The 143,065-nt window shown below is 44.9% G+C and overlaps 3 protein-coding genes across 6 annotated transcripts; 1 reads left to right on the plus strand and 2 right to left on the minus strand.

The window, feature by feature from the left end:
* Window positions 1-23,601: 23,601 nt before the first annotated feature.
* On the minus strand, window positions 23,602-32,184 carry Tmem230 (transmembrane protein 230). 4 transcript variants are annotated; one of them, XM_051144674.1, is made up of 5 exons: window positions 31,960-32,184; window positions 30,849-30,947; window positions 30,203-30,321; window positions 28,138-28,260; window positions 23,602-24,149 (listed from the first exon to the last, which is right to left on the minus strand). In XM_051144674.1, exons 3-5 carry the CDS (start codon window positions 30,299-30,301, stop codon window positions 24,006-24,008), a joined length of 366 nt encoding a protein of 121 aa, XP_051000631.1. In that variant the 5' UTR covers window positions 30,302-30,321; window positions 30,849-30,947; window positions 31,960-32,184; the 3' UTR covers window positions 23,602-24,005. The 4 variants fall into 4 exon arrangements, with proteins under 4 accessions (XP_051000631.1, XP_051000634.1, XP_051000632.1 ...); XM_051144677.1 differs by having other exon boundaries at window positions 23,602-24,146; window positions 31,960-32,179; XM_051144675.1 differs by lacking the exon at window positions 30,849-30,947.
* Window positions 32,185-34,070: 1,886 nt separating this feature from the next.
* Pcna (proliferating cell nuclear antigen) lies at window positions 34,071-38,881 on the minus strand. Its single transcript, XM_051144678.1, has 6 exons — window positions 38,540-38,881; window positions 37,343-37,440; window positions 37,123-37,190; window positions 36,727-36,921; window positions 34,431-34,554; window positions 34,071-34,352 (listed from the first exon to the last, which is right to left on the minus strand). Exons 1-6 carry the CDS (start codon window positions 38,758-38,760, stop codon window positions 34,273-34,275), a joined length of 786 nt encoding a protein of 261 aa, XP_051000635.1. The 5' UTR covers window positions 38,761-38,881; the 3' UTR covers window positions 34,071-34,272.
* Window positions 38,882-50,047: 11,166 nt separating this feature from the next.
* Window positions 50,048-94,883, plus strand: Cds2 (CDP-diacylglycerol synthase 2). Its single transcript, XM_051144679.1, has 13 exons — window positions 50,048-50,313; window positions 80,811-80,947; window positions 81,903-81,999; window positions 83,081-83,178; window positions 84,823-84,962; window positions 85,235-85,293; window positions 85,863-85,945; window positions 88,440-88,527; window positions 89,526-89,594; window positions 90,100-90,252; window positions 93,105-93,224; window positions 93,614-93,717; window positions 93,921-94,883. Exons 1-13 carry the CDS (start codon window positions 50,260-50,262, stop codon window positions 94,051-94,053), a joined length of 1,335 nt encoding a protein of 444 aa, XP_051000636.1. The 5' UTR covers window positions 50,048-50,259; the 3' UTR covers window positions 94,054-94,883.
* The last annotated feature ends 48,182 nt before the right edge of the window (window positions 94,884-143,065 follow it).

Raw genomic sequence — 143,065 nt, forward strand, 5'->3', positions numbered from 1 at the left:
TTGTTGTTGTTGGTGGTGTTTTTTGTTTTTTTTTTCCGAGACAGGATCTCTCTGTATTAGCCTTGGTTGTTCTGGACTCGCTTTGTAGACCAGGCTGGCCTTGAACTCACAGAGATCTGCCTGCCTCTGCCTCCCGAGTGCTGGGATTAAAGACGTGCGCCACCACACCATGCTCTCTTTCTTGTTTTTCTTTTCTTTTCTTTCTTTTTTTTTTTTTTTAAGATTTATTTATTTGTGTATATAAGCACTGTATTTGCATGTATGACTTCATGACAGACGAGAGTATTAGACAGAAGAGGGCACTAGATTTCATTATAGATGGTTGTGAGCCACCATGTGGTTGCTGGGAATTGAACTCAGGGCCTCCAGGATGAGCAGCCAGTGCTCTTAACCACTGAGCCATCTCTCCAGTCCCTCTTTCTTGTTTTTCAAAACAAAGTTTCTGGCTTGTTTCATGGCTCACTTTTCTTTATTACCCCCACCCCCTCAACACACATACATGCAGGGTTTCTCTGTGTAGCCTTGGCTGTCCTAGATTCACTTTGTAGACCAGGCTGGCCCAGAACCCACAGTGATGGACTGCCTGCCTCTGCCTCCTGAGTGCTGGGTTACAGTCATGAGCCATGGCACCTGGCTTTGCTCGCTTTCTCATACCGGCCAGGACTGCCTGCTGAGGGCTGGCACTGCCTCATCTTGGGCTATACCTTCTACATCAATCTTTTGTCAAGAAAATGCCCCCACAGATGTGGCTACGGGCACATCTTCCCAAATGACTCTAGCTTGTATCCACTTGACAGAAAACTAACCACAGCACAAGTACCAAACATTTTAATTCTGGAGTTGGACCTGGTGAACGCCTGCAATCCCAGCTCTCAGGAAGCTGAGGCAGGAAAGATCGACCTAATCAAAGACAGCACAGGCTACATAGTGAAACCCTGACTCAGAAAATAACAATTAAAATTTGCATCACTCAAAGAGGAACAGTGGTTGCTCTGGAAGCAATGATTGTTCGAAACTCTTGGGGGAACTCCACGTCACAGCAGTATGATGGGCATTACAGCAGCATGGCGCCGACACAGATGTGTTCTGAGTCTTCTGCAAGAAGTCAGGCCAGGAGACTGGAGAGATGGCTGAGGCTAAGAGCGCCCCCTCCTCTTCCAGAGGTCCTGAGTTCAATTCCCAGCAACCACAAGGTGGCTCACAACCTTCTAGAATGTGACCTGGTGCCTTCCTTCCTCTGGTCTGAAGGTGTACATGCAGATAGAGCATTCGTATACATAAAATAAATAAATAAATATTTAATGAAAGAAAGAAATCAGGCCAGAAAATCAAACAAGAAATCACTAATTGGTCAGAAAGTAAAACAAGAAAGTGCTGACTCACTTGTGCCCTTGCTTCCTCTCATGTCTGGGCTATAGGAAAGCCACAAGACCTAGGTCCTCTACTGCCCGTGTTAGGATCTTCTACATGGCGGGACACTCTCTACACCCATCCCCCTCGTGTTTTGTTTTTCAAGACAGTGTGGGTCTCCTCTTCCCTGGAGGGCTGTTGGCCACCAGACCACGAAAGCAGGAGGCGCAGAGCTCAGAAGGCCATGAGCACAACAAAGAACAACCAAATTAATGTTAAATTAATTTGACTGGTGATTAGGAGAGAATTCCCAACAGTTTCTGAAATGGCCCTAAACATATTTTTGTCATTTTATGTTACTAATTTATGCAAATGGAACTTCAGCATTATAAAATTAAAGTGGCTGTGCATGGTGGCACACGCCTTTAATCCCAACACTCACTCGGGAGGCAGAGGCAGGCAGATCTCTGTGAGTTTGAGGCCAGCCTGGTCTACAAAAAGGGAGTCCAGAACAGCCAAGGCTGTAACACAGAGAAACCCTGTCTCGAAAAACCAAAAAAAGAAGAAAAAAAAATGATCAACTCCGAAAAACACTGAGGCCCATCTCCATCTGAGGTGTTGAACATTCAGCCAACACTTCCTTATATAGACAGTATACAAGTATATTAGTATGCAAATTTGCTTTTGTGTTTAATAAATGGGAAATTATGTGTATGAAAGAAATGTTTAAAAATAAATTTATGACATACTATCAGTAGGTGGTATCGTGTGTGTGTGTGTGTGTGTGTGTGTGTGTGTGTGTGTCACAGCACACAAATGGATGTGTGAAGACAAACTGTGGGAGTGAGTTCTGTCCTTCCACCTTGTGTGCCTCAGGGGCCAAACTCAGCTTGTTGCATGGCAGGCACATCTACCTGCTTTACCACGGGCTCTTTATCCTCCTAAGCAATGATAAGCTCTCTCATATCCCAGGTCAAAAAACCTTCAAGGAGGACATGTTGGACAGTCAGGCCTCTTGTCTTAGTCCAGTGCTGAGTAAAACCAACCAACGTCACTCTGTCATTGTGTAGTTTCTGAGGAGTTTTCTCTGCCCATGGAGATGGTTGCAGCAAAGCGCGCGCGCGCGCGCGCGCGCGCACACACACACACACACACACACACACACACACACACACACACTCCATGGTGGCCAAGCAGGACAGGCCCTGGGTTGTGTGTACTTGGGGCTCTTAGGGCCATGAAGATCAGCTTGAAGCATCCTGAGAATTTGGCTCCAACCTCCAATGTTTGATGATCTGAGAAAGAAGTCAAGCAGCCTGGCAACTGAAGTTCACTCCTCAGAAACAGGTTCCTTCCTCTGGCCATGGTGACCAGCAGACTCAGACAGACCCACCAGAGACCTGAGGAGCCCTCTGCTTGAGTTTCCTTCTCTTCTTCCCTTCCTGTGTATGTGTGTGTGTTGTTTTGTTTTTGTTTTTTCAATTTCAAGACAGGGTTCCTCTGTGCAGCCTTGGCTGTCCTGGACCTCGCTGGCCTCTGCCTCCTGAATGCTGGGCTTAAAGGCATGTGCTACCACCACCCAGCCCTCTCTGGTTAGGTTTCTAGGAGGAAACAGGTCAGGCAGTTTGGAAAGGCCAGGAAGAAGACTGGCAAAGGAAGGCTGACACAGAATAATGAGCCGTGGTGCTCCCGGGCTCTCTGAGAAGGGAGAGGACGCTGGAGATGACGCTGACACAGAAGGAGTGAGATGGAGCTCTGGCCATGTCACTCAAAGCCCAGGTAGAGGAGCATTCGGCACAACGGGTCCCAGATTCCCTCTAAATTTTTGTCAACTTGAGGAGTGTGTTTCAATTTTGCACTCTCATGAGCCCTGAATGACTCACTGGCTCTTTTTGGAAGCAGCTGTATTTTGAGATCATTTTCAGGAGTTCTTTAAATATCCTGAATGTTCCACTTACAAGGGTGACTCAAAAAGAATCCTTTCCCTGGGGAAGACAAGGGGGAATTGGTGTTGACTGAGGAGAGACCTCGTTTGGCAAGATGAAAAGGTTCCAGAGGCTCAGCGCACAACACTGCATGTTAACACTAGACCAAGCTGCAACTTAAAAGGCTGGTGTTGGAGCAGCACCATGGCTCAGGCCTGAGCTACGCTAGAGTCTCCTCACCCCACAAGGGAGGAGGAGAACACAGACTCCTGTGAGCTGCCTTTTGCCACATGCACAGGCCACAGTGTACACCTGCGCTCACGTATGCCCGTGCATACATCTGAATTCAGACAGCTGTGAAGTTAGGACTGAGCACATTTTATGGCACAGGAGTACCCTAGTAACACTAATTTTTTTTTTTTTTTTTTGAGTTTTTGAGACAGGGTTTCTCTGTATAGCCTTGGCTGTCCTGGACTCACTCTGTAGACCAGGCTGGTCTCGAACAGCGAACCGCCTGCCTCTGCCTCCCGAGTGCTGGGATTAAAGGTGTGCGCCACCACGCCTGGCTTTGTAAAACTGATTTTTGTGTTTTAGGTGGGGTTTTTTGTTTTGTTTTGTTTTGGAACAGGGCTTCACTGTATAGTCCTGGTTGTCCTGGAAGTCACTCTGTAGACCAAACTGACCTTAAACTCAGAGGTCCACCTGCCTCTACTTCCTGGGTGCTGGGATTAAAGGTGTATACCATCACTGCTCCTGCTGGTTTTTGTTTTGTTTTGTTTTGTTGAGACAGGGTTTCTCTGTGTAGCCTTGGATAGCCTGGAACTATCTTTCTAGACCAGGTTGGCCTTGAACTCACAGAGATCCATCTGCCTCTGCCTTCCAATTGCTGGGAGTAAAGGTGTGTGCCACCATCGCCTGGCCCTGGTTTTGTTTTGTTTTGTTTTGGTTTTTGTTTGTTTGTTTGTTTTGAGATGGGGTTTCTTTGTGTAACAGCCCTGGCTGTCCTAGACTCACTTTGTAGACCAGACTAGCCTCAAACTCACAGTGATCCACCTGCCTCTGCCTCCCGAGTGCTGGGATTAAAGGCGTGTGCCACCACATCAGGCTGTTTTTAGCTTAGTTCTTTTCCCCCAAGGATCTCTCCCTGTGTGTTGGCAAGAATTTGGATAGCTTTGTCTCTGCTTCCCCAGTGTGAGAATTGAAGGTGCATGCCACCTCGCTCAGCTAGTAAAACTGATTTTAAAAAAGAATACTTTCAGCGGGGCAGTGGTGGCATGCGCCTTTAGTCTCAGCACTTGGGAGGCAGAGGCAGGCGGATCTCTGTGAGTTCAAGGCCAGCCTGGTCTATAGAGTGAGTCCAGGACAGCCAAGACTATACAGAGAAAACCCACAGCACACGGGCTTTATGGTATTCTGTGGCATCATGCTTCAGAACCTCATCATGATGCCAGGCACACCCCAAATACCCCCTCCCTCACAGACTGGGAGTGTTCTGAGGCAGACCCTGTGGCCTTGTTTTTTTTTTTTTTTTTTTAATTAATTTATTCTTGTTACATCTCAATGGTTATCCCATCCCTTGTATCCTCCCATTCTTCCCTCCCTCCCATTTTCCCCTTATTCCCCTCCCCTATGACTGTTCCTGAGGGGGATTACCTCCCCCTGTATATGCTCATAGGGTATCAAGGCTCTTCTTGGTAACCTGCTGTCCTTCCTCTGAGTGCCACCAGGTCTCCCCCTCCAGGGGACATGGTCAAATGTGAGGCACCATAGTACGTGAGAAAGTCATATCCCACTCTCCACTCAACTGTGGAGACTGTTTTGACCATTGGCTAGATCTGGGTAGGGGTTTAAAGTTTACCACCTGTATTGTCCTTGGCTGGTGCCTTAGTTTGAGCAGGACCCTAGGGTGGCCTTATGCTTCAGAGGTGGTAAGATGCAAAGTCTGGACAGACATGATCTGGCTGAGTGTTCAGACGCATGTTAGATATGCTCTGATTCATTTACTCCTCTCAGCAAACATTTAACAGAGGCTGGCTCGGAAATCAGAAGTGTCGCAAACTAAGGAAAGTGTGTGCTCCTACGCATTGCACTCTAGAAAGGGGGACACACGGTAGATAGCTATGTATATTGTATGGTATGTACTGTGACAGCTGGTGGTAAGGTTAGAAGAAAAATAGACCAGATTCCGAGATCAGGAGCATAGCGGGTGACATCCGACTGATGACATCACAAATGAACACACACGACAGCACAGCTGCCCTAGGGAAAGGTGATCTCAAGGAGAGTAGTAGGGAAATTTATTCAAGGGAGAGGAGAGGACACCAGTACCTCAGTTATAGCCAGCATTGCAGGAATGTGGTTTCTGTGGCCACATAGGGACACACAGAAGGTCTCTATTATGAATTTTTGTTTCTTTATAGATTTTTATTTAATCTGATGTCGGTTCTAGGCATCTGAAATTCTTTGGGTAGCACATACCTAACTGACAGCCCCCACTTTAGCCCTGGGCTTCTTGTCTAGACTTTTTTTTTTTTTTTTTTTTTTTGAGACAGGGCTTCTCTATGTAGCCTTGGCTATCCTGGACTCTCTTTGTAGACCAGGCTGGCCTTGAACTTACAGAGATCCACCTGCCCCTCCAGGCTTCTTTTCTATTGATTCTCCTGTAGCTGCCTACACAGAATCACCAATTTTTGTTTGTCTGTGGTTTTTTTTTTGTTGTTGTTAATTTGTTTTTCGAGACAGGGTTTCTCTGTAGCCTTGGCTGTCCTGGACTCACTCTGTAGACCAGGCTGGCCTCAAACTCACAAAGATCCACCTGCCTCTGCCTCCTGAGTTCTGGGGTTAAAGGTGTGCACCACTGTGCTTGGCTTTGATTTTTAAAACACTCTTTTGGTTTGTTTTTTGTTTTTTGTTTTGTTTTGTTTTTTTAGGGCTGTAATGGGCTTACTTACAAATTGTGATTGGGTTTTCACTTTTTCTTTGCTAGGGACTTCTCATTTCTGTAGCAAGAATGAAACTTGACACGTTAGATGATACAGTTTTCATTTCCACTATTCTGTGGGACCTCATGACCCATTTTTTCTAGCCTGGCAGAACTGAAGTTGTGTTCCTTGCCTGCTGGCTTAGGGAAGAGGTGACACAGCAGAATGTAGGAAAAGGAAGTCAAGTCATCAAGTCTCTATCACATTCGGAACAGCACATGAAGTAGTGACCATATGCCAGGTTCCTCAGTGTTGACCCAAGTCCCTGAGCTGGGTTGTCAGATATGGAGAGCAAGTCTTTATGAGCTTTTCCAGATGGTGCCACAACTAATCAATGGGTACAATTTCCAGACTAACTGACATCACTGAAGTATGGGCCAATGGAAGTGAAACAGTATTGGCTCTTCACCACAGATGGCTTAAGACTAATCTAGGGCGCTGGAGAGATGGCTCAGAGGTTAAGAGCACTGACTGCTTTTCCAGAGGTCCTGAGTTCAATTCCCAGCAACCATATGATGGCTCATAACCATCCATAAGGTGATCTGATGCCCTCTTCTGGACGGAAGGTGTACATGCAGGCAGAGCACTGTATACATAATAATAAATAAATCTTTAAAAAAAAAGCTGGGCATGGTGGTGCTCATTTTAATCCCAGTACCTGGGAGGCAGAGGCAGCTGGATCTCTGTGAGTTCGAGGCCAGCTTGGTCTACAAAGTGAGGCCAGGTCAAGGCTACACAGAGAAACCCTGTCTCAACCCCGCCCCCCAAAAGCCAGCTGGGGTGGCTCACACCTGTAATCCCAGCACTCCGGGAGGCAGGCGGATCACAATGACTTTGAGGCCAGCCTGATCTACAAAGTGAGTCAAGACAGCCAAGGCTACATAGAGAAACCCTGTCTCGAAAAACCAAACCAACCAACCACACGAGGCTACTGAAATGCCTCTAGATTCCGAGAGAAAAAAAAAAATGAGAAGCAAATGTCCAACATGGAAGATGTTTCTGAGCTCTGTGCTCATGCCCTGGGAGCCCCGACGACATTGACATAAATGTACAGTGAGGGATGTGGGGTGGGTTATAGCTGTCAGGAGGAAAGCAAGAGACCCCAGAGAGACCAGGAAGCCAGAATCTTGAGAGATCCATAGCCTTTTCTCAGTAGTGTCCAACAGGCAGCAAATCTATCACTTCTCCAAGAAATTAAAAATTATGGGTGCAGTTGGGCAGCAGAGATAGCTCTGAAAGTGCAGAATGATTTGACGGCAGTCTAGAAGAATGTCCAGGGGCTGTGAAATTATCAGATATTCCCACTTTGTAGGTACAAATGCTCCTGTATGTCCAACTGAGGGGCAGAAGCAGCTGAGGGGCAGATTCTCAGCCTAGAACAGGGAGCTGCACAGAAGTTAAACTGTGTACACTCTATACAAGTTACATGTTAGCAAACAGTAGCTTCTTATATGTGTGGATCCTAGCACCTGGAAGGTAGGGCAAAGTTCAAGGATAGCCTGGGCTACAGAGCCTGCATCAAAAGCCAAACGAATAAAACCACAAAAAACTCAGGGTTAAGGAAGTGGCCTCAACAAACAAAGGGGAAAACAAGGACCAACAGAGTGTCTTCTGAGTCCACACACACAGTATGGTATCTGTAGTCAGGCTGATACACATGCCTGCACTCACACACAAAAATAAATCATTTTTTAAAAAATTAGAATCAACAGACCAAACCAACCAAACACTAGTGCGGACACTCAGGGGTCAGAGCTTCTCCTCCCTGCAGCTGATGATACTATGTGACATCCTTGCTCCCAAAGGAGAAGGCAAAGCTACCAGGAAGGGGAATGCTCCCATAAATGAGAGACAGTAAATTTCCATCACCTGGAAGAATGGTGACTCATGATGCATGATGGAAAGTAGAAACTCAGTGGAATCTTTAAGACGAGAGAGAGAGAGAGAGAGAGAGAGAGAGAGAGAGAGAGAGAGAGAGAGAGAGAGAGAGAGAGAGAGAGAGGCCTTATTTCTTTAGAACTTGAGTCTATGCCTGCTTCCGTCTTACTAGGCAGAATGGCAGGCGTCTGTAGGAACGCTCACCTAGTCTATGACTGAAATAGGACAAGCCTGACACTTGATTCCTATGATGTCTGCTGGTTCATCTTTTATGAAACTAGACACCACTGTCTGTCTGAAACTGGGTGGGGTTGATTTTGTAAATTCTAAGTCAGGAGAGGTATTAAAACGTTTTATCTGCTGCAGTCTCTGGTATCTATCAAAATGGTCATCTGATTTCTCCTTCACCTATTAAGGCAGGGAAATACCCTTGCCTTTGCCTACTTGTTTTAATCAAGTAGACTTTAATCAACCCAGGGTTTATCCTTTCATAATGTATTTACAATCTTAGAATCAATATTTGGAAATTAATTTGAGCAAGATTTTCAATGAGGGTTATACTGTTTATAAAGCAAACAGTGATATATCGACACATTCCCCATGGTCTAGACTCTAAAACGACCCACAGTCCTCAAGGTTTACTAGACACTTTACACAATATTAGCAACTAGGCCCGAAAACTCAGGGAAGACTTTAAAATTGTGTGTGTGTATGTGTGTGTATATGTGTGTATATATGTATGTGTGTATGTATGTGTGTGTATGTGTGTATGTATGTGGGTATGTGTGTATGTGTGTGTATGTGTGTATATGTGTGTGTGTATGTATGTGCATGTATGTGTGTGTGTGTGTGTAAGGGTGAAGGATCAGATGTAGAGTTCAGAGGACAACCTCAGTGTCATTCCTTGCCCTTGTTTGAGATGTGTGCTACCCAGTCTGGGGTTACTTGGATTCCGGGGAGTTCAAACTCAGGTCTTCGCACGTTTTTAAATAGCACGCACTTTACACACCAAGCCATCTTGTCAGCCAGGAGTAAGACTTTTGTTTTGTTTTGGTTTTTTGTTTTTTCGAGACAGGGTTTTTCTTTGTAGTCCTGGTTGTCCTGGACTTGCTAGTAGATTAGGCTGGCCTCGAACTCACAGAGATCCGCTTGCCTCTACCTCCCATGTGCTGATATTACAGGTATGTGCCACCATCTGGCATAACCTTGGTTGTCCTATAACCCATAGGTAGACCAGGATGGCCTTGAATTTAGAGATTACTTGTTCTGCCTCCTGAGGGCTTAGAGTAAGTTTTTCCTCCATATTTTATCATGAACATTTTATTATTTTATGTTGTGGATCTTTGGATTGTATGTCTGTACACCACATGCAAGCAGAATTTATGGAGGCCAGACAAAACACTGAGTTTTCTGAGTTTGGGATTTCAGATGGTTGTGAAGCCACCATGAGGGTGATGGGAATTGAACCTCAGTCCTCTAGAAGAGCAGACAGTGTTCTTAACCAATGAGACATTCTCCAGCCCTTGGAATAAGATTTTTGATCATCTTTTCCAGTCCATTAGAATTTATTTTCCTCAACAGCTGGTCCGTTCAGACTTTCATTTCTTTCTGAGCCAACTCTTAAATATTTATGTGTATGAATGCTTTGCTTGCATGTATGTCTGTGCAGACATACACAGAAAAGGAAAACAGATCCCCTGCAAGTGGGGTGAAAGATTGTTGTGAGCCAACATGGGATGCTAAGAACAGAGTTGGGTACTTTGCAAGAGCAAATGTTCTTCATTTTTGTTTTTGTTTTTCTAGACAAGGTTTCTCTATGTAGCCTTGGCTGTTCTGGTCTCACCTTGTAGACTAGGCTGGCCTGGAACTCACAGAGATCCTCCTGCCTCTGTCTCCCTGAGTGCTGGGATTACAGGGATGCGCCACTACACCCAACAGAGAAAGTCCTCTTAACTAATGCGCAACTCCAGCCCTTCTGAGTCTATTTTAATAATTTATATTATCTTATAAAGCCCTGGGCTTAATCTCTAACATTGCGAAACAAATTAATTTCAATGCCTAAACTTTAATGCATTGTTTTTGAGTCATTTGTGTTTTATCTGACAGCAGTATGCCTGGATTCCAGATGGCCCCTGCCAATGGCTTCTCTCATTTCCTGTAAATGCTATCTTCATCGTGAGATCTTAATGTTTTGGGTGGCAGCCCTCCACTAATTCTCAACTTCTGTTTCTGCTTGCTCTGGGATCTCCTGAGTACTTCCTCTCTTCTTTACCCAAAGGAGCCTGTGGTTTTTTTTGTTTTGTTTTGTTTTTGTTTGTTTGTTTGTTTTACCTAATGTCAAGAGCTGAGATAGGGGCTTCTATCTTCATTCATAGTGCCAAGAGGAAAAGCTGTGCTTTCTCTGGTCTTATGTGTTAGATTTAGAAGTGAACCAAAGGAGAAGGGATGATTTGCCATCAGGGCGGAGGCTAGGACCCTTCTGTGACACAGAGGGTTCCCCACCTGCCTCTTCCATGTGACAACCAGCATGATGAAGGCAGGTAGTGCTCAGGCCTGCCACCAGCCTGCTGGTGTTGCTCTGTCTGTCCCAGTCCCCTAGAGCATGTTCTTCATCTGTGCAGTATGTCCTTGCATTTCGTACTTGATGATTGCTTGGACTATGCACTTAACGTTTTGGATGCTTTTCTTTGTGTATTACATTTTACAGGGAAAGGAGTTATCAAAGTACCTTTATGTATTTTGAGACTGGCCTGGCTTGGTGGCGCATGCCTTTAATCCTAGCACTGGGGAGGCAGGCAGATCTCTGTGAGTTCAAGGTCAGCCTGGTCTACAAAGCAATTCCAGGATAGCCAAGGCTACACAGAGAAACCCTGTCTTGAAAAACAAAACAAACAAACAAAAATGAGACTGTTCATAAGAGACCTTTAGCAGGCTTTAAGCCCAGCACTTGGGAGGCAGAGGCAGGCGGATCATTGTGAGTTCAAGGCCAGCCTGGTCTACAATGCAGGTCCAGGACAGCAGGGCTACACAGAGAGACCCTGTCTCAAAAAACCAAAACAAACAAACATAAGACACCTTTAGCATTTTGCCAATACAATTTCATACATAAATTAGTTATCTGTTAAAGATTGGAATTATACAAGTAGCAGAAAAGCCAATGACTCTAGATGACCAGAGAAGCCCAGAGATTTCATAACACAGCCATGTCTTCCCTAGACAACAGACAACCCTGTCTTCTACCCTTATGGGAGACTGTCAACTACTCACAAGGTTTTGAACCTTAAGACTTAATTCTTGCCAGGTCCATCTTTGCACATTCCAGGAACTAAGGATCTCAAGGATTGAGGATATTCTTTAAAAATACATCTTCATGGCTGGAGAGATGGCTTAGCAGTTAAGAGCACTGTCTGCTCTTCCAAAGGTCCTGAGTTCAATTCCCAAAACCACATGGTGGCTCACAACCATCTATGCTGAGATCTGGTGCCTTCTTCTGGTATACAGGTGTACACGCAGACAGAACATTGTATACTTAGTAAAAAACAAATGGGGCTGGAGAGACGGCTCAAGCATTAAGAGCACTGTCTGTTCTTCCAAAGATCATGAGTTCAATTCCCAGCAACCACATGGTGGCTCACCACCATCTGTAATGAGATCTGGTGCTCTCTTCTGGCATGCAGGCACACATGTGGGCAGAATACTATATAAATAAATCTTAAACAAACAAATATACATATCTTCAAACTCAATTAGTTGTGTTTTGTATAGTGATGGATGCCCTTAAAAACAGTACTCAAGGGCCTGGAGAGATGGCTCAGAGGTTGAGAGCACTGACTGTTCTTCCAGAGGTCCTGAGTTCAATTCCCAGCAACCACATGGTGGCTCAAAAACCATCTCTATTGGATTCCGATGCCCTCTTCTGGCCTGTAGGTGTATATGTGGGCAGGGCAATGTATACATAATAATAAATAAATAAATCTTAAAAAAATAACAGTACTCAAGAGGCAGAGACAGGTGGATTTCTGTGAGTTTGAGGCTAGCCTAGTCTGGAGAGGGATGTCCAGGACAGCCAGGGTTATGTAGAGAGGCTTCAAACACACAGGCACACCAACCAACCAACCAAAAACAAAAATAACCAACTAAATAAACAACAAAATTTAAAAAACAAATAAACAAACAAACAAAACCCTGAAAACTCAGACCCAATTAGTTTTAACACATTTTTTAAAGAGGAGGAAAAGAGGGGCTGGAGAGATGGCTTAGTGGTTAAGAGTACTGTCTGCTTCATCATGCAGTAGAGTTTGGAGAATTCTTCCCAATCAAACCGATTATGGCTGTGGGTGATGTCGAAGACAGGGGTTCACTGCTCGGTACTATAGACAACATTGAACAGACAGGGCTCCCTGCATTTGAACAACTCACCGTATGTAAAGATAATTTGGGGTGTGTTTTAAGTTCCAATCATAAAAAGCTCACCATGCCTAAAAAAAAAAAAAAAAAAAAAAAAGTACTGTCTGCTCTTCCAGAGGCCCTGAGTTGAATTCCCAGCTACCACATGGTAGCTCACAGCCATCTATACTGGGATCTGTTCCCCTCTTCTGGCATGTAGGTACACATACAAATAGAGTACTCATATATGCATTAAATAAATAAAATTTTTTAAAAAGAGGAGGAAAGGAAAAACATCATCCTCTTCCACAGAGGAGAGGGATTGAAAATTTCTATTTTTCAGATATATTGATGATATATCGACAAAGGTCTAATACATATAGGTGTGCCATTGGCACCATGACAGAAGATCTAAGCAGCAAGAGAAGTGACAAAACAGATGACACCAAACTCATCCGCATGTGAGTGGTTGGTGGTAACCAGACGGAACTGAAGGATCATGAGAGAAGGGAACCTCCCACCAACAGTGAGATTGTGCTGGGAACTCAGACAGGAGGGTAGGAAAGCAGACAAAGAAACTAGCCAAACCACGAGAACAGAGAAGAAAGTAGGACCAGGGTCAGGGCTCAGCTACTCCAGCCATAAGTCATTTCTCTTCCCATTTGTGGCACAGAAAACAGGAAACAGGTTGGTGCACGTTTTGATGTGACATTGACAGCTGTAATGTAACCAGGGTCCAGGCAAGATGGTGGGCAGTCCAAGAAGAGGCTTCATCTGCTTGCTGTCTAGCAGCCTGGACAGACACAGCTTACCCAGACTGACTTCCCCATCATAAGAACATGACTCCCAAGTGGCAAGAGAAAGCAAAGAACATGCTTTAGAACAGATTCTCCCAGCACTTGGGAGGCAGAGGCAGGTGGATTGCTGTGAGTTCAAGGCCAGCCTGGACTACAAAACGAGTCCAGAACGGCCAAGATAACATAGAGAAACCCTGTCTCAAAAAACAACAAACAAACAACAACAACAAAAGAACTGATTCTCCCCAAACTCCTTTTTGGTTTGATTTGTTTTTTGAGACAAGGTTTCTCTATGTAGCCTTGGCTGTCCTGGACTCACTCTGTAGACCAGGGTGGCCTCGAACTCACAGCAATCTGCCTGCCTCTGCCTCCTGAGTGCTGAGATTACAGGCATGTGCCAACGTGCCCGCCTCTCCCCAAACTCTTGAGACTTGGTGGTACCAGTTGCCTCTAATGGTGGGACTGAGGTGAACTGTGTATGTGTGGCAAAGGGCGAGGGGGCCAGATCCTTTATAAAGAGATCTATGGATGAGCTGGGCATGGTGTCTCATGCCAAAAACCCAGCACTCAGGCTGAGGCAGTTTTACAAGTTCAAGGCCAGGCTGGGATATAGAGTGAGAGTCTGTCCAAAAAATAAAGCAATACTGGGTCACACATACAAGTGGGGGTTATTTGGGGGTTTAATTATTGGTCAGTGATAGGGAAAAAGAATTGTTAGCTCCCTGGGAAAGTAAAAGCTGTATGAGAAGAAAATAGGGGGTCTGGAATGGTCTCTGAGACAGCCTTGAGCAAGACCATGGGCAAGTGGGACAGGACTTTGGCTGCCTGCAGCTGGTAATGGCTACTGTGGTCTGGATTCCGCAGGTGGCTGTGGGAAGATTTGGGGATTGAGGACGAACAAATAGTAAGGCTAGGTTGTGACCTGCTAAGTTATGCAAAATGGATTTTTTTTTTTTTTTGCTGTTATTTTTCTCCAAGTTACCAATGTACACACATGCTTCTTAAAGCTCCACAAGATGGGAGCTGGTCAGATTGCACATGCTACATAAGCTTGGCAACCTGAATTTGATCTCTGCAAAGGCAGAATGAAAGAACCAGCTCCACAAAGTTGGCCTTTGACCTCCATGCATGTGCTGAGGCAGGTGCATGGCCAAATGTGTCTTATAGCTTATTTTTTGTGTATTTGTTTTGATTTTTGGGACAGGGTTTCTCTGTATAGCCCTGGCTGTCCTGGAACTTGCTTTGTAGACCAGGCTGGCCTTCAGCTCTTGTAGATCAACCTGCCTCTGCTTCCTGAGTACTGGGACCAAAGGAATGTACCACCGTGCCCAGCTAGTTAATATGATTTTTATTTGCCCAGAGAGCTCAACCATGGGACTTCTCAGGTTGTGAGCCATTGGAAGCGGATACAATAAATGGTCCCTTTGTTATTTTGTTGTCATTTGAGACAGGGTTTCATGTAGTCCAGGATGGCCTTGAATTTGCTATGTAAATGTGATTGGTCTTAATGTTTTGGTCCTTCTGCCTCAGCCTCCCAAGTGTCAAGATGACAGGTGTGAACTGCCACACTTGACTGCAGGTGACTCCTTTTTAAAAAAAGATTTATTTATTATTTATTCAGACAATATTCTGCTGGAATGTGAGCCTGCACACCAGAAGAGAGCATCAGATCTCATTATAGATGGTTGTGAGCCACCATGTGGTTGCTGGGAATTGAACTCAGAACCTTTGGAAGAGCAGACAGTGCTCTTAACCTCTGAGCCATCTCTCCAGCCCAGGTGAATTCTTTTTTGATGTTTGATTAAAGTATTATGTCTACAGTAGGTGATCAAATTATATATATAATATATATTATATATATATATATAAAATCAAATTATATATATGAATATATATTCATGAAAAATGTAGGATTCAAGGTGAATTCCTATGTAATTTTAAATCAAAGTCTGGAGATAACCCAAGGTTAGATTAATACTGTGACTGATTATAGTTAAAATATGTAAAGGATCTAATTGTATGATAGAGTGGACTTCAAAGTTCCTGCTCTGCCTTGTTGGTTAATATTTAAGTTGAGTTGTTTTACCAAAGAGATATTTTGCTTGGAAAGTACCCTCTAGGGCCTGGTTTGTGATCTGGGGCTTGGTAGGCAAATGCACGTCCACCTGCCAATCCTCGATAGCCTTTGTAGATTCCCCATACCTGCCTCCTTTGGTTTTCTAGATTGCAAAACTGCAATCTCTGAACAGTGAGAGGTTAACTTCTTTTTTGCCCATCTGATAAGACTGTGGGAGAGAGAAGACTTTCTTGCCCTTTGCTGGAGGAGCAATACAGAAACACCAGCACAACGCAGTGGGAGACCTCATGGATCAATGTTGAGAACAAACAGGAGTCCTGGCCTCAGACCAGCACCGTTTCATGGCTCTTTGTGTGAATTTAGCATAGGCCAATCAACAATACGACACAGCAATATAATAAAGAACAAAAAGTATCTATGGCTTTAAAAGATTATAGAGAAGGGGCTGGAGAGATGGCTCAGAGGTTAAGCACACTGCCTGCTCTTCCAAAGGTCCTGAGTTCAATTCCCAGCAACCACATGATGGCTTACAACCATCTGTAATGTGATCCGGTGCCCTCTTCTGGCATGCAGGTGTACATGCAGAGTATTGTGTACACAATAATAAATAAATCTTTTTAAAAAGATTATAGAGAAGCAACTAATAAAATTCAGCATCCTGGGCTAGAGAGATGGCTCAGAGGTTAAGAGTACTGACTGCTCTTTCAGAGGTCCTGAGTTCAGTTCCCAGCAACCACATGGTGGCTCACAACCATCTACAATGTCATCTAATACCCTCTTCTGCCATGCAGGCAGAGCACTGTATACATAACAAATAAATCTTAAAAAACAAAAAGAAACCATCAGTATCCTTTTATGGTAAAAGTAGATACAGAAGGAATGTACCTTTGAATAATAAAGACCATCTGTGCATCAATACCAAAACAATATTTGTCTCAAAGGGTATAGAGATAGTTTATACATTTTAAATGCTTTATTTTCATGTGTATGGGTGTTTTGCCTGCATATCTGTATACCATACCTGGTGCCCAGAAGCCAGAAAAGGATATCACATTTCTTTCTTTTTTTTTTTTTCCTTCCTTTCTTTTTTCCTGGAGACAGCATTTCTCTCTGTGGTCTTGGCTGTCGTGGACTTGCTTTGTAGACCAGGATGGCCTTGAACTCAGAGAGATCCACCTGCCTCTGCCCCACCCCCACCCCAGTGCTGGAATTACAGGCATGCGCCGCCACACATGGCCAGGATGTCACATTTCTTGAGACTGGAGTTAGACTTGTAGTTAGTCAGCATGTAGGTGCTGGGAATTGAACACAGGTTCTCTGGATGAGTGGCTAGTGCTCCTCACTGGGGATCACTGTGGAGCCATCTCTCCAGCTTCAAAGGGACTTATTCTTACACCAAATATGAGTGACCCCGGCCCAGGAATACAGATGAAGGTAACCCCAAATTTCATGTTCCAGTGTGGAGGTGTTTTAGGAAGTACCATTCCCCCACCCCAGGGTTTCTCTGTGTAGTTCTGGCTGTCCTGGAACTCACTCTATAGACCAAGCTGGCCTTGAACTCAAAGAGATCTGCCTGCCTCTGCCTCCCAAGGCCTGTCACCACCACCTGGCTTGGAAGTTTTGTTTTGGTTTTTGGTTTTTCAAGACAGGGATTCCCTCTGTAGACCTGCCTGTCCTAGACTCACTCTGTAGACTGGGCTGGCCTCGAATTCACAGCAATTCACCTGCCTTTGCCTCCCGAGTTCTGGGGTTATGGTGTGCACCACCACGCCCGGCTGGAAGTTTTTATAGTTACCAGAGTCATCAGTCAAAGCACTACTCACAAACACATGGTGGGAACATTAGGAAGGTGGGTGATGACAAAACAGGGAGCCTTGTTATAGGTTTCAGGTGCTCTCTAATGACAGTCTTAGCTTTTTTGGTTAGTGGAAGCTAGAGTTTTGTTAATAGGTTCCAAAGGGTTTTATCTGTTAATCACAGGATGTTAGGTCAGACACAGAAGTGGGCAAGGAATGCTAATTTAGATAAATCATAATTAGGCTCTCAACCTGCAACATTCCAAACTCTCCACAATGGTTGAAGCTCTAATTAGTTAACCAGCCTTTCAGCAGGTTCAGTGGAAGGTCAGCTTTCTTCTGGAACCTTCATTCGCACATGGTTAACATCATACTCACTGAGGAGAAGTTGGAAGGCTTCCTCTATGATTGAGAAGAACAAGTGTGCCCATTTCTCCACTTCTATACAGCATTGTACTGAGTGTCTTAGAGAGTCAGGCAAGAAAAACAAATGGAAAGGTGTCCATATCAGAACGGAGGCAAAGCAGTCTGTTTGCAGATGTTATGACCTTAACACAGAAATCAATACAAAATCCACTCCCGAAAACTACCAGAATCCAACAAAGTTTCAGGATACAAGACCAACACTCAAGGCCCAGACTAGTGGTGGAGCAATTGCCTAACAGATGTGAGACCCTGCACTACATAAGTAAAAGCCACAGACACAAGAGAAAGTGGCCTGACTTGCCCTCTGGCTGCTCACGGCCACCCCCAATACCTGCTTCGAGTGTAAGGCATGCCAGCTTCAGCTGTGCCGGGCCACAAATCCTCCTGCTGTCTTTTTCAGCTTTAAGAGACACCAGCCCCAGCTGGGTGTGGTGGCACAAGCCTTTAATCCCAGCCCCTGGGAGGTAGAGGCAGTGGATCACTGTAAGTTCAAAGCCAGCCTGTTGTACAAAGTGAGTCCTGGACAGCCAAGGCTACACAGAGAGACAGCGCAAGAGAGCGTGTGCAAGCGCAGCCCCAGGGAAGCCAATTCAGGGAAAGCTGGTTTCTAGTAATTCTAGAGGAAACCTTAAAGGATTACCTCAGACTAGAGCATTTTCTAGATGGCTTTCTCAAATTACTGTAAGGGATGGAAGAATGGGGTTGTCCGACTTAGAGAGGAGGAAGGCCACCCCCTCTGATAATCAGGACTAACTCCTTCAACCATGCTTGAGGGTGAAAAATTGCACAGCCTGCTCTGTGCTCCTTGAGACTGTCTTGGTCTCTCATGGCTCACAAAGGGCTTCCCAGAGTCTCTCTCCATTGCTTCCCCGACCTGCCTGTGAAGCTTCCTCAGCATGCCTGGCCCATTAGTTAGAGTCATAGTAGCTCAGAGGGCTCCATCTGCTCAGTCTTCTCTTACCCACTAGCATTGCTGGAAGTTTCTAGCCCCAAAGTGAGGAAATGGAACGGGACGTGCAGAGTGCTCAGGGACAATGAAGTCCCCAGGTCCTGGTACAATGCTGCGTTTCTGGTTTTTTGAGACAGGGTTTCTGTGTAGCCTTGGCTGTCCTGGACTTGCTTTTTAGACCAGGCTGACCTCGAATTTAGAGGTCCTCCTGCCTCTGCCTCCCGAGTGCTGGAATTAAAGGCGTGTGCCACCATGCCTGGCAATGCTGCGTTTCTGACAAGCTCCCATACTGTTGGTCCAGCGCACGGCTTCTGTGGGGGTCTGAACGAGAACGGCCCCCATGGGCTCATATGTCTGACTAGTCCAGCCGGTGGGAACTGTTTAGGAAGGGCTAGGAGGCCTCCCACTAGGTCATAGCATTCCAGATAGTTGTTCTTCTCTGCCTTGTGCTGTGATCATAGGGAGGCTTTCAGCTGCCACTCCAGCGCCCTGCCATGCTTGCCTGCTGTCATGACGGTCATGGACTCCAGCCTTCTTACTAAGCAAGCCCCAGTAAACTCTTCTATAAGCGGCCTTGGATTTGGAGTCTCTACAGCCACAGAGAAGTAGCTAAGACGGCTTCCAAGTAGCAAGGGGCAAAGTAGGGGGTGGTGACGTAAAGGACAAGCTTCAGGAGAGGTCAGAGGTGCTGCTGAGGCCCACAGCATCACCAAGGTCCTGCCTCAGCCTTCAAGGGCTGGGTCACACAAAGGCTGAGTCCAGCCACATACAGGTAAAGGGCGACCTCACACCCTCCTATTTATTCCACCTAGTAGAAAAGAAGCCCCGCCTCTGGGGGCAGCTTTGTCATAGACCAGTTCCTCAGAAGGGCAAAGATGGCAGATGAACGCTCCAGCATCCTTGGCCTTACTCTAGGCCCTGTCCCTAAAGGAATGCCGTCCTTTTTTCCCAGCAGCAGATTCATTTACTGAATGCTCATGAACTAGGTACGTGCAGTACAGTACCACTAAGGGCTCACTGCACCCTGCCAATGTCCCCCAACATAAGAAGTAGTTTAGCCCACTTTATAAAGCAAGTGAAGAAGCTCTGGTAACGTGTCCGACAGCTCATAACTAAGTCTGCCCTTTCCTCGAGTGCATTAAACCATAAAGCACACGCCTTTGGAACAAGCCTCAGGATAAGATTAAGTGACAGGTCAAAAAACTAAAGGGTAAAGATTGGCAAGTGACACTTCAAAGGCCAGAAGCCAGACTGTGGTGTCCTAGCACCTGGTTCCTTTTGCAATACACCAAGAGCTCCTCTGAGATAGCTGCTGGGTGCACGTCCGGAGCTACAGGGTAAAGCAAAAGGGTCTGGCAGAGGCCTACCAACTCATCAGACAACACTAATGGTTTGAAGGGCAGCTGACCAGCACGGCAGAGGAGGGAGGGTGGAACAGGGAACCCTCAACTCAGCAGAAACAGCCCACCTGTCCATACTGCAAAGGAAAATGTTTTGTTTTTTGAGACAGTTTCTCTGTGTAGCCCTGGCTGTGTTGGAACGCTCTGTGTAAACCAGGCTGGCTCTGAACTCACAGAGATCCACCTGCCTCTGTCTCCCGAGTGCTAGGAGTAAAGGCACGTGACACCACCACCTGGCTTGCAAAGGAAAATGTAATGCCCCACATCTCAGCTCTTCATCTGACAGTTGTTGGAGGGAAATTTGTAGGCTGGGTAAAGAAATAACCAGGTGGTGAACTGAACTGGGAAGAGTCTACAGTGAACTGGGAAATTCTGCAGTTAAAGAACCTTACAACCCACTCCAACAGGCGCAACAATCTCAGTTTTAAAGAGAAATCAAACATCAGCACCACATAACTCTTTTCAAAACAACGCAAGTCCGCCGGGCGTGGTAGTAACAGAGCTTTAATTCTAGCACTAGAGAGGAGGAGGAGGCAGAGGCAGGAGTTCGAGGTCAGCCTGGTCTAGAAAGTGAGTCCAGGACAGCCAAGGCTACACAGAGACCCTGTTTGAAAAAACAAAACAAAACAAACCAACAACAAATGCAAGTCAACAAGTGACCATTAGTTTGCAACCTGTCCTCAATGAGCATGCCATCTTTTCTTCTTGTACCTTCAGAAAGAAGGGAAGGTGTCAATTCATGTGTGATATACCAGCCACATGTGGCACTTCCCACTATAATGGCAACGAATGAGCCTGGATTCTTCCTCACGTGCACACCAGAAGCCACTGAGGTCCTTTCTGCTTTGTATTTCCAGGTAAATGTAATAGTTGTCATGATCAGTCCTGTCATGTAGTTTAGCCAACAGTATATAAGATAGCAGGCTGCAGCCAGGCACGTAATCCCAGCACTCGGGAGGCAGAGACAAGTGGAGCTCTATGAGTTCGAGGCTAGCCTGATCTACAAGGACAGCCAGGACTATTACCAAGAGAAACCCTGTCTCGAAAAACAAAAACAAAACAAAAATAAGATAAAATAAAATAATTAAGATAGCAGGCTTTTAGACAAATACTCATTTGACAATGGGCTTGCTCTCTACTGCTTCTACTACACACACCCTCGTTCTCATTTCTTTACTTATTCAATCCCCAAAGGCATTAATTTAAGCATGGGAATTTGCTCCTAACACAGGACTTTTGCAGAGGTTAAAATCATACAGAATTCATGAGTACTATGCACAAGGTCTCAGAAAAAGAAATGTTTACCAGGGGCTGGAAAGACGGCTCCGTGGATAAGAGCATGTACTACCCCTCAGGGTACCTGAGTTTGGTTCCCAGGATTCGCATGAGTAGCTTAGTAACAGTCGTACTTCCAGCTCTAGGGATCTGGCACCCACACACATGTGCCAGATACTCACACATATGCATATATTTTAAATCTTAAAAATAAAAAGGTTCTCATCATTATGGAGATTTAGACCTTTTCTAAAAGCACCAATGAACACAATTATAGTCAATGCATAGTCTGATTTTAGCTGAATATTTGTGTATCTCTAAATGAGGCCACCTCGATGAGATTACTCCTGTGATTAGTGTCACTCCTCATGGGACATTACAGAGGGATTCTAGCCTTGGGCAGAAGTCTTAGGATGCTCTTATTATGCACTTATATGCGATAGAAGAGTCATCTATGGTGTGATAAGAGGTAGGTGTGGTTGAGGGTGTGCCTGATGCAGAGTGCTGGAAAGAGTGAGCCCTCCAGATTGGGGACTGTAGAAAAATGTGACTGGCTTCCGTGGATATGTAAAGCTACATACAATAAAGCAGAAAAAAAAAAGGGTGGGGGGGAAATCACAGAACAACACAACTGGGACTGGTTTTTTGAGACAGGGTCTCTCTGTGTAGCCTTGGATATACTAGAACTCATTATGTAGACCAGACTGACCATGCCTCCAGAGTGCTGGCATTAAAGGCACGTGTTTCCATGCTCACAACTGCCTGTAAAGTAAAACAAGGAACAGCACGGAGATGAACAGGAACAGATGTTACAAGGGTTTGGCTGAACCAGTCTAGTCTTGGCTTCGCCAGCAGTGCCCAACAGGAAGATACTTCACACCTTCACCAGGAAGGTTCTAGAGCTGCTCAACACCGGAGACCCTTTGGAACCCCTCCATTTTTTGGGGGGTGGGGTGGTTGGTTTTTCAGGACAAGGTTTCTCTGTGTAGCCCTGGCTGTCCTGGAATTCTCCTTGTAGACCAGGCTGGCCTGAAACTCACAGCCATCTGCCTGCCTCTGCCTCTTGAGGGCTGGGATTAAAGGCCACTTTCCCCTCCAATTTTAAAATACAGCCAAACCTGGCAGCTGCTGGGAGTCCCTGCCTCCTTTCCTAAATTGTTTCCTTCTATGTGTGTGCTAGCCTCTCTGGTGAGCTCACCCAGCCCCATGGACCTGAAGCTACCATCCCAACACGGACTCTAGCACTTCCACCTCCACATGAGAGCCAGGCCAGTTTCCAGACATAGGGCCCTGCAGCTGTCGCCCTCTCCAGAGCTCTCCTTGGGTGGTAAACAGACATCTAGTTTCAACACATCCAAGCTATCTTTCTCCCAAAACTTCCCTATTCACTGCCTTCCAAGCCGTAGCTGATCACACAGCTAGACTTTTGGCTGCCCAAGTCCAAAACCTCAGAGGAAAAAACTGAATAAGAAGCAGAGTACGACTCATAAAGCCAGCTAACCTAAAAACAGGGTACTGGGATTAAACACACCAAATCAGTACGATGCTTTTGTAAAATATGCCTAAAGTTAAAGTGTTTTTAAGTCTAGAATCTGAATTATGATTCTTTTTTTTTTTCTTTTTGAATTACGATTCTTTAATGTCATTTTTTGCAAGGTGAAAACCAGATTTGAGTTAACACATTTGCAGGGCTCTTGGCCAAGTCTCGTAATCTTTCGCAGAATGATATCATAGTACCAGGTGCCAGCAGAGGGGTATAGACTCTTAAATACACTATCTACAGTTTCACTAAGCCAAAGTCTAGTCCTTAGGGTATGATTCACATAATCTCTTGATCTACGAAGGATAGACTCACCTGAGTTTTGTGGTGGGCAAGCTATGGAAAACCAGAGGAAGCTCAGTTTTTTCTTTTCTTTTCTTTTCTTTTTTTTTTTTTTTTGAGACAGGGCCCCACTAGGTAGCCCTGTATGCCCTAAAACTCCATATGTAGACCAGGCTGGCCTTGAACTCAGAGACCCACCTGCCTCTGCCTCCCAAGTGCTGGGATCAAGGCATGTGCCACTACACCTAGTTTGTGGTTTTGAAATTAAAGTTGCCCCAGCACTTGGGAGGCAGAGGCAGGTGAGTCACTGAGAGTTCGAGACCAGCCTGGTCTACAAAGTGACTCCAGGAGAGCCAGGGCTACACAGAAAAACCCTGTCTCAAAAAACCAAAAAGAAAAAAGGAGAAAAAAAGTCTATTACAGATGTACCCACAGATATTTGGTTTGACCAGGAAGTGAAGGCCGTGTGAGAGAGATAAGAGAAACATTTTAATTTTATCAGGAAGTGAAGGTAGAGGGGAATGTGAGAGATAAGATACGTTTTAAAATAAATTACTTAGTAATAAGAAAGTAGACATAATACATTTTCCATTATGTTACAAAGACAAGCAGACAATGAAGGCAAAAGAAAGGTTCACCTCTAAAGAGGGTAACGCTTTCCACTATAGAATAATCTGCCTTCCCAGACAATTAGCTTCACCATTCTTACATGATGCATACTCATGTGGAAAAACTTGTCAAGCTTTGCCAGGGCCAGGAGATGAAGACATAACATGTCCTAATTAGCTAATTATACAGCATGAGCATTCTGGAAAAGGACCATACAATCTGGCCACTGTTCTGCTAAACATCTGCAAAGTGTAGACTTCCTCAGCCTTTAGCCATAGTTTCCGCTTGCTGTCTTAACGTGGATGCACTGTACTGTTCTAGGCTGAGGTGAACGCTAGTCATCAAAGTCTGGAATGTCATCATAGGAGTAACCCCGGTAGCCTTTGGATGCGTAGTAGGCGATGCGCAAATGGTAAAATCCTGGCAGGAACACCAAAATGCCAATGATGAGGACAGGAACAGCTCGGTCTGCCCCCTGCTGGCAGAAGGAAAACGTTAGTATCATACAAGTTAGACCATAATCTCTTCTTTCTGATCACAAATTGTCCCCTGCTCTTTTTTCTTTTGTTTTGCTTTTTGTTTTGTTTTTTCAAGACAGGGTTTCTCTGTGTAGCCTTGGCTGTCCTGGACTCCCTTTGTAAGCCAGGCTGGCCTCGAACTCACTGAGATGCACCAGCTTCTGCCTCCCTGAGTGCTGGGATTTTAGATGTGCAACACTGTGTGCACCTCCTTTTCTCCCTTATCTTTCAGTGTTGGGGACCAAATTAAGAGACCTTGGGCATGTGAGGCAAGCACTATGCTCCCAAGTTCTTCCTGATTACAAATTAAGCAATAAATTCAAATAACAAAAAAGTATTTTTATCTAGACATTAGGCTTATTTTCTTCTCTCTTTCAAGCTGTGTGTGTGTGTGTGTGTGTGTGTGTGTGTGTGTGTACACACACCTGTGTGTTTGGTGGGTAGGTACCATTTGTGTCTATAGTACACACGCAGATGTGTGTATGTGTGCCAGAGATTGACTTCAAACACCTTTCCTTTTCTTTTTTTTTTGGTTTTTTCGAGACAGGGTTTCTCTGTGTAGCCTTGGCCATCCTGGACTCACTTTGTAGACCAGGCTGGCCTCGAACTCACAGCGATCCACCTGCCTCTGCCTCCCGAGTGCTGGGATTAAAGGTGTGCGCCACCATGCCCGGCTCCTTTTCTTTTTTTTTTCAAGACAGGGTTTCTCTGTGTAGGCTTGAACCTTGGTTGTCCTAGACTGGCTTTGTAGAACAGGCTGGCTTCAAACTCACAGACTGCCTCTGCCTCCCAAGTGCTGAGATTAAAGGGATGTGCCACCACACCCAGTCTTCCACCTTATTTATTTAAACAATTATTTTAAATATATATGTGTGGTTATGTCTTGGTCATTTTTCTATTGTGAAGAGAAATCAAGACCAAGGCAATTTATAGAAGAAAGAGTTTATTGGAAGCTGGGTGTGGTGGCGCACGCCTGTAATCTCAGTACCGGGGAGGCAGAGGCAGGTGGATCAATGTGAGTTAGAGGATAGCCTGGTCTACAAAGTGAGTCCAGGATAGCCAAAGCTACACAGAGAAACCCTGTTTAAAAACCCAAACTAAGAAGCCGGGCGTGGTGGCGCATGCCTTTAATCCCAGCACTCGGGAGGCAGAGGCAGGCGGATCACTGTGAGTTCGAGGCCAGCCTGGTCTACAAAGTGAGTCCAGGATAGCCAAAGCTACACAGAGAAACCCTGTCTCAAAAAACCAAAAAAAAAAAAAAAAAAAAACCCAAACTAAGAAGAGTTTATTGGAGTCTTGCTTACAGAGTCCGAGGGCCAGAGTTCCTGACCATCATGGTGGGGAAATCGGCAGGGCACTGGAGCAGTAACTGAGAGCTTATATCTGATCCACAAGCATAAGGCAGAGACAAACAGAGCCGATCCTTCTAATCCTTCCTAAACTGTCCACCAATTGTAGACCCATCCCTTAAATATATGAGCCTATGAAGGCTGTTCTCACACAAAGCACACTGCACTCCTTGGTTCCTACAGTGTTATAGCAAAAATGTATTAGTCCAACTTCAAAAGTCCCTATAGTCTTTCACAGTCTCAACAGTTTCAAAGTCTAAAGACTCACCTGAGACCACAGTCATAGACGTTACTACCTCCTGGAACTGTGAGCCTCAAATTAATAACTGAAAAGACATATGCTTTGCCTATATGTCTGTTCACCACAAATGTGCCCACAGATGGATGCCCTGGAACTGGAGTTATAGACAGTTCTGAGCAGTCACATGGCTGCTGGGAATTGAACCCAATCCCCTGAGAGCGCAGCCAGTGCTTTTAACCACACAGCTACCCCTTCAGCCCTGTTATTTACCTTTAGCTATGTTGTGCACGTGTCCCTAAGTAAAGGTGCTTAAAGAGGCCAGAAGCTTCAAATCCCCCTAGAGCTGGAGTTACAGGCAGTTGTGAACCACCCAACTTAAATTTTAGTAAGAACTTAACAACACCTCTGCAAGAGTAGTATAGGCTCTTAATGGTGAAGCCATCTTTCTATCTCTTCAACCTTAGTTTTTGAGAGAGAGTCTCTCATCTCTCACTGAACCTGGAGCACACCAGTTTGCCTAGAATGGCTTGGCCAGCCATCTTTGGGGATCTGTCTGTCTCTACCCTGCAGTGCTGGGGCTGGAGATGCATGCCAACACATCTGGCCTATTTTTTTGATTTTTCGAGACAGGGTTTCTCTGTGTAGCCTTGGCTGTCCTGGACTCACTTTGTAGACCAGGCTGGCCTCGAACTCACAGCGAACCGCCTGCCTCTGCCTCCCAAGTGCTGGGATTACAGGCGTGTGCCACCGCACTCAGTTCACATCTGGCTTTTTATGTGGTTGCCAAGAACCAGAACTCAGGTCCTTAAGGCACTTTTCAAGTTCTGGGTTATAAACATACTAGACTCTTTGTCCTGTCTCTCAAAGTACTTGTTAATGTTACTTAAGCTGCAGTGGCGTATGGTGACACACACCTTTAGTCCCAGCACTCTGGAGGAAGAGGCAGAGGCAGGAGGATATCTAAGTTCAAGGCTGGCCTGGTCTATATAGTAAATCTAGAACAGCCAAAGCTATATAGAGACCTTGTCTTAAAAAACAAACAAACAGGGCTAGAGAGATGGCTCAGAGGTTAAGAGCACTGTCTATTCTTCCAAAGGTCCTGAGTTCAATTCCCATAACCATCTATAATGAGATCTGGTGCCCTCTTCAGGACTGCAGGTGTACACGCAGGGAGAATACCGTATAAGTAAATAAATAAATCTTTAAAAAATTATAAAATAAACAAACAAAAGCCCAAATATTACTTAAGCTGTAATGGCATGTAACAGTTCTCTGAAAGGTATGTGCCACAATTTTATTTAACTCTGGATGCTTAATTTTTTCTTTTTCTTCTCAAGACAGAGTTTCTCTGTGTAATAGCCCTGGCTGTCCTAGACTTACTTTGTAGACTAGGCTGGCTTTGAACTCACAACGATCCGCCTGCCTCTGCCTCTCAAGTGCTGGGATTAAAGGCATGTGCCACCACCACCTGGCTTAATTTTTGTTTTTTGAAACTGGTAAAACACCACAAAAAACTACATTTTTTCCTAGAGTGTGAGAGAGAAAAATGAACCTGTGTTATAATTAGAGTATTTGTTTAGGATAATTATCTATCTATCTATCTATCTATCTATCATCTATCTATCTATCTATCTATCATCTATCTATCATCTATCTATCTATCTATCTATCTATCTATCTATCTATCTATCTATCTATCTAGTTTTTCAAGACAGGGCTTCTCTGTGTAGCTTTGGCCGTCCTGGACTCACTCTGTAGACTAGGCTGGCCTCAAACTCACAGAGATCCACCTGCCTCTGCCTCCTGAGTGCTGCGCCACTATGCCTGGCCTGTTTAGAATAACTTAAGACACAGAATACATAAACACAACCCAAGGCAAGTACCAAGCACCACTTAGGTTTTGAATACTGAAACTCAATAGAACTCTTAACAAACCAATGGGAAAAAAGGAACTCAATTCTAAGGAGCAGTGGCCACACACTCAGGACTTACTGCTTCTCCCCAAACACTCATCAGCACGTCCACGCTGCTCTGAAGCTACGACGATGGCATGTTACTCTCGCTACAGCCGTGCACTAGGGTAGAAGCCCAAAGCCAGGCACAGCTGCATTATTCTAAACTACCTCAGAAGCTATGTTTTCCTACTTACAAGCATCCAGTTTGTAAGAATTATGGAGACATTTGCTCAAAGAAGGAAAAAATGAGAAACAAAAACCATGCCTTATTATCAGAGAACACATTATAAGTGGTTATTGTTTTTCTCCTGGTGGCATCCACTGTACTTCTGGAACTTAGAAGCAGCGCTCTGGCTCCCATCTGAAACACCCACGGCACATCTTCACACGCCCGTTAACTTACCCCTTTGCTGATGTAGCCGGATAGCAGGAGAGAGCCTATGATTATGAGGAAGGTTCCAATCAAAAACAGCACGGTGGCAAGTGCAATGGCCTTATAAGGGATTTTAGGAGGACTTTTCTTAAACTGGAAGAGTGAAAAAAAAAACAAAAATGATGAAAAACATTATGAAAATAGCAGCCTCCCCCCACGAAAGAATGGAAAATTATCAGGCATTAAGTATGTCCAAGCAAGGAGGGTAATTAAATACCAAAGTTTTTCACTTGCCTCAGTATGTCCACCAATCAGCATAGCTCTGGGACACAAAGCAGGACTATGAGCAGGTGAAGCGCCTGTTATTCCATAGGCCCCTCATTACAAACAAGGAAACGCCTCTAAAATGGCTTTGTCACTTAGCTGTTGGACATGTATTTACTAAGAGCATATGCATGAAGCTTGCACTAATCTTGTGGGGATTTCAGAGGGAGCACCATGCTCTACAGATGTGAAAATGAAGATGACTTAACATATAGTCAGTCAAGAGTTTAGAAACAGAATTTCAGATTTTCTTCTTAAAGATTCATTTTATGTTTACCTATGTGTTTGTGTGTGGGATGTACATGTGAGGACAGATGCCTATGCAAGCCAGAGGAATTGGATCCTCTAAGAGCTGGAGTCACAGGCAGTGTGAGCCACCTGATGTGGTTGCTGGGAACCAAACTTATGTCTTCTGCAAGCACAGTACTTGTAGGCCAGAGAGATGGCTCCAAGGTCAAAGCCCTTGCCTTCCAGATGTCCTGAGTTGAATGGTGACTCACAGCAGTCTGCAACTGCTCTTAACTGCTGAGCCACCCTCAAGCTCAAATCTCAGCCTTCCCAAAGCACTGCATGATACTTGAGTAAATTCAGCTCAGGGTTAAGATTCAGAGACAGATTAAGACCCGAAATACATTGTGAACATGTATGAAAATGCCACAATAAACCCATTATTATGGGGCTGGAGAGATGGCTCAGAGATTAAGTAAGAGCATTGTCTGCTCTTCCAGAGGTCCTGAGTTCAATTCCCAGCAAGCACATGGTGGCTCACAACTACCTATAATGTGATCTGATGCCCTCTTTGGTGTGCAAGTATACATGCAAATAGACCACTCATATACATAAAATAAATAAATACATAAATCTTTTAAAAAACCACATTAAGGACAAATAATATATACTAATAAAATTTTTTTTTTTCTTGGTCTTTTTGAGACAGGGTTTCTCTGTGTAGCCTTGGCTGTCCTAGACTCACTTTGTAGACCAGGCTGGCCTTGAACTCACAGAGATCCTCCTGCCTCTGCCTCCCAAGTGCTGGGATTAAAGACGTGCACCACCAAGCCCAGCCAATAAAAAACATTTTAAAAAAAAGATTTAGAAACAAACCTTCTAAGGTTTGGATCATTGCTGAGTCTGCTGTTAAGCATTTGGAAGCACCCCAAATCTACTGTTCTTTAAATAAGTGCAAATAATTGATTTGTTTATATTTAAAAGAAGGGACTCAGCTGGGCTCAGTGGTACACACCTGTAATCCCAGCACTTGGGAGGCAAAGGCAGGTGGAACTCTGGGAATACAAGGCTAGCTTGGTCTACAAATTGAGTTCAGGACAGCCACCAAGACTATACAAAGAAACCTTGTCTCGGGGGGGGAGGGGGTAGGAAAGGACTCCTGCTTGCTACTTCATCCTTGGTTTAAGACCACCCGTACTATTCTAGCCGAAGGGAGAGTGGGGAAAAGGAGGTGCTATTCTGCTTAACAGGTGATGGCCAGGAGAGGTCACCAATTTACTTGTTTCACTTTCTGTTTGCCATAGAGTATCTGCAACTAACTGCATCTCATGATGTCAGGAAAGAAGACATTTTCTGTAGCTCCGCGGCTTTGGCACATCAACTGAAACCGGAACTGGATAACCCTGGAACTGTTTGAAACTGCCTTGCCAAGATCCCTTCTCGAAGCTGGGGCTCAAAAGGTCTTGGAAATTGTCTTGCTCCTTGCTGGTCCAGATTAGAGATACGAAGCTTTTTTTTTTTTTTTTTTAATTGATTGTGTTACCTGAAGGTCAATGTAGCCATCATCTGTGCTGGAAAGCCTTGAATATTTTACTTTACTACTGGGGATTCCAGTTGCCAAGTTGGTACGAGACGGCATCATTACCCGGTGACACAGCTAGTCTGAAAGGGAAAGACTTATTGTCCATAGCAATAATAGTACATTATAGGAAGGGTCGACATCTAGCCTGTGCTGGAGTTCTGGGCTGCCGTTACACACGACACACATGCCACACATGACAGCTTAGGCCTCCCTGCTCTTATAATGATCCGATACTTCTTGGACATACTAAGCATGCTTATGTATCCGGCTTGACTTCACAAAAAGACACCAAAGGCATTTTACAAAGAATCAGAGCCTGTTTACTTTTCCACCAGTGTTTCTTCCTTCTTAATTTTCTAGAGTCACACGGGGGTGAGTGAAGGCTTGAATCCAACTTTACATTTTCAACCCCTCTCTCAGAGTATTGCCTGCCCCTTCACTTTTCTCAGGAGCATTTATTCTAGCAGCTTTTTCGTTTGTTTGTTTCTTACAAAAGAGGGAGGATAAGGAATGGTCCACACTCACATCAGCACTTTGTCTACTTCTAGATGTGATATCAGCCTAAGTCCAAGTGATCAGCAAAATCTTATCGATGTGGGTAACTTACTGGCTAGCAATACCACACCAGACACTTCAGAGCCACCTGCCTCTCTGCTCCCATCCCAAGCATGAGACAAGTGGTTTTACTTTCCACATCATGTAGCGCCTGAAAAAACGGATTTAGAAGTCTGTTTTACTCAAACTATTCAAAGCAGACAGCAGTAAGGAAATCGTAACTACTGGATTACTTGAGAGTCGGTAAAATTTCAAAACAATGACGCTTCAAATGTAAAAACTTGACGTGTGAGCTCAGTAGTTCAGAAGGGGGCTGCAGTAACGGCTGCTTGAGAGGCCAGTCTGGGCAACACAGTCAGACAAGATGCTCTCTCCTACCACAACCGAAAAGTGTCGACTCTTCATGATGTCATAAAATTATATAAACAAAACAAACTATTTTAATTGGAAAGGTATTTGAAGTCTAAATGCAAAGGCCCACCTTTAAGAAGAAAACTATTTCAACAGCCATTTTAATTGGAAAGGCATTTGGGCTCTAAATGCAATGGCCCACATTTACGAAGAAAACTACTTCAATAGTCTGGCCTTCACTGGTGTATTTTGCACATCATCTCCATAACGGCCTGTGGTAGTTATTGGATCTTGGTGAGGTGTCAGACACTGCTATTGCAGGGGACTTAAAGTAACTAGCATGGAAAAACTGGTGGCAAAAATGTCGCTGCCTCTGTTCATCACATCCTAGTTGAGAAGCCAAGTATTAAAAAGGAGCAACGCTAATCTATTTTCATTTCTAAAAGTGTTAGATCAAGCGTTAAGTAATAGGTTTTTGGTGTTGCCATCCCATAACATGTTTAATTCCTCAAACCTGAAAGTTCAAGCTACCAAGAAATGGGAGTTTTTGAGGCATTAAGCCCGATTTGTATCACAGTTACGGTAAAGTGTTTTGCCATTTATAATCTCGCATCAAAACAAAAGTTTTGCGGAATGCGAGCGAAGAAAATTTGTGTTTCTCTTAGCAAGGAATTCTAGAGTGGAGTTATCAGGTCGTAAACGACAACTAAAAAAAAAAAAAAAAAAAAAAAAAAAATGACAGCCCAAGTTTTTACTGCGCTTTTTACCGGCCCCACTGCAGCCTCCTCCCACCCTCTCCGGACCCCAAGCACCTGCGCGTGGCGCTGTGGACAGCCTCCCGCCGGCGTCACCCACGGTCAGGACCCACGCGAACGTAACACTGGCTGGCTCCCGGGAGTAGCCTCGGTGGCGGGTGGAGGCTCGCGGCCGGCTTCCGGGAGCGCGTTCCCGCCCCCTGCCCGCGCTACGCGCCCCGTCCTCCGTTAGGAGCGCTCAACACCAAACGGTCCAAACGCTACTCCGCCGGAAGTGGTGTGCCAGAGAGGCACACCGGAAATGACGCCACCAGGAAACACGTCAGCGACACCCGCTTTCAGGACGCAAGGCTAGAGCATTCCATTGCTGTTTTATTTTCAGGTAGGGTTTCTTTATGTAGCTGTCTTGGGACTCACTATACTGACCAGGCTGGTCTCGAACTAGAGGGCTGCCTGCTTCTGAGTCCCGATTGTTGAGACTAAAGGGAAAGCCAGCCGGTTGATTTTGTGTTGGTGACCCGGACCAGCCACCTGGTGAATAGGCATGTAATTACAGCAAGACTTAAAATACGGTTCCAAACCAGGCGTGGTGGTGCACGCTTTTAATTCCAGTACTCAGGAGGCAGAGGCAGGTGGGAAAAGCCTGTCTCGACCAAAAAAGAAAAAAAAAAGAAAAAAGAAAAAAAAAAAAGCCCCAGCCCTGACTCCATGGCCAAGTCTGTGCACAGTGGAGTCCCCAAAACCTGGAGGGGTGGACAAGGGATACCACCCAATTATCTTCTCCTGCCCTAGGCAGCTCTACACTGACAGTGGTCTGCACCCACTAATTAGCTCTCTTAGCCCCAAGTTCTTTTTTTTTTTTTAACAGACACTGTTCAGGTAGTCTTACGTACCAGTATCTTTATGGACTAGTGTCCAGTCTTGAAAAAGCATTCCTATCACCTGAGTTCTGTAAGTGGGCCATACTTGCAGCCAGTTCCCTCCCCTACTTGTTGGCACAAAACATTGAATAGTAGTAGCAACTCGGTATGAGCTAACCAACAACCTCCTAGAGCAGTAAAAGCCGTACTCTTTACAAACGCCCAAACACAATAATACAGCGGACTAACTAACTTGGGGCCTTTGAAAGTAGTGTAGCCAACCAGTAAATCCTGCCTGGGAAGCAGAGAACATAGACTTGCTCTACTAGCCCTGGGGAGATCCTGCCTTAATAAGGCAAACACAAAAAATGGTTCTCCATACCAACTCAGGTTTTCCACACACCCAGCCATACCTGCAAAATCACACACATAAAAACTGAAGAGGGAGGATGGGATAATTTATATGAGTAATGCTTATTGGTTGAAGGTGCTTGTCACCCAAGCCTGAAGAACTTTAATTTCTGGAACACGTTGTAGGTGCATACCAATTCCTATAAACTGTCTTCTGAATTCTATAGGCCTTTAAATCCCAGCACTTGGGAGGCAGAGACAAGATTTGAGTTTAAGGCCAGTCTGGTCTACAAATTGAGTCCAAGCAAGTCAGCCAGGGCTACCACACAGAGAAACCCTGCCTCAAAACAAAAAGACCCTAGTGCCCTTTTAATACCCCTCCCCTACCCTTTTAAAATGGTTTTTCCAGACAGGGTTTCTCTGTGTAGCCCTGGCTGTCCTGGACTCCCTTTGTAGACCTGCCTGCCTCTACCTTCTGAGTGCTGGGAATAAAGGTGTGCGCCACCATACCCAGCTTTAAAATCCTTCTCGCTTGGATCAAGTGTCCATAAAATGTAAGCCTCTTATTTGAGATGGTGGTCTCTGTAGTCCTGGTTGGCTAGGAAGTACTTCCCCTGCCCCTTGCCCTGCCCTGGGATTATAGTTGTATTTTTTAAAAAGCTATACTACAAACAAGGCTACTAGAAATTATTTGTATAACCTAATCACACAGACTGAACATCTTTATTACCATCTCCATAATGTTATTAACTTCAGGCTGCCTTAAAATAGAAGAAAACCACATTTACATAAAAGGTAACTTTCACTGAGTTTAGTAGTCATGGTACCAAGGCTATGGTTTTTCAAATTCAGTTAACTTTATTAAATTGAAAAATATTTCTTAAAACTGCATTTAGAGTAAAGATCCTTTATAAAAATCACCAGTATTTTAAAGGCAGAAATATTTGTTAACAAAACCAGTTTTTACTTTGGAGTTTATTCAAGCAAACTGTGGAGAATGCAGAGAAAAAAAGTAGGTTATTTACATCAGATATCTACATTAGGTACCCAGGTACAAAGTTGGTGACAGAAAAGACTTCAGGCCATGCTGGCATCTCAGAAGCAGTTCTCTCAGAAGCTGTTCTCTCAGAAGCTTAGTTTTCTCAGTTTCTAGCAGTGCCTAAGATCCTTCTTCATCTTCAATCTTCGGAGCCAAATAGTACTTTAAGTGTCCCATGTCAGCAATCTTATACTCTACAACTGAAAGACAGGAAGTTCATTACTGAGTAGTACTATAAATACCACACTAAAAAGCAATTGTCAAGTTTACTATCTTACCAAGGGGTACATCTGCAGACATACTGAGTGTTACTGTAGGAGACAGTGGAGTGGCTTTTGTGAAAAAGTTCAGATACCTCAGCGCAAAAGTCAGCTGAACTGGCTCATTCATCTCTATGGTTATCTGGAGGAGAAAACAGGCTCATTATAGACAATATCAAGAAACTCACTATTATTAGTTCATGATATATACCACAAAACAAAAGCCTTTAGTTATTACTTTGGAGGGTTTGATGAAAACCTTTAAGACTAAGGAAAAGAAACATATTTAGTCAATACTGTAGAACCATATCCCAAGCAACTAAGACAAAGAACTCTTCCAAAGAATGTATGAAGAGAAGGAAAACCATGGAGTGGCAGCTAACCAGGTAAGTCCTTGACTTGTCAATGTCCAGCCCCTACCCCTGCAAGTACCTAGGGCTGGAGAGCTGGCTCAGTGGTTAAGGGCACTTGATGCTCTCCTAGAGGACTCGCTTGGGTCCCAGCATCCACATCCAGCAGCTCATAACCAATTCCACCCACTCCAGTTCCAAGGGATCTGACACCCTTTTCTGACTTCCATAGCCTCACATTGACACACAACCACTTCTAAAAATAAATTTTAAAAGAACCAACAGGTTGAATGCAAGCTAAGGGACATGTTGACTAATTTTCATTTGAGTATCAATGTCATTAATGTCCCAATTCAGTTTCAAATAAGGAACATGTGGATACTGGAAAATGTCTTAGTTTTCTTTTTTGTGGTAAAGCCTATACTTCAGACAAAAGCAAAATACTTATGGATTAAATGTCTTAAGACTCTAATACAGCTGAAATAGACAGGGAAGTAGAAATAATTTAGTAGACAGATAAAGGTTAAGAACCAGCCTTTGGGGGCTGGAGAGATGGCTCAGTGGTTAAGAGCACTGACTGTTCTTCCAGAGGTCATGAGTTCAATTCCCAGCAACCACAAGGTGGCTCACAACCATCTATAATGTGATCTGATGCCCTTCTCTGGCCTGCAGATGTATATGCAGGCAGAGCTTTGTATACATAATAAATAAAACTTAAAAACAGCCTTAGTGGCATATGTCTTTAATTCTAGCACCCGGTAGGCAGAGGCAAGTGGATCTGCAGCCTGGTCTACAAAGGGAGTTCCAGAATATCCAAGACCACAGAGAAACCCTATCTTGAATTAGGCCCCACCAACCCCCCAAAAAACAGCCCTTGTCTGGGTGTGGTAGCACACATCTTTAATCCTAGAACTCAGGAAGCCGAGACAGGCGGATCTCTGCAAGTTTGAGGCTAGCCTGGTCTACAAAGCGAGTTCCAGGACAGCTAATACAGTTATACAGAAAAACTTGTCTCAAAATACCAAACCAAAGAACTTTCTGAGTTGTGCGTATGTCTATGTTCTAATCTTTAGTTGTGCCTTCATTTATTTTAAATTCATGCAGAGGACAATAAAGTTTAATACCTTATACGTAGCATAAATACTTGGTGGTAAGCACTCCAAATGTCACTATATTTAACCCTAAAAATCTTACTTAGTTCAAACTTTTGTGTGCAATTTAGGGTTTGGTGTTCAGGCTGTCTGGCAACACTTTGAGGAGGCCTAGTGTTTTCTGCTTGAGTAAGGGCTCACCAGGCATTTTTCTTTGCCTTCCCAACTCCTTCTCCATTTTTGAGATTTCTTCTAAGTAGCCAGGTAGACTTTAAATTTAGAATCCTCCTGCTATAGCAGGATTAGGGTTAAGAACTAGGGTTAAGTGATTGAGCCACCACGCCTGGGTTCTTCTGGGCACATAAATGTCAAACTTTCCCCATGCTACATTAATTCTATTTCCTTTGATACTGTGGGCACTCTTATCTATAGAGCCCCGTTACCTGTAACCTGGTCTAAACTGCAGGTTAACTTCCCCAGCCTGCTTTTGCACACCAAATCAGTTAACCCTGCAGCACATAAAGCAACCAGAAGATCTAAACGACCCCAACACTTTTCTTCTGTTCACTTGCTAATCCTCACTTACTTGTCCAGAGTCACTTCTAAGAGGCAAAAGGCTGGGCATCTAGCTTTCCAACCCCATATGTAAAAGCATATATGAGGCAGAGTTCAAAGCACTAGCCCAGATCTACTCAAGACTCCATCTCAAAGGGGAGAGAGAGAGAGAAAAAAAAAAAAAAAAAAAAAAAAAAAAAAAAAAAAAAGAAGAAGAAAAGAAAAGAAGAAGAAGAAGAAGAAAAACACCTATGGCTGGAGGGCTGGCTCATACCCTTTCCAGACACTGTTAAGTGGACAACACCTCTTATTACTTACAGCTTCCTCCTCTTTATCAACGTTACTTGTTTGTGACAACTTAATGTTTCCATTTCCAAGCTCTCCACTTGCAGAAAACTTCACCCCATCCTTCGCACAGGATATCACCACAGCATCTCCAATATGGCTAAGGTCTCGGCATATGCGTGCAAATTCACCAGAAGGCATCTTTACCACACAGCTGTACTCCTGTTCCTGTAAACCCAAAAGTTAACGTCAGTGTTGAGGTGACAGTCTCAAGACTTCTGATATCCTTAAAACTCAATTAACTCTAGACTGTTGTAGCTTAGTGAAATGGTAATGTGCCACTCATTGCAAATACCAAACCCACTTTAGAACATGCTTCAGCTAGTATCCTAGCTTGGTAAAATATTCCATCGGAAACAAGATACTCACTGGGATTCCAAGTTGCTCAACATCCAAGTCCATTAACTTCATTTCATAGTCTGAAACTTTCTCTTGATCTACCAAAAGAAAGCAAATGTTACACTGCAGCACATGCTCATAACTATTGTATAAACTTTACCACCACAATTCTGTCAGTATTCTTAATTAGAGAAACACAAACAGTGCACTTTGCTTTCTGTAACAAGTGAGTTTTAAAGGTGTAACTTACTTGGTGCTTCGAATACTAGCGCTAAGGTATCAGCGTTATCTTCAGCCCTTAACGTAATGATGTCTTCATTACCAGCACATTTTAGTATTTTGGACATGCTAGAAAACAAGACACAGAGCTTATCAACACCATGTCCTTAACACTTACATTCTTTTTGTTTTGCTTTTTTCAAGACAGGGTTTCTGTGTAACAGCTCTGGCTGTCCTAGATTCGCTTTGTGGACTAGGCTGGCCTTGAACTCACAGCTATCTGCCTGCCTCTACCTGCTGGGATTAAAGGTGTGTGCCACCACGACCAGCTTCATACCTACATTCTTAAAGACAATTACAAGATGTTACCATCCACACTCACACAGTTGGAGGCCAGGGGTGTCCGAAAGCCCTGGGGCAGGGGATGTTGAAGTAAATTATCCAGTATATGTGATATTTATTTTTTTATTTTGGTTTTTCGAGACAGGGTCTCTCCGTGTAGCTTTGGCTGTCCTGAACTCACTTTGTGGACTAGGCTGGCCCTGAACTCACACAGATCTGCCTGCCTCTGCTTCCCAAGTGCTGGGATTAAAGGCGTGCACCACCACACCCGGCCCGTGATCTTTAAAATCGACATTCTAAAGGACAACATCTTTTTGAGTAGGGTGTCCTTGGCTTCCAGGGTACTGGTATGTGCCCTATCACCTCTAGCCTGCTCATAAATCCTTTAAAATGTATACAGGTGACACTAACCCATGTATTTGAAGGAAAATCAAGTCACACATAGCCTTTGAAAATATGTAAACAGATGCCACTTTGCTACAGGTAGCTGTAGCAAACTGATAAATTTCCCCACAAACTTATGATGGCGCAGTGAGATCGTCTCTAAGTTGACAGTACCACATCGTCACTAGAACGTTTATTAGGCAGCTAAAACCAGCCAGGCCCAGGGTGTGCAGCTTAAAGCTGCAGGCATTTAATGAGCAGAGCTCCGAAGCAGACATTTTCCCGCCGACTACGGCTTTGTGGCTTTGGCGCGGAAACTATGGGGACGCGCGGCCATCATCGCGGGCTTTTCGGAACCCCGCGCTTCGATGGGCTCCGCCCCCGGCACCACAGTCCAATCAGAAGGCGCGAATGACCACGTCAGCCAATGAGAAACAGGGGCCGAAGCCCCGCCAAGAGCCGAAGCGGGAGGGCTGGGGCCCAGCTCCCGCCACCCGCTCACCTAGTTAGGTTCACGCCCATGGCCAGGTTGCGGTCGCAGCGGTACGTGTCGAAGCCTTCGGAGCGAAGGGTGAGCTGCACCAAGGAGACGTGCGACGAGTCCATGCTCTGCAGGTTCACGCCGCCCGAGCTGATGTCCCAGCAGGCCTCGTTGATGAGATCTTTGAGAGCCTCCAGCACCTTCTTCAGGATGGAACCCTGGATCAGGCGTGCCTCGAACATGGTGGCGGAGTTGCGACGACTTGATGATAGAGACTGTCAGGAGCGAGGTTTGCCGCTAAGGTCCCTTGACTCACGGTGCAGAAGCGGTAGCGAAGACTCAGAGCGGACGACAACCTACCCACCGCACCCGCAACCGTCTAATGCCGCCGCGTCCTAGGCGCGCGCTCTTCCCCTGCGCGAGGTTCGTGACGTCACCACGCTGACCCACCCACCTCTCCTCCGGGACCAATCGTATCCGTAGTCCGCGCAAGTCCCGCCCCGCCGCGTACACAGAGGCGGGGCTGCGGCGTACTAGCGTGGGAGGCGTGGAAGATCGTGGGGTCGGCCTAAGCTGTCGAAATAGCTCGTTTGTGGCGGAGCCTAGGCTTCCGTTTCCATCCGAGGATGTTTCCGCGCCAGGGAAATGGAAGTCACATGCAGACTAAGATGTGTGCGGCGCCCGCTTGAAGCCAGGGAATATAGCTGCTTCAAGTATTACTGAGCGCTTTCCTTTTATTCCTGCGTAAGTGAAATTTGCCGCAAAATATCGTGTAATAAAGAGGCCACCATAAAATTAACACTCCCAGTTTTCCTGTCACTTCACTGTGTGCGTCGCTCTGAACGTCCCTCCCTAAAGATTAAAAAAACCTTATCGTGACCGCTTCTGCAAAAGAATCTCAAAGTATTACTATCTCTCAAGGTACATATCCCATAAGTGCCACCTAATTTATTTCCTGTTATGCCTGGTGCCCTTTATTTTCCTAACTGAAGATACTAGTAAAATTAATTTTCATCTTAATTTTAGGCTGGGATAAACCCAGGGCCTAGACAAAACGCTTATTGAGCTATATACATCCTAAGCACCAACAACCTCATTTTAAAATCGGTACTCGCAGGGCGTGGTGGCGCACGCCTTCAATCCCAGGCGGATCGATGTGAGCTTGAGGCCAGCCTGGTCTACAAAGTGAGTCCAGGACAGCCAAAACTACACAGAGAAACCCTGTCTCAAAAAATAAAAAACAAAACAAAACTAAACTAAAATCGGTACCCATCCGTGAAAATGCCAGCTGCTACAGGTGGAGCGTTTTATATATATGTATATATATATATATATTTTTTTTTTCATATTCCTGTGCTGCTGTATTTTTCCTATTGATTATAAGGATGGAGAAGAGCTGAATGCAGGTAGTAGGCACCAGTTACAAAAGAATATAAAGCTATTTTTTTCTATTTCTAATGTTTTTGTTTTGATGGTAGATAAACTATATTTGATAATGAAAGTATAAAAATTGAACGTGAAACTCTACAGCCGTTTCGAATGCCTCTTCTAACTTTATAGAAGTTCGTTGGTTATAAGGACTTTTGGTGTGTGGTGTTTTTATTTATTTGCAAGTTTTTGTTTGTTTTTCTCGAGACAGAGTTTCTCTTGTAGTCATAGCTGTCCTGGACTCAGTTTGTAGACCAGGCTGGCTTTGAACTCACAGACATCACCCTGTCTCTGCCTCCCGAATGCTGGGATTGCAAGTGTGGGCCACCACATCTGGCTCACAAGTTTTTGTTTTTGTTTTAGAAATCAATTTTTTTTTTTTTTTTTAAAGTTTATTTATTATGTATACAACGTCCTGCCATCATATGTGCCTGCCTGCCAGGAGAGGGCGCCAGATCTCCTTATAGATGGTTGTGAGGCACCATATAGTTAGTTGCTGGGAATTGAATTCAGGACCTTTGGAAGAGCAGACAGTGCTCTTACCTCTGAGCCATCTCTCCAGCCCTTGTTTTTTTGTTTTTAACTAATAAGGTTTATACAGTTTCAGAAAGTTAAAAGGATTGTTGTAGCTGATCAGAGTAGTTTACAGATTAATTCCAGGACATAGGTAGGTGTAGGTGAGAAGGCCTGGAATTTAAAGTCAGCTTGGACCATCTACGGAGGCTGACACAAAAGGGAAAAAAGGAATATTTTACATAGGACAATATTAATCACACATGTCTTTTTTTTGTTTATATCATTTCCCTTTAGTTTGTCTTGTTTTTTATTTTCCTGTCTTAGAGATATAGGCAGAAAATTGCATAAAAACTCTTATCATTGAGCTACAGCTCAGCTTAGCTTGTTAAGAGTCTCCATGCGTTTTTGAGACTTGCCTTCAACTCTGTTGTCCAGGTCAACCTTGCACTCATAGTTTGATGCCATAGCTTCTGAGTACTGGGATTATAAGGCCCTGGCATCAAGCCTGGCTCTAGTTGCTTTTAATATCTTGTCTTGGGTTGTAGGATTCCTCAGCTTTTTTTTTTTTTTAATGTTTTTTCGAGACAGGGTCTCTCTGTGTAGCCTTGGCTGTCCTAGACTCGCTTTGTAGACCAGGCTGGCCCCGAACTCACAGCGATCCACCTGCCTCTGCCTCCCAAGTGCTGGGATTAGAGGTGTGCCCCACCACGCCGGGCCCGATTCCTCAGCTTTTTTTACCATGTGTCTAGATGTGATGAGATATGGACTTTTTTATCCTACTCAAGGAATGGAAGATTCATTTATTTCCTCGAATCTAAAATACTCTGGGCCATTCTAACTCCAAATGTCAGTTTCCCCTATTCTATTCGTTCCCTCTGGCATATATATTAGAAGTGTCTGTTTTATTGGATTTAAGTTATGTTCAAGGTTTTTGTTGTTGTTTTGTTTTGTTTTTGAGATAGGGTCTCTCATGTTTCCTGGCTGTACTGGAGCTTGCTTGTTTGCTTGGCAGACTAGGCTGGAAAATTTGCTTCTTGTTTTGTTTTTCGAGGCAGGGTTTCTCTATGTAGCCATGGCTGTCCTGGACTTGTGTTGTAGACCAGGCTGGCCTCGAAGCAAATTTGACTTTTTAAAATGTATTTTATGTGTATGAATGTTTTGTCCCCATGCACGTCTGGATACGATTTGCTTGCCTGGTGCCCTTGGAGTCCAGAAGGCAGCATTGGATCCCCTGGGACAGGAGCTAAGATAGTTGTGAGTTGAGTCATGGATACTGGGACCTCTGGAAGAGCGGCCCGTGCTTTTTTTTTTTTTTTTTTTTTTTTTTGTTTTTTGAGACAGGGTTTTTTTTTTTTTTTTTTTTTTTTTTTTTGGTTTTTCGAGACAGAGTTTCTCTGTGTAGCCTTGGCCATCCTGGACTCACTTTGTAGACCAGGCTGGCCTTGAACTCACAGCAATCCACCTGCCTCTGCCTCCCAAGTGCTGGGATTAAAGGCGTGTGCCACCACCACCCGGCTTTTTTTTTTTTTTTAAGCTTTATTTCTTTTTATTATTTGTACAGTATCCTGCCTGCCAGAAGAGGCCACCAGATCTCATTATAGATGGTTGTAAGCACCATGCGGTTGCTAGGAATTAAACTCAGCATCTTTGGAGGAGCAGCCTCTGAGCCATCTCTCCAGCCCCAGAGTTATGTCAATTTATATGACGTATCATTATTTTATGCAGCACAAAAGAGGAAAACTGTCCCACTACCATACAATGCTTTATCATATAAAAATTTGATTTTATAATGATTAAAAACCACTTTTATACTTTCAGCTCCCACCCCCTTCTAATCATATGTTATCCATGTGAGTACATTTTAAGAAAAACGTGGGAGCCTGGGTTATATAGTGGTAGAGTACTTGCCTGACTGTACAAGGCCTTAACATGCTCCCCAACATCATAAGAGACACCGAGGGCTGTTTGCACTATATGTTTACATTCAGGATTTGCCACTGAGTTGCTGCTACTGCTGTTTTTAATGCTCTGTGAAGGAAGTTACTGCTCCAGAGTACAAGTATAGGGCTGGAGGGCTGGCTCAGTGGTTAGGAGCACTGGCTGCTCTTGCGAAGGATCACAGTTCAGTTCCCAGCACCCACATGGCAGTTTATAATCCTCTGTAAATCCACTTCCAGGTAATCTCACACCCTTTACTGGCCTCCAAGAGGACCAGGCACACACATGGTACACATACATGCCTGCAGGCAAATAGTCATATACATGACATAAAAATAATTACAAAAAAATACTATTCTATTGTGTCTGGAGTTTCTTCCAAGTCCCTCCCATCCATTTGTAAGTTTTCTTTCTTTCTTTCTTTCTTTCTTTCTTTTTTTTGTTATTGTTGTTGTTTTGCTTTTGGGACAGGGTTTCTCTTGTAGTCCTGGCTGTCCTGGACTCACAGAGATCCGGCAGCCTCTGCCTCCCGAGTGCTTGGATTAAAGGCGTGTGTCACCACGCCCAGCTCATTTGTAAGTTTTGATGCTGGCATTTTCTTGCCTTATGTGTAGTGAATTATTGTTTTGTTGACATTTATTTTTATGTAGTGTATGCATGCCTAAGCACATGGATGGAGGTGAGAAGAATACTTGAAAGGGGCAGCTCTGAGCTTCCACCATGGGTCACAGCTAGAACTCAGCTTGTCAAGCTTGGGGGTAAGCGCCTTCTTTACCGGCTAAGCTGTCTTCACAGCCTGAGTTATTTTTTCACACATCAAATGACAATGTAGGGTCAGGCTTGTAGCTTAGTGTTACTGTGGGTGATTAGGACCTTGGGTTTGATTTCCAGCACAATATCACAAACAAAAATAAAACTCCATAAGAAAGCCAAATATATTTGTGAGAATCTTCTTTCCTTGAGTTTCTTAAAATCTCAGGGCTGGAGGGATGGCTCAGAGGTTAAGGGTACTGTCTTCTCTTCCAAAGGTCCTGAGTTCAATTCCCAGCAACCACAATGGTGGCTCACAACCATCTATAATGAGATCTGATGCCTTCTTCTGGCATGTAGATGTACATACAAGTAGAACTCTCATATACATAAAATAAATAAATATTTTTTAAAAATTCAAAAGGATGTAAATTCAGTAAGAAAAATATATCGGTAAATCCTTATGACATCTTGCTGTGTGGGCTTCTAAACATAAACACTCCATAGACATCGTCAAAGTCCGGCTTCTACATGTCTAGCTCTGAAGGAGGAGGTGTGGAGTCAGGAGAACATGTACACAGGGATCTTCCTGATAGTTCAGACAAGTTGTCTTTTTATTTTCAGGGGAAACACATACATACAAATGTGTGCACACACACACACCACACACACTTGGTAGATGAAGTAAGGCTCCAACAACTTTATTTCCCACCCCCCCTACAGCTTACATATTCCAGCAAAAGTTCATATGTTCCAGCAAAATCTTTCAAGCAATATAGAAATTATAATGTGGTTACAATTTTTTTTTTTCTGAGACAAGGCTTCTCTATAGCCTTGGCTGTCCTTGACTCACTTTGTAGACCAGGCTGGCCTTGAACTCACATTTTCTGCCTGCCTCTGACTCCAAGTGCTGGGATTAAAGGTATGCACCATCACACCCAGTTTTACATTCTATTTTTCTTCAAGTGAATGATTAAAATGAGTATATGTTAAAAAAAAAAGTATGTTCCCCAATACCCTTACATGATTAAATGATTTACGTATTACAGGTGAAAAACAAGTTATTCCCAAGAGCCCACATCTTTTGTGCCTAAGTAACTTGTTATAAATTAACAACGTTTAAGCAAGCAAAGTATTTTTCTCAGCCAGTTTCTCTTATTGGCAGGTTGTAATTTGCAGTTACAATGAAAGGATCAAACATTTTATTATTTATCTTTTTAAAAAAGATGTATTTATTTATTGTGTGTACAGTGTTCTGCCTGCAAACCAGAAGAGGGCACCAGATCTTATTATAGATGGTTGTGGGCTACCACGTGGTTACTAGGAGTCTCTCTGTTAAAATAAATTGTATCGGTTTGGCCTAGGAAGCCAATAACTGACACAGAGAGACTGAAACATACTTTAAAGCTGCAAGCACTACTTCTGGCAGAATCTAAAGTGATACAAATCTACTCACAAACTAACATAAACTACTCTAAACCTCATACCATACATATATCCCAAGCACTTGTCACTATGCTCCTCAGAGACTTCTTTGCTCCTCGGTCAACTGGCCACCATCTTCTTCCTCCTTTTCAACTGTCAATCTTGGCTCTTCCCCCCTCTCCAGGAAGTCCTGCCTTCCACTTCCTGTCCTTCTGGCTAAACAGCGCTTTATTGGCAGTTGTTACATCCACTCAAGACGTTCCTCCACAATTCCCCTTTTTAGCCTAATAATAAAAAAAGACCTTTTACCTATACATTTATATTATTACAGCAATATACAATATGCACACACAAGAACCACAGAACAGCCGTTATATTCATGTTATGCTCATAATGTTTCGCTGTCTTCAACCCCATCAGAGACCTGAGAAGGAATAACATCAATTAGCTAAGTAAATAGGAAGTGCAGGTTAGCAGCTTCCAAGATGAAAAAAAATGACAGAGACACCTGCCTGAACAGTCATCCAAAACTTTCTAACACGTTGGAGCATCATCTTCAGTCTTCTGTCCAGTATATCTGACAGACATTTGTGAAGTAGGGACTACTGAGGACTTGCTTACCCCGTCTTTGCAGAGTTTGGCTGTCAACTCTACCTGCACCAAGCTTGCCCATTTCAGGCAGAATTCTGTCTGTGGCAGAAAACAAGGACATTTTTGCCCATTGGCTGGTTTGCCACATCTGAAGCCATCTCCATAAAGAGGTTCGTCGATGCTCATTACCTTCTTTGAGGCAGGCTGGGTGTTGCCAGGGGTCAACCTGTCTCATTTTCAAAGAATCTTCAAAACAATAAAAATTTCTTTAAATGCCATATTCTATAGGTCTCTGAAGTTTTTGAAGACCTTATCTAAATGTTTTACCTTATCTATCTATTGAACCTAGGATGTATATTCTTGTGATAAAATTGAATAGAACAATGAATTAAAAATAAACTTACTTTACATCAATATATAATATTCTATACCATTGGTCCTATCATCCCTATATATTTTTATATTCTCAGAGAAAAGTCTATGAGTACAATCTTGTTCTCTCTCTGAATAAGACCAATAATAACATAACCAATTTCCAATGAAAATAAACATCCATATCCTAAAACCTTACCCAACCCCCCTTTAAGGGAAATGGGAGGGTATTCTCTTTTTAAAGCTTCTTCAGGCTGATTTGGGACAAATAATACCTATGTAGGGGCCCAAATAAAACTGGGAAAATGGATAACAAGCTAGAGATAGCATTAGTGGTCCAGTCTCTAAATGTTGAGAAATTAGGGCTTAATAAAAGTCCTGTGTGGGACAATCTGAAATGCTGGACCAATTGGAATCAGGAGTTTCCTTCAAAGCTGTCCTGGGAGATGTTCTGTTCTGATGACGAACAGCAACCGAAGCTCTTGTGGATGGAACATGAAGAACGCAGGATGTCAGCATCTCAGCATGCTGGAGGATGCATCCTGTTGGGTCTGATGCAGCATCAGTGTCAGGTACTTTTGTTCTGAAAATATATATTTTCTTACAGGCATTATACAGTTCTAAAACTATAAGTGCATGAGGTGTGCAGGATGCACGGAACAATCGAGGCTAGTTCTGTAGTTTGAATTCATGTATAAACTAAGTTAGCAGTCTTCCTTTCATCCAGGTCTGTTTTATTTTGACCTCTTTCAAAGAGGAAATATAATATTACCATTACCAAAGAACATACAATCATTATTTAATTGAAATCAAAACAAGATTGTATAGTTCTAAATGTCTTTTTCTAGGCTCCATGGCGTCTGATGTATGGGCAGCCCACTACCTATCTCCCAAGGAAATGCATCCCATTTTAGAGACAAGCCTGTTGCACTGAGCAAAAGAAGAGGCATGAAGCCTTAATTAAACTTACGCATACCCTAGGCATCTTGTACCTGGGTTTTTACATTTGTTGCAGGTGTTTTTGTCTCACCCCTCCTCTCCATAGGGGGTGGACACTTCCACCTTTTAAACTAAATGTCCTTCTCTAGGCTCTAGGCTAGGCCGCTGTCTCCCGAGAAAATGTATCCCATTTTAGAGACAAGCCAGTTGTCCTGAGCAAAAGAAAAGGCATTAAGGTTACTCTTTTAAGTATATGAATTTTAGCCTTTGAGTTTTGGGGACCTAACTAAGCTGACGTGTACTTTGTCACCTGTAAGTCCTCGGTGTCTTTTTGCATCTGTCCCCCGTGAAAGTAGCTCACGTTTAGGGGGATAAGCTGGCTGCCAGAGCAGTGACACCTCAACTCAGCATACAAAGGCTTTTCAATGTGGGAGGCATGCAGTTTGCATGTCTGTTAAGGAAAAATTTGTCGGTTAAATCCTAGGCTGTTTTTGCAAGTAACATATCAGCAGGGAGGTCCCATCCTGTGGAGACAGGCTGGTCTAGAACTCACAGAGATCCACCTGTCTTTTTCTCCATTGTGTTAAGATTAAGGGTGTGTGCTACCACCACCCTGCACAAATATTTGATTCAATTCCAGTCAAAATCTACAAAAATTTCAAGTAATATTCAAGAGTAAACAAAAATATTCTAAGTCTTGGGTCAGTTGCACCAATTTATGCTTCAGTAAGCGAAGCTCTGTCTGCCATTCTTTTGAATTTAGTTGTTGCTAGTTCCCATAGGTGGACCCTTTCCAGAGAGAGCTGGCAAACACGTCGCAGCTGTAAATTCTGAATTTCAGCCGTTATCAACTCTATGGAAAAGAGTTTCATTCCTTCTTCCCTTCTCATTGTTGGTAACTTAGCCTGGCATGTCTCAGCTCTCTGATTTTCTTCCTGAACAAGAAAAGCCAAGAAAAGGCCAAGAAGGATCCAGGAGCCTTCTGCGATAGTAAGTTGGAGAGGAACCATAGCAGTCTATTCGCCCCCCTCCCCCACCAACTATAACAAAATATCTTTTTTCAAGGGTGTGGATACACTAAATCCTTTGGGTACCAATTTGTTACAATATATTGTATCGGTTTGGCCTAGGAAGCCAATAACTGACACAGAGAGACTGAAACATACTTTAAAGCTGCAAGCACTACTTCTGGCAGAATCTAAAGTGATACAAATCTACTCACAAACTAACATAAACTACTCTAAACCTCATACCATACATATATCCCAAGCACTTGTCACTATGCTCCTCAGAGACTTCTTTGCTCCTCGGTCAACTGGCCACCATCTTCTTCCTCCTTTTCAACTGTCAATCTTGGCTCAGCCCCTCTCTAGGAAGTCCCACCTTCCACTTCCTGTCCTTCTGCCCAGCTGATTGGCTAAACAGAGCTTTATCGACAGTTGTTACATCCAGTCAAGACATCTTTTTAAAAAACGATTTATTTATTTATTTATCATGTATACAGTGTTCTGCCTGCAAGCCAGAAGAGGGCACTACATCTTATTATAGATGGTTGTGGCTACCATGTGGTCGCTGGGAATTGAACTCAGGAACTTTGGAAGAGCAGACAATGCTCTTAACCTCTGAGCCATCTCTCCAGCCATGCCCCGCCAATTTATTTGTTTATTATATATACATTATTCAGCCTGCACGTATAGCCACACACCAGAAGAGGGCACCAGATCTCATTATAGATGGTTATGATATCTGGAAGAGCAAACAATGCTCTTGACCACTGAGCAGTCTCTCCCACCCCCTATTTATGAAAATTAAAAAACAATCACAGGTGTGTTACTTTTTAGAGACAAGACTGAGCAGCTTTGGGGGGATGGTGGTGCATGCCTCAAATCCCAGCACCCCGGAGGCAAAGGCAGGTGGATCTCTGTGAGTTCACGGCTGGCCTAGTATACAGCCAAGGCTACATGGAGAAATCTTGTCCTGAAAAACAAAAACAAGGACTGGAGAGATGGCTCAGCGGTTAAGAGCACTGTCTGTTCTTCCAGAGGTCCTGAGTTCAATTCCCAGCAAACACATGGTGGCTCATGACCATCTATAATGGGATTTGATGCCTTCTTCTGTTATACATGCAAATAGAACACTCACATAAATAAATAAAATTAAGAAAAACAAAATAAAACAAAACAAAGACCCGTGCAGCTTTTGTGGTCTGAAGACAGTAGTACTTGCTTCAGAGCAACAAGTATTGTGCAAAGTTGTTAAACAGGATACAAAATTCAGAGTTCAGAGGTCTCACGTTTATCTCAATGTTTTACTGTCACTTTGAAACATCATAACAAGAACTTGAATATACTCAGAGACCAATGCTATGTCTCCAAGAACTATTCCTATTTTCTGAAAACTCACAGCTCAGGTCAAAATCTCCACGGAAAACTGAACCTCCCCTCTGCGGGAGACTTCTTACGGGTAGATTATAATATGGCTAAGAACCGGGAGCTCCTGTTTTGCTCTAGGGCAACGCTGGAGGGGACACTAGTGTTACTGAATTCACTGGCTACATAGTAATTTTGAAAACAGAATCTGGGCCCTAATTCTTACTAGTTCTTCATAGCTGCCAGTTAAATCATTTTCCGTTAGAAATTTAAAGTCCGTTCAACAACTGCTTAGGCTATGTCAGGAATACAGGGGTTCCATAGAACACATTCCTGTCCGCCAAAAAGACCTTCCAATAATCAGTTTCCGGTGTTAGCTTCCTTGCAGATCTTGTGGTCAACATAAGCGAGGCCCCGAGTTCTATTTTCACAAAACAAGACAAAAACTTTTTTTTTTTTTAGACAGGGTTTCTCTGTGTACCTTGTTCTGGACTTGCTTTGTAGATCAAGCTGGCCTTGAACTTAGAGATCCACCTGCCACTGCCTTCCCAGTGCTGGGATTACAGGTGTGCAACACCATGCGCGGCTACAATACAAAACCTTAAGACAAGAAACTTGAAATATTTTGGATGATCTTTTTTTCTTTCTATTTTCTTTTTCTTTCTTTCTTTTTTTTTTTCTTTCGAGACTTTTTGGATGATCTTACTTGCAAAAATAATAATATCCGTTTCCAAGTGCTTTTTTTTTTTTTTTTTTTTCCCCCCAACAGGATCTCACTGTGTAGTCTTGGCGCATGCTACAAAGATCAGATCCACTTTCCTCTGTTTCTCAAGTGCTGTGAAGAAAAAAGGCGTGATTTAAACGAGACAAACCAAACGTGCTCTGAAGTCCGGGTTTCTCCTGCTATGATCTTCTCACTTGGACTCCTGAGAGCAGCAAGCGATGGCGAGCTTAGACCGACGGGAGACGCTGTCTTTCCCCAGTAACCTCTTGGATCCAGCACCCGCACGAACACAAGCGCCCATTTGTTCATAGTGCTCTTTTTTCCTGCCCCGTCCCATATTTGTCCAATGAGCACCACTAACTCCGCCTACCTCCGCCCGGCTGCCCCGCCCTCGGCGTCTGGGCTCCGGGGCCGAGATGGCGGCGGTGCGCGTGCGCGCTGGCTTGCAGCTTCCCGGGAGGAGGAGCGAGCGGCCGCCGGGGAAACAGCAGCTCCGCTCTCCGGGCAAGGGCGGGGGCAGCGGTGCTGGGCGGGGCCGGGCTCCGGTCTAGCGGCGCGGCTGCCGGGGCTTTGCAAGGCTCTGCGGGGCTGCGAGGTGCTCGGGCTCGCCGAGAGGCCGTGCGTGCTGAGCCGACCTCCGTGGCCACTGTGCTGCTCGCCCTGGGTGACGTCGCGCCCGGGTCCCCAGCATGACCGAGCTACGGCAGAGGGCTCTCCGGGAGGACGCACCTCCGGAGGACAAGGTAGAGGCGTCGTTTAGTGCCGAGGGGCGCGCCTGTAGCCTCGCCGCCCTCTGACCTTTGTCGCGGTCCTCAGCACCAGGCCTGGGCTGCGCAAGAGGGTCAGCGGGCGTCCTCCTCTCACGGGGACAGCCGCCTGCGGGCGCGAGGAGTAGCGCGTGAGCTGTGGTGTGCGTGTGTGCGTGTGTGTATGTGTGTGTGTGGTGATGGTGGTGATCCACGTGAGCTCTGGTGTGTGTGTGTATGTATGTATGTGTGTGTGTGTGGTCCTCGGCTTCCCTAGGCCTTCCCTGATGTGGAGGCTGAAAACTCCACAGACCTTGCTTGGGGCCCGTGAGTGTGATTTTGGTTCACCAATGGCTTTAAAAACGCTGGTGTTAATCGGGGAGTGGGGATACTAAGGCCATAGCATTTCGCCTCCTGGGAGATTAAAACACTTTCTTGAATTTGATTAAAACATCAAATCCGTTGGTTCTTTATTAGAGAGGCATCTTGATTCACGCCGGTGAGCTGGCGGGTTAGTGAGCAGGTGTGTGCTCCCAATGGTGGGTCTGTTTACTGCGCCAAGTGTGGGCATTGATGAGGGTAGAGGAGGGAGGGATGGAGGAGCCATTTTGGCAGGGACACAGCCAATGGGAGGGGCGCTCCTGGTTGAAAGTGCAAGGTTTGTGTGGAGAAGTTGAGAAAGGTGGAGAGTGATTGTTTTACTGTGGACATTGATTGACAGCGTTTGGGCTTCTTGACTTAGCAGTGGTCAGGATCAGTCACGTACAGAACCGACTGAGGCAGCCTGGACCAGAGTGATGATGGAAACCGGTTAACTCAGAGATTGGCAGCAGCTGACCTGTAGAAGACTCCTTAGGCCTGCAAGCTGATAACAGAAATAGTGGTTCTGCTGATGGTCCGTTTCCAGCTTGTCTGGAAGGAGCCTGCCACGTGTCCCCTGATTAATAGTTGACAGAGTTTAATATCTTTTTGTTTGTTTGTTCGAGACAGGGTAGCCCTAGCTGCCCTGGAACTTGCTCTGTAGATCAGGCTGGCCTCGATCTCAGAGATCTGAGTGCTGGGAAGGTGCATCACCATGCCTGGCTTAGTTATCACTGCCTCCCCCGCCCCAACCGTGCTGTTTTTGGAGACTTCACCAAACCTACAGCATCCACTTTTGTCGTCTGACCTTTTACTTGGTTTTAGACAGAATCTGCCTGTGAAGCCCTGCGAGCTGGCTTGGGCCGCATGAGCTTCTGCCTATCCTGTGCTTTCTAGCTAAAGGCCTGAGGCACCCAGCCAGCTTGTACCCTTTGCCCGTGTTTAAATTGGTTAGAGAGACAATCAGGAAGGAAGCAAGCATAAGCTTGGGTGACAGGATGCCAATGGTAATGTTACTAGGAAGAATGTTTCAGATGAAAGATAAAGGGCTTAAACAACTTTGTTACTACTGTAGACTGATCAGCAGAGAGCTCTGCTTTGGAGGAAGCTTAGGGCTGAGGCCCAGACTTAGGAGTACCTTGCAAAGACAGTACTTACATATCTCTGATCTTCCCCTTCCCTATAGTAGATTGGCCGTGAACAACACTGTGTTCGCTCTGAGTGCTCCTTGGTGAGTTTGAAGGCTACTCTGGCAGCCTGTCTAATTAAAAGTGACCATCTTCCTTAAAGTTAGTGGGGGCTCTGGACCAAGAAGGTGTGAGAAAAAAGAAGGCCTTGCAGGGTGCAGCCGTGCATGCCTCTGGGCCCAGCCAGCCGAGGCAGGTTGATCTCTGAGGCCTTTGAGTGAGGCCAGCCAGCCTATGGAGTAAGTTCCAGGACAGCCAGGGCTACATAGAGAAGCCTTATTTTGAAAGCAAACAAACAGAAAAGTCTGATAGCTGTTGGGATGTAGCTATGTACCCCGCCCCCCCATCATACATATATATGTATTTACTTAAAAAGTTAACTGTAATAACTAGATGAGACAAAACGACTGTGGTGTTAGTATTGGCGAAGCAGTTCTTACCCTCCCCACCCTTTGGCTCCATTCCCCAAATGTGAAGTGTCAGTTGATTCCTAACATTTACATCCACATTTTAAGTGGAGAAGATATGAGGAGCTGTCCAGCCTTAGTAATTACAAGTGCATTTGAACCACATGTGCAGTGAAAGAGGCTTGTGGTTGGGTTTGAGGTCTATTAGGTATATGCTCCCTAAAATATAGCCGTTATACATTCTGCTTAAAAGATTGTTGTAGGCAGTTAGCCCATCATGCACAGTAGTGATTATTTATTATTTCTGAATTGTCATGTATGGGATTTTTAGTAAAAAAAAAAAAATATGAAAACTATAAAATTGATTTTAATAAAATAAAAATTAAAAGGGATTAAAATAAAAAACTGAAATTATTTTACTTATTGTTCAGTTTACATCCTGGTCATAGCCTACTTCCTCCTTTCTTCCCAGTCCCACCCTCCCTTTTCCCCCTGTCTTTCCCTATTCCTCAGAAAAGGGGAGCCCCCCCCACCCACACACTCTAGCTCATCAAGTCATCTCAGGACTGACTTCTTCCCCTGTGGCAGTCCCGTCATGGGGAAGCGATCAAAAAGCAGCAAAGTCCGTGTCAGAGACAGCTTCCACTACCCTTCTGAATGAGCCCACATGAAGCCGAGCTGCCCATCAGCTACGTCTGTGTAGGGGCCCTAGACCCAGTCTGTGCGTGGTCCTTGCTTGGTACCTCAGACTTCACAAGCCCCTCTGGGTTCTGGTTAGTTGGCTCTGTTGGTCTTCTTGTAGAGCTCCTGTCACCTCTAGGTCCTTTTATCCTTCCTCCCACTTTTCCACGAGACTCCAATTGCTTTGCCCAGTGTTTGGCTATGAGTTTCAGCATCTGTTTCAAATGGCTGGTGGGTGGAGCCTCCTGTCTTTAAGTATAGCATAGTATTGTTAATAATGTCTGGGGTTGGCCCTCTCCCATGACGTGGGTCTCAAGTTGGGCCAGTCATTGATTGGCCATTAAAAATATAATTTACTGTACTTAATATTTATTCAATTTAATATATTTAATATAATTTCAAAATAGTTAATGTTTAATTTAGCATTAAAAATATTTACTGTATAGCATTTTTGAATATACTCGCCGTATAAGACTACCTGTCTTCTTCCAACGCACACCCTGTGCATCAGACTTGGGCTGCAAACTCTATATTTTAACTGGAAAAATTAAAGTTGGGGTTGTCTCATATGCCAGAAAATATGGCATGTGTGAATGTATGTATGTATAGTTTTTTGAGACAAGGTTTCTCTGTGTCAATTTGGCAGTTCTAGGCTTGCTTTGTAGACCAGACTGGCCTCCAACTCACATCGATCTGCCTGCCTCTGCCTTCCAAGTGCTGGGATTAAAGGCCTGCGCCACCATGCCCGGAGGGGAAAAATATAAATATTTTTAATAAAAATAAGTGCTTTAGGAAACAGTGAAATGGCTTTTTTAGTGAATATATGTAGTAAAATTGTTAAAAAATCTTAATTCTTTAGAAAAAGATTCACTTTTATTTATGTTTGTGTGTGTATGTGTGTATGGGTGCCATGGAGGACAGAAGAGGGTATTGGATCCTCTGGGACTACTCTTGGGTGCTTGTGAGCTGCCCATGTGGGTGCTGGCAATTGAACTCTGCTTAAATGCAAGAGCAGCAAGCACTCTTAACCAAGGAACCATCTCAACACCCCAAATCTTTTTTTCTTTTTTTTCTTTTTTGAGACAGGGTTTCTCTGTGGTAGCCGTGCCTGTCCTGGATTCGCCTTGTAGACCAGGCTGGCCTCGAACTCACAGCATTTGCCTGCCTCTGCCTGCCAAGTGCTGGGATTAAAGGCATGTGTCACCACACCCGGCCCTTTTACTTACTGTTTCATAGTCTGGAGAAAGACCTACTTCCACAATTCTGCTTTTGCTAATACTGTTGTATCACAATCTAAGGGTTTAGGTATAATGAAACATTAATGCTTTTTTAGGGAAATGAATTGTGAAATTTGATCTCTGTTACTTCACAGTACAAGAATCCAAAGAACAATCTCCAAGGCGATTCTTTTTTCTTTTTTCTTTCTTTTGTGACAAGGTTTCTCTGTGTAGCCTGGGCTGTCCTGGACTCACTTTGTAGACCAGGCTGGCTTCGAACTCACAGTGATTTGGATATGCCTGCTTCTGCCTCCTAAATGCTGGGATTACAGGCATGGGTCACAACCGCCCAGCTCCAAGGCAGTTCTTTAAAGAACAATTTTGAAAGATTCCTCAGAATGTTACTGTTGCTAAACTATGTTGCAAATCTGTCTTGTTACTAGACAATCTCCATTATCAAAATAATCTGGAGAATGTGTTTATAAGGTCGGGAGATATTTTGTTATATTTAGCATCCTAGGATGGAATTCTCAAAGCCAGTTGCTAAGAAAGGAAATGTTCCCTGAGATCTAGAGTCCCAAAGCAGTTGCCAAATTAAGACCCTTGAAGTTAAGCTGGAGGACTCTTCTCTGCTGCTTGGCTATTTTTTTCCCAGCACAGTTTAGGAAGAAAAAGGATGAAACCTGGACCAAAAATACTAGAAACAATTGGATTGACATTTCAGGAGACTTTTGTTCGGGACTTAAATGGAAGGTTCTGGGTTTCCTGCTTTACTTAGATGCTGACATGGTGTGAAAAATATAGCTTTAGTTGTTTCAAGGGCTTCCATTCTAGATGGATGAAGTTATAGCTAGGCAGCAAGTCATCCATCCATCCATCCATCCATCCATCCACTTTATTTATTTATTTATTTTTAAAGATTTATTCATTACTATGTACACATTGCTCTGCCTGTACACTTGCAGGCCAGAAGAGGGCACCAGGTCTCATTATAGATGGTTGTGAGCCACCATGTGGTTGCTGGGAACTGAACGCAGGACCTCTGGAAGAACAGTCAGTGCTCTTAACCTCTGAGCCATCTCCAGCCCCTATTTATTTATTTAGAAACAGGGTTTTGTTGTGTAACTTAGGCTGGTCTCAGGCTTGCTATGTAGCTTCGACTGGTCTTGATTGGAAATCCTGTCTCAGTGTTCCCAGGGCTGGTATTACAGGTGTTTACCAGTTTGGCTAGAAAAGAAAATTCAAGTTTTAACTGCAGATAATTCAAAGTGTCATTGAGATCAGCCTTGCACCTGGGCTTTTCTGTAAGTCAGTTCGTCAAGCCCTAAATTATAAGTGGTAAAATTGCATGCCCTTCATAGGTCATTTGAGTGGATTCGCTGTGTATACAGGGTATACACTAAGACAGCATGGTGCATTGTAAGAACACATTAGCTACTGTTGCTGTTGGTTAAAATAGATTTTCATATAATTTAAGTGATTTTTTTTTTTTTTTTTTGGTATGTGTTGAAATTTGTTTAAACTTGCAAGTTATGTTTAGAATAATGTTTGGCCTTCTGTGACTTGTATTGAGTTCATTTTCTTGATGAATTTTTCAGTACTCAGATGACACACTTTATTTGTAGAAGGAACGCTAGGCATTTGTGTGTGCGGTCTCTGCTTTGCTACTAGGGGAAGTTGACCCTAGGGTTTCAAGTGTGTTAGGCACCCCACGGAGCCACATCTCCAGCCCATCTTTACTTTTTCTTTGTCAGAGCATTGGCTTTGAAGTTGGGTTCCTCCTGCTTCAGCGTCCTGAGAGTAGGTGGGAGAAAGGCTTGTGCCAGTAGGTCTGGCTCCTGCTTATCTTCTTCTGTAGCATTAGCCGAGGTACTTAAGACTCTCCTGAATAATCAGAATGCTTTTCTGATAGATTTTGAGGGTAAACTACTGAAATATCACTTTAAGAGCTATAACTGGGTTATGCCGGGCGTGGTGGTGTACGCCTTTAATCCCAGCACTTGGGAGGCAGAGACAGGTGGATCTCTGGAAGTTTGAGGCCAGCCTAGACTACAAAGAGAGTCGAGGATAGCCAGGGAGCTATGTAACAAAGAAACTCTGTCTCGGGAAAAAAAAAAAAAAAAGAAAAGAAAAATTGCCGGTATTAGCTGGCAGTGGGCACTAGGCTGCTCCACAAGCCCACAACAATACCAAAAGTGTTACAGCTCTTTGTTTATCTGCCATGATGGCAGGGAAAGCTGGCGGACACCCAAAACCAGCGCACCTAAAACCAGCCAGAAGGTAAGCCTGGTGAGATGCAGGCCCAGTGGGTGCTTTACTAGAGGTCAGGACCTATCTTGCTGCCATGGGGTGGGCTTCACTGGCTGCCATGGCAGCTCTGCCGTCTCTTTCTACTCAAGCCCCAGACTTCAATAATGGAATCTCAGACGGTCATGGTGGAGAAATGGCACAAGCACCTTAGAGCAAGCCTGCCAACCTTTATTTATAAACCTTGGGCAGTGGAGAGGGGTTTGAGGGTGAATGTGTCCGATTAGCCAGGATGCTTATTTTACATACAGTGGTTCAGGACTTCATTTATATGCAGTAACTCAGGATGCTAGCACAAGAAGGAAAACACAGTATCTATTTATCCTGGGGAGCGGGCTGAGAACTTTTAGGTGATTAAAGTTCATTTCCGGGAGGCTAGGATCTCCTTAGTCTAGGATGGGGTAATCCCCAGGTGCTTGATGAACTAGTTTCTTACCAGGACAGGGTCTGTAATGTGCCCTGAGGGCTATGTGACTCTCCTTAGAGTTTCTAGGGTCCAGAAAGGGGACCTGGCTGGGAAAGGGGACCGAGCTCAGTTGGATATGCCTCTCCAGCGTATCGCTACAGTGTCTTGCTTGCGTGTGTGTGTGTGTGTGTGTGTGTGTGTGTGTGTGTGTGTATGTGTATGTGTATGTGCCTCGTAGCATGGAGTCAGAAGACGGCATTGGATTTCCTGGATCTAGAATTATGGTTGTGAGCAGCCATGTGGGTACTAGGAACTGAACCCAGATCCCCTGCAAGGAAAAGTGCTGGTAGCCACTGGAGTTTGCTCTCAATTTGGTGGGTTGGCAGTAAGTATCTTAACATATTGAGCCATCTTGCTGGTATTTATATTGGAAAAATAATATTATTTTAAAAACTCAGTTACGTACCAATTTATCACTGCTTGAAATCCATTTTTCCCACAAAGCTAGTTTTATTCGAAATGTATTTGCATGCATTAGTACTTTTCTTTAAGATGATTCAATATCCTCTAAAATGTTAACTTGCTGTCTTTGACCCCTTTGATAAGGGGTCTTAGAGGTTGTCACTTCAAGTAAGAGTGCCACCACCATCTGCAGAATTAGGTTTCGTGCCTGAGGTCACATAGCTAGTTCAGTGTAGGGGTTGGTAGTGTTAAGTCATTTAACTTTTTTCTCTCATATTGTGTAATGCTGTCTTTAAGAATATAGGATTAATGCATTCATTTAAAGTTTTTACTAGTTCTTGTATTGATGAGTTTTGGTTTGAAAAAAAGTCTAAATTATCTATCTATCTATCTATCTATCTATCTACACTTTTTTTTTTTTGAGACAGAGTCTCACCATATATTTCTGGCTGTCTTGGAACTCAATGTATAGACCAGGATGACCTCGAACTCACAGAGATCCTCCTGGCTTTGTCTCCTGAGTGCTGCGATTAAAGACATGTGCCATTACTTGAGGCCTAATTTGTTTTCTTTCTTTCTTTCTGATTTATTTATTATGTATTCAGTGCTCTGCTTGCATGTACACCTGCAGGCCAGTAGAGGGCATCAGATCACGTTATATATAGGGTTGTGAGCCACCATGTGGTAGCTGGGAATTGAACTGGAAACCTCTGGAAGAGCAGGCAGTTCTCTTAACTTTTGAGCCATCTCTCCAGCCCTAATTTTCATATATAGTTATAAATCAAAAGTTGTACAAACCATCTTTTAAAATGTACAAGCAAGTGTGGTGAGTGTGGGGAGAGATTTTTGTTTGTTTGTTTTTTGTTTTTTAAAAAAAGAAAGTAGAGCCGGGCGTGGTGGCGCACGCCTTTAATCCCAGCACTCGGGAGGCAGAGGCAGGCGGATCACTGTGAGTTTGAAGCTAGCCTGGTCTACAAAGTGAGTCCAGGATAGCCAAGGCTACACAGAGAAACCCTGTCTCGAAAAACCAAAAAAAAAAAAAAAAAATAATAATAATAATAATAAAAATAAAATAAATAAAAATCACTGGTTCTCTGACTTATATATAATTTTGAAGTCCATCCCTGAGAGTAGCCACTGGGACATCCCTTTTTGAGCTTGGCCACCACACAACTCCACTCAGGGCAGTGTGAGTGAGTATGTGAGGCTGTTAGAGGAAGTGCTGGCCAGGCATGACTAAGCATCAGAGCTGTCCTAGAAACATCTGTCATCAGTGTTCAGCACTTCCCAGAACAGTCTCTCTTTCAGTCTTTTGTGTACATGGCCTGTGGCTCTAATACACATTGTGCCTCGAGTTGAGGTTGGTGTCAGTACGTATGGGTCATATCTATAATTTAATCCCTGTTGTGTGTGCTCATGTTCACATGTGTGGGGGCTGGAACCCTGGGCCTTCCTTGCACATCCTAGTCTATACCAATTTGATTCTTAGTGATCTGCTCTTTTCCCCCCCTTGATTTAAATTGTTTTTGTTTTTGGCCATAATGGTTACTACGTCAAGTAGTCTACATCCCTACCCCTTAAAAAACATTAAAATTAGTGCATGTGTGTGTGTATGTGTTTGTGTGTGTGCACGTGTGTGTGCGTGTGTTCTCGTGTGCGTAGGTAAGGTGGGGAAACATGCTGCATGCAGCGAGTGTGTGAAGATTGGAGGACAGCTTTGTGGAGTCAGTTCTCTCCTTCTACTTTTATTTATGTTCCTGGCTTTGAATTCAGGTCACCGTGTCTCAGGAGAAGCCCTTGGTGTTTGGAGACTAGGTCTCATGTATATAAATCAAGCTAGCGCTGAACTCTCCATCATTTGGGCTCTGCTTCCTACGTGCTGAGATTATAGGCGCGTGTTGCTGTTCTTGGCTGAGAAATCATTGAAAGTCAATCTTTTTTTTCCTGTTAATGTTCTTTTTTAAAAACCCATTATTTTTTTACACATACAATTATGTTATTACACACAAATATATGACAAACCACATACAGCAAGAAGAACCATGAAACAATCAGGAATTATATAAATGTTACATTCATATTTGGCAACCTTGAAGAAAACATGTTTCCTATCTTGGTCAGTCTAAAAATTCTAAATGTAAATCAATATCTATCATATCTCATCATTATCAACTTAAAACATCTATCCAGACCTAGAAACCTCTTAACCCCTCAACAACTAAGCTTAACTGTAAAACAAAGCTATCTGGTCCAACCCCATCAGAGCCTTGAGAAGGAATAAGAGTAATGAAAGTGACTCTTGTATTTGCATTTCACAGTGCAAATAGTCGTTCTTCATATTGTTTGGCAGCACTAGTGTCCATATCTCCGGTGTTCACAGTTGCCTGTCCTTCTGATGTTGTATGGGCCGAGCAGACTGTGCTGTGGCAGTTTCTAGTCCTTGATCCTACAAGAGGCTGTGGGGTTGAAAAAGTCCAGCCGCTCCTCCAGTTTAGAGAAGAGACTTGGGCTTTTGACTATTAAGTTTGCCAGAGCCTTGTTGAATGAATGCTGATTTGTTCCTGGCAGTAAGCAGAGTTTCTGCTTTCCAAGGCTTGCTGTGCAGTAGCTACTTGACTGGGGGAGTCGTGAGGCACACCCCTCCACCCACCCACCCATTAGCCACCTTCCCTGTGCCAGTCACTGATCTTTGGCCTCATGTTTATCCAGCAGTAAGGGTGGCATTGGGCCCACAAGGCTGCGTGACCTCACAAAGAAAGTTAAATTTTAGCATGTTATATTTTAACTGGCAGTGCTTGCTGGGTCATGATTTGAAGGGAAGGGTGCACTGTGAGGTTCCTTCCTCCTGCCTGCTTTTCCCCAGAGACACCCCTTCCGCCTTAAGCTGAGGAGCCCCTTCTTGTTATCCAGAAAGGCTTGGCCTGCTTTGCCGAGATCAGATGTCCTTCCATTTGGTGCATGTGGCATCAGCCTCTTTGCAGTAGAGTCCCCACAGAGCCATCTTGAGCATTCCTGAAGACTACACACACACACAAGCACAAGTGCACTCACACTGACACATCCATCCATCCAGACAGGGTTTTTCTTGTAACCCTGGCTATCCTGGAACTCTATAGAGCAGGCTGTCCTTAATGCAATTATTTGCCTGTCTCTGTCTCCTAAGTGCTGGGATTAAAAGTATGTGCCACCACTTCCAGCTCAAAATTTGTTTTTAAAAGTTATTTATATATGGGGTTGAGTATACCATGGTATAATATGTGGCCATAGGATCACTTTCTCTGCCTCTGACTCCTGACTGCTGGGGTTTTTTTTGAAATTGGAGAACAGTGCTTTATTTTTGCTTTTTTTTTTTTTTGTCCCCTACAGTTTGCGTCTACCTTCCAAACTATGGCCAAGAAAGGAGATATATTCTCTTCAGTGTCATTTTTTTCCTCTTCAATAATCAGAAAGACTGCTAAAAACAAACAAAAAAAAAAAATCACAAGAGCAACTGCTGACTGCTAGAATTAAAGGCGTGTGCCACCAATGCCAAGCCCTTCCCCCACCCACTTAAAATTTTTTTAAAAGAGATTTTGCTTTTTTTGTGGGGGCTGGAGTGATGGCTCAGCAGTTGAGTGTATACTGCTCTTGCAGAGGACCCAGGTTCAGTTTCCAGCATCCATATGAGGTAGCTCACAACTTTGTAATTCTAACTCTGATGGCTCTGAGGTCTCTGGCATACATCTACAGATAGATACACACATATAAGCAAAATAAAAAATGATAAAAAGAAATAGTAAAAAATTAAAAATTTTTGTATGCAGGGGCATTTTGCCTGCCTACGACTGTGTACTATGTGTGTGCAATGCCCCCAGAGGCCAGAAGGGGCATCATTACCTGGAACTAGAACTACAGTTGTTAGCTGCCATGTAAGTGCTGGGAACCAAAAACCCAGGTCCTCCGCAAGAGCAACAAGTGCTCTTAACCCTGAGTCATCTCTTAAATGTCAAATTCCTGGAATAAATCTGAAGCCAAAATCCATTTAATGACTTTTTTGGTGGTACTTTGTTATTACTTATTTATTATGTTTACAGTGTTCTGCCTGCATTTATGCCTACAGGTCAGAAAAGGGCACCAGATCTCATTATAGATAATTGTGAGCCACCATGTGTATGCTCGAAATTGAACTCCAGACCTATGAGTCATCTTTCCAGCCCTAAACTATTACACTTCTATCATAGCAGAAAACTGTGTGTAAACTAAAGACATTACAAATCCATAACACAGTTGTCTGGAATTTGAGCCAAGGAGTTTTTCATCATTGGTACTGTGTGCTTTGATATTGTACACATGCAAAGTGCCTTTTCTGTGTGCTCAGAACCAGGGCCCCAGTAAGCCATGCTGTGCAAAATGTGTGAATGCTGTCATAAACATCTTCCTCTTCTCTTAGAAATCTCTTACTGCACTCCCAAGGCAGAGGCAGGCCGATTGCTGTGAGTTCGAGGCCAGCCTGGTCTACAAAGCGAGTCCAGGACAGCCAAGGCTACTCAGAGAAACCCTGTCTCAGAAAAAAAAAAAAGAAAAAAGAAAAAAAAAAAAAAAAAAAAAAAAAACACAAACCCAGAAATCTTTTACCGTTGCCAAATGTGAGACCACGTTCAGTTAGGTGACACCCGTGATTTAAAAAGTAATGTGTGTAGCCAGGCATGGTGGCACACACCTTTAGTCTCAGTCCTTGGGAGGCAGAGGCGGGTGGATCTCTTCAGTTAAGGCCAGCCTGGTCTACAAATTAGTTTCAGGACTGCTAGGGCTGTACCAAATATCCTTGCCTCAAACAAACGACAGAAGCAGAAGCAGTAGCCACAGCCGCTACGGGATGTCTTACTTAGATTTCTATTACTGTCATCAGACACCATGATGAGAAAAGCAGCTTGGAGAAGAGGAAAGGTTTATTTCAGTTTACAACTCTATGGTTACACTTCCTTGCTGAAGGAAGTCAGAGCAGGAACTCAAACAAGGCAGGAACCTGGAGACAGGAACTCACACAGAGGCCTCTGGCTTGCTTCTCACAGCTTGCTCAACCTGCTTTTGCCTAGCACCCGGGACTACCAGGCCAGGTGTGGCATTGTTTACAGTGCGCTGAGTTCCTCCATTTCAGTCATCAACCAAGAAAATGCACCACAGGCTTGCCCATAGGCCAGTCTGATGGAGGCTTTTGTTTGTTTGTTCTTCGAGACAGGGTTTCTCTGTGTATCCTTGGCTGTCCTGGACTTGCTTTGTAGACCAGGCTCACTTTGAACACACAGAGATCCAACTGCCTCTGCCTCTGTCTCCTGAGTGCTGGGACTAAAGCAGTGTGCCACCATGCCCTGCAAATGGAGGCATTTTAATTTTAATTTTATTTTTTATTTTTTAAAGAGAGAGAGAGAGATTTATTTATTATGTATACACTGCTCTATCTGCATGTACACCTGCAGGCCAGAAGAGGGTGTCAGATCACATTATAGATGGTTGTGAACCACCATGTGGTTGCTGGGAATTGAACTCAGTACCTCCGGAAGAGCCATCAGTGCTCTCAACCACTGAGCCATCTCTCAAGCCCAAAGATTTATTATTTATAAATTATCATGTATACAGTGCTCTACCTGCATGTACACCTGCAGGCCAGAAGAGGGCATCAGATCACATTATATAGATGGTTGTGAGCCACCATGTGGTTGCTGGGAATTGAACTCAGGACCTCTGGAGGAGCAGTCGGTGCCCTTAACCTCTGAGCCATCTCTCCAGCCCCCATTTTTATTTTTTTTAATTGAGACTCCCTCTTCAAAAATGATCCTAGCTCATGTCAAGTTGACATAAAACTAGTCACCATGCTGACCTTTAGAGTAATAACCAAATAGTTGATTAGGTAAAGTTCTCTTTATAGAAAGTGGCAAAGGAGTGGTAGAGTATTAAGGGACTGGGGGCTGTTGATCAGTGGTCAGGCCCTGGATTCAATCTGCGTTACTGCAAGAACAATGATGGAGCTGTCTCAGTCTGCACTGAGTTAATGGAGTGATACAGTGATTGTGCTATCAGTGATGGAGCTGTCTCAGTCTGCACTGAGTTAATGGAGTGATACAGTAATTGTGCTATCAGTGATGGAGCTGTCTCAGTCTGCACTGAGTTAATGGAGTGATACAGTAATTGTGCTATCAGTGATGGAACTGTCTCAGTCTGCACTGAGTTAATGGAGTGATACAGTGATTGTGCTATAGTAGAGGTAGCCAGATACATTTCGTAGCTTCTGATGATGGAGTCTTCTAGAAAAAACACACTGTCAGTTGTAAAGACTAATTGACAAGAGATTGAAGGGACAAAAGAATGAGCTGACAAGCGTCACTGGACTAATGGCTTGGCTGCTTCTGTAAACAAAAGGTTCAGAGGTGCTCTACTTCGCCCTTGAGACAGCGAGTGTGGAGTAGAGGTAGGGAGGGAGGGAGAGCCACTACAGTTAGCGGACTTAAGGGGCACTAATGATTTCTGAGCCAATCAAACTTATGAAGAAAAATAATTACGAATATAGGGTAGATTTAATATTTATATTTCTAATTAATTAATTTTTTGGTAAGAGATGTGGTCTTAGCCAGATGTGGTAAAAGCCAGCATGCCTTTTAATCATAGCACTTAGGAGGCAGATCTCTATGAGTTTGAGGCCCATGCCTGCCTCTGATCACAATTTTATTTTATTTCATTTTACTTTTTTTTTTTCAAGACAAGGTTTCTCTGTGTAGTCCTGGCTGTCCTGGACTCACATTGTAAGAGCTAGCAGCTGTAGAATCAGGCTCTGCTACAATTCTTTTAGGTGTATAGCTAGGAGTGGAATGGTTGGGTCTTAGTCCTCTAACTTTATTTATGTATTTTTTTCTTTTCCTTGCTCCTCCTCCTGTTTCCCCTCCTGAGGTGCTGGCGATCAAACCCTGGGCTATATGGATGCTATGCAGGCACTTGGCCACCTTCAGCTTGTTAGTTTTTTGAGGAACCATAATACTTGGGTATTCTCTTGTATTTCAGAGATTTCTCAGTTTTAGTTTATAACATGGCAAATTTTGATGGCTCTACATAAATAAGTAATAAAGTCCTTAGTAGCTGAGACCAGCCACTATAATGAGTGAAGTGTGTCGCTCACCATGAAGCAGAGGACTGAAGCTGCTGCTGTTCTTGGGTGTAGAGGTGATGCTGGGAAATTGGATCATGAGCACAGTGACATACCTTTTCCTCCCCAGTGTTCTGGTTTGGGTGAAATCACAATCTTTCCAGCCTATCTTTTTTTTCTTTTTTTAAGGAAAGTATCTCACCAGCATATTGTTGCAAAGAACATGCTACTAATACAAGCTTTAAGATATCATAGCTTTGGGAGCTTCATATTTGACATTTCATGTACATTGCAGAATGGGTGGTTTTCTGTTACACGAATTTAAAAAAAAGATTTATTTATTGCAATGTTCTGCCTGCATGTGTGCCTGCAGGCCAGAAGAGGGCATCAGATCACATTATAGATGGTTCTGAGCTACCATGTGTTTGCTGGGAATTGAAATCAGGACATTTGGAAGAGCAGCCTTAACCTCTGAGCCATCTTTTCAGCCCTGCTATGTGAAATTCATTGTGAGGATTTTCTTATACATGCATTTAAACTGTTGACTGGATTTTGAGTTAAAGGACTTTTTGTTTTTGTTTTTCAAGACAGGGTTTCTCTGTTACACAGAGCCCTGGCTGTCCAGGACTCACTTTGTAGACCCAGGCTGGTCTTGAACTCACAGATCTGCCTGCCTCTGCCTCCCAAGTGCTGGGATTAAAGGTGTGTGCCACCACGCCGGGCAAAAGACTTGTTTTCTTGTATAGACTTTGACTGAAGCCATGTTAAGGGCTAGCGTTAGAGACATAGATACATAGGGGTTGGAGAATATACATTGTCTACACATGTCGTCCCAGGAAAACGTTAGCTGGGAAGGGTCTGTAGAGCATGTCGGCTTGATCCACTTTCTCCCCATTGGTCTTGCAGAACACTTCCCTTTTTCTTCTTGGGTTTGGTGAAAAAGCCACCCAAAGAAGGAGGCCTTGTGACTGTCTCAGGGAGAGCCCCCCCCCTTTCTCTGCATCCAGTTTTGTAGAGAGGAGGTGGTGACAGTGCCTCCAGTTCCATGAGGCTTACATACTGGAAGCAGGGGCATCCTGGAGCTCACGGGGCCTCAGATTTCTGAGACCCAGATCAACCCCAGCTTCTTCTGCGAGACTCTGTGGACTTCTCCCCCCATTTCCATATCTCCTTTCTTCCCCCTTGCTTCTGTGGAAATCACTGTCCACACCTCCATGAGGTGCCATCTCCTGCTGTCTCCCCAACAGATGGTCTCTGGGGTTGGCTCTCGCCTGGGATTTCTGCAGCTGCTGTGTGCATTGGACTCACAGGGTTGGCCTTCTGTCTGGTGCCTGGGCCCAGTGTCTATCATGTGTGGCTTGTCAGGGGGTTGAGGTTAAGTTGGTGCTAAATCAGCTGTGAAGATAAAACAACGGCTTGCGCAGCAAGAACCAGGCCTGTGATCTAGAGCAAGTCTATGTGCTTAGTGACTAAGCCAAGCAGAGCGCAAACAACAGTGGATGGTCAGCGTTTTAATCTACTGCTGAAGGACCAGGTAAATAGGTGTTAGTGCTACCTTACTGTAACCCCAGTGTTATTTTTAGTTTTTCGAGACAGGGTTCTCTCTGTAGCCTTGGCTGTCCTGGATTCGCTTTGTAGATCAGGATGACCTCTTTGAAGACCAAGCTGTCTTTGAACTCACAGAGATCCGCCTGTCTGCCTCCCAAGGGCTGGGATTAAAGGCACAGCCCTTGTGTTTTATTTAAAAGAGTTTAGGATTTAAGAAGTGAAGAAAGTCAAGCGGTTGAAATATTCAGTGTTTGGACATACCACAGAATAGTAATTAAATCTCAGGTGAGTGAAACTAATTTTCAACATTGATTACTCTTCCTGGGTAGGTTAGACAAAATTTAAATATGATTTCCACTTGAAATTTACCAAAACGTCCCACATTAATTGAATTTGGTAAATACAAAATCAAAATGTAGATTGAAAGAGAAATGCTCTTTTAGGATACCCATCAATGGTGCCATTGACTAGGTATTGTTGTTTGAGGTGTTTTCCCTGTACGGGCTAGAGAGGAGGAATGCTGGGAGCACTGAAGTGCCGCTCTTCCTCTTTTCTGACATTGCAGAAGACTCCCCTGTGATGTGGTAACTTTGAAGACATTGAGGTCAGTGGGCTGGCTGTATGTAGCCTTTTAGTTGCTAGTAATGTTTTTATTTATTTCTCCAAGACAGAGTTTCTCATTTGTCTTGATGCCCTCCAGTTACATCTCTTGTTTAGAAACTCTTTGATCCTGAGGCAGCAGCTTTGCCTTATTGGTTGTTTTGTTTTTTTCCTCCTGAGGACCATGCAGGGAAGCCAGGCTTCTAAAAGAGGACACGTGGTACAGGGGACATGTCCGTGTCTACAGGCAATGGGGAAAAAGCTTGTCTTTGTTGTTGTTGTTTTTCGAGACAGGGTTTCTTTGTGTAGCCTTGACTGTCCTGGACTCACTTTGTAGACCAGCCTCGAACTCACAGTGATCCACCTGCCTCTGCCTCCCCAGTGCTGGGCTTAAAGGTGTGCGCCACCACCGCCCAGCAAGCTTGTCTTTTAGAGTGCATTGTATCAAGCCCTACCGCTGAGCTATACCCTCATCTTAAGAAGGGTGTCTCCTGTCTGCCTTGACAACCTTGTTGGATCCAACACTAGGATTTGCATCTGTGAATGTCAGCTTGTATGTATGTGGATCTGGGAATAAAAGCATCACAAAACAGTACTCTTACTGTCTGTAAACACACCAAAGATCACTGCTCATTGATTTTATCATATATACCCTTTCTATAAATCTTTTGTTGAACTATAACAGACATGCAGAAATGTGCACATACTGGAATTTCACAGTGACTTTTCATAAATGAAGCACACCCCAGCAGCAGTGTCAGATCAAACAGGCCATTCCCAGCCCCAGGGAGGCTCCCACGGAGAGGCTTCTGTTTACTGGCCTCTCTCATGGGAGCCACCAACCTGCCTTCTGGCACTGTGTGTGTGTGTGTGTGTGTGTGTGTGTGTGTGTGTGTGTGTGTGTCTGTCTGTCTGTCTGTGTGTCTGTGTCTAGTTGTGACCCACTAAATTAATTTCAAGACCCAGTGGCTCTCAATTTGCTACTTGGAAAAAAATGTAGCCATGTTTCATTTAATTATTCTTTTTTTTTAATTTAAAATATTTTATTTAATTTTTAATTTATGTGTATTGGTGTGAGGGTGTCAGATCTTGGAGTTACAGACAGTTGTGAGCTGCCATGTGGGTGCTGGGAATTGAACCCGGGTCCTTTGGAAGAGCAGGTAGTTCTCTTAACCACGGAGCCCTCTCTCCAGCCCTTATCTAATTATTCTTGAAGTAAGAATTTTCTTTTCTGTAAATGAAAAAGGTGAAGTCCAAGAAGACTTGTTCTCCCCTAGGATCACATGGCTTGGGCTATTTGTCTCTTTCCCTGAGATGAGGCGTGTCTTGTTTTAGAAGGTCAGCTGTAGCTGATGTTGTTTTATGCTCAGCTTATCCCTCCTAATGTGCGTACAGAGTGGCTGTTCATGAGGACGACAGCGCCAGTGGATTGCTGGTATTAGCACTGTGAGCATGAGTCAGATCCATTTGCTTGTTTCTTTGGGGTTGTCTTGGAAGCTTTCTTGGCATTTGTCCTCTGGTGTCAGGATAGAAAGAACCTACAAGGGCATAGACAGCATGGGCTGTCACCATGTAGGAAAAGCTTCATGCTTCCCTGCCTCTCTGGGATGGCTTGTTGGAGAGATTTCTGTCTCAGGGGCTTAGGGTTCCTATTGAAAGCCAGTAAGGATGTCCTGCCATCCTTACGCTCTGATTAAGGGGCCACTACTTCTAGCCAGCATCTCTCAGGGAGGAAGTGTTTGTTGCTAACTTTGTTAATGCTTTACTGAGACTTAGTTCCAAGAACCTTGAGTTTTCAGGTTCTTCACCCATGATGGAGTTATCTGGGAAGCAGGGGTGTCAGGTGTGGGCTATAGCAGGGAGTAAATCGAGTCCCTCCCAACATGGAGTTCCTGTCGATTGAAGGACACAGAGTTAATGAAGTTATATGGGATAAAACGGGTCATTCTTTTGAGGCTGGGTCTCTCTATGTTGCCCAGGCTGTTGGAAAACCTGAGCTCAAACGATCCTCCCACATCTGACTCCTTCCAAGCAGCTGGGACTACAGCTAACAGGCTGCTAGGCCTGCCTTGGTCTGTTTCATCTTTTCTTCCTTTCCTATTCTGTTCTTGATAGTTTCACATGCCTGGACTAACTAGTTGTTGCTTACAATGAGGGTAGCGTTTTCAAGTGTTAGCTTCTCAGGGGCCTTCCAACGTGTAGTCCAGTAGGCTGAGATGTGGATTGATGTTTCTGAACCTTGTCTGAGAAACAAGTGGGAATGTACCAAGACCTATACATTCTGTAGGGAAAGATGGAGCCACTGAGAACTCTAAAAGGCTTTGTCTGCTCATTCATTGTTACGGGCAGTACATTAGCCGATGTGGGGAAGTACAGCTCACCGCTACCCAACATTTTGTGGCTTCTCCTAGATGGAGCCTCTTACCTGTGTGAGAGCTGAAACAGAACTGTGCCATCCTTCTCCAGTTGTCTCTTCCATGCAGGTGTTGGCAAGACAATCTTCTAGACCCTGTAGGAAAAGGTTCATGAATTTATTACAAACCATTTCTGGAGGCTGGAGAGATGCCTCAGTGGTTAAGAGTGCTTGCTGCTCTTACAGAGACTGGAGTTAGTTCCCAGCACCCACATCAGGCACTCACCTATAGCTCTGGCTCCTGGGGATTTCATGTTCTTTTCTGGCCTCTGGGCACCTGTATACCCATGCACATATATGCACATGCATATAAACAGACAAATCTTTAAGAACAATTACTCGGGGGCCAGTGAGATGTCACAGTGGGTAGAAGTACTCAACATTAAGCCTCACAACTTGCATTTGGTTTCGAGAATCCACATGATGGAAGAATGACTCCTACAGATTTCCCTCTGACCTACACACACAGGCATACTGCAATGGAAGTGCTGAGCTTGCAAGATAAATAAAGATGAGTAGAGCAGTCCCTATTTGTGATGATCTTAATAATAGAATATAAGCTATGGAAAATATCCTCTTGATGTAAAAATAGAGCATAATACATTTCATGTGTAAGATAACTATTGTATTTTTATTGTTGTTGCTGTTATTATTATTGTTGTTGTTGTTGTTGTTATTGTTGTTGTTATTTTTTTGAGACAGGGTCTCACATAGTTTAGCCCTGGCTAGTCTAGAACACTATGTAGACCAAGCTAGCCTTGAACTCACAGAGATCCTCCTGCTTCTCCCTCCAAATGCTGGGATTAAAGATGTGTGTCACCAAGGCAGGCACATATTATTCTATGGAAACTATCAGAAGAGAAAATTGACGAGGATGGTGTAGTGAGTGTGATCATTGTGACACAATACTGTCTTGTACAGAGTTTGTGCCCAAGAACTACACAGTCCAGCTTACCAAACAAACAGCCAGCCCAATACTGTTTGAAGTAAGTTTATGGATTTTATGTTGAGCCCTGTTCATAGCTGTCTTTTGTCTTATAGCCCTGGGGCTGCCCTAACAGGTGACTACAATTGGGTGGTTTAAAACAACGACTCAACAGGTGTGTTGGTGCACAACTTGAGTCTTGATGCCCAGGAGGCAGAAGCAGGTGGATCTCTGTGACTTCAAGGCCAGCCTGGTCTACAAATGGACTTCTAGGCCAGCCATGGCCACACAATGAAACCTTGTCTCAAAAACCAAAAACAGATGAAAGAAATTGTTTCTTGTAGTTCTAGATCCTGGAAATGCAAGATCGTGATGCCAACAGGTGAACACTTGGTTGTGAGGTGGCTTCTCGTTCTTTTCACAAGGTGAAGAAGGGACTCTCTGTGACCTCTGTTCTGAAGAACTTGCTTTCCCTTGTGGCTTTTGTCTCCTAACAGCATCGTGTTGGGTGGGTGGGTTAGGGTCTCAGCATATGGAATGTAGGTGCACCATGGACTTCAAATGGGCTGGGGTACAGCCCAAATACTTGTATTGAACTAATAGTTTTGCTTTACGAAGGAACATATTCCTGGAGCCTTTTGGTAATTTTAAAAGGAAGCCTGAAATATCTCACCAGACTTCTTTAGCTATTTCCATTTTATAATGGAATCTGCATTCTTTAATATTTGAGCTGTGGGCACTAAACCATTAGGAAAAAAATTTTCAGGTTATAAACTGTTGGTGTATGTTTCAGTTAACAGTTAACCTTGTGAAAGTTAGGTGGAGTATACAAATGGAGCCATCAGTTTCTCGATTCTTGTTTTCATAATTGAATAAGAACCCAGCCAGTTTATGGGCAGCCACCTGTTTGGGGCTGAACAGGATTTACTGTCTTGATGGCTGTCCTCTCTCGTAAGACACTTCCGAGTGGTACTGATTAGTGTGTCGGAGATGGTAGTGTTGCGTAATGATTTCCTTTTTGCCATCTCTCCCTTCTGTCTCTGGCCTCAGTCTCCAGAGCAGCTGGTTTTATAGGGTGGGCAGCCCTGCCAGTTTTGTGCAGTGGTTTCTAAAGATTTGTTATTACATATACAGTGTTCTGCCTGCATGTGTGCCTGCCCCCAGAAGAGGGCTCCAGATCTCATTGTAGATGGTTGTGAGCCACCATGTGGTTGCTGGGAATTGAACTCAGGACCTTTGGAAGAACAGACAGTGCTCTTAAATTAACCTCTGAGCCATCTCTCCAGCTCATGCAGTGGCTTCTAAACTGTGCTCTCTGCCGTTGTGTTGGGGTTCTCCTTACAAACACAATCTAAATCTAGTAGGGAGGATGGCCTAAGAAGAACTTTGATTTGCAATTACCTCTGTACAACAACAGACATCTGACGCAAGGAAGCCGTTCTAACACGTGTTGCTGCAGAGGACCAGTGCGATAAGAATGATAAATTGGCTGCTTTGAAAACCATATAGAAGATTGTGCCACATAACCTAGAATAAGGACCAAAGAAATGTACCGTTCTCCATAAATTTATTTAAGGAAAAATTTATGTTGAAACTCTATAGTTTATTTGGACTGCAGCATTTAGGTGATATCAAATGACGTCATATTCTACAACAGAAATCCTTGCATATCTATGCATTGCTGCCTTATTTACAATACTAGGAAATGGAATTAACTAGATGCCCATTAATTAACTGATGAGTGTGAAAATGAGTTACATATACACAGTGGTGTTTTATTCAGCTGTAAAGAGAAGTTGAATTATGAAATCTGCAAGAGAATGGATGGATCTGGAAAATGTCATACTAAGAGAGGCAACGCAGACCCAGACAGACAAACACACACACACACACACACACACACACACACACACACACACACACACTTACAAAGTAGATTCCTGTCAGGCTTTTTCATGCCCCCTTCAGTTTTGGCTAACCTCCTCCTCATGCCTTGCTCTTCACCAGCACCACTTAAACCTGTGGCCCCCGTACTCAGCCCCATACTTTGCTATCAGGTGTTCTGCTAGCCCCTCTCCCATATTGTAGGCCCTTCCCAGCTTATGCTCAGTAGGTAACGCTAGTTGTACTCACAGGTAAAAGTGAATGCCTAATGACCCACAGATCAGCACGTTACTCAATCCTTACCAGGGAAGCTGCTGTTTAACTTATTATTTATTTATTTTCTGTAGATGGTGCTTAACACAGACCAATAACTGATCAAGAGGCAGAGAAAAGGAGACTTTGGAATGCTCAGCCCTAAGCAGGATGATCTGTATCTTACCCGCTCTACCCAGGGCTAAGGGATCATGGTAGAAGATGGCATGGAAAGATTTTAAGAGCTGTAGAGGTGGAGGATGACTATTAAGGAAACATTCTGAACACAGCAGGGCATTTGCACGTATGAGTTCACAGCAGTTGAGACACCATGCATAAAAGCTGGGCAAGCTCTGACCAGGCAAAACTCCAACACAGGGAGGGGAGGTGGATCTGGAAGTCTACCCCAAGCTAAGAAGCTTTTGGCTGTTGATAGCCACTGGGGAACTGAGCTGGGTTTCTCTAAGGTGTGACTCTGCTCTTAAGAGGACCTGAGTTCAGTTGCCAGCACTGTTGGATGGGTCATCACTGCACAGTAATTCCAACACCAGGGGGATCCATGCCTTCTATGGCCTCTACAAGTGCTGCACTCACATGGTACCTACTGCCTCCCCTCATCTACTCGCAGTTCAAATAAGATCTCCATAAAAAAGAGACATAATGATTTAATTGTGGAAAACAAAGAATTTTGAACACCTTTCTTTTGTGTTTGAACAAAAGATTTATTTTTAACATGTGAATGCGGGTGCTCTCAGAGCCAGAGGCATAGGTCTCCAGCAGCTGGAGTTACAGATGCTTGTGACCCACCCACCTGACATAGTTGCTGGGAACTGAATTCAGGTCCTTTAGAAGAGCCATCTCTTCAGATTCAGCTTCTTGTTTTCCTAAAGCCTTGAGGTACATCATTAGGTTGTTTATTGAGAAGTCTAGCTTTTAAATATGAGCTCTCATTTAGAATGGCTGCAAGAGACTAAGCTTGAAGCATAGCCAGATCTGACCCTAAGGGAGTGTGAAAGAGTTTAGACATGGTATTTGAACACCGGACTGCTCTGCAAGAGGTGTAGGAGGAGTGTGTTAGGTAATCTTTTATTCATGTGATAAAACACTATGGTCAAGGTGACTTGCAGTAGAAACAGTTTATATGGGCTTACAGTTTCAGAGGGCTGGAGTTCATGGTGGTTATAGAGTCAAGGCGTGGCTGCTAGAGCAGCAGCTGAGAGCTTGCATCTTGAACTGAAAAGAAACAAAAACCAGGAAGAGTTCACTGGGGATGGAGAGTGTCTTTTAAATTCTCAAAGCCTACCCCTAGTGACTTACTTCCTCTGAAAAAAAAACCAACCTCCTCATCCTATCCAAGCAGTATAACTTGGGACCTAGGCTATGGGGACATCTCATTCAGACCACCCCAGGGAGTAATGAGACTAGACGTTCTTTCTTTGCTGTGGTGTCAAGAGTGGGGAAGAGTGGAATCAAGGCTAGAGGAGGGTAGTGGGTTGTGCTTTTGCGGTTATCACAGATGGGACAATGATACTAGCTTGAACTAAGAGGTCAGAGAGGTAAAAAGGTGAAGTGGAGCTGAAGGCAGTTTGGGAGGTAGCATTTACAAATTTAGTAGCAGGCGTAAAGATTGTGGGAGAGGTCACACTTGGCACTGAGAGCTCAAGGAGAAACATAGCATTGCCAGATAGGTTACCCAGTAGGAGGCAGCGGCTGGGAGAGGAGCTGCTGGTGGATTTGCTTTTGGACACATGGAAAGTTTTGGGTGCATGTGGAGACCTCTGAGAGGTATTTGAACATAGAGGCCTGCCAGCAAGAGGAGAGAATTGATGGCTGGAATGAACTGTGGAAGTGTAGAAAGTTTGCCTAACATGTGCAAAGCCCTAGGTTTGGTCCCCAGAATTCCCTGCCATAACCCACCACCACCAAAAAAAGGAGGACAGTGTGAAGCCTGATTTGAATAATATATTACTCAGAGCATGTCCAGTGGTTGAACAAACTCCCGAGGAACCCCCAAATTAAGGGACAGGCTGAGAAAGAGAATCTGCTGAAGAGAAGGCTGGCTAAGATGCTCCAGCGAGAGAAGCAGATGAGCGACCAGAGAGTGTGCTGCTCAAAGGCCAAAGGAAGCAGATTTTGTTGTTGTTTTGATTGTTTAAAATAATAGTATCAGAAGCTGCTGAGGTGACGAGAGAGAGTTAGTTCAGAGGGTTGTTAATAGCGAGATTATTTTGATGAGAGAGATGTTTAGTAGACCGGGCTGAGGTGAGATTGGCTTGCTGTGGTTTGAGGAATGGTGCAGCCAGGGATTGCTCTTCCCTAAGGTTTCCTGTGCATTGATGAGATGGACTTTTAGAAGTTGTTTATCATTGAGCCTGCTTTGATAGCTGGGAGGAAGTGGTGAGAAGAGGAAGGAAGAGGCAAGCAGTAGGGTGACCAAATCAAGGGCCAGGCAGGCACAAGCCACCTCAGTGTAGCTTCCCAGGAGCCCTGGTGGGGTTCATGGCCAGCAGTGCTGTTGTTCTCTGCCGTGCCCCTGGCCTCTTTTAAGTAGTTTGGTCTGGCTTGGTGAAATTGTTTACAGCCAATTAGGTTTTAAAAAGCTAAGTCTATCCCCCACCTCCTCCCCTCTTGATCTCTCTGAGTGCTGTTACGGGTAAGGAGAACCTGTAATGAGTTTCATCTTGGGAGTCTGCGTGCACTTTCTGTCAATCTCAGTATTGATTCGAGACTTTCTGAGAGCAGGGTATACTACAGTGGGTGTGGCTTTGTTAGGGCTCAGAAATGGTACCCCAATGTGTGGCATTTTGGCATGCAGAGCATTTTTGTTTAACTAAGTCTGAAAACCAGCATCTTTTGGTGCTTCTCTCCCACGGTCACTCTGACCGCCTAACTCTCCTGACCCTCAGAAGGACTTTCTTTAATGTTCTACAACGGCCAGCCGTATCCTCCAGCAGAGTTGCAGTTATAACTCTCTTTTCCCAGATTCCTCGGCAGCTAGCTCTGCTGAGCCCTGTCACAGGAAGAAGGGCTTTGTTCCTTGCAAGATAGGCTTGCCGGCTTGCTCATGAGGAGTGCAGTAAGCTTCTGTTTCCTGGGCTCACGGTGGTCATTCTTCTGTGAGTGCGCTTCCCTCTGTGGGGGAAGCCAGTGCTGCCTTCTTGTTGATCTGTTGGATGGGGAGGAAGTTCACTTGGCTTCTCCAGTTCCCAACTCACAGTGGGCTCATCTTTGACCTTTTCTTTAGACACAGGAACTTGTCAAACGCGATTAGTATTGAAAACAGATAGAATTACTTCTTTGTTCTTCCTAACAGTACCCACTCCACCCCCCACACGCAGTACACTTGCAGGCATGTATCTTTCTGTCCTGTAAGAACTCAGATGGAAACCTACCTACCGGGCGTACCCGTCAAGAAGGACACAGGGGTCCTGACATTTCTTAAGCACCCGCTGTCTAGCAGTGTCTGTGCCCAGGACGTGCCTCTGCAGGTGGGGGAGTGGATGACCCTGGCAGCTGGCCAAAAGGCTTGCTAAGATGACAGACAGGCTTGGTATTCAACTGAGGTTAAGCTTAGGCTATGTCTTTGCTCCCTGAGGAGACTTGCAATTTGCATATAAAGCAGTGCAAAAAATAGTTTGTAAGTTGTGGAGTCTCTTCAGTAGGTAGAACTTACCGATTGGACTGCTGGATCCTCAGAGAGATTGCGTGGGGAGTGTAAGGAACCAGTGAGCCAAATGCTGCCACGTGGAAATGAATGAAAGCCTAGCGGGTGGCACTGCTTGTTTCCTTGGCCCAGTTTTTAGCTTTTCTTGGACAAACTGGGATAAAATAGGAAACATTTAGCAGGATACAAAAGAGAATCAGTGTCTGGTAAAGAAACAGGGTAGAGCAGGCTGAGTCCCACCTACCTGGATCCCCAGTGCACCGGGGCTCCTGTCCAGCCCTGGCCCCAGCCACACTTCTTCTAAAAGGTCAGACTTTGTCACATGGGGGAGCTTCAAAAGGTTGCTGCTTCTGTGAGCCACAGGCAGCCCTTCATGAAATGTGGAGAATTAAGTGGAAATGGGAAAAAAACAGGATGCGCACTGGCTGGTTTTGAGTGTCAACTTGACACAAGCTAGAATCACAAGAGAGGAAGGAGCCTCAAGTCAAGAAATTCCTCCATGCGATCCAGCTGTAGGGCATTTTCTCAGTGATCAGTGGGCAAGGGCCCAGCTCATGGTGGGTGGTGCCATCCCTGGGCTGGTGGTTCTGGCTTCTAGAAGCAGCCTGAGCAAGCCAGTAAGCAGCATCCGCTATGGCCTCTGCATCAGCTCTTGCCTTTCCAGGTTCCAGCCCTGCTTGAGCTCCGGTCCTGACGTTCTTCAGTAATAAGGACGTGTAAGCTGAATAAATTTTTTCCTCTCCAGCTTGCTTTTTGGTCATGCTGTTGCAACAGTAGATAGAAAACCTAACTGAGGCAGGGTGCATGAAACAACAGGGTTCCCGCCTAGAAAACAGTAGCAGGAAGGACTTAGCTTAGGCTGTTGTGGGCTGAGTGTAAAATCCAGACCATGACACAAGGCTTCCTTGCTCACCCACTGTCTCTCTGCTTTCTTCCATATTTCTTTCTGTTGGAGACAAAGACTTCTACACTGTTCTGAGGCTCCTGGGGGGTGAAGAGTATGGAAGGCTGGTCAGGCGCACTTTTTGAGCAACAGTTTCTCTAGAAATGCCAGTGTCCTTTGCTTGGCTCTGTATGTGCCTTCACACTAAGTGCTGTGGCCTCTCCCTGAAGGGTCTATGTGACCCCACAGAAAAGGCTTCCAGAGGGGAGGCTTTCCCGTAGTGCAGACCTGTTGTTTCCTGTTTACATCAGCATCACCGTCCCTCTGGGACTGGCTGAGGAACTGGGAGGATGGGTGGAGGCTGAGGGGCTTGCTCTGCCTATCCTCTGCTCTGGGCCCTGGGGACTGGAAAGGAAGGAAGGCTTTGGGGAAGGAGGAGGGGCCCTGGGAAGGAGGAGGGGCCTTGGGAAGGAGGAGGGGCCCTGGGAGGGAGGAGAGACCCTGGGAGGGAGGAGGGACCCTGGAGAGGAGGAGGGGCCCTGGGAGCAGCCTGTTCTGCATCCAGTGACCTATGACCACCAAAGACGGAGACACGAGTGGATTCAGGAGCACTGAGTAGCAGTGGAGGTAGCTGGTGTATGTTCAGTAGTCTGCATAAGGTCTTGGAAGTGGGTTTGGGAGGAAAACTGAGATGGATTACTGGGGGCATGGAGTTTATTTGAAGTTATTAGTGCATTGACAGACAGAAAACAACATTGTCCCCGAGGAGAGATGAGACCACAGCACCAGAGAAAAACAGCACGGCAGGCCTGAAGAGAAAAAACCACAATACCTTCAGCAGTGCTCGCACAGATCCCGGCAAGCGCTCTACTGCTTCCTGTCCTTAAACTCGCCCCACCCCACCCCACCCTTCCCCCCCATTCCCTGCCTGCTGCATGGGAGTCAGACAGCCTGGCTGCAAGCTTGTGCTGTGAAACCACCCCGTTCTCAGAATCATGCAGAGACCCAGGGGCTGAAAATATGGCCCAGTGGTTAAGAGCGCTTACTGCCGTTCCAGAAGAACTGTGTTCAGTTCCCAGCACCCACATGGTGGCTCATCTGCAACTCCATTTCAGGGGGACCCAGCACCCTCCTCTAGTCTTCCAGGTCATATGCATGCATATGATGCACATAATACACACTGGCAACAAAACATGCATATAAAATAAAAACAAATCAATCTGTAGAGGAGGAGGCCCTCACTTCTGACACACAGATTGGCAGATTGTGTTGTGTGCATCCCAGTGGAGAGTGAGCACATCCCTACATGCATTGTTGCTTTAAGAGGTAGCCTGCTTGTCTTAGACATCACACGTTGGCTCAGGAGGTCTTCAGTTTTGGTTGGGCTGCCTGTGTGAAGTGAGGAGGCCACCCAGGCAAATGCTACATTCAGGTAATTTTTTAGCTGCCTAGTCCACTGTTTTCCCCAGTACCCCACCATCCTTGGGAGTGATGGCCAGGCTGCCTGGCTGTTTAAGGCTCTCTTGCTTCTGACCTATGTGTTTTCCGCATGCTACTGAGAGGTGGGAGCAGGAGAAGCAGATGGGCTAGCTACCGCAGACTTCCCTTAACAATGCATGAGATAGGGGAGTCTTTTCCGTATGGAAAACCAGAGGAGACTCACGCTGAAGCTGCCGCCTCCTGCAGAAGGTTTTCCTGGAGGTCTGTCTGTCTGTCTGTCTCTGAAGCTCAGCAGTTCTGAATTTTAATTTTTTAAAATTTATATTTATTTACTTATTATGTGGTGGAGGCATGTGTAGAGGACAGAGGACAGCTTTTTTTTTTTTTTTTAAAGTCAGTTCTCTCTTTCCACCCTGTGGGTCCCAGAAGTTGAACTCTGGTCATCAGGTTTGACAGCAGCTGTCTTTTCCCACTGAGCCGGCTTCCTGGCTCTACTTCTGACTTCAACAAAACCAAACAACTTAAAATGTGTATGTGTTTATGTACAATTGTTATGCTTAAGCCAAAATCTTTAAAATAAAATGTTTTAGGAGAAGGGAAGAAAAGTTTATGTGTGCTACATGTGTGTTAGTCACTGGTGAGCAGCCAGGCAGGGCATCAGGTGTCTTAGAGCTAGAGCCCAGGTCCTCTGGAAGTGGAGCAAGCCCTCCTTCCTACACAGCAGCCTCTCCAGTTGCTCATCCGGGCTTTTCTGTCCAGAAGGTGCTGCTTTTGTTCTGGGCCAGAATTTGGGCTCCAGGTCCCCTCCTGCTGCCCAGCAGGGAAGCTGCTGTGGGCCCTCTGCTTCCCTCGCACCTATGTGAGCAGCTGCTTCTCTGAGTGAGAGCTCTTTGCCTGCGGGTTGAGGAGAGGCCAGAAGTGCAGGCTCTAGGTTCCTGCGGTGAGCTTGGTCCCTTGCCTGGGTGTAAGGGGCGCAGCGGAGGGGAGGCTAGCTTCTCTTTTCCCAGCTGCTGGGTAGGCGCCTGGTGTTACAAGTGGGTGTTGGCCTCTTGCCTAGTGGGTACTCCTAAGGAGGGCTCCAAGGTGTTTATGTCAGAGACATCCTGAGGTTGCTAGTTGGAGGCAGGTAAGACCTAGGGAGTTCCTTCCTTCAGGCTCGCTCCTTACAGGCGTATTCCATTTCTTAGTTGCTCATCCTCCTCACCCTGAAGTCCTGGTATGTAGGGCTTTGTGGGAGTTCTTTACCTCTGTCTACTGACCTGTGCCTCAGGACGCCTCTTTTTCCTCTTTGAAGAGGAAGTAGAATCAGGCTTGGAAAGATATAGGTCATGCTTGGGGTCCATAAAAAGGCCCTGGAAACTTTTTTTTTTTTTTTTTTAATTTAGTTTTTTGGTTTTTCAAAACAGGATTTCTCTGCTCTGGCTGTCCCAGAACTTGCTCTGTATACCAGATTGGCCTTGAACTCAGAGATCTGCCTGCCTCTGTTTCCCAAGTGCTAGGGATTCAAGGTTACTGTGTAACCTTGACTGACATGAAATTCCCTGTAGACTGAAGCAGGCTTCAGACTCAAAGCCCTCTTGCCTCATCCTTCTGGGTGCTGAGATCACAGGATTGCAGGTACATGCCACCGTGTAAATACACACACACACACACACACACACACACACACACACAGAGCCAGAGAGATAATTAGCATTCTCTCCTTAACTTCCCCAGCACTAGCCTTTGTTTTCGCCCTTTCCTGCCTAGGGACCCAGCAGTCTCCGTGAGTCTCCTTGACAACGGGATAGATAAGTTAAAAATAACCGTGTGCTGGGCCTTCTCTGGTGCTTGGCTCAGTTCCTGGGGCATGCAAATAGCTCCTAGACTGTGTCTGTGCTCCTAGAGGCACTTACATTTTGAAGCCCTGAGGCTCAGGGGTCAGAACTGATAGCCAGCACAGGGCATTAATCTAGTCTTAGAGGAGGTTGGTTGTCAGTAGGGTGTGAGTGTAAATGTCAAAGAATGGAAAACTGACGTTGGTGCCAGGACTTTACTTCTTCTACCTGAGAAGAGCAGTCATGGAGGTGTTAGTGTCTCAGAGCCTCTGTGACAGGGGAGTGGGGCACAGCTCCAGTGGTGTTTACTTATCTCTCTTCAGGAATCCTTGCACTGGACTGGAGGATATAGAGCAGCGGTAGGTGGTGTGCTGGCCCAGCATGCACTAGGTTTAATCCCCAGTACTGTAAAACAAAACAACACGCAAAAAGGAGCCCCCCCCCCCCCCACGATGAGAATAGGAATATCAGTGTCTTCAGAGTGCCTGGGTTAGTGGTGACAGGCCGTGGCTCCTCCCCACTGCTTAGGTTCAAGTGCTGCAGGAGAGGGGTTTTCAGACATGGATAGCTATTCCTGGGTACTTCGGCCTGACATAGGCATGGGTCTGGGATTCTAAAACAATGGCAGGCTCAGGAAATCAGTCACAGCCTCCTCCGGTTTGCGTTCTTTGGATACAAGTGAGCCATTTCTGTCTTCTCATACCACCCCCAAGTCCCCATGGTGTGGGGCTATTCACAGGTTGTGCATGGCACAGATGTCTCTACTCATGTCAGAACACTGTCAGGATTATGGTGTTCTATCTGTCCTACTGCCTCACTGTGCCAAGTGCCCTGAGTTTAATTTCTGTGGGTCTCCCGTGATAGCTATGCACTTCTTAGTAGTTGCCCAGCAGTAGTGACCTCTGCTCTTCTGTTTTTGCCCTGTAGGAATCAGAGTCAGAAGCAAAGATAGATGGAGAGACCGCATCAGACAGCGAGAGCCGAGCGGAACCAGCTCCCCCGCCAACCTCCATAGACGACACTCCCGAGGTCCTTAACAGGGCCCTTTCCAACTTGTCCTCAAGGTAACCTGGCTTAGTGGTGTACCATGTCCATTGGTAAGACTGAGGCACTTAGGGTTTCAGGCTCAGGTTGTTTTCTCTCCTCCATGTATATCCTCTGAACATTTCCTTCAGCCCAGGAAGACTCAGCTTAAGTGAGTCAGGGGTAAAACTCCTGACCCTCAAGAGCATCGGCTGTGTGCGTCTATGAGAATCACAAGTCATGAGGTTCCAGAGCACTCTGAAAGGGTTGCTGTGTGGATCCTTATCACGGTGTGAGCTGAGCCTTACCATTAGCTTACTGTGGCCTCTGTTTCCATTTCTCAGCATTCTAGATACAGATATTAATGTGCTGATTTAAAGATGCATTTGAAATAAAACCTACTCAGACTGTTGTGTTGAGAGTTAACCCCTAAAGTTCTTGCAGATTAGCCTGGTGCATGTCTGTGATAGTCGGTACTCTTTGTCTGAGACAGCTGTTAGCATTGTAATTCCAGGGCTGTACTGTGTAGAAGCTTCAGGAAGAATGCTTTTGGGGGCTGGAGAGATGGCTCAGAGGATAAGAGCACTGACTGCTCTTCCAGAGGTCCTGAGTTCAATTCCCAGCAACCACATGGTAGCTCACAACCATCTATAATGTGATCTGATGCCCTTTTCTGGCCTGCAGGTGTACATGCAGGCAGAGCACTGTATACATAATAATAAATAAATAAATCTTTAAAAAAATAAAAAAAAAGAATAGTTTTAGCCTTTTATTTCAGATAGAAATGGCTACGGAAGCCATCCATGTAGACACAGAAGCAAAGGACACTCTCTTTTCGCCTGGCTCTCCCCACACTACCCCATGCTTTGTTTAAGGTGTGTGCCAGTGGCTTCTGCAGCTGCTGAGTCCTGCCCTCACCAGAGCTGTGCCTTTGCTGAGGTGAAGGCGTTGCTTTGGAGAGGGTTACATTCAGGGCCCTCTTTCTTTCTTACCTAGATGGAAGAACTGGTGGGTGAGAGGCATCCTGACTTTGGCCATGATTGCATTTTTCTTCATTATCATTTACCTGGGACCAATGGTGTTGATGATGATTGTAAGTACCGCTGACAAGCCATTTTAGTGCTGTAGCCAGCTTTTCCTGGGGTTGTCAGCTCCAGTGCCTGCTGCTGACAGTACCTGGTATTGGGTTGGTTCTGGGAAACCTTGGAGTGCCCGGTGTCTCAGAACCTTCTGTCTCAGAGCACATACAACTGCCATTTTTCATGTGCCAGCTGTAGGGTCACCGGCATGAAGGGTGACCCTGGCTGTTGGCTCGTGTGAGACTCTGGGTTTGTTTCTTATGTTCCTGGGGCTTTACTCACAAACTTAGAACTTTCTTTAAGAAGTTGCAATCCACAGGAGTTCAGTCTTCCCACCTGTTTTACTTTGGCTTTCTGTTGCGATGATAAACACCATGACCAAAAGCAGCTTGAGGAGGGAAGGGTTTATTTGGTTCACATGTCCTGATCACATCCATCATGAGGGAAAGTCAGGGCAAGAAACTGGAGGCAAGGACTGAAGCAGAGGGCATAGAGGAATGGTATTTGCTGGCTTGCTCTCCACAGCTTGCTCAGTCTGCTTTCTTACACGTTCAGGATCACCTGCCCAGGGATGGCACCACCTAGGGTGGACTGGGCCCTCCCACGTCAATCACCAATCAAGAAAATGCTCCACGGGCTTGCCTACAGGCCAGTCTAGGAGAGGCGTTTTCTCATTTGAGGTTTGCTCTTCTCAGATGTCTCTAGCTTATGTCAGGTAGACAAAAACATTACCAACACTTAGCACCATTAAAGAACAGGTCTGAAGATGACAGCTGGGTGCTGAGGTAAGCAGTTGAGGCCTCCACTTGTATATATTCATGGTCAATGGGGGAAGAGGATTGGCTGAGACCAGGAAGGTTCTAGAATAAGGGGTTAATCAGGATAGCAGGACTGTGTATTTTATTATGAGAAATTGTGATGTAAAGGGTTGCATTACCCTGTGGGGTGGTGTGAGAGGGAGGGAGGGAAGGGGAATCAGTGCAAGACTGAAGCATTTCTTAAATGCCGTAGCTTTGTTTAAGGCCTGGGACCTGTTGGTTTCTCTTCCTGAAGAAGACCCTAAGAAGAGCTCTCTGATTCCTCTGTGTTTTTCAGGTTATGTGTGTTCAGATTAAGTGTTTCCATGAGATAATTACTATTGGCTACAATGTATACCACTCTTATGACCTGCCCTGGTTCAGGACCCTCAGCTGGTAAGTTCTCTGGTCCGTGGGGCACCTTGCCCGATTGGGTGATGGGATTTGGGGCAGGTACTTAGAGTGCTGGTGGCAAGAGTCATTGCCACAGACTTGCACAGCGTCTTTGGGCCTGTGCCTTTCATAGGCTGGATTGTGTGGCTTGCCTTTGAGGAGTTTTGAGAATCTGGGAACTTCTCTAGAAGAAACAGACGTGTCTGTGGCTGGGTTTACCTCAGCAGTAGAAATCTTGGTCTCCTGCAGCCAGGCATGGTATTTTGCATCCCTACCTGAGGTCAGTGTAGTCTTTATGCTGCAACCCAACCCGTCACTGGAGTCACCTGGGAGCTGGCAGGTTCTGGTGGTGGTGCTGCTGTCTCTGGAATTGACTTCCTCATCACTACAACAGATTTTTGAGGCTACTTCCTGTAAGGCACTCAAGGCGCCATCGTGGTTAGGGTCTGAACTCTTTCAGAGAGAAGTTCTTTTCTTCTAAGAAGGCTTGGCTACCTAACAGCAGAAGCTAAATAAAGAACCATAGGACATACGGTTTCCGAGCCCCGTCCTGACCCAAAGCTCTGCTGTTGGCCCTGCTGTTGTCATGAGGCGTTATTCTCACAAAGCTGGGAAGACTGTGCTAATTGCTTTGTGACTTAGTGGGCTGGATAGTAATGATTTGTGCATAAACTTGGTTATGGCCAAGGAAGGGGGCATGCTTAGGCTTGGGCACACTCCGCCATGTTTATCCATCTTTCAACAGCACAAGCGGACGCTCAGCTCCACCTGCCCTCGTGATTTCCCTCTGGGCTCATGCTCTCTCTGTGGCTGTCCTGTAGCTCAACAGCTGTGTTTTGAATTTTGTTAACATACTCAGGAGGCCTGACCCTTCGCTATGACCACTTTACAAAGGAAAAAACAAAAAACAAACAAACCCAGTGTGGGAGTTTTGTACTTCATAATGAAAAGATGGAAAGAGAAGCTCTGAGGCTTCTTCTCGTTGAGGGCTTGCTCGGGGTGATGCAGCGTGAGCCCGTACCGGAAGCCCAGTGGAGGATACACACGGGTGTGGGCTGTGACTCCCCACCACATTCCTCCAGTTGAAGAGAGCGTGTAAATAAATGCACAGTTGATGCTAGTTGAAGGATCTGGGTCACAGCCAGGCTTCCGAAGGTCTGTGTCCTGAGATGGAGCCTGATTGCCTAATGAGGTCATCAGTTACTATTTGCTGTAGAAAGAAATGGCATGCAGTTGCTAGGATGTCGGGTCATGCAGCTTTTAAAAACTTTTAATTTTTATAAAATAGTGTTAGAGCAACAAATGAAATGAGTGAGTAGGTAAAGGGGTGTTCAGTTCAAGGACGCGCGGAACAGCAGGACAGACAGTGACAAAGCAAGCGGATCACTCTGAGTGGAGACTCCTGTGGGAATAGTAGGAGTGAGCCTAGGGAGGTGAGGCACACTTGGAGGGTCCTGAGAATGGGTGTGGGAACACCCCAAAATCAGAGAAACTGACCTTCAGGTTTGCACTAGAGCGAGAGGGAATAAAAGGTGCCGTAGGTTCTAGGTCAGCTCTCAAGGTGGAGTGCGCTGTTCTCTCCTCGGGGCTGTCCACAGTTTCGTGGAGGAGAGCTGTGTGCATTCTCTGTCTTCTCGTCATGTGCAGGTACTTCCTCCTGTGTGTGAACTACTTCTTCTATGGTGAGACGGTGACGGACTACTTCTTCACTCTGGTCCAGAGGGAGGAGCCTCTGAGGATTCTCAGTAAATACCACCGGTTCATTTCCTTTACCCTCTATCTGACAGGTGTGTGTCCCGTGTTCCTCCTCTGGGCACCGTGTTCCTCAGTTTCATTTGTAGGAGTTGCTTAAAATTTTGTAATGTTAGCTCTGACTACGCTGGGAAGCAAGCTGACAGCTCTGTCTTACATTGACTCTAGATTAATTTTCCCCTCTGGGCTTTGAAATGAATGTACTGTTTACTTGTTACAAGTAAATTAGTTAATGGACTACTTCAGTCAGCTAAAGCGAGAGGAAAGCAGTGTGACTCACTTTGTCTTCCCCTCTGTCTCCAACTAGGATTCTGCATGTTTGTACTGAGTCTAGTTAAGAAGCATTATCGACTGCAGTTCTACATGGTAAGGAGTATGTGTGTGCGCGTGTGTGCCTGCGTGCCTGCGTGCTGTGTATGTGAGTCCTGCAGTCCTTCATCTAACTCCCCGAGGGGCCTTTCCTCTGGGCCTCTAGAGGTGGGCTCCAGGAAGGAGCGGGGCCATTGCTGCAGAGGCTGCATCTAATTCATTGTTTGGTGCTGGTCATTCCTTGCCTGAGGAAATCGGTGAGTGAGCATAAAAGGACTCACTCAACTGGAGAGTACAGGTCTTGCTGCAATGTTCCTGTTGTTGTATGCTTGTATGTTACTGTGTAGCTGAGACTGGTGTCACATTTACAGTTCTCCTGCCTCTGGGTGCTGGGATCTCAGGCATGTGACACCCATGTCTGACTTAGTCCATGCTTTTGGTGGAACTGTCACTGGGAAAGACTGTTATATCTATAAGTTTGTCCCACACTTTCACTGCCAATAAGTCAGCCATTAAAGCACATGTCTGCCCTATTTCTCAGTAGTTTCCCACTTATTCCTTATTATTCTTATGGAGCTATTTTGGCAATAAACTTGGTGGGTAGAGTTCATTTCCTTCTCTTGCAGTTTGGCTGGACCCATGTGACCTTGCTTATTGTCGTAACCCAGTCACATCTTGTTATCCATAATTTGTTTGAAGGAATGATATGGTAAGTCTCGACACTGGGAAGAATTTTTGTTTTTTCTCCCCCAGGGGTGGGCGGTTGTTTCTCATACACAAGTAGGCTAAGGACTCTGCCTCTGATTCCAGGCTTTCCATGTATCAGAACTTGAAAACCTGTGGGCAGGTTTTCAATGCATAGCTGATTCACTAGGTCTGGGGTGGCACCTGATTTGAATTTCCAATGCATTTCCAGGTGGTGTAGATGCCATGGTAAGAGCCAAACTGAGAAACTGTATTTTAGGCTGACAGGCACATTGAAGTTAAGAGCCAAAGGTGGAAAAATGGCAGCAGACTTGATAACATAGGTGAGATAATCATGACTTTTTAGCAGCGTGTAAACAAGGAAAGTAATGAAAATGCACACTTCAGTAAATCAGTAATTACAGGGCAGCTTTGACATCTGTTAATCCCACACTTGGCAAAAGAAACAGACCAGATGGGTCAAGAGCTGGTAGTCAGCTGACTCTACTGAACATCATACAGATGGAGAAGTAGATGGGAAAGTGATTTTCTTTATGATTAAAATAAATAAAGTGCCTAAGAATTCAACTGGTCAGTGGGTCAGAGGAACAGTGTGCTATTTCTGAGCAATTTGATTTAAGTGTGTGGGTTCACTGGAAATTTTCCTGTTGTCAGTCACAGGCTGAGTGGAGAAGCTGGATGCCCTCAGTGGGATGGTCAAGACACACCTGGTGTAATGAGAGAGATGCTAAGTGTTGTCTCAGAATTAGAATGTGTTCATCTCTAAAGAGCTCCTGTAAATGTTAGCCTTGTATATATTTAAAATAAGTGTAATCTTCCAGGAAGGCACCAAGCAATCCTTTCCCTATCTGTGTTTTTTATTTTATTTTATTTTTATTTTTATTTTTATTTTTATTTTTTATTTAAGAGTGCTAAGTTCAGCCTTAAGCCAAGCATGCCACTAGGATCATTAGTGACTAACACTAAGGTTTCTAATGAAGGCGTCATCATAGCTGTAGAGAGCAGAGACTGCTAGAGCCTTGATGAAGGGAATGCTCTGGGAGTTGGAGGTGAATAAAGTGAGGGGGTTCAGACCCCCTCAGAGTAAGACAGGAAATGCACCTGTTATTGTTGGACCAGGAAATAGGATTTACACATAACGTCTTAAATTGTAGCAGAGGAGCTTAGAACAGTGTCAGAGACTGTGGAGAGGGCAGACTGAGCCAGCTCTGTTGGGAAGGACAGGGCAGCCACCGAGGGACAAGGAGGAAATGTATCTGTGAGCACTGGACATGGTTATTTTTGTATTACTGTGAAGAGGTATGGCCAAGGAAACTTATAAAAGATTTATTGACGCTCATGGTTCCAGAGGCTGGATCATCGTGTCGGGGAACATGCAGTAGGCAGGCAGGTATGGCACCTGGAGCAGTCGCTGACATCTTGAGATCTTAGATCTTGAGATACAACCAGGGAGAGAGACAGAGGGAGAGGGAGAGGAGAGAGAAATGGCTTGGGCTTTTGAAACCTCAAACCCTGCTTGTAGTGAGTGACATACCTCTTCCATTAAGGCCACACCTAATCCTTCTCAAATCCTTAGTCAACTAATGACTACGTTTTCACGTAATGGGCCTGTGAGGGCCGTTCTCATTCAGACACCTGAGGGAATACTAGTGCTAGTAATGAACAGTGAGAAATTTAGCTGACATCAATGCTGTATATTATTTTTAAAAAATAAAGGCTATTACTAGACAAAAAGAAAAAAAAAAAAAAAGCTGAGCGTGGTGGCACACACCACCTTTAATCCCAGCACTCTGGAGGCAGAGGCAGGCGGGTCCTTGTGAGTTCGAGGCCACTGTGAGTTCAGGACAGCCAAGGCTATACAGAGAAACTGTCTTGAAAAACAAACAAACAAAAAAAGATCAAAATGATTTTAAATGGCTATTTTGGGGAGTGGCAGTGGGGATCAGGAAAAGAAGCAATATTTCTCCTACCTTTAGCAGTTTATTATCTTGCTCATGTGCTAGCTTGTAATGAAAAAGGAACGAGTGACATTTATAGACTTCATTTGTCCAGGCTTCAGTGACTGTCTGAACACCAGTCCTGCGCCAGGCACTGGGTGTAGCGTTTCTTTGGTATGTGCTCCCCGCTGTGACTTTTGGAGATGGTCTCAGTGTGTAGCCGGAGCCAGCCTGAGCTTACAGCAACCCTTCCCACCCTCCCTTGCTGGACTTAGAGGCTTCTGCAACCATAACTGACTTACTTAAAACATTTACAGATACCAATTAAACACAGCAGTGTACTTAATTATGCTTTCCTGTGCGTATACAATACATTTTTATCAGTCACCCGTTTGTTGCCTTCTCTTCCTTCACTTGTCCCTTTTCTCTCCCCATGTTCCTTTTCTTTCTTCCCAACTTAAGCCTTAATGAGTTATAAATGCAGCGTGAGTTACTTTGGTACTGGCCGACTGCTTTGGAGATCATCTTGGTAGAGTTATTCCTCTTTTGGGTCTTTCCTAGGTTTATTGTCCCCATCTCATGCGTCATCTGCAATGATATCATGGCCTATATGTTTGGCTTCTTCTTTGGTCGGACCCCACTCATTAAGGTAAGTGAATCACCCTGACATGGGATGTCACAGCAGGTGGCATGTCAGTGGCTAGAGAGGAAGTCCAGCTGTGTGTGCACCCACTGCGCACCTAAGACCCGCTGTGGTCTGCTCTTCATGTCATTCTGGGGATATGTTGGAGAAGGAACAAAGCCCAAAGGCACACAGGCAAACACTTATTTAAAAAAAAAAATCTACCAAAGAAAATACTTTTATGCCAACATTGTTTTATGGCTTTATTCTTTATTTGACTATTGTTATTAAAATTAATTATAATTTTTATAATATAATAAATGTGTTAGTCACTAATGGGATAGAAGGAAAACTAAGCTGAAGAACATAGGATAAGAAACAAGAAAGAACATTTTTGGGAGAAGTTTGAAAGTGACACAATTAATGAAGTTTGATTTTATGTAGAAATACTTGTTTATAGTATTTCTTGCAGGTTCTCACTGCATTGGCCTAGAACTCACTGTGTAATCCAGTCTAGCCTCAAACAGAGATCCTCCTGAGCTTCTGCCTCCCTAAAACTGGGTGTGCCATTAGCCAGGCGTGGTGGCACATGCCTGTAATCCCAGCACTCAGGGAGGCGGAGACAGCCTGTTCTACAAAGTGAGTCCAGGACAGCCAAGCTACACAGAGAAACCCTGTCTGGAAAAACCAAAAAAATAGAAAAAGTGTGTGTACCATCATGCCTGGCTAGAAATACCTTTCTCTCTGTCTCTCTCTCTCTCTCTCACTTTTTTATGTGCATTGGTGTATGTATAGCATGTATTGCCAATGTGCACGTTGGTGTGAGAGTGTCAGATCTTGGAGTTACAGACAGTTGTGAGCTGCTGTGTGGGTGCTGGGAACTGAACCCAGGTCCTCTGGAAGAGAGGTCAGTGCTCTTAAGCACTGAGCCATCTCTCTAGCTCTAGAAATACTTTCCATAAGTAATCAACCACCAAACCTGAGTTACAGAGTATCCTTTGCTGAAAGTGTGTTTTCTGTTGCAGCTCTCGCCAAAGAAGACCTGGGAAGGCTTCATTGGGGGCTTCTTTGCTACTGTGGTGTTTGGCCTTCTGGTAGGTGGTAGCCCAGGGGCCATCTGGATGGGGAGGGGATGGGGCCTCACACTACCTTCAAAGGCAAGTGCAAGAGTAGAGAATGTCTCCCCAGATCAGAGACTCTTTTCTGCCCGCTGCTGACTCTTGCTCAGAAGAACACATCCTGTCCCCGCCTGTCCCCGCCTTTTCTGGCATTGGCTGGCTGTCATTGTACCCCACCATGGCTTCCATGTACACGAGTCAATGGGGCAAGGTTCCCCAAGTGGGAAGAACTGTCCTACAGCTCTTTGTTCAGATCTTTCCTGGATTTTTCAAGGTCTCTGTGTTTGGACATATATATGTGAGTCCTCAGTGAGACACACAAACCTTTTCACTTAACAATTCAGGTCAAATACGAATGTGGTGAAACACAAACTCTGTGAGCCCATGGCTTCCATTGGACAAGGTGGGAGGTACTCTGCGAATCGTGGCCCAGTCAGGTCACAACTGATGTCCTGCCTGCCCCTCTGCTCCTCATCCTTAGCTCTCCTACGTGATGTCAGGGTACAGATGCTTCGTCTGTCCTGTGGAATACAACAGTGACACCAACAGCTTCACTGTGGACTGTGAGCCATCTGACTTATTCCGCCTGCAGGAGTACAACATTCCTGGCGTGGTCCAGTCGATCGTAGGCTGGGTACGTACCACTTCCATGGTGTCTGCCCAGAGGGGTTCCCTCCAGAGATGGTAGCTTCCCGGCTCTGAGCGCTGAGCCCTACGCCAGATGAGGATAGAGGAGACCTTCCCCCACCTTCGTGTCACTTAGAGGATCGGTTCTCATATTGCGTGGCTCCTAGAGGGTCCTGAGGTTTCTTCAAAGAGGCCTGTGAAGTCCTGGCTGCTCTCTGACTAACATGCGCCTTTCCACTGCGCTGACATTTTCTTGATGGTACAGAATTAGTGGTGGGTAAACCGTGTGGCAGTGCATGTGCGTTCAACTGCAGCACTGGCTGGACCAGCAGGGCAGGACTTGCTTCATGCTATTTCTTCCTAGCGAGTGCAGACAAGCTGGTTGCTCTTGCAAATGGCCTTGATAGGATTCTAAAATTAGTAACTTCATTAAAATATTCCTGATTCTCGACACCGTTTAACATTCTCTGTACAGAAATGGGAAATACACAGAAAATATTTCTGCCAAATACTGAGGCACAGTATATACCAAGGAGAAAACGTGAACCGTTGTTTAAGCTTTGGCTCAGCTGGCTGCTTAGTTCTTGGGATAGGTTTTTATTTGAAAAGGCTTGGGTATGGAACAGATGTTTTTCTTGAGAAGAATGAAGTAACTCTGTCACTTCAAAGAAAGTGACTGATAGCAGTTGTTACCAATGATAAAAATCTGCATTTCAGGTGAAAATGAGAAGTTTGAAAGCATGCACCAATCACTGTGAGCATGGTGGCTTTCTGACATCATATAACAGATGTACCCACATGGGAAGAGTTGCAGAACAGTGAGCCAGCATTTCTTTTTCTTTTTTTTTTCAAGACAAGGTGTACCATTGGCTGTCCTGGGCTCACTTTGTAGACCATGCTGGCCTCAAACTCACAGAGATCCACCTGCCTCTGCCTCCCGAGTTCTGGGATTATAGGCGAGTGCCACTGTGCCGGTCTCTGTTTTCTTTTTCTTTCTTTCTTTTTTTTGGGGGTGGGTGGGTAGGGGTTGTGTTTTGAAATAGGGTGGACTCATTTTGTAGACCAGGCTGGCCTACCTCTGCTTACCTGAGTACTTGGACTAAAGGTGTATGACACCATGCCTGGCATGAGCCATTATGATTATGATTATTATTATTATTATTTCTTCTTCTTCCTCTTCTTTTTCTTCTTCTTCTTCTCCTCCTCCTTCTCCTTCTCATTCTGGTTTTTCAAGACAGTGTTTCTCTGTGTAGCTTTGGCTGTCTTGTACTCACTTTGTAGACCAGGCTAGTCTCGAACTCACAGTGATCCACCTTCCTCTGCCTCCCTGAGTGCTGGGATTAAAGGCATGTGCCACAACGCCCAGCTTGAGCCAGTATTTCTTAAATGATCAGTGTGTTTGTTCCACAGCCATGTCTGGATGAAGGACCCATCCACAGCGCATTGCAGACCAAAACATTCATTAGGAGGATTTCAGGCTCCACATTACACCTAACTTTGGGCGGGGGAGACACAGGTTACAACAGATCTCCCTATGAACTGGGAATCCTTCTGCCTCCTTCTGAGTGCTGGGATTGTAGGTGTGTGCTACCACCTGGCCTTGCAGCTGTCTTTCTTGTGTTTGTGTTTGTGTTTGGGTGCGTGAATGTATGCGTATTTGCAGGTGTATGTAAACATTACATATGGATGTGTGGAGTCCCAAGGTTGATGGTAGAAATCTTTCTCAGCTGCTCTTCTACCTTGTTCTTCTGAGGCAGAGTTTCTTGAGTCAATCCTGAGTTTGCCATCATGGTAAATCTTGCCAGCCGGCTGCTCTGAGATGCCCTGCAGTCTGGAATTACAGGTGGCTGCCTGCACACCAGCATTTACGTGGGTTCTGGGGAGCTGAGCTCAGTCCCCTTGCTGGTAGGGCAAATACTTTGCTTGCTGAGTATCTCCCCAGCCTGCACCTAACCTTTTGGAACTGTGCCTGCCAAGTTGCAGTGTAAAGAAAAAGAATCCCCACAGTTCTCCAGGAAGACCACTGAAATACTCATCCTTTCGAAACTACATTCTCTGTAAGGCTAAGGCTGGATTTTCTTGATAAAGTACCTGCAAAACAGCATAAGAAGTTGATTGCAGAATTTTTCTCTTTGTTTGAGACAGGTTCATGTGTCAGTTAGGCTGGCCTTGCACTCTCTGTGTAACTGAGGCTGCCCTTGAGTTCCTGATCCTTCCAAGTGCTGGGATATCTCCAACCAGAATATTTTTTTACCCCCTCTGAGATAGGGTTTCTCTGTGTAGCCTTGGCTGTCCTGGACTCATTTGTAGATCAGGCTGCCCTTGAACTCACAGAGGTCTGCCTGCTTCTGCCTTTCTGGGTGCTGGGATTGCAGGCATGTGCTACCATGCCCACCCAGGCCAGACTATCTTAGTTTCTACCATTGGGCCAAATGTTGGAGACTTAAAAACATGGACCAATTTTCTTTTCTTTTCTTTTCCTTTCCTTTCTTTTCTTTTCTTTCCCTTCCCTCTCCCTCCCTCTCCTCTTCTCTCTCTCTCTCTCTCTGACTCATTCCTTTTATGAGTGTTTTGCTTGTATATATGTGTGTGTGTACAGTGCCAGTAGAGGCCAGAAGAGGGAGTCAGATATCCTTGAACTGGTGTTACGGATATTTGTAAGTCACCATGTGTGCTGGAAACTGAGCCTAGGTTCTGTGCAGGAACAGCAAGTCCTCCTAACCACCAGACCATCTTTCCAGCCCTTCAGTCTTCTGCCTGGTTTAAAAAAAAATAGAGGACTAGTTTTATTAAGTTCTTCCATTAACTAAAAAGTCGGACCTGCACACTTCCTGACTTTGATTTCACTTTTTTCCTCAGAAAACGGTGAGGATGTACCCTTTCCAGATCCACAGCATTGCTCTCTCCACCTTTGCCTCGCTCATTGGGCCATTTGGAGGCTTCTTCGCAAGTGGATTCAAACGAGCCTTTAAAATCAAGGTCGGGAAACTCTGCACCCTGCCCTCAGCCTTTGCTCCCCGCTGCCCGTCCAGCGGCCTCTTTCCTGCCCTGGTGCCTCAACACTCACCCTTCCCCACACCAGCTTACGCACCCTGGCACTTAGTGCGTGCTTTTCCTGACCCATGTGCTGAATGTGGGGGGCAGTAAACGAGAGGAAAAGTCAATTTTCATTTTGTTAGTGTTTCTTTCAAAAAGACATTTTGTAATTTGCAGCTGTGCCCTGTGGTCACCTGAGCATTTGATGCCCTGCCTCTTTCCATCACCTTCTTTCTCTGCAAAGCAAGGCTTCACTCATGGGGTGGGTCCGTTAGTCAGGACTTTGGTTGTTGGAGAGCTCAGGCTCATCCTTTTTCCTCGGCCTCTGACAGGACTTTGCCAATACCATTCCTGGCCATGGAGGCATCATGGACCGCTTTGACTGTCAGTACCTGATGGCCACCTTTGTCAACGTGTACATCGCCAGCTTTATCAGGTGCGTGTCCGCTCCACCGGAACCAGATACATTTGTACTAAGTTCAGGAAAGACCATCCCAAGCATGAGTGTGGCTTTCAGTTGTTAGCTGTTTGTGGATGCTCTGAGGTCTCTCTTCCTCCACTGATGGTGAATTCAGGGATCAGAGTGCCACATGGGTAAGAGGCCCCTGCTCAGCCATGCTTCTTCCTGGTCTGTCATAGGGGCCCAAACCCGAGCAAGCTGATTCAGCAGTTTCTGACGTTGCGGCCGGATCAGCAGCTCCACATCTTCAACACCCTCAAGTCTCACCTGATGGACAAGGGGGTTCTGACCTCTGCCTTGGAAGATGAGTAGAGGCCACCCAGGGCCAGGAGAGCCGGAGCAGGACTGAGTGAGGGGCAGGTTGTCAAGGCACGCCCCACTGCTGTGACATAGATGATGACAAGCTTCAACTCACTGTCTTCCCCCCTTTTTTAATTTGTGTTTTGTTTTTTAATCTGTATATACGGTCTGTTTATAACGTAGGCTGTGAGTAAGCTATAGCTTTGAGTTGCAGAGAAGTCACAGGGGCGATCCATTTGGGTTTCTTAAATGTAAGTATTGAACACCAGGGAGGACAGTGTTGCCTGGCTCAGGGTGTCTGCTTGGCAGTTCTAACCCCCACCCACCCAGTTGTTTCTGGGCTGTCTGAAGATCACACAACCATCCGTGTGTGACTCGCTGAGGGACTGTCCTACCTGGCCAGGGCTTCAGAGCCTCCACGCTTTTGCTCTACTTGACACCTTTTGTTGGGGCTTCTGCAGGCTTCTCTGCCTGGGAGCAGTGCAGGGCTGCCCTCTGAGGAGCCGAGGGGTGGGGCTTACTGATCAAGATGAGCGTCCTGTCCAAGCTGGCATCCTGCAAAGGGCTCATGAGCTTTGCTTGTAGTCTGCTTTCACAGTACAGAGTGAAAGAAGATTTCAGATGTTTTCTCTCTCAGAAAGCATGAGGAATTTATGAAGTCTGAGAAAAGAGATCCATACTGTACTATTTCAAGTGCTTGCAGTAGAATGTGCTGTCGCAGCCCATTCCCTGCCACTCAGGTGCCAGTGGCTTCTGGAGGGTGGTTCTGCAGGGCTGAGGCTGTCATGTCTGGGCTGTGGGCTTGCTGCTACTGCTGCCGCCTTCTGGGGAGTCCGGAGACATGGGGGCTTTTGTTCACACACCCTTTGCCTGGAAACCCACTTGTGCTGCTGCTGTGTTGTGTATATAGGACTCTTGAGGTGGGTGTGTCTCTGTTTAAGAATCACTTGTTTCCTACATGATTTCAGTCCTACCCCGACTTCCTTCCTATGTCCTGCTCAGAACCGTGGCACACCTGATCTGTCAAGAGGCTTAGCTCTTCTCAAGACTTAGTGTACACATTTTATGAAATGTGACCAGTATAGATATACTTTGTACTTTACTGGGGGACCTTTTGCTGTTGTTTGTGTAAACTGTGATTATTCTTTTCCTTCCTAATCATAAGTTGAAATATATGCAGAAAGGAGCAGCTGGCAGGGAAAGAACTTGTCCCCAAGCGTTAATACCAAGGCCCTGCCGGAGAGGGCGCAGTGACACCTGCCCAGGAGGGTGCAATGACTTGTCTAAACACCTTGGTCCATGTGCATTTGTTTTCAGATTAGCCTTTCTGTCTCCTCCAGAGTTCAGACAGCCCTCAGAGTGTCTGTCCTGCGCCACCATGTGCTCACATGGGGCAGGATGGGACAGTTTCTTGCCTCTCGGTTTTGACTTTGTGTCAGCCTTGAGGCTTTTTGTTCAGCTCCCAGGGCTGCACTGAACAGAGCATGCTGTCTGTCGCCTTGGTTTGGGGTCATGTGGTGTGGCCCTGGGGGGGGGGGTGCTCTGCTCTCAGGGTTCTTTTCTGGCTTACCCTAGACGTTCACCAGTTCTGTAACTCTGCAGAGAACTTCTTGTCACTATTGGCCCCTGTTGCTATTGAATCATGTCATGAGCACCTAAAAAAGGGAATACCCTGAGGTGTATTTTACAATTGCTCCTTAAGGCGAGTCAGGGTCTTCTTAGGATTGTCAACAATGGTTAGCAGTGAGACTGTACCTTTCTGATTGAAAAATGATGATGGATCACCAAGCCAGTGAGAGAAGAGTATGCCACTCCCCGCAGCCTGAGACTCAGGTGGCTGCAGCTGAGGCCTGAGGAAGGGCTGATGGTGTCCTAAAAACAAGAAGCCCAGGGCTCACTGGAGTTGCGAGCCAGAGGGCTTTCTTCTTTTCTGAGTTCCCCAGTGTTCTGAAAGAGGAGAATTTCCCAGTAGGTAGCCAGGAGAGCAGTACCACCGTGTGTCTCTACAGCATGTTGTTTGTCCGTTAAACAGGCAGGATCTCAGAGACGACTCTAACATGCACCATGCAGATCTCAATGGCCCAAATAACTTGCTTTACACTCATTTTGTTTTGTCAGAAATAAAATTTTTGTGCCTTTCCTTGTCATGAATTAAGTGTTTGTCAGTTTATGCATGGCTTTATATTTCCCACTTTGTGTGCTTGTAAATACTGTGCAGTTTTAATTTAGAGAGTTTTATTTTCCAGTTTGTGTGCCATCTGTTCATAGCCTGAGATACCTGGGGTGTCTCAGGTTAGAGCCCTGGAGTAGAACCAGAAAGTGGCCCAGCTCACAGCATGCCTGAAGGACAGGGTGAGCTAGTCCCTGAGGCCCCAGCACTTGAGATACTGTAGTGCTCCTTCCCATAGCACAGGCCCTGGAGTCCTGACCCAGGCCAGGCCTGGCCAGTGCTTAAACACCTGTTAGCTTATAACTGCTGAAGTAAGGATTTGGGGAACAATGTGGTCCCAGAAGCCAGGCTGACATGGAACAAGCCGGAAGTCTCCCTGGTGAGGTCTGCTCATGATTGTTCTCAGAGCATGAGCCTTCCCTTCCCCTTGTGTTTGCATTTCTCACCTTCCTAAACACCTCAGTGTCAAAAAAAGTTCATGTTTGTGTTTTGCTTCTCAAAGTGAAGTCCTGTAAAGAAGTTGGGAGAGTACATGCACGCACATGGCGCGCGCACGCGTGTGCGCGCGCGCGCACACACACACACACACACACACACACACACACACACACACACACACACCAGAGTCTATCTCACATTTTTAGCCTTTTAGATTCTGCCTTATAACCACACTTAATTTGTGTTTATCCCTAATGTGCTATAGTGCGTGTGAGCCAGTCTTCAGAGGGGTGGCATTTAACATGTCCTCTTCCTTAAGTTCTTAAGATATTTCACCCCTGCTGGCTTTCGTCATGGAACCTGGCCTATGTTATTCAAGAGAATTTGAGCAGTGTATTTCAAGAGAACCAACAAAGACCTTAGGTTGGGCTAATTGCTAGCTTCCCTGAGTGCACCGAGGCCCTGACAAGCTGAGATCAATCCCCGCTCTTGATGGAGCTGGGAGGTGGAGTGACTTAAGGACTTCGGATGGAGTGTGTCACACACAACTCTATGTGGCATCCACCTCGTTCCTTACGGAGTCAGGCTGAGGTAGATTTCCAGGGGAGCCTTTTCCTCACTCCCTGTGTGGGATGTCACAGCTAAAACTTCTTGTGTTGGTAACATCTGAAGCCATGCTGTCTTGTCTTTTAGAGTACTTCCTGTCTGTGCCCGCCATTCCTGTGTACCGTGCTTATGTGGGGAGGAGAGGAGGGCAATTTCACATGCATCCAGGGTTCTTGTTCTTTCCAGATCAGGATGAGGAGGAAGGCCTAAGAGGATCACCAGGTGACTGCTGTAGACACAACACAAGGTAGTCAACTCTAGGTGGACTCTGTCTGGACCCAGAAGGGACTGTCAGCTGCTAGCCAGGAAGCTGATACTTGGGCAGAGCTTCAGGAAAGAGATTATTAGCTTCCACTTCCTGACTTGGTTTCCCTTGTTGAGGAGCGTGCTGGGTGGGGTTTCGACTGAGTGGTAGAGGAGGGCTCTTATTTAAGGGCTTTGCCAGGCTCATCTGCGGTGTCCTGGGTAGTCCCCACTCACATTCCAACAGGGTGAGCCTATGCTCAGGAGCATCCATAGCTGCTGACCCAGGTGTGGTCCACCTTCCTCCCCATCTACCCTCCCTGTCTTCAATGACTGGCAGTGACATTACCTGGCTTCTGTGCTCTCCTGTGGGTGGCGGCTGGTACCGCTGGGCTGCTGCTTCAGGGAGCAGGCCGTTCTCTGTTTGTTTCTAGAAGTCAGAAGACCCTGGTGTTGGGACAGCTTAGATGGTGTGCTCTGGATGTGGGGTTAGGGCTTTAGGACATAAGGATGAGTTTGAGACTAGAAGGGCAAAGTAAGCAAAAGCTAGAGTTTCATGGCCAGTGATCCTCAAATCCCTGTCCCCATCATTCCCCCTTCTCAGGTCTGTCTGCCCGGCTCTTTATCTTATTCTTCAGCCGATGAAATAGCAACATTGTGTTATTAATACCTACAATCACATAGTGCTTAATACGTGCCAGACACAGTGCTGAGGGTTTGCATACGTTACCCCCTTTAATCCAGAAGATGCTCTGCGCTAGAGGTCGAGAACAGTATGGAGACAGAAGAGGCCTAGGTAGCGCTACCTCTGGCCAGGTTATAGTCTGCAGGCAGCCCTCACTTGGAGCCCAGCTGGCTGCGAGGAGTAATGAGCCTAATGCATGTAAGCGTTTAGCAAGGTGCCTGGCACATAGTAAGCACTCAATAAATGGTGGTAGTTTTTATTTTTATTTTTAAACTGAGCTCAGCAAGTAGCTCGGCCCCCACTGATGGGCTGCCGGGAATTCAGTCACCACACTCTCACTGCCTGCACGTAGTGAGGGGTTTGTGTCCTGTAAAGTGATCACACTGTCCTTCCAGGAGAAGCACTTGGCCAGTCCAGTGGTGAGAGCCTATGCAGTAGCTTGCTGTTTCCCAGAGCACCAAGGCCAGCCTGACTGAGGAGTGATTGGGGGAGCTGGTGGGCACCTTTGCTCTTCTTTTTCCTGTGGTTGAGGCAGCTCACAGTTTGCTCTGACCTGGTAGAGCCTCCACTCTGGACGCAAGGACCTGCCCTGTGCTGATGGGCCTTGGTGCTTTGCCCAGCCAAGGCCTGTACTCTTTGTATAGCTCCGGAACCCTGGGTTCCCTCTACAAATGGATATTTTCAGGAATAGAGCAGAGTAGAAAAAACAAGCCTGGAGCTGAGTGCACCAGCCAGAAGCCTAAAAGCCCTGTCTGCTAACACCATAGCTGTTCCACCTCGTCCGTCCATCCATCCATCCATCCGTCTGTCTGTCTTTATGCCTGCCTTCCTTTCTCTCTCTCCTTTTTTTTTTTTTTTAAGATAGGGTTTCTCTTTGTAGCCCTGGCTGTTCTGGAACTTGCTGTGTAGACCAGGCAGGCTGGCCTTGACCTCAAAGATCCGCCTGTCTCTGCCTCCTCAGTGCTGGGATTAAAGGGATACAGCACCACTGCCTGACTTTTCTTTCTTAAAAGAACAGGGTAGAGCAGGTAGCCACTGAGGACATGTGATGTGTTTCTCTCTGTTCTAGATTAGCAAAGAATAACATCACACAGATTACTAATCATGAATGGAGGAATGCTTAATTCAGTTTTCTGAATGGACATGGGGAGTTTGGTGCGTGCGTGCGTGCGTGCGTGTAAAGCTCTGTAGCTCCTGGAGGACTTTTCATGAGTACGGCATCAGGCCTCCCACACAGCCTGCCCTAAGCGAAATTGTGCTTTTAGGTGTCACCCTCTCAGCCCTCTCTGCCCTCCTCACCCACTAGGTTTGTGTGGTGGTTTTACTGGCTTTTCTCAAAGGAACACTGATGTAGAAAGAGAGTAAGGGTGTTCCAGCAGTGAGCTGAGTGTGCCCACATGTGTATGGCAGTCCTCTGTGTGAGGTTCTTCTTAATTCTGTCTCGGCTCACAGTGGGCAGGCAGGTGTCTAAAGAGCGGAGGTGAGGGAGCCAGTCAGGCATTGGGAGGCAGCACTTCTTAGTCCAGCTCAAGGACTCCCGAGACACCACAGGGACAGCAGTAGGACCCAGAGCAGGGGAGGGGATGGGAGTCAACACAACCAAGGTAGGCAGACCAGTTCAGTGCTCCTTGGTGGATGGATGTAGGGACCAGAAAACACCTTAGAAAATCTATCCCGGGAGTCTTGGGACTCACTGGTCCCTTCTAGAGTCTGTGTGGACCCAGATCTCTACTGAAGTCCAAACACCTTCCAGATAGCAGACAAGGAGAGCACCCCGGGCAGTTTCTCAGCCTCTTCCGTTGTGTGGAGGGACCTGCTGAACTCAGTTCTATCGCACTGCCTGGCTGCTTTCCTGCCCTCAGAGCAGGGACACTGGGACAAAGCACTTGGTGGCTTGGAATCCGTGTTACAAGCCTTGAGTCTCCCCCAGATAGACATGTGCTTCTGTGTTCTTGTGCCACTTCTCCAACCCGGGTTTCACCGAGTCTGTGTCTTCACCACATCCGACCTTTCTCTCTGCACTTAGGATTGGTGTTGAGCACGCGTGTAGATTCCTTTCAGCACAGTATAAGAATGTGATATATTGTATATTGGAAAGTATTTACCTTATTTATATACCTGAATGTTCCTATTAAACAAATAAACATATATTAAATTCTAGATTGTGTGTGATTTTTAATGGGAGAAGCCTTTTTAAAAAGTTATTTTATGTGTATGAATGTTTTGCCTACATGTATGTGTGTGTACCACACATGTGCCTGTTGCCCAGAGAAGACAAAAGAGGGCAGCAATCCAGCCCCATCCCCCTGCAACTGGAATTACATATGGCTGTGAACTACCATCTGGGTGTTGGGAATTGAACCCAGGTCTTCTAGAAGAACAGCCAGTGCTTTTAAACACTGAACCATTTCTCTATTCCTGGGGGGGGTTGGCTTCTGCGTTTGCTTTTTGACAGAGCCTTACTCTGTGGCCTGGGCTGGCATTGAACTTAAGGTCCTCTCACCTCTGTCTCTGAACGCTGAGGTCACACATATGTCACTATGCTAGTCGGGAAGTGTATGGTGCTTTTTGTTTTTACTGCATGTCTGTGTGAGTGTGATGTGCTTGCATGTGTGGGCACGTGTGTGGAGGCCCCAGGTCAACGTTCTGTCTCCTGCTCCTCATCTGTTCACCACCTCATATATACTGAGGCAGGGTCTCACGCTGAACCGTTGCTCAGCTATGGGCTAGTCTGGTGCTTCCTACAGTATGATTCCAGGCAGGCTATCAGGCCCACCTAACTTTTTTTGTGTGAGTTCTCGGGATCTAAACTGAGGTTTGTACAGCAAGCATATTTTACCTCTGAACCACCTCCCCAGCACTGGGGGAGTGTTTTTGTTTTTTTAATGTGTTTTGAAATTAGATTCATTAAAAAAACTTTTTTTTTAATGTGTGGATGTTTCCCCTACATGTATGTATGTGCAGCACTTGCATGCCTGGTCCCTAGGGAGGTCAGAAGATGACATTGGATCCCCTGGAACTGGAGTTATAGATGGTTGTAAAACACCATGTGGGTGCTGGGAATCAGCTGCTGAGCCATTTCCCCAATACCCAGGAGGTGTGTTTTGAAGGCCAGAGGTGGGACAGGAAAGTGGTGACCTGATGTATTTACTTCCTGTGGCTGGGGGCAGGGGCCACTGTCCAGCCAGTGTGACTTTCCAAGGTACTGCTGAGCACAGCTGCCCTCAGAGACACAGCTGCCCTGGTCTTTGTGCCAGCCTTCCTGGCCCACTCCTCATCTCTGTGGTTGCTCCTCCTTAGTCTGCCTTCCCTCTGAGTGGCTCTTCACATGTCCCATCTCATACATGGGCACTCTGCCCAAGCCTCTCTGTCCCCTCTCATTTCCTACGTGTTCCTGTCACTCTGAGGGCTTCAGCCACCACATGTCCATGTTGCTTTAGCTCACAGGGCTTGTGTTTGCAATTCCTTCTTTACATGACCAAACCCACAAACCCGACCTCGCGGCCTTTTCTAACCTGCTTCCTCACCCACCATCTCTGCTCTTCAGGCCAGTAATGTGAGTGACCTTATCAGCAGATGGCATTGCTACCCTGCTTCTGGCCCTCTGGGTAAGGTTTCATGTTCCTGACAGAAATCCTGTGGCAGCCTCTGGCTGTCTGCAGGGCGGTCACCTCTGCTGGTCATTCCTTTCACCACAGCTGGAGTTTTCTTGGGTCCCTTTGCCGTCTTAGGCTACAGCCCAGACTTGTTCATATGGTTTCTGGAGGATAAGCTCAGACCCTGCTTTTGCTGGCCACTCAATATATTCACCTCTTCTATGTCCAGATACTGTAATTCCCTGCCCTTAGCACAAGCCATTTAAAAAAAACAACCATGTTTTGTAACTTTTAAAAATGCATTTATTTTTTTATTTTATGTGTATTGCATGTCTGTAGATGTCAGATTTTGGAGTTACAGTTGTGAGCTGCCATGTGGGTGCTGGGTCTTGAACTCAGGTCCTCCGGAAGAGCAGTCAATGCTCCTAACCACTGAGCCATCTCTCCAGAGCCAAGCCATTTTTAAAATTTTTTTATTTTTTGGTCTGAATTTTTTTTCTTTCTCCCAGCTCACCTAGCTCAACTGTACAACAGTGCACATTTAAGGAAGGTGTTGAGTGCCCCTTTGTTCCCTGTTTCCTGCCCCAGGACTCATGTTACCCTGGCAGGTTGTAGATTCTAGAAAGAGAGTTGAGGATAGGGCCAAATCCATATTCCGGGAAGAGAGGGCTAGCCTCACCAGGCCTGGGGACAGTAGGACTTGCAGCCACAGCCTTTGGATGGAGGCCTCTACGCCTTTCTTGGTGACATTCTAGCCCAGGGGCTAACCAAGTGACCACTTGCCAGTATTTGAGGTGCAAAAGCCATTGCATTTATTTTCTTGAAATGTGTTAGTGCTGTATTGCTGTGACAAAATGCGTGACAGATATAATCTTGTGGCAAAGTTTATTTTGGAGCTGGGCGAGGTGGCACACACCTTTAATTCTAGCACTTGGAGAAGCAGGCAGATCTCTGTGAGTCTGAGGCCAGCCTGGTCTACAAAGTGAGTTAGGGACAGCCAAAGCTACACAGTGAAACTTTATCTCAAACAACAACAACAACAACAACGAAAACAAAACAAAACAAAAAAAACAAAAAAAAAAGAAGAAGAAAAAGATTTATTTTGGTTCACAGTTTCGGGGGTTTGATTCCATAGTTGGTTGGCTTCATGGCATTTAGGCGTGTAGCACAGCAAGCAGATTACGATGGAGGGGCTCGTCAGAAGAAAGTTACTCACTTCATGGCAACCAGAAAACAGAGAGGTAGGCACAGGGACAAGAAATACAGAGAGGCTGGTGCTATAGTTTGAGCAGGACCTGTGGGCCCAGATCCGCCCATTATAATGTTCTTGTAGGTTTCTAGGACCCTCTGGATCCTTCTATTTCCCCATTCTCCCTTGCTTCTCTCACCTAAAGTCCCAATAGGATGTCCTCCCCTCTGACCCACTTTCCTGGTAAGTGAAGACTTTCATGGGACATGCCCCTTGGGCTAGTGTCCAGATACAAGTGAGTATACACCATTTGACTCTTTCTGCTTCTGGGTGAACTCATTCATTATGATTATTTCTAGCTCAATCCATTTGTCCACAAATTTCGGGAATTCCTTGTTTTTAATAGCTGAGTAGTATTCCATAGTGTATATGTACCACAGTTTCTTTATCCATTCTTCTACTGAGGGACACTTAGGCTGTTTCCATGTTCTGGCTATTATGAATAAGGCTGCTATGAACATGGTTGAGCATATGTCCCTGTTGTGTGGTAGTGCATTTTCTGGGTATTTTCCAAGGAGTGGAATAGTTGGGTCTTGAGGAAGCCCTATTCCCATTTTTCTGAGAAAGCACCAGACAGATTTCCAAAGTGGTTGTACCAGTTTGCATTCCCACCAGCAATGTTCCTCTTTCTCCACATTCTCCACCAACAAAACCTGATTACAATCACCAGTTTCTGAGGTTTATGAGAAACTCATCCTTCCTGGCTCTCCTGTGTTTGTGCCAGGAGCAGAGTACTCATGCACAACTACCGTGGGGACCACATGGTCAGCAGTCCACCTGGGAAGTGCATGCATTCACTCCGAGGAGTTCCTTGCAGTGGCAACAGTTCCATGGTGTAGGTGCCTGCATCTGGTGTCCTTGGCAACCAGCATTCATCCAGTGAGTGTTTAAGGAGTGTTTCTCTGTGCTAGGCCCTGTCTATATACTGGGCACACTGTCACATAGAGTCCCCACTCTCATGGGGCTCAGGTGGAGACAAATGGAGTCAGGAGAGAGGAACATGGAATGAATGTCTGTGGGAGAAAGACGGAAACTTGGTGTAAATGGACACTTTGAGGGTGTGGAAAGGAGGTCCAGACCAATGCACAGCAAGGGGGAAGACATTTTATCATGGAAGCATTGCAGGAGCAGGTTGAGTTGGGAGTCCCAGAGACAACTTGATTCTGAGCCAAATGAGATGCTGACAGAGAGGTTTTGACCTGAGTTATTTAATCTGGTGTTTCCAATCTGATTGTTAACTTGGTAGCTGCTAGATGAAAAACAGACTCCAGGAGGACAAGAGTGGGAGCAGGGACACCAGAGAGGAGGGAGTGACAAGAATCCTGGGAAGAAGATAGTGCCTCAGAGCAGCAGAAGCAGCTGGGAGGTTAGATACGGCACAGGAGAGAAAAAGAAGAGGAAGGGGTATATTTGGGAGGTTGTCCTTGGCCACCAGAAGAAAGGCCCTGTCAGTTCTGAGCTGTAGAAGCTGTGGAACACAGCAGAGTGAAGACGAAGGGCTTTCAACTGGGGCACACGTAGGAATGCAGACAATCCACATGGGACTTTCCAGTCCTGGGGTGTGGTCTGGTGACAACCAAGACCGTGGACACTGGATAAAATCACCCCCAGGGAAGGGTTGAGGTCTGCCTTAAGTTACTTCTCTATTTCTGTGAAGAGACACCATGACCGAGGCAACTTATAAAAGAAAGCATTTGCTGGGCGGTCGTGACACACGCCTTTAATCCCAGCACTCGGGAGGCAGAGGCAGGTGGATCCCTGTGAGTTCGAGGCCAGCCTGGTCTACAATGCAAGTCCAAGACAGCCAAGGCTACACAGAGAAACTCTGTCTTGAAAAACCAAAAAAAAAAAAACAAAAAAAACCCAAAACCAAACCAACCAAACAAACAAAAAACCCGAAACAACAACAACAAAACAAACAAACAAGCAAACAAAACAAAATAAAAGAAAGCATTTTAATCGAGGCTTATGGTTTCAGAGGGCGAGTCCATGATCATGTTGGTGCAGCAGCTGAGAGCTTACACTTGATCCAAAAGCACCAGGCAGAAAAAGCTTAGCTGGTAATGGTATGGGCTTTTGAAACCTCAAAGCCAATCATGCATCTCCTTCGACAAGGCCACACCTCCTAACTCTCCATAAATAGTTCTACCAACTGGGAACCACCATGATGTCCAAAGACAAGCCCTCGGGTCTAATTTGAGGACGAACTTTTTTTTTTTTTTTTTTTCATGTAGTACTAGTTTCTTCCCTTTGGTACTGCTGGCCTTCCTGCTCCGATGGAAGGATATCCTGGGACTCAGGAACTCAGGAACCACACAGCTCTGAGGTGGGACAGTGTCCCAGTGGAAGGGCATCCTGAGACCCATGAGCCCAGGAACCCCACAGCTCTGAGAGGAAGCCGCCTTAGTGGAGTCACTGCAGCTCCCAGGGGAAGGGTCCTCCAGCTAAGCTGAGGCACTCCTGAACCTCAGCCCCACTCCATTTCTTCCCTTTTTCTCCTCATTGCTTCTTGGCTTCTTCCGATTTGGCTTCATCAAATTCCATAAAAGAGATTTATTAGAGGGTCCAGGATGTGGAGAGACACATCTACGGTTGGCTGCCCATGCTCTGTGGAGAGGTTAGCTGGGTATTGAACAAAGGGCAGAGTTTATATAGGATTTCTTAGGGGGTGGAGCTTTTCAGGGCAGAGATTTCCAGAGTGAGGATTGGTGGAATTTCAAGTCATAAGCTTGGGGAGCTCAGGGATTGGTGGCTTTTTCTGTCTAGGGATTGGTGGTGTTTTCACCCTGTGTTGGGCCCGTGAGTTAGGATGGGAAGACCTTCCTGGCCACAAACAGCTTTGCCTGAGGTGCCATAGCTGTGGAGCTGCTTTGAGAGGCTGGAGAAAAGGTGCCTCCACTGTGGACAGCTCTTGTGGCAATACCTCATGAAAGCTGCGGCCTGAAGACTTGGTGTTTTGAGAGGTGCCGCCATTTTGACAGCTTCTGTGGTGGTACGCTCAGGGACTACAGGTGCATCAGACAATCCTGCGTTGAGGCCCTGAGCAACTTGTTTTCAGGTGGTCTGCTCCTTCCTGACACAGTAGCAGCTGTTAATTTCCAGCCAGGGGAGAGGCAGCATTCTAGACGCCTGGGTGGTTACTCCTTACAGGAGGAAGAGTAACTCAACTTTTGCTTTTCTCGGAAGGAAAGTGAAGCAAAATAAGAGTCCACCATGTTTGATGATTCAGAGCAGCTGGGGTGAGGGGGCCCCTCAGAGAAAGGACCCAACCACGTTCATCCTAAGTCACAAGCCATTGCCTTCTCATAGTTACCAAAAGACATTGGTGGCCAGTTTCTGAATGAATTGGAGTTCTTAGGTAGGGGAAAAAAAAACCAAAACAACAACAACAACAACAACCACCTTTCTGAATTGTAGCAAGAGATGTGGCAGTCTGGGGTGGTGGTGAAAGCATATGATCAGAGAGAGGAGTTTCAGGGTAAACCTTTAAGGCTACTCGTGTTTGAAGCTGGGGGTTCTCAAACCCGGATGCATGTGAAAACCATCAAGGAGTTTCAGAAAGTCCCAGTACCCAGGCAAAAGAGACCAGTTAAATCAGAAATGCTGACGATCAGATTTGAACATCATTAGCTTTAAAAAGCTTGCTTGGTGGTTCCAGTGTTCAGCAGTGGATAAGTAAAAGTGGTTGACTCTCCCGGCAGTGAGTGCAGTCTTCTGACCTCCTCCAAGGTGGCTGGCCCCCTCTGCTGGACCATCCCCAGGATGCTCTGAAGTGACCCTTCTGGTGTAGCCGTGTTATTCAAGCCCAATGGCGGCTCATGGTGTAGAGTGATATGTATCCCTGGCACCTGTGCCCCGTCCTTTTTGCAGCTCAGATTTGATTTCTCCTGGAGAGCAAATGCCTATCACGTTTCCCACCTCTCTCAGGTCTTTCCTTTAGCTTCCCCATCTTCGTGTCCCAAGTTTCTCATCATTATTTTTCACAGAACAGACTGCTCCCCAAATTCCCCTACTGCTGTGCCGGCCAGTGTCTGGATATACATTTATACTTTGGGGGTTCCCTGTCATTACCTGGAGTTTTGTGTATGTGAGTACATCAGAGGGGCCACGCATGGGATCCTGTGTGTCCAGAAGAGCCCCAGAGCCACTTGCTAAGAGGCAGGTTTTCCCTCCTGTACTTTCAAGGGTCTCTTCACCCCCTGTCTACCATGGTGGTAACTGTCTATCTATCTATCTATCTATCTATCTATCTATCTATCTATCTATCAATCTATCTATTATCTACCTACCTATCTGCTGCCTATCATCAGTCTATGTATCATCTATCTATGTACCTATATAAAAAGGTATCTGATTATTGCAAAGGAAGAAGGAATACAGAAACCCAAAGAGAATCAGAGTGGCCCTGCTGTCTTACCCAGTGGTTCTCAGTGAATGAAAAGGCGGCGTTACACTATTGTACTTGGTTAATGATGTAGTTGAGTGGCTTTTAAAAAATTTTTATTTATTTATTATTATGTATACAGTGCTCTGCCTGCATGTACACCTGCAAGCCAGAAGAGGGCATCAGATCACACTATAGATAGCTGTGAGCCACGGCCATGTGCTTGTTGGGAATTGAACTCAGGACCTCTGGAAGAGCAGGCAGTGCTCTTAATCTCTGAGCCATCTCTCCAGCCCTAGTTGAGTGTTTTTATAGCAATATATGAAGTGTTTTATTTTGTATGGGGTCCTTGTTACACGGAAGAGTTCCTGAGAAGTGACAGACTTAAATCTTTATTGTTTGTAAGGGAGAAGGGCATGCGGAGGCTTGGCAGGCACTCTATCTCTGAGCTATATTCTCATTTCTTATAATATGTGTATTCTTGTCTGGTGCAATTTTGAGGGGCCCTGTACAGGGTTGGAGAAGAAGAAATGTGCTCCTCTCTCTCTCTCTACCTGCTCCACCTCCCATTTGATGGAATGCTGCTCCTGGCATGCAGTTTGAGCGGCCTGAGTAAAATGCAGTACCTATATCCATGTATGAATGTAACAGCAATTAATGAAAAGAGAGGCCATGAATTTGAAAGAGAGCAAGAGAGGGTAGACTGGGGGCCTTAGAGTGAGGAAAAGGGAAAGTGACCGTAAGTATCTCAAAAAAAATTTTTTTTCAACAACAACAAAAAAATCTAACCAACCAATTCAAAAACAGTACTCATTGTAGCCAGGCAGTGCTGCCAAAGGCCCAGCAGAGGGCAGTAGTGAATCAGGATCCAGACTCAAGGGCTCCAGCTCAGCACACAATTGAGTAGGATCCTGGCCCAGCCTTCACTGGCTTTTCTTCTTCCGCAATGAAACTGCCCAACCGCTTCAGCCTCCTCTGTATGAAGCAGAGAGAGCTGAGAAAATATGCAAAGCCTTTGTCCAGTTCCTAGCACCCAATAGGCATGGGTCAGAAGCTTCTATTTGTAATGTTATCACTGTGGTCTGTGAAGCGAATTTCTTTCTGTGCAAAAGAACGAACTGGCATCAGTATTCCAGGGCAATCAGGGCCGGATGATGCAGCTGTTTGCACCAAGAAGGCAAGTGCCTTCTTGGGCACAAAGAGGGGGGCCGGTTATAACTACCAGAGTTGCCTTAGCTCCAGCACCCTATGGCCAAGCAGAACTAAATGTACACTGGAATGTTGGCAGAATATTTCATGGCATTGTGCAGACTCCCGGCCAGTCCTGGACCTCCCTCCTCCACAGACTTCCTAACATCTGGAGAGGTGGAATGGCTTGCCATTTATTTATTTGTTTGTTTGTTTGTTTGTTTGTTTATTGCTAGAGGACTCCTGACTGTCTGGCTGTGTGACACTGGGCAGGTTGCTTACCCTGACTGTGCTACAGTTTCCTCACTGTATGATGAGTAACACAGTGCCCACCTCTATTAGCTACATTTCCTCACTGTGTACAGTGGTTCTTAACCTTCCTAATGCTGAGACCCTTTTTTACAGTTCCCTCATGTTGTGGTGACCCCTCTGCCCCAACCATAAAGTTATTTTGTTGCTACTTCATAACTGTAATTTTGCTGCTGTTATGAAACGTAATGCAAGTAGCTGATATACAGGGTATCTGACAGGCAACACCCAAGGGGGTCACGACCCTCAGGTTGAGAACCGCTGGGTAACGAGCACTGCTGTGCCCACCTGTAGTAGTTACATTTCCTGTTGCTGTGACCAACTACTTGACAAAAGAAATGTGAGGGAGGGAAGGGTTATTTGGTTTCGTACTTTTAAAGGGCTACAGCTCGAGTGGGGAGACCACGGAAGCTGCACTGTGGCCATTTGCTTCCTGATAGGACAAGACAGAAGGCAGCAGACCCTTGTATCTTGTCAGACCAGGCGGTGGGCGGAGAATAGGACCAGAAGTAGGCCTGCATGGAAGTACCCTGCTCCAAAAGTCACCTAACACTTCCAAATAGTCCCACCAGCTAGGGACCGGGTTCTCAAAATACAAGCCTGTGGGGGACGGTCCACAGTCAAACCATGGCACCACTCCACGCAATCATGAGGATAAAATAAACGTCTGCGTGAGCAAAGCTTTATCTAACTTCTGGCGCACCGTGAGTTTTCACAAACGCTAGCTGTTGTTAATTTCATAAACCTAGCCAGCTTTGGGTTGTGGCTTACCACAGGACTTAGGAAGCTGAGACAGGAGGAGCACTCTGAGTTCAAGGCCTGCCTGGGGTATAGAGTGAGACTCTGTCTCACATATCCAACAGCCAAAACCACCATCCCCAGCAAAACACTAGATATTTCTCTTCCATTCCTTTGGTCTATGTGGAGAACTTGGCCTGGCCCAAGAAGAAGAGGCTTCTAGAATGGGACACTTTGAACAACAATAGGGATAAGAAATGTGGCGGGTTGAAATGTACCCATTATATTTAAGCACGTGCGCCCATCGTGACACTGAAGCACACTTGATCTATATAGGAAGATGTTAGCAACTCGAGCGGATTTCTAAAACTTGGGAGCGATGGGCACAATGCAGGTAAATAGTGATGGGAAAGAAGTGAGGTCTCTCCTGTTTGCTAACTTATAATATCCTGGCCCAGAAATACCTGCTGCATAAACACGAACCACTTAGCAACCTAGAAGGTAACCTTAAAATGTCATGAATAAAGTGACAGAAGCGAGGCAGGGAGATGGAGGGACACACATGCGGGGGGGAGGCACACCCCCGGCTTTAAACTGAAAATGGGTGAAGACTCTGGCCCACAGGGAGTTACAGCCCCATGAGGTTGGTTTGTGCTAGGTTAATTAGATATCCGTGTGTACAAAGTTACTTCCCACAGGATTAAAAAATCAGAATCAGGTGGATTGTGGATTCAGATGTAAAGGGTACAATAATCACATTTGTGGGGTTTTCCCCTGCAAGGGCTTGACAGTGGGACAGTTTCCCGTAGCTCAAGCTGATCTTGAACTCACTTTGTATCCAAGGCTGAACTTGAACTACTGATCCTACGGTCTTTACTCCCAAGCTTATATGGCGTTGGGGATGGAATTCAGGCCTTTCTGCTGCTAGACAAGCACTCTTCCAACTGAGCCACATCCTCAACCAACAATGAAGCTTCTAAAAGGAGAGAGAGAGAGAGAGAGAGAGAGAGAGAGAGAGAGAGAGAGAGAGAGAGAGAGAGAGAGAGAGAGAACCAAACAGAAAAACAAGGATGCCAACTTTATGGCCTTGAAGTATGCACAGATTTCTCAAACATGCTGGAAGTCTATAAAAGAAACATTGAAAAAAAAATCATTAAAAAAAAAAAAAAGAATCACTGTTCACCATCTAATGCCTGTGCATACTTGTGCATGTGCATGTGTCTTAGCTAGGGTTTTATTGCGGTGAAGAGACATAATGATCAGGACAACTCTTTTATTTTCCAAGATTTATTTATTTTTATTTTATGTGCATTGGTGTTTTGCCTGCATATATGTCTGTGAAGGTGCCAGATCCCCTGGCACTGTAGCTACAGACAGTTGTGAGCTGCTATGTGGGTACAGGGAGGGAATTGAATCCAGGTTCTCTGGTAGAGCAGGCAGTGCTCTTACTGAGCCATCTCTCCAGCCCCAAGGCAACTCTTATAAAGGAAAACATTTAATTGGGGCTGGCTCACAGTTTCAGAGGTTTAGTCCATTAGCAGCATGGCCGGAAGCATGGCAGCATGCAGGCAGACATGGTGCTGGAGAAGGAGCTGAGAGTTCTACATCTTGAGCCACAGGCAGCAGGGAGGACACTATCACTGGGACTAGCTTGAGCATAAATAAGACCTGAAAGCCCGCCTCCACAGTGACATACTTCCTCCAAGGCCACACCTACTCCAGTAAGACCTTGCTTCCTGATAGTCATTCTCTAAGGGCCAAGTATTCAAAAGCATGAGTCTATGGGGCCGTACCTGTTCAAACCACCACAATATGATTAAAAATCAGATGCTTTATGGAGAGAGACACATAGTGGAAAAGTGATTACATGGCCTGACCTGTCAATCAAAACAGGAAACCATCCCCCAGTGTGCTCCTTAGTAATCAAACTCCTCTTTCTCTTGACTCCTATTTAAAAAAAAAAAAAAAAAAAAAAGAGGCCTATATAAGAGTTGCTTTGAAAAAAAAAAAAAAAAAGAGTTGCCTTTAAAAAAAAAAAAAGTTGCCTTGGGACTGGAGAGATGGCTCAGCTGCTCTACCAGAGGACCCAGGTTCAATTTCCAATAACTGGGGCCTTGAATATCTTCCCTCGTGTGGCCTGCAATTTCTCAATTGCTTTCCTTAAAAAAAAAAAAAAAAAAAAAAAAGTCCCATGCTACTTTTGCAAATCTGCATGGACCTTTCCATTTTCAAGGTCAATTTCTTAAGTAAGACACCAAGAAGAAGGAAACACCTGACCTCAACCATCGGCAGCACAGTTGTTATGATAAGATCCTGACGAAAGCAACCTAAGAGAGAAGAGACTTATTCTGGCTCAGAGGTTGAGGAGACAGCCCACCCTGGTAGGGAGGGAAAGGTGCAGGACCTCGAAGCAGCTGGCCAGTCACATCCATGGTGGGGAACGGAGGCCGGGAGTGGGGGTGGGTGAGGAGGGTGGGGGTTGGGGGTGGGAGGGGTGAGTGCAACCTTCTGCTCAGACCCTTTCCTGCACTCACACAGTCTGGGGCTCAATCCAGGGGAGCTAACCCATGGGCGAGTCTTCCCACTCAATAGAATCAAGAAAAGCTCCCAAGGCCTGTTCAGAGGCTGATTCTAAGTGATTCTAAGTCCCGTTGGGTTGGCAGCACTAGTTAGAGAAGTGACTGAGCAGAGAAAACCCGGGTGGGAGGGAGAAGTATAGTCCTATGTGTCATCAGTTAAGTCCTGTCATCAACATCCCGAGGCTGGGAAATTTCAGTCTGTGATGGTTGTGATTGTGAGTCTAAGTCCTGTGGGGGAAGAGGGCAGTAGAGGCTTCTGAGAACGCAGTCAGAGGCATTAAGGGAAATGGAGACGCTGCTGTATAAACTCCAGCCTAAGTGTTTATTCCTTTCTGTATACTGTGGACTAGGTGTAAGGAGTCTTGGTCTGCAGGTAGTGACAGGAGCCAGTGGCCTAGAATTGCTCTTTCGCTTATGGAAATAATAAGCAGAGACAAATAAGTCATTCCTTGGCTCTTATGAACTAGAAACCACATGGTGGCTCATAACCATCTGTAATGTGATATGGCGTCCTCTTCTGGCTTGCAGGAGTACATGCAAGCAGAGCACTGTATACATAATAATAAATAAATAAATCTAAAAAAAAAAAAAAAAAGATAGATGTTTAAATAGGGCCTGACTGTAGTTCAGTAGTAACGTTTGCCCAGCATACACAAGGACCTGTACTGATCAGATAATGATGATCTCACCCCATTGTAATACGATGTGAGGTTTATTAATAGCTTTGGGAATATTTTGGAAGATCTCCACAATGAAACGCATTTTGTGACTTAGGATATTTTTTTAATTTTTGTTTTCAGACAGGGTTTCTCTGAATAGCCTTAGCTGTCCTAGACTCACTTTGTAGACCAGGCTGTCCTCGAACTCATGGCAATCCACCTGCCTCTGCCTCCCGAGTGCTGGGATTAAAGGCATGTGCCACCATGCCGGGCTGGGATTTAGGTTTTATTAGCACCATTTTTTTTTTTTTAAATCTCTGGAAGTGAAATGTGACCCTGCCTGTATTCTGATGCTAATTACCAGCTCCCAAGATCTAATTGCTGCCCTGATGAACACACTCTCAGGGACCCCACATATTGCTGTGTAAGCCTGCCTCTCTGTTTGACCAATAAAAAGCCAATATCTGGGCAGGGCGGGAGGAAGGTAGGTGTAGCAAAGGTTTGTAGACCTTGGGGGAGAGGAGGATCTTGGGAAGGAGAAGCAGATGGGACCGGAGGAGGAGGAGGAGAATCACCAGGGGATAGGAAGAGCCCTGTGGGCCAGGAGGAGCAACTCTGAAGTTCCCCATGGAAAGAAATGGCCCAGATGAACAACCGTAGTAAGTATGTTGGGATTATGGGTGGGAGGTAGCCCAGATAGAAATTATTAGAAGCAGATGACTTGGGATGGAGGCTGGGCGATAATGGAAGGTGGCTTAGGAGGTAATCTCTGCCTTGCCCCAGGTGAATTAAGGCTATTCTAAAATATACCAGGTATCTGTGTCTCTACTGATTGTGAAAGTGGGTAACATAATAATTATAAACCTAATAGTAAACGCTCATTGGGTCATACCATTAAACTAACAGCAACAACATGGAGTCAGAGGATTTAGTTGTTCAGGATCCTGAGACAGCCAGTCCTCCTGCCTAGTCCTCCAATGAAATATCACCTGTCAGTTAGGTGTGGTGGCTCAGGCCTGTAATCTCAGTATCTGAGGCCTGAGGAAGAAGGATTACTATAAAATTGAAGCCAGCCTGGGTTACACCGTGAGACCCTGTCATCAAAACAAACAAAAAACCTCAAAAGCTATGGCAGTAATTCTTTCTTTCCCAGGGACAACTTGCAAAATTGGTTTCTGTTCCATGTGGATGGAACTGAGGTTGTTAGGCTTGGTGTCCACTGAGTCATCTCACCTGCCTGGAACAGTTAATTGCTTACTTCATTGACACACTATTTCTCAATGTATTAGAAGTCTGAGGTTAGTTAAAATTCGGTCTGACTGAGTACTGTTTAAAAGTTAGAGTATAACTGTTTTGTGTGTGTGTGTGTGTGTGTGATTAGGAGGATTGCTGTCATCCATGCCTCAGGGCAGCGTCTCTTTAATGCCACATCCCGTAAAGGGGGTCAGGACGATGGTTCCAAAGTGAACAGGCCCATGGCTGTCTTCTGTAGAGTCACCTCCAGGCATAGGATAAGAACTTTATGACAGGCAGATCTGGGTCCTGGGGTCCTCCTCAAACTAAGGCACCAGCCAAGGAGAATATAGGCAGTAAACTTCAAACCCCTACCAAGACCTAGCCAACGAACAGGATATTCTCCACCGTTGAGCGGAGAGTGAGATCTGACTCTCACACGAACTCTGGTGCCCCTTTTCTGACCATGTCCTCTGGATGGGGAGACCTGGTGGCACTCAGAAGAAGGATAGCTAGTTACCAAGAAGAGACTCGATATTCTAAGAGCATATATAGGAGGAGGAGGTCTCCTTCAGTCACAAACATAGGGGAGGGGAAAAGGGGAGAAATGGGAAGGAGGGAAGAATGGGAGGAAACAGGGGAAGGGCTAACAATCAAGATGTAATATGAATAAATTAATAAAATTTAAAAAAAAATAAAAGAAAATGGCCCATGCTGCAGCCACCTCATGGATTGTGAAACAAAAACAAGAAATCACAGAAGGAATTAGAAAATACTTTGAGATGAATTAAAATGAGAACAAGGAGTGAAGTAAGTCTAAATTAAACGGGAAAAAGAAAACAGCAAACGTTAGAGAGGAAAATAGAGAATAAAAGAACACTGGAAAAATTAGTAAGACCGAAATTGTCATTCTTTGAAAAGGCCCACTACACTTAGGAGCTTTTCTCTAGAACCCAATAAGAAAAAAAAAAAAAAAAAAAGCAAAGATTCTCTAAAAGAAGGGGAGCTTCGATTTATTAGGTCTGCTAACAGATATGGTCTGTGCAGTTCGGCAGTGGCTGTCTCGCTTGGAGAGGATGGATGTCTCAGCAGCTGCAGCCAGGTCCTGAAGGCCTGGAGGACTCCCGGAACGCTGCTGGTCTTCAGTCTAGGAACACTCAGTTGGTTCTAATATTGATCCAGGAATGCTATAGCAACAGGAGAAGAGATGAACTTGTCAGAGCGAGTGTCGCAGAGAAAAGCACTTTTCCTTACTCCATGTCCTTTACCTGCAGTGCCACTAGATGGCACCATCCACATGTAAAGTGGGCTTTCCAGATTTAATAATCTGATTAAAGAAATCCTCACAAGGCTGGCTGTTGTGGCGCATACCTTTAATCCCAGCATTTGGGAGGCAGAGGCAGGTGGATCTCTGTGAGTTCAAGGCCAGCCTGGTCTGCAGCGTGAGTGCCAGGACAGCCAGAGCTGTTACACAGAGAAACCTTGTCTCAAAAAACGAAACAAAAAATAAATCAATTAATTAAAAAAAAAAAAGATTTATAAGAGACTACTGTATGCTAGCAAGTTAAATAACAGATAAAGTAGACAAATTCATGGAAAGACACACAAACTACTGGAGCTTACCCCAGAGGAAACAGAAAGTGTGAACAGACGTGTAACAATAAAGATATGTAAGTTTCTCATGTTGGAAAAGCCCTAGATGAATTCCCTGGTCTTAAAAAAGAAAAGGAGGAGGAGGAGGAGAAGAAGAAGAGGAAGGAGGAGGAGGAGGAGAAGAAGGAGGAGGAGGAGGAAGAGGAGAAGAAGAAGAAGAGGAGGAAGACAACACTTTCCAACTCATTCTGTGAGGCCATTGTTATTTTACTCTAAAACCAGAAAAACATAGTATGAAGAAATAAAACTATAGACCAATAACTCAAATAGATACAAACCACCTAATCAAAATACTAGTCAATTAAATTGAGTAGCATATAAAATGTTTGTACAGCCATGCTTTGCTCGGCAGTGGAAATACTTCTGAGAAACTCACAGTTTGGTGACTTTATCGTTGTGTGAACATCATAGCACGTATTCACACAAACTATGATGGCTACAACATAACTTGGTAATATAACCTTTGGGGGCCACTATTATATGTATAGTCTATTGTTGATTGACTGTAGTCAAGTGGGATTTATCCATTGAATGCAAAGTTGGTTTAGCAACTGGTAATTAATTAACACAACAAATTATATGCTTATCCTAATAAATATTTGGATATTTGAAAAAAAAAGGATTTGACAAAATCTAAAATCTTTTCATGACAAAACATAATCAGTGAGGAGAAGGGAGCGGGCAGAAGCTCCCTATTTTCTGAGATTAGGAACCAGATTGGGTTGTCTGCTCATCACTTGTCCCACACTATGCTGAAGATCATAACCATCACACAGGGAAGAGAAATAAGAGATGCCCAGGTTGGAAGCAAAAGGTGAGATTGTTTCAATTTGTAGATGATTTGAGCCTACACATACAAGACTCAGAGGAATTCACTAAAATTCCAGCAAAACCTGAAAGTTCTGAAAGATATTAGGATCTTAGATCAATGTATAAAGTTGTTCAAGCATATTGAAGACCCAGAGTCCAAAACAGCAGCAAAACCCAATTGTATATTGTTTTTCAGGGTAGGATTTGTCTGTGTGCTGGGCCCTGTTGTATTTTTGTGTATCAGAAGTGAACTGTCAAAAAAATTACAAAAAGTTCTATTTGCAACAGTCATAAAATACTTAGGAATAAACTTATTCAAGAACGTGAGAGACTTGTACATTGAAAACTCCAAGTATTGCTGAAACTACAGAAGGTATTAACAGAAAGATGTCCCATGTCCCAAGATTAGTAGACAATCTTGTTCGACTATCTGCACTATCCAAAGCCTTTTGCAGATTCAATGCATTCCTAGCAAATTCTCAGTAGCATTTTAAACAAAAGTTTTAAAAACTAAAATTGAGTGTCTACAGGAGATAGACAAGCTGATTAGGTAACTAAAAATGAAATAGGGTCTCTACAGCTCTGCCTGCTGAGGAGAACCTTGAGAAGAACTTGCCAATACCCACCTTGGACTGCTCTGTGGGACTCGGCTGTCAGGCTCTCTCTCCCTACTGTTTGGCCAACCTCAGAGGGACAAAGGCTCTGCTATAATGTCAGGTAGGAGCTCTGAGCATACTCCTGAGGGAAGTGATCACATGGCTTCTGGGAAGGGCCTGGGCATTCACTAGCAGAGATTCAGAGGCAGATGTGGCACTCTTACCAAGTTCAGAAAGCATTTTAGAATCAGGGCCACGTGAGAAGACCCTCTGGGAAGCACTTATGTCCTTGGGTATAGTCTTCAATGATTATGGGGAAAGAGCACACATCCCCTTCTCTCACGGATTACTAGGCTGTCCTCATGCATAGCCCTCTAAAGCAGTGGGTCACAACCCCTTTGAGGGGTGTCAAACAACTCTTTTATAGGGGTCACCTAAGACCATCAGAAAAACATTTACAGTATGGTTCATAACAGTAGCAAAAATTACAGCTATGAAGTAGCATTGAAAATACATTTATGGCTGGGGAGAACCATTGCTCTAAAGTACACCCATCGCCTTTGGAACTCCATTCTAAGATACTCCCCTGGTAACGGAAGTCAGCTATAAGAACAGACTCTTATGTCTGGAGCAAGCGCAAAGGGATTTTTATAGAAAACCAAGTGCTTGCAAAGCCACCAAGCAAACCAGAGGAATAGAAGTCAGTGCAACTCTATGTCCAATTTGCAGAGGGTCACTGCAAGGCTAGCTACCAAGAGAGCTTCTGTGTCTCCCATAATCAGGTTTTTTGTTTTTGTTTTTGGTGTGTGTGTGTTGGTCTAAATGTCTAACTGTGTGACAAATGGCCCTGCTGAGATGAGCCGATCTTTGCTGTAATGGTGTGAGCCATCTGGGGGGCTGGTCCTGCACCTTAATCTAAACCAAGTTAAGGCTCAGCACTGGGGCATCACTGATGTGGAAAACCAAATCTCTCCACAGGTGTGTCGACCAATAGAAACAAGATGAGAAACCCTAGAAGTAGGATTTATCAGGAAGCAAGGTTCTATACATCACGGGCTAGGAAAAGTAGCCTTCCAGTTCCCTGTGGCTCCTGAGAAGGTTGGAAACAGCAAATGTCAGGCAGGGGACACTGTAGCTCTCTAGAGTAGATGCTAATGATGGTTTGGAGGAGGCCCGGTCCAGCTGCAGAGAGACAAAGATTCCCTGAGGACCAATTTTAGATGTAGAGCCCACGGAACTTGCCAAGGAAAGGAATGAGGGTGGTGGAGTAAAGAGGAATCAAGAACCAGTGCTAGTGGGGTGTGGTGGTGCATGCCTGGAATCCTAGCACTCAAGAGGCAGAGGCAAGCGGAAAACATCAAATCGGAGATCAGCCTGGTCTACACTGCAAGTTCCAGGCCAGCTGGGTTACAGGCATTTCATGAGAACCAACCAAATAGGCAGAAAACTTAAATGAGAAAACACTGTTAGGTTGTTTCCTGGCCTCTAACAGGTGTATGGGTGCCACTCTTTCCTCACAAGGGTCTTGCAGGTAGGGGCAGTCTAGGAGGGATGGGAACACAGCTGGGTGAAGGCTGTGAGGATGCTGGAGGGGGAGGATGCTTTTCCTTTCTCTTTTCTCTTTGCACTTTGGAGATCCGAGCTCCTTCCAGCAGAGGCTTGTTATCTGGAGTTGAGGATGCTGACTGGGGTTGATTGCTTTGCTGCGTTTTTTTTTTTTTTTTTTTTTTTTTTTCCTGTAACTTGTTTCGACATCTTCTCTTCTGGTGTTTGGTGAGTGTGAACGTAATTAGGTACTTTTTATTGATGGACAGGTGTGTGTGTGTGTGTGTGTGTGTGTGTGTGTGTGTGTGTGTGTGTGGATGCCAGAGGAGCCAAAAGGGGTCTCAAATCCCCTGGAGCTGGAATTATGGTGACTGTAAGCTCCTTAATATGTGTGTGTGTGTGTGTGTGTGTGTGTGTGTGTGTACCATACTTGGGTTCTCTGAAAGAGCAGAGACGCCTCTTAAATGCTGATTGTTATCTCCAGGCTCAAGGACCTAAATTTCTAACAGTCAATGACAGACAGCCCTAGGGAGAGCCAGGCAAAAATAATAGTGTTTTACTTTCCTCATGGTGAAGTGGAATTCGTGTATTTTAGATTCCTCAGTGAAAACCGCTTCCTGTCTGCACTGGAGGCTGAAGAATAAGAGTTAAGATCTAAAGGCAAATGAATAAACTAACTAACTAACTAACTAACTAACTAACTAACTAACTAACTAACAATGATAATAAAAAGACCTAAAAACAGAATCAACTTACCACACCTAGTAGGCCCTGGCTCGCTGGAGGAGGTTGAGCATGCAAGTGGCTTATGTGAGGGAGTGCTTGGGAGACAAACACAGGGGAAGTGGGGAGACAGGACAGGGGGATATAAGCTGGGTTGTTTGTGAGGCTATCCGGAGCCCTCAATGTTGCCACCTCCAATCTGCTGCTGTTCTTAGCTGAGGCGAACTCTGGGGGTGTTAAATCTTCCTGCATACCTTATCTACTGCACTTAATGCTAAGAGCATCCATGGGGCCAGAGGTGGTTCTTGGGCGCTTAGTCCCAAGTGCTCACAGCTAGAAGCTAGCGCAGGCACAGGGATGGTTAACTCCAAGGGGGTTGGCCGTGCCACTGACTGTTACTACAACAGCTTTCTGGCATGACAAGCTGTCAGACTGGGAGAAATGCCCACAGAGCATGCAGACTATAGTACAAGGCTTGGCACAATGGATGGCATTGTTGCCCGTGGCCTTCTCGTGGCTTGAGCTCCTCATAACTTACAAACAGTAGAAGAATTTCCACAGTTAGCAAGGAGTGGCAGAGCTGTGGTGCGACCGCATGCATAATGTATCTGGATAATTGGCTGGCTTTCACTGAAGCGCGCCTGGCTCATGTGGACTCAGACTGGAGCACAGTGCGGCAGATCTTGTTTTATACTGTAATGCCCAAGTTGGGAAACCCCCAAAGACCACCAGGAATCAGTCGGATGCAAATTACACAGGGTCCTGTTTATTAGTTACGCTCAGAGCTTGGACCATCAGCCTCCTCATGAGGAGGGAAAACGGTGGCCCCTAGTGCTAGGGGAAGAGGGGTTTTAAAGGAAAAAGCTGTAGATGTGTGTGTGTGTGTGTTTCCAAGCCATGTCTAAGTCTTGTTGTTACATGATAGGTCAGAATAGTAGTCCTTTAAGCTAATTGGCTAGTGACCAGCTCCAGACCGCAGGGGGCAGTTTTTCCATTTGTTCTGGTCACTGTGATCTGTAGTTCTGATTGGTTGGCCCCGGGTGCAAGCTTCTAGGAATAGTTGTCAGGTGTATGTTTGTGGCTCTTCCTAGAAACCCGGGGTGGGGGTGGTGGTGGGGGTGGGGGTCAGGTGCTCAGGCCCTGAACACAAAATGGTGTTGGTTTGGTCTCTGCAATACCAGGTGCCTGAAGCTGGTGACGTAGGGGTGGGAATGCAGCCCAGTCCTTTCTCTAACCTTTTCTTCCTGTGGGAAGCCAACTCTGAAGGGTTTGCGGATGGACTTGCACAAGTTGCCATGTGTTAAATGCTGAAAAGGAAGTGCGGATTTGGGAAAGAATGATTTATAATAACAAAATATCGTTAGGGCAATTGTTGGGCATATTAAAGGCATCTCATTAATTTTGGAGTCACAATTAGTCCTAAAAGCTAACACAAAGCTTCCCAAATACCCAATGGTCTTTTTCAGGAAATTTAACTATTAACCTGAAAAAGGCTATGCAGAAAAGCACAGCAGTCATTTTTTTTCTTAAACAACTTTACAGCAGTGCTAGAAAGCATCACTTCTATGCCACAAAAAGGGTAGAAGGGCACAGAGAAGGAGAGCGGTTGGCCCTTAGGAATCCACGCTATTAACCAGCACCAGAGGGCGAGTAGAAATGAGGCAACACCAACTTCAGAGTCTCTGTGATTCAATGTCCAAACGCCACAGTTTGAGTTCGTCAGCTTCAAATGGTCTGATAGGAAAGTTGCTATCTGAACTCTAGCTTTGAACATCTTACTGAAATGGTCAGTTAAAGGTAATAACAATGAAAGTCACTAGAAAAGGAACCACAAGAAAAATGTCAGGATGATTGGACACCGTTCCCTCGCTGCCTGCCTCAGTTCACACTCTACCTGGGCAGTAGTGATGCTGGGCTCTTCTCTTGCCATTCAGGTCGTGATAGGAATATATAAAATAACACTGTGCAGGTCTGGAGAGATGGCTCAGAGCTTAAGAGCACTGCCTGTTCTTCCAAAGGTCGGGAGTTCAATTCCTAGCAACCACACAGTGGCTCACAACCATCTACAATGAGATCTGGCGCCCTCTTCTGGTGTACCTGCAGACAAAGTACTGTGTATATAATAAATAAATCTTTAAAACAAACAAACAAACAAACAAAAAGCAAAACGAAAATAACACTGTGCTAGGCATGGTGGTGCTCAGGAGGCAGAGGTAGGTGAATCTCTGTGTGTTTAAGGCCAGCCTGGTCTACAAAGTGAGTTTCAGGCTAGCCAGAGCTGTACAATGAGGCTCTGTCTTAAAAAACAAACAAACAAACAAACAAAAATTCACTTGTCACACACACACACACACACACACACACACACACACACACATGCCTTTTCTTCTACTTGATAGCATAAAACATTCACCTCTCATGTGGTCTCTTACTACCACCTTAAGGTACCCATTTCATCACACCGCTGGAGCAGGGACCAGCCTAGCTAACTCACCTCTTCTGACCTTGTCTTCGTAAGCCAGTCACTCAAATCTTGTCCCATTTCCAGGACAGACAACTACAGAGAATCTTCTAGTAACCTGGAGCTCTACTTGGTTCGGCCTATGTACACATCACTCTGAATAACACACTTGACAGCCTGGAGCCCTACTTGACTGCACTACGGACACTCGTCCCTCTTTGAAAGGGGAACTTAGCACCTTGTTAGAGACCTAGAACCTCCACGCACATTGAATGCCAGCTGCTCCTAGATTCAAATGATGAACTAAGTTTTTTCTCCCTTAATGACAAAGATGGATATCTTTAAGCTGGGGAGTTGGCTCAGTGGTTAAGAGAACTTGTTGCTCTTGCAGAACTTGTTGCTAGGCTTAATTTCTAGCATCTGCGTGGAGGTTTACCACTGTCTGTAACTCAAGTCCCAAAGGACCAGATACCCTCTTCTGACCTCTGAGGACACTAGGCACACATGTAGCACACATATATACACGCACCCAGTATACTCATAGACATAAATAATAAACTTAATTTTTTTTGAGATAGGGTTTCTCTGTGTATCTCTAGCTGCCCTGGAACTCACTATGTAGACAAAGTCACCCTCAAACTCAGAGATCCACTGTCTCTGCCCTCTGAGTGCTGGGACTAAAGGTATGCATTACCACTGCCTGGCCAAATTTTTTTTTTTTAAGATGGACATTTTCTTTCTTTCTTTCTTTCTTCTTTTTTGGCTTTTCAAGTCAGGGTTTATCTGTGTAACCTTGGCTTCTTGGACTTGCTTTGTAGGCTGGCCTCGAACTCACAGGGATCTGCCTGCCTCTGTCTCCCTGAGTACTGGAATTCTAGGCATGCACCATTGCACTTGGTTTAATTGGAAATTTTCTATTCAAATATTTCCAGTATGTGTGAGTAAAAGGGAAACAGGCAATCCAGGCTAGACTGGTTTTGGATTAATGCACAATAAACTGAGATGTCCTCTAAGAGAACTTTGAGGGAGAATCCCCTATTTACCTTTTTATGCCGATGCATAACTGGATGTGCATATGATTAAAATATGGTGCATTATGAGAAGGAACATACACAGTAAAATAGAGACTGTTTAACTTAATCTGTCAATTAAGATAAAGAACTGGCTCGGTGTGGTGGCACACGCCTTTATTCCCAGAACTCGGAAGGCAGAGACAGACAGGTCTCTATGAGTTTAAGGCCAGCCTGGTCTACAAAGTGAGTCCAGGGCAGCCAAGGCTGTTTTGAAAAACCAACAACCAAACAAACAAACAAAAAAGAAAAAACCAAAAAAAAACAGCAACAACAAAAAACATTGATGACCCAGCAGAGATATAGGCAAATAATATAAGAAAATGATATTCTTTAAGATCCTTTCTTCTTGGACATTTTCTAAAGATAATATAAGGACTTAGGATCCTATTATTCTGGAAATTGGCATATTGTGTTGGTGGGATGACTCAAGCCTGAAGACTTGAATTTAATCCCCAGGGCCCACTTGGTAGAAGAAGAGAACCTATGCCTGAAAGTAGTTTTCAGACCTCCACACATGTATTATGCTGTGAGCATGCATAGACACACATACACTAAAATAATAAATGTAATAACAAATTTGATATAATTTTCTTTTTAAAAGTTGGCATGTAGCTTCATGTTGCTAATCAATTCAAGAACATTCTCAAACTTATAATTTTCCTTGACTGTGTCCTTGACTAGGCAAGCATGCTGACTTCCTGTAAATGTTGAATTGCCTGATAGGGGGCTAGTTGAGTTTGCAAATACATGTGCATTCTACAATTCCATGAAGCATCATGTTCTTTGGAGCCTGGTGAGCTGTAATATGCTGCCCTCTCACTGTGTTCTGCCAAGCATCTAATTAACTCAGGGACTGTTAGCCCCTATGTGGGACTGAGCACAAACCAGACAGGCTTGCCTCTCCCCACAGTTGTTCGAGTTAGTGGTTTTTTTTTTTTTTTTTTTTTTTTTTTGTCAACTTGACACAAGCTAGAGTCATCTAGAAAGAGGAAAAGGCAGTTGATGAATTGCCTCCATCAGATTGGCCTGTAGGCAAGTCTGTGGGACATTTTCTTGACTGATAATTGATATGGGAGGGACAAGCCCACTTTAGACAGTGCCACCCCTAAAAAATACAAACCAAAAAAGCCACGGGAAGCCAATTAGCAGAGTTCTTCCATGCTTCAGGTCCTGTCTCTGGGTTCCTGCCTTGAGTTCCTGCCTTGACGTCCCTTAGTGATGGACTGTGAAGGGAAAGAAGAGGGTAAATGTACTCTCTCCTCCTCCCGTTGCTCTAGATAAGGTAGCAACAAAAAGTAGTCAAGGACACCAGTTTTCATCTCCACCTAGTTACCTCAAACCAGCTCAAAACAAACCCAGCTGATTGCACTCTAGTCACATAAAAGTCCCTTCATGGGATGCAGGTAGATAGTCAAGGAGTGACATCAGAACCTTTATCATCATACTCCAAAGAACGTCCTTGTCTTAGTTACCATACTATTGCTTTAAGGAATCACCATGACCAAGGCAACTTATAAGGAAGGCATTTAATGGGAGAGTTGCTTACAGTTTCAAAGGGTTAGTCTGTGAACATCATGGTGGGAGAGCATGGTGGCAGGCTGGCGGGCATGGGGCTGGAGCCGTAGCTAAAAGTTTACCTCCTGATCTACAGGCAGTAGGTAGAGAGAATGGGATTTGGGTCTTTTGTGGGCTTTTGAAACCTGAACGCCAGTGACACACTTCCTCCAGCAAAGCCATTCCTTTTTCTCCATGAAGCCATGCCTCCTAATCCTTCCAAAACAGTTCTACTAACTGGGAACCAAATATTCAAACACTTGATCCTGTTAATCTGGCCTGACCAATGAGCTAAATCTCAATGGATCCGTGGATATGCCAAAGATCTGTATGCCATAAGCATACAGTGCTCCTGAGCTCCAAGTGTTCGAGCTCAGGAGCAGTGCAAACAAAGCACTTCTTTTTATTATCAAAGTAAGTGAAACATGAAGTGATGTTTACAGATAGCTTAAGCCAATACAAGTACAGTGAGGGGATATACCTGGCATTATATCTTTTCATCTTTGGTCATGTAAAAGGAGCCAAGAATATTCTTTCCAGGCCTTTTTTTTTTTTTTTTTTTTTTTTTGCCTTTCCCACAGATGTAATGTGGACAGGCCAGGGCATTCCCTTCATGTCCTTGTTCTCAAGTGCGTTCACTTAGAGTTTATGCAATTCTTTCCAGAAGGCTACCTTATGGGAAGGGCATTCTACGCCATGTCTCATCCATAGCTTAGATGTTCACAGCTTTCTTGCCCAGGCTCCCACATGAACTTATAGGGGTGTTGGGGATTGGTCTGATGTATTTTGATGCTAAGTACTGCCTGCTATCTTTGTGTCCCAAGCGTTGCTATGTAACCTTGCCTAAAACTTATTCCTATTTGACCAATAAAAACCTGACACACCTGGGCAGGCAAATGGGATAGGCATGGCTAAGGTTCCCTGGCTTTGGAAGACAGAGAGGATCTTGGGAGAAAGGAGAGACGGGATGGAGGAAGAAGGAGGAAGAGAAGGGATTCTGAAGTTTCACAGGGAAAGAGATAGCCAAAATGAACAATAATAGCAAGTATTTTGGGATTATGCATGGGAAATAGCACAAATAGAAATTACTAGAAGCAGATGGAATGGGATGGAGACTGGGAGTTATTGGAGCATGGCGCTTAGGAGGTAATTATCTGCCTTGACCCAGGTAAAAGCTTATTATATAACACATTTGTGTTTTCATTGATTGCTAGCTGGTTAGAAAATGCCACCACCATAATAACTAGTCTAATAATAAACATTTATTAGGACATACTTCAGAATCAGCGGCAACATGGGGGCATTGTGGTGCTTTGAATGGGAAGGAGAGTTATAGGCTCATATGTTTGAATGTTTAATCACCAGAAAGTAGAACGGTTGGGGGAGGGTTAGGAGTTGTGGCCTCGTTGGAGTAGGAAGGTGTGCCACTAAAAGTGGGCTTTGAGGTTTCAGAAGCCCATATCAGTCGCAACCTTATTCTCTCTGCCTGTTGCCTTTAGATCAGGATGTAGGGCTCAGCACCACCATGATGGTGATGGACTAACTCTCTGAACCTGCAGGCAAGGCCCCCAATTAAATGTTCACTTCTAAACATTGGCTTAGCCATGGTGTCCCTTCACAGCCATGGAACAACGACTAAGGCAGGGCCATTCTTGTTTAAACCACCACAAGGTCTGCTGGGGGAAGTGGCTTACAAGACACTGGTAAAGCAGAAGGTACAACTGTTCCATCTCTCTTTTGTTCTCTTTATTATAATTTATCCAGATTTACATCCCAGGAACTCAAACAGAAACTGAGGCAGGGACCACAGGGGAAAGCTGCTTACTGGCCAGAGCTTCATGGCTTGTTCGCCTTGCTTTTTTTATTCCACCCAGGCTCACCTGCCCAGGGCTGGCATTGCCCATAGTGGGCTGGGCCCTCCCATGTCAATCATTGGTCGAGAAAACTCCCACAGACTTGCCTATAGGCAAGCTGATGGAGACAATCCCTATCTAAGGTTTCCTCTTGGCAGGTGCAGCAGCACAACAGCACAAACAGTGTCTCCCAAAACTGTCCTGAAGCCCTAACATTTGGAACTTATGAATGAGACTTCAGGGGCTGGAGAGATGGCTCAGAGGTTAAGAGCACTGGCTGCTCTTCCAAAGGTCCTGAGTTCAATTCCTAGCAACCACATGGTGCCTCACAACCATCTATAGTGAGATCTGGTGCCCTCTTCTGGCCTGCAGGAGTACCTGCAGGCAAAACACTGCATACATAAGAACTAAATCTTAAAAAAAAAAAAAATGTGACTTTATTGAAAAAAGGGTTAATTGCATATATAGTCAAAGAGGATGACGTCTACTGGAATACGGGGCCATTAATCTGATTTGATAAGCAGCCTTATTAGAAGAGGAAGGAGGCATAGAGAGGTAGAGCAGACAGCAGTGTGATGACTCTGTAACCAAGAATGGGAAGCTAGGAGAAGCAGGACACACCCTCCCTGAAGCTTTCAGAGTGTGTGGCCCTGTTGAACCTCAGTTTCACATGTCTACTTCCAAACTGTGAGTGTTAGTCTGTTGTTTTAAGGCACCAGTTGGTGGTCCTTTGTTATGTCAGTCCTGTGAAATGAATATAAGACCCTCTCACATGTCTATCTTTGTGGTTATTTCTAACCTTAAGGTAAGGGCGTCCCATTTCACTTAACACTCAGAGGAGGAAACTCACAGTCTGGCCTCAGTTCTGTGTGCACAAAATCTGTTAGTACAAAAAATACATCTGGGCTTTTTGTCACACACTTGGTTCAGAAAGACACCCATGAGAGGGTTCTGAGTCATGAAGGGCCCCACTGCTAAGTGTTGTACAACCCTTAGCCCAGCTCATGGAAGCCCAGGAGACCTCAATAATCAAGGCGCTGGAGGCAACCCTGCCCTTGCTCTGTAGACATCTCTGCACTGTGCTGTGGCTGGCCCCTTCTTGGTTTTGCTTTCGGCTTCTCTTCCTGCCCAGTGCATTTTCTGAGTGCTAAATTCGTTGCTTTGTTTATTGCTAGGCTGCTTCTGCCAGTTCTGCTACAGAGAGAAACCAGAGGCTCAGGCTTGGCCCCTCCACAGTCCACATATCCATCTCTTCACCATAATGGCACCATCACTTCATTCGGGTCCCATGTTTGCATTAGAACCTTCATCCTTCCTCTGGTTCAGAGCTCACATAGTTATCTCACTGAAAACCATTTCCAGAGGCAAATGCACAGCTGCACAAGGCTTTCTCTGTGGACTCATGCTTTGTTTTTGTTTTTTGTTTTGTTTTGTTTTCTCTTGAGACAGAGTTTTAGTGTGTAGCCCCAGGTAGCCTAGAACTCACTATGTAGACAAGACTGGCCTCAAACTCAGAGAGATATGCCTGCTTCTGTCTCTGGGGTGCTAGGATTCAAAATGTACACCCCAACACATGGATACAATCATTCCTTAATTCATCAGAGCATAGCCACACAAGGCAACATTCAAGCTAGCGAGAATGGACATAAATCCATAGTTTGGAGTCTTTCTTTCTTTCTTTTTCTTTTCTTCTTTCTTTCCTTCTTTCTTTCTTTCAGAGATAAGTGCCCTGTCTTCATGCACACCAGTAGAAGGCTTCAGATCCCATTACAGATGGTTGTGAGCCACCATGTGGTTGCTGGGAAAATTGAGCTCAGGACATCTGGAAGAGCAGGCGCAGTGCTCTTAACTGCTGAGCAGCTCTCCTGCCACAGAGGTTTTCTTAATAACAGGGGATTTAAAAAACAGAACTCCTCCAGGTCTTTGTAAGAACAAGGCAATAAATCTTCCTGATGTTCTATCTTTTGTTCCTCCATTCTTCCAATGATGACACTCAGTTATGAGTCTGCACTTCAGTCTTTCAGTGAGATCCCAAGTAGATTTCTTCCTAAGCAACTAGCACAAAAAGCTATCTTCTTCCTGGAAGTCCAGAGAAATTGATTATTCGTTCATCAAGTGTAAGGCCCTTTGCCTGGCTCTAAGTCCATCCTAGTGAACCATGTAAACTTTGACATCATGAATTGTTATTAGAAATTTCCAAAAATATGAGTTATCCAGAAATATGCTGTGTAATATTGAAGTTCTGATTTGAATGCACAGCTGTGGTAACAAGTAGAAAGCGCTATACAAATACAGATTTCTAGGCCACACCCAGAGGCTTCAGATGCATCAGCTCTGAGTAGCGACCGAGGACAGCATTGCTCCAACAGCAGTGCGGTGCAGTTCACAAGTGAGCTTCTGCCACTGCCAGACAGAAGGCCATTTTCCATTGGCACAATACCTAATTGGGGTGCCAGATAATGTGCTGGGTCAAGAACAAAAAACAGGGTGAGGGCAGACAGGCAAAAGTAGAGGGAGAGAGCGACTTCTTGCTAGTGTGGCTATGGGGAGAGGGGTTGGACATCTACAGGCCTGTTCTGACTAGCTGCTGGTTGTTGGGTAGGAGAGTGATGGACAGCCCGTGGGAGGGGCTAGGCTAATGATGATAATGATTAGAACAGCTCATGCTGACTCAGCCCAGGCAAGAACAAACTGGAGAATGCCTGATGTTCTTTTATTTCTACTTGAAAGCTTGCTACTGTTGGCTGGTTCAACAGACATCGACATCCTGGCTAGGTAATAGGGTATCATGGCCCATGCATGAGGCCCTAAAGAGAAAGCATGCTTCCAACACAGAGGGGTGACCAGTGGCATCTCACAGCATGTCTGTGGTTTCTATAAGCCTCCAAGTAGATTGATTCATTACACACTCCCAGTGAACAAATGTCGTTTGAAAGGTTGCAGGAAAGAAGTCACAGATTGTTATGTGATACGTCAAGAAGACTAGAAGCAAGCTGGGGAGATGGCTCAGTGGCTAAGAGGACTTGCTGCTTTTGCAGAAAACCTGGGTTTGAGTCTCAGCACCCACATGGTGCTTACAACTATCTGTAACTCCAGTCCCAAGGACCCAAAGCTCTTTTCTCATCTCCATGGGCACCAGGCACACATATGGTGCACAGACATGCATCCAGGCAAAACACTTATACACATGAAACACCAATAAAATAGAATTTAAAAAGAAGAGTAGAAGAAAACGGAAGGCTGGTACTCTCCATTTCTAGAAATTATAAATTATAAAGCATAAAACAATGAGAATCTAATCATATTTGTTCAGGAACTGGTTTTTAAAAGTCAAAATTAAGCCACACGTGGGACAGAAAGTATAAGCTCAACGCTAGTCTAGGCTACATAGTAAGGCCCTGTCTCGAAAAACCCAAAACCCAAAAGCAAATTTAAGAAACGAGGAAAGGACCCAGGGAACAAAGATTTACACTTTCTCATTGGCTTTCATTTCACAGAATTTCCTTTTTGTAGTGCTGAGAATTGAGCGTCTTGTACGTGCTAGCAAATGTTCTACAACCGAGTTGTGCTCTTTCCCCTCGTTGTTTTGGTTGTAGAGTTCTTGAAAGCCTGATTTAGGCGAAAATTGCACAACCCACATAGAACCCTTCCCGAGTTGTCTTAAGAGAAAATGGTAGAAATATTCACAAGCCCATGTTAATGGTTTTCTCATTCTGGTGGAATAAAAGTAACCAAAAGCCTAGCAGGAAGCAAAGTTAACAAGCTGCCCTTGGTGCACATCCACATAGGCAGCTATGCTGGAGATTGGGAAAGTACAGAAAGTACACAGGTGCTTTGCCAAAGGATGTCCCCACACATTTTGGGTAACAGTTCACTGGATGCTGTGTCAGTGATAAAGTGAAGGAACAGGTGCTTTCATTAGTCATGAGGAAAAGACAGCTTGAACAAGATAAACTCCCGATAGCAACCGCTTTTGGAACAAAAACAGTGCCTGGTGAAAAATAAAAAGAAAAATCCCCCCTGGTTAACAAGAATTTTTGGCTTTGGTTTGGGAGGGAGGAGCAGAGGATTTGGATAAAAGCTGCACAAGATGTATTGCATAAAAGCATACTTACGTTGTATCATAGGCCGGGTGTGTGGCGGGCAGGTCAGTCACGAGCGAACAGTGAGCCTTGCTTTGTGAGGACATTGAGTAAGGATGAGCTGAAAATCCTTGAGCACAGGAGAGTTCACTGGTTGTCTCGTGGCAAAGTGTTCCAAGGTACCTCTAACTCAAAGGTGAGTGACATAGTTTGCATTTACAACAAAACCAACGATGCCATCTGGAGACATTTTCTAGGACGCAACTCCAAGATTCTTAGTAGGTCTGAGCAGTGAGTGATAAGGGTTCTTGTTTGTCCTGGCAAACAATTGGGGGAAGTTAACAGTGCAAACTGTTGGTTGCTCCCCGCCCCTTCCCCCTCCCCCCAGTACTGAGGATAGACTCTAGGGCCTTCTTCATGCTAGGCAAGTGCTCCTTGCCCCCCAGCCCCGCCCCCAGGGTTCATTTTCACTGTGAGTAGAAAAGTTGGCGCAGTTAGAATTCACTGCAGAGACTGAATAGCACCCGGACCACACATTTGCACGTGAAAAAGTGCAAAGCTGCGACGTGTCAGATGATAACATTTGATTTATAGGGATTCCCTCAGACCTTCTGAAGCTTTACTGTCCTTCTGGTGTCAAGGAACCAGGAACACCTTGTCACCCTGGAGTTTATGACACATGGTGTTTATAGGCCACAGGGTCCCTGGACGTGAATGGAGCCTTCCCTATGCTTCTCTGCCTCCCTGGAGTAACAGGGTTTGGCCAAAAGCATTTTAAATTCCGTGTTTCAGTGCTTATGTCTCAGCCTGCCGAATGTCGTGATGATAGGACGAATCTCAACATCTGTCTGTCTGTCTGTCTGTCTGTCTGTCTTTGTACTCCACCACTGAGCTAGAACCCAAGGGCAGACTTTTCTGTGCACGTGAAAGTGTTTATAACAAAGCCTTTTACAGTAAATCATAAATTAACAAGAACAACTTGAATCCGGATGAAATATTTCAGCACTTAAGAAAGTACCTGTCTTTTGGAATTGAAATATATGGAGTGAAATAGAAACACAAGTGGGCCACCTGCCAACTTTCTTTTTTTTTAAATACTTTCTTTTATTTTAAAATAGGGTGCATATATGTGTGTCTCTGTGTGGTGTGGGTGTGTGCACATGGATGGCGATGTGCCCAGAGGGCAGAAGAGGCATCAGCTCTTCTGAGCCATCTGACATGGGTGCCAGGAGCTGAACTCAGGTCCTCTGGAAGAGTAGTAAGTGCTCTTAACTGCTTCTTCATCTCTCCAGCCCCTTGTTAGGGAAAAACCTCACATTACGGTGATAAATTAAGAATGGATATTGTTGTACACTTGAAATCCCTCAGGGAAGTGGAGGAAGAGGACTCTTTTTGAGTCCTTGCACTCCTTACTAACCCTGCCTCCCCCCAAAAAGAAAATAGGTGGATGAGATCACATTAAACTTTTGTGCATTGAAAAATATGACAGGATGATGATGCACCTCAGGCCACGTGAATTAAGCCAGTCACAGAAAGGCAAACACTACACAATGTCATTGCATCCACGTGGGTATCACAGCTGTAGAAATAGATAGTAGAAAAAACATTTTTTTCCAGGTCAGGCCTATAAGGAGATGATTTGGTTGAGAGTGAAACTGAGAGCTTGTCCAGGAAGCAGGAGGGACGGGGAGGAGGAGAAGTGAGAGAGACAGAGTGAGTCCTTGAGAGGAAGTGGCTCTAGAGTTGATTTAGGGTGACAGTCACTTGTCTTATTGCCAAGAGTGCTGCACCAAAATGGGCTAGCAGAAGCATCAGGGAGCTACAGAGCATTGGAGGACGGAAACAGGAGAAAGCAGAGGACTGGTATGGAGAACTGCATCTGGCCTGGGATGGAAGGGATGAAGTTTCTCCGCAGCATCTAAAAGTTTCTTTTGCAGATGAGTCAAGGACAACTGGAGCAAATGGAGCCGTGGTCGGGTGAGAGCCATTGCGGGAGCGTGTGTGCAGCATTTTGTTTGGTACAGGGGAAAGTTCAGGAAGTAAGATGTTTAAGGGTGAAATCTTAAGTACAGGGCGGGAGCAGGAGTTGGAAGGAACCAGAGGTCCATAAAAGGAGGAGGCATATAGTTGGATTTTCGTCTGGTTCTTGTGTTTTTGGGCTCACCTCAAACCAGTTAGGATTCTGGTACAGAATCAGCCTCCTCTGTGGAGGAAGGCGCAGATCCCGCCTTCAGCCCGCAGATACATCTCGCTTGGGAGCACTGCAGAACCGTCCTGTGGGATGTTAAGCCGATCCGAGATTTCTCTGAAGTTGCTTTGAGAACAGATGAGACAGAGAGGTGAACTGATGCAAAGAACGCTTCACTGCGTCTGTTTTAGTTCTGAAAACCTGAAGACCTTAGTTTAGTTCAGGAAATCCTGAGTCCTGAATGGGTGGCCCATGGCCCACCAGTCCCCACTAGTCCCTTTCAGAGGGACCCGGACTACTCTGGGGCGGGTTCGGGGTGCTGGTCTCTCTTTTAACTCTTTCCATCTGACAAAATGGGCTATGGAGAAGGAACAGCCGTCAAAGTGCCTCAGAGGAGGGTCATCCAAGGGGCCACAATAAAACTTAACAGATGGCAAAGATCCAGAACGTAAGTCAGGGGATAATGACTGTACAACCTTGTGGGGAACAGTAAGAGACAAAGTTAATGAGGAAAAAAATTACATCAAGATTAACAGAATAAAAGGTTAAGTATAGAGTTAACATAAAGCTAAATGCAATTGTACACCTGGCAAGGCCCTGACCAGAGTTCTAGAAGGGTCAGGTAACTAATTAGCTGTTCGTTTACATCAGCCTCCTGCATAAGGAGCCAGCACCTGGAAGCTCTGCAGAAGAAGTCAGGTCAGTCAGCATCTAATTGGCAATTTGAAAGGGAACTGGAATCCTCGTGAACCATTCTTAAAGGATTGTCTAGCAAAGTCCCAAAGACAGTGCTTGGGTAGTCTGAACAACTTTCCAAGGTTGTGAGTTCGAGTGCCCGGCATCCTCCTTTACTCGGGGAACATGGTGGCTGGGTGTGGACCCTGGAATTAGCTTTTGCTAAGAGGAAGAACTGTAATCCAGGGTAAAGGGCATGAGCAATTGACCTATCACGCAGGTCCCACAGCAGCTGGGTGGTAGGCTCAGATACAAGGTTCCCTGTTCACAGCATCCTCATATGTCAGTCTGGGAAGACAGTCCTTCATTTTTTTAGACCCAAACTGTATTTTCCTATACAAAAGTCTTTCTCACCCCAAAGTGTTTCCATTTTACCAAAAATGCATTTTCATACTTATATTTTAATGTCTTTTTTCGTACTTGAAGGTTCTTTCTGTCTTAATAAATGCTGTAAGTTTTCTTTCATGTTTAAGTTTTCCGATGGGAACCTAGGAAACTGTATTTGAAACATATGCAGAACATTTTAACTGTCTCAGAGACATATCCATTTTCTCTCACCAACAAATTTAAATTAGCTAGTTGATAAAGATGTAGACCTTATTATAATGGGTACTAAGCAATTGACCTGTCTAAAAAGCACTAACTTCCGACTGGGCCCACTCACAAGCCAACAAAGGGCTGGACTAAGTTTGCCACCTCAGGCTCTTTTCTGGACTCTGTTGCTTAGGGCCAAGTGCCTGCTTGATTTTCTATAGATGTGTTTGTTATTTAAGCAATGTCTACCCCAAACCTTTCATCCTGTTTGAAGATGAAGGCAAGCCCTTTGGATTCCAGGGATGGCAAGGCCTCCCAGGACAGACCACCTTTGTTGGTTAGTTTTTGTCAACTTGACACAAATGTATACATACCCGAGAAGAAGGAGCACCAATTGAGGAACGGCATCCGTTAAGTAGGCCTGCTTGCTAATTGATAGAGGAAAGCCTGTCCACTGTGGGCGGTGTCACCCCCTAGGCAGTGGGTCTGGGCTGTATTTAAAATACATAAAGAACTCAAGAAATTAAACACCACCAAACCAAATAATCCCAATTTTAAAAATGGGGTACAGAGCTAAACAGAGAATTCTCAACAGAGGAATATCGAATGGCCAAGAAACATTTAAAGAAATTCTCAATGTTCCTAGTCATCAGGGAAATGCAAATCAAAAGGACTCTGAGATTCCATCTTTCACTTATTGGAATGGCTAAAATAAAAAATTCAAGAGACAGCACATGCTGAAGAGGATATGGAGAAAGGGGAACACTCCTTCATTGCTGGTGTGAGTGCAAACTTGTACAATCACTTTGGAAACAAATCTGGCGCTTTCTCAGAAAATTGGAAATAAGCCTACCTCAAGACCCAGCTATACCACTCCTGAGCATATGCTCAAAAGATGCTCCACCATACAACAAGGACATTTGCTCAACTATGTTCATAGTAGCTTTATTTGTAATAGCCAGAATCTGGAAACAGCCTAGATGTTCCTTAACTGAAGAATGGATAAAGAAACTGTGGTACATTTACATCATGGAATACTACTTAGCTATTAAAAACAAGGAAATCTTGAAATTTGCAGGCAACTCAATGGAACTAGAAATAATCATCCCAAGTGAGCTAATCCAGAGACAGAAAGACATGCATGGTGTATACTTACTTATAAGTGGCTACTAGACCAACATAGATGTCCTTTGAGAGACTCCACCTAGTGGGGGGATTGGGACAGATACTGGGATACAAAGCTGGACTCTGGGCAGAGTGCTGAGAGTTGTAAGGAAGAGTGGGGGCATGGGAGGTCCAGGAGGGAGCAGGAGCTCCACAGGGAGACCATCAAGGTCTGTGGATCTGGGCACAGGGGGACTGCACAAACTGATGCCCAGCCAAAGACAATGAATGCCAAGAACCAAGACGCCATGTTCAGATTTAGCCGATGGGCAATGGACTCCATCAGTGGGGAGGGAGGGGGAGGGACTACTGCTGAACCCTGACATGCACTCAGGTGCCTACAATTTGGTCACTGCTCCTTGGCAAGACAGCCTAGTGGGCACACAGAAGAAGGGGATGCAGGCTATCCTGATGAGACTTAATAGGCTGTTGTCAGAGGTCTAGGGGAGGGAAATAGGCAGAAGAGGGAGGGAGGGTAGGAATGGGAAGATAAGAGGGAAGGGATAATAAATTGGGGAGGTAATATGAATAAATTATAAGAAATAAAAAACACATTTAAAAAAATCCGGGCAGAGGAGGGGGTTGCTGCAGAGACTGATGCACCAACCATTTAGTGTCTTTCTTTTTCCCTGCAAGTTGCAGTTTCCCCTTGTCAGCTGGAGGAGTTCGCTTAGATCAGATTCATGTACTGTGTGTGAGAGCAATGCCCTCAGCTCTCACCTCCAGGTTGGGTTCTCTCACTGCAGCCCTGGTTTATCCTGAATGTTTGTGGGAACGTGAGGGGTTTTAGATACCAGGCAACAACCTCCTATGTCTATCTTCCTGGCTGAACCAAAAAGATTCCTTGTAGTCTAGGCTGGATAGGATTGTTAATAACTTTTATCTCTCAACTGTGCACATAATGCTTTCTGGCACTTTTAACACTAGTCAGTGAAGAGGAAGCTTCCAGCTCGGTTACAGCCCAATTTCTCTGGATCTTGTATCCAAATGTAATGGTGCCCTCAGCAGTAAGTGTTAATGTCTAGTTCTATGGGTAATAAAGAGATGTGACAATAGCTTGTGTTGACTGGGAGCTTCTGGCACCTCCTTGGCCCAAACCTCATGGGCCAGAATCATGCACACGAGACTGGGATTTTAGTTTAGAAATTTGACTTATGTGAGCAATGTTATCCACCCATGTGGAGTTCCTCCACTAAAAGATGGTGTTATTCAGATGTAGTGGCTGACACCTTTAGTCCAAGCACTCAGGAGGCACAAGAAGGTGGAATTGTGAGTTAGAGGTCTACACAATGAGTCCCAGGCCAGCCAAAGATACATAGTGAAACCCTGTCAAAAACAAAGCAGAACGAAACAAATATTTTGTATTTTAGTTGGTTTATAATGTATTAAGTTTCTACATGGCATTTTCAGGCATGACTTTGGTCAACCATTTTCTTTCCTCATCATTCCTCTACCCCTAAATTCCCAACCTTGCTAAACATTCCCAACACTAAAGTCGAGGTGGTGAACACCTTGAACCCCAGCACCCACGGAGCTGAGGCAGTAGGATCTCTCTGAGTTTCTGGTCTACCATGGCTACAGCAATGATACACTATCTCAACCACAGCAGCAACAACAACAGCCTGCCAGCATTCCTTACTCTGGTATTCCCTTCTACAATCTTAGTAGATGTGTTTACTATCCACGCGCCCCCACCCCTCCCTAGATATTTTTCACTCCCTCACCTCTGATGGCTCCTCTCTTTGCTTTATGGCCCCTATAGACTCTCCTACTTAAAAAAAGACATCTAAACATTTGGATCTAAGATTCATATACGAGGGGACACAAAGTGTTTGTCTTCATGGCTTTGGGTTACCATACTCAGTATAATATTTTTTCCAATTCCATTCATTTTCCATGAAAAGTTCAGGCTTCCCTTTTACCTTAGTGCTGAATCTATTTTGGCGGACATCTGGGATGTTCCCGCTTCCTAATTATGGTGACTAGAGCGGCCATGAATATGGATGTGGAGTTCTCTGCAGATACAAGAGAGAGTGTTGTGTCCCCTGGAGATGGAGTTACAAGCCACTGTGAATTGCCCAATGTGCTGGAAACTGAATTTGGGTTTTCTGGAAGAGAGCAAGTGCTCTTAAACACCAAGCTATCCCTTCAGTCCTACCTGTGTTTGTACAGTATTACAAGCTTGCATAGGACATCCATACTATGTCACGTAGTGTATTTGATAAATTACAGGGTCCAAATTAATCAAATTAGCAGTTTCAGAGTTTCAGGTCTTATCTTGAGATGCTTCATCCATTTTGGAGTTGATTCATTTTTGTGTGGGCAACAGATAAAGGGCCCTGGTTTCACTCTCTTACACGTAAATATTGATTTCTTCCAGCACTGTTTGTTGAAGATGTTTCTTTTCCAGTGTCTACTTTTGACATCTTTGTAACAAATTGGACCCCTATAGTTACCTGGACTTATCTCTGGATTGTCTGTTCCATTGATCTACATGTCTGTTTTGTGACTGTGCCATACTATTTTTGTTACTATGCTTTTGTAGCATAAAGGGAAACCAGGAGTGGTAATGCCTCCAGCATCGTTCTTTTTGACTATTCAGGTCTTTGTGGTGTTTCCATGTGAATTTTAAGTGTTTTCCCTATTTCTGTAAACAATAGCACAGAGAATTTTCATGGGATTGTACTGAATCTGAAGACTGATTTTGATAAGATGGTTACTTCCACTGGCATGGGAAGTTTTTCCATTTTCTACCATCTTCCTTGATTTCTTTCTTCAGTGTTTTAAGATTTTCAATTTAGAGATCTTTCATGAGCCTGATTCGGTTTATTCCAAGATTTAAAAAAAAAAAAAAAAGACTATCATGTAGGGGATTATTTCTCTGATTTTTTCCACAGTGTACTTGTCATTGGTATACAGAAAGGCTAGTGATTTTTGTGTATTACTTTTGCCTATTCCTACTTTGCTGCAAGCGTCAGTCAGTTATGGGAGTTTCCTGGTGGTATCTTTAGCATCTGTTTTTAGAGCATCTGCAAATAGAGATGCTTTGACTTCTTCCTTTCCTATTTGCATTCCTTTTATTTCCACATATTTTTATTACTTTAGATAAGACTCTTAGCACTGTGAACAGGAGTAGAGAGGCTGGACACCCTAGTTTTGGTCCTGATTTTACTGGAATAATTGAAGATTTGTCCATTTATTTTGGTGTTGACTATAGGTTTGTTATATATGATCATTATTATTCCCAAATAACTTCTCACATATATTCCCTTTATCCCTATTCTCTCTAGAGATTTTTATCATGAAGAGATGTTGTATTTTGTCAATGGTCCAATCCTATGTGCCTAGAGATGATCACATGATGCTTTTCTTTGAGTCCATTTATATGATGAATTACACTCATCTCTTTGCCAATGTTGAACCATCCCTGACTCTCTGGACTAACACAAACTTGATCATGGTGAATGATCTTTTTAATGCCTTTCTATATTCAGCTTTTTGTTGAGAATGTTTGTTTATGTGTTCATTGGGAATATTCATCTATAGTTTTCTTTTCTGTTGTATCTTTATCTAGTTTTAGTTGTAAAGTAATATTGGTTTTTTAAAAGAAGTTTGTTTTTCTACTCCATGGACTAACTTGAGAAACTTTGGCTGAGTTCTTTGAAGATCTCAAAATATTCACCGGTGAGTCCAACTGGACTTTGAAGCAATTTTTAAAATTCCTTTTTTTTTCTTTCCTTGTTACAGGTCTATTTAAAATATTGATCTCATCTTGGTTGAATTTGGTAGATCAGATGAGTCAAGGAATTCATCTACTTCTTTTCGGTTTTATGATTCAGTGAAATATGGATTTTAAAAAGCATATTCTTAGGACTTTCTGAATTTCATTGTTACCTATAGTAAAGTCTCCCTTTTCCTCTCTAATTTTATTAACTTAGTTCTTTTTTGTTTTTGTTAATTTGTTTAGGAGTTTGCTAATCTTACTTATCCTATCAAAGAATAACTTTTTTTTTTGTTTCACTGAGTCTTTTTTATTGTTTTTTGTTTGTTTGCTTGTTTCTGTTTCATTGTTTTCTGCCCCATTCTTACTTATTTATTGCTGCCTAAATAAATAATTTGGGTTTGGTCTGTTCTTTTTTTTTTTTTTTAAACCTTCCTTAAGTACATCATTAGGATTTTTGTTATTATTCTCTCTGGATTTTTTTTCCATTTGTTTTGAGACAGGCGCTCACTATTTAGTGCTGGCTGGCCTGAAACTTGCTATATAGATCAGGCTGGCCTTGAACTCACAGAGATCCATCTGCCTCTGCTTTATGAGTGATGGAATTAAAGGTGTATGCCACCATACCTGGCCTGTCTGATTTTTTTAAAAATCTGGGTACTTAGAGCTATAACTCTCCTTTTGGGACTTCCTTAATTGTATCCCATAGATGTTAATCTATTGAGTTTTTATTTTTATTCAGTTTGAGAAAAATTTCAATCTCTTTCTTGATTTCTTCAACAACCCGTTCATCATTTAGTAGTGTGTGGCGTAACTTCCATGATCCTGTGTGTTTTCTGAAGTTTCTCCTGTTGTGGATTTGTAGCTTTATCTGATTGTAGTCAGAATACAAGAAGCAATTTCAATTTTTCTATATTTGTGAAGACTTGCTTTATGGCTCAACATGTGATTTATTTTCAAGAATGGTCCATGGGATATTGAAAAGAATGTGTGTTTGGACGGAATATTCTTTTAAAAAACTTTTTATTGATTCTCTGTGAATCTCACATCATGTACCCCAATTCTACTCATAACCCTGTTCCTTTATATCTGCCTTCTCCTATGTAACCCCCCAAAAGAAAAAAAAATAAAAACAAGAATAAAAAAAGATAGAAAAAGAAAAAATTCTTGCTGTGGAAGCTGGAATGTGTCATGATGTGTCACACAGTACACCCTTTTTTGCCCAAACAACTGTACTTGCAAATGTTCACTGCAGTGAGTCATTAGTCTGGTTCAAAGCCTCTGGCAGCCTTTGATTCTTTAGGACTGGCCCCTTCATGCACTTCAGCCATTCATATGTGGGGTAGATGTTGGGGTGGGCCCACTCAGAGCCCTGGATCTGAGCCTGGGTGGAAGCTGAATTGGTCAGCCCACCAGCTCTCCCACTTTGCCCAAGCAGGGGGCGGCTCAGCTCCCCAGCTCTCATACCCTCAGAACTGGCTTTCTTATGCCCACACAACCAGGGCCAGCTCTAATATGCTGCCCAGGTGAGGTATGGGGCTCTACTCTCCTGAATGCTATAGCCAGTGAGGGGCAGGGACAGCTCTCTCACACCACACTCCATTAGAGCCAACCATCCTGCACCAATGCCATCAAAGCTGGCTCTCCCATGCTGCGCAGGCGAGGGGCCAGGACAGCTCTCCTGCATCAGGTGAGGGGAGAGGCCAGCTCATCTCAGTGTCTAGATATCAACATGGCCTCAGGTGGCAGTCCAGAGCAAGGACACCTGCATGGCCTTTGGTGGTGATGTGGGCCTGGAACATCAGCACAGACCCTGGCTGTAATGCGTCTACTGACCAGACATGGCCCCTAGCAGCAGCATGGTCCTCAGACATCCACATGGTATCAGACTACTGAAATCTACATGGCTCTTGGTTTTAACTCAGGCCATGGGTATTGACACAGATCCCAACTATAGCAGGACCATGGACCCAGACATGACCCTCAGCAGCAGCCTAGGCCAAAATGTCACCATTGCCTCAGGTGGCAGGATAGGCCACTCAGATCAGTTTGGACCCTGGTGTCACTATGGCCCTGGATATCAATGTGGTCTCAGGCAGCAGCCTAGATCACTGACATCTCAATGGCTTTTCGGTGGCAACATGGGCCACAGACTCAATCAGTACAGCTCCCTGATGTGGTAGGGCCATGAACCTAGACAAGGCCATCGTCAATAGCCTGAGCCTGCACTTCACCATGTCCCCAGCTAGTTGCACAGCTCCTCATATCTCTCTGTTCCTCACCACTGTTGAATCTCCATTTCCACCTCTCTCCACAGTGCACTAGCCACTCGGCTTTGCTTTCTCTCCCATCTCTCCACTGTGTACCTCCTCTTCTTATATTCCCATCACATATTTGCTCATTGTAGGGCACACGCATGGGCCCAGGGTAGGTGCTTGGGTGTCTCTGTCTTCCTGGGTGGAATAGTCTCTAGGTGTCTATTAGGACTGTCCAATCTTTGATTTATTTAATGCCAATACTTCTCTGTCTATTTTTTTCCTAGATAACTTGTCCTTTGGTGAGAATGAGGTATTAAAATAATCCATTTTTAATACATTGGGATTAATCTTGCCTTATTTCTAGTGATTTTTCTTTTATGAAATGGGTGCACCTGAGTTTGGTGCATATGTGTTTAGAATTGTACTGTGTGTGTGTGTGTGTGTGTGTGTGTGTGTGTAAGAGAGAGAGAGAGAGAGAGAGAGAGAGAGAGAGAGAGAGAGAGAGAGAGAGAGAGAGAGAACTTTTCTGAGGAGATATAAACCCCAGATAGGACATCAATGACAGACTCATGACTAGCATAGTAAACCAGTAAATCCATATGGGGTACTTAGGAATCATGGGTGACTCAAAGGCAGTTTTGTCATCAGAAAGCCCACCCCACAATGGGTGACTACTCATTGGAATTCTCTCTTGGAAAAATTTTAGCATTCAATACAAGATTATGAATTGCAGTCATCTTGAATTTGTTAGATTATAGACTTACATGTCTTATTCCGACTATAGCTTTTGCCCTCTGACATATTGTCCCTCATTTCTCTCTAATCATTGTCCTTGATAATTCACACCCCATTCCTATTTTTATGCCCCACTTCTGGACCTTACTAATATTATGATTTTCTCAACTGCTATGAGCCTCGATTTCCTTACCTACAGAATGGACTAAGAGGACTGATGAGAAGGGTTGTATGGGTTAACATATGTGCCCAACAGTGTGGTGCCTGTGATGCTGAGTCATTATAAACTAAAAACTCTTGTCTCCCTTTTCCAAGGTACATTTCTGGCAAGACTTGTCAGATGCTTAATAAAGCAGCCAGCCTGTGATTTTTTTGCAAAAGTTGTTATGGCAACTATATTTTAAAGTCACTAACTTGGTAATGAATATGACACTAGAATTATATGACAATAAGAAGAGCTAGGGGCAACACACACACACACACACACACACACACACACAAAAGAGAAAGGCAGGGAGGACACACAGTAGGTACAGAGGCACACACTAAGGGCAGACATTTGGGTGACTTCTGGGGAGATGAGATGCCAGACAGAACACCGACAACAGACCCAAGACTAGCATTGCAAGTCAGGCAATTTATATGGGGTGCATATAGAATCATAAGCCACTCAAAGGCAGTTTTGTCATGAGCAAGCCCATCCCAGAATAGGTGACAACTCATAAACATTGCCTCCTCGCGCTCTCTGTATACCTTGTAGGCAATGTGGCTGACTGGAGAAGCCTATCTCCCTGGCAATTGTTACTGCATATATAACCTTGAAGTAGGTTTTACGGGTCTTATAAGTTTAAGGAGCCTTCTGAGAATTATAAGCCTGATTTACCTTCTGAGTCTTCTGGACCCCCTTCATTTCTCTAGCAGGAAATATTTCAATTCAAGGAAACTCAACCCAGGGTTGTTGTATGTGTTCCCATGAGAACGAGAGGACTGTCATGCTAGGGACAGAGTGAGAGGTGCGACCCTGGAATGGGAACTGCCAAGGTGTTGTAGACTTTGTTTCTTCCTGTCTGCCTGTGTTCTCCACTGAGAGCTCCTGGGGTAGACATGGCTCCAACCTTTTCCCTTAAGTCCCAGTGACACCAGCATTGGGTCCCTTTTCTTTGCCCACCACTTCTAGACATGGGGAGAAGTCAGAGCCACGGTCTCATGTCACTCACACCTGAGTATATGGAATACCAAGTTACATTACAAGTTACATACAT

This window comes from Acomys russatus, chromosome 4 (genome assembly GCF_903995435.1).
Source record: "Acomys russatus chromosome 4, mAcoRus1.1, whole genome shotgun sequence".
In the NCBI taxonomy this organism is placed as follows: domain Eukaryota; kingdom Metazoa; phylum Chordata; class Mammalia; order Rodentia; family Muridae; genus Acomys; species Acomys russatus.

Bases quoted from the DNA above. Each gene is read 5' to 3' on its own strand.
- Tmem230 (XM_051144675.1), bottom strand. From the start codon at position 30,301: ATGATGCCGTCTCGTACCAACTTGGCAACTGGAATCCCCAGTAGTAAA. The intron at 28,261-30,202 runs GTAACACAATCA...TCACTCTTCCAG, and splicing joins ATGGCTACATTGACCTTCAG to TTTAAGAAAAGTCCTCCTAA. The intron at 24,150-28,137 runs GTAAGTTAACGG...TCCTTCTGCCAG, and splicing joins CCGGCTACATCAGCAAAGGG to CAGGGGGCAGACCGAGCTGT.
- Cds2 (XM_051144679.1), top strand. From the start codon at position 50,260: ATGACCGAGCTACGGCAGAGGGCTCTCCGGGAGGACGCACCTCCGGAG. The intron at 83,179-84,822 runs GTAAGTTCTCTG...CGTCATGTGCAG, and splicing joins TGGTTCAGGACCCTCAGCTG to GTACTTCCTCCTGTGTGTGA. The intron at 93,225-93,613 runs GTCGGGAAACTC...GGCCTCTGACAG, and splicing joins AACGAGCCTTTAAAATCAAG to GACTTTGCCAATACCATTCC.
- Pcna (XM_051144678.1), bottom strand. From the start codon at position 38,760: ATGTTCGAGGCACGCCTGATCCAGGGTTCCATCCTGAAGAAGGTGCTG. The intron at 37,191-37,342 runs GTAAGTTACACC...TTCTTTTGGTAG, and splicing joins GCTAGTATTCGAAGCACCAA to ATCAAGAGAAAGTTTCAGAC. The intron at 34,353-34,430 runs GTAAGATAGTAA...CCTGTCTTTCAG, and splicing joins GTCTGCAGATGTACCCCTTG to TTGTAGAGTATAAGATTGCT.